This window comes from Vicia villosa, linkage group LG3, assembly GCF_029867415.1.
Source record: "Vicia villosa cultivar HV-30 ecotype Madison, WI linkage group LG3, Vvil1.0, whole genome shotgun sequence".
NCBI classification, from domain to species: domain Eukaryota; kingdom Viridiplantae; phylum Streptophyta; class Magnoliopsida; order Fabales; family Fabaceae; genus Vicia; species Vicia villosa.
In genome coordinates this window covers 76,451,378-76,595,556 of record NC_081182.1, presented here as the reverse complement: position 1 = coordinate 76,595,556, position 144,179 = coordinate 76,451,378, and the positions used below count along the sequence as shown (strand labels likewise).

Below are 144,179 nucleotides of genomic sequence, written 5' to 3'. Positions count from 1 at the left end.
ACATAACATCCAATACAATTCCGTCTACTATTAACAAGAGATTAAGGGTGATCAAGTCCTCAATTTGTCAATAGATATCCGACAATCATAATGAAGTATAACCATCATTACTAACTACAACAGTGTTCCTCTAAACTTATACTTTCTAAAAGTACCATACTTAAACAATTTCCAAAATCATCCGAACACACTAACACCAACGTCTTGCAGCTACATACTACTACACATCTTGTGATAATATCCAATCAAAATTCCTTTATGCTTTCATCAACACTTCTTATCCTTGAAATCCTATTCTTCGCATTCCCAACAACTCTTATAATTACTTACTAATAATCCAAAACGTGATCTACAACAATTCGTCACTATAATCATTCTCATTCAACATAAATTGCACCTCCATGCATTTTCCGTCACCGTCGCATTCTTACAAATACCAACGTTTCATTCCTTATCAATATTTTACATTCTTCTCCACCTTTTCAATTTTCAGCAAGAATCACCCAACTTCAAACACAATTATCTCTTCCAATATAGACCTCCCAAGCATAAAGTTATATTCCAAAATGAAGGGAATTTCGTGTATATTCCAGAACTTCAAGAATCGCCCAAATCCAAGTTTCGAGTAAAAAGTTATCATCCTTGCAATGAGACTGGTTAAGAATTTCCGTATGCAGAATTTTTCTAAAAAGTCAACATCAGACCCAAATATTAAAACACACTTTTCTCCCTCTTCACAAACTTCCTGAAGACAATTCTTATATGCAAATTGTAGGGAATTTCGTAAGCTTTCCAAAAAGTCCAGAATCGCTTGAATCAGAATCAAGAGTAAAAGATTATGCCCATTTTTCTGACAGCTGCTCCATAATTGCAAAAATCAGAATTTAAGATGATGAACATAAATTCCATCTCTCTCTCTCTCTCTCTCTCTCTCTCTCTCTCTTGCTTCCAAGATCTACCAACATCCTTTATCTTCATCCAACTACAAAAATCACCCGACTTTAATTCGACTATACTCAAGACATACCATCTACCTAATTAATCCATCAACTATCATTTCCATTGGAAATAATTCCTCATTCTCAATCAATTCACCATCCATAATCTACGCACATCTCAAACTCGACTGATACGAATTCATGAGTCCATACTCTCGCCGGTTCGCAACAACATCGCTTCAATAACGTTTGCACTCTCACAATTAACATCACCTTGAACCGACTTCTACATACTAACAATACGTCCGGGAGGCAAGCCTCTCCCCCACTTATTTCAAAATAAAACCTGCAACAAACAACTAGAAAGCAACAAGTGCCGACAGTGTTTCACACACTTGTCGCGTACTGAGGAATAAACAACATTAGATAACACTGGCCGGATAGACCGACCTGCTCTGATACCATTTAATGTAACACCCAAATTCAACCCGAAAAATATAACGAAAAATCAGAGTAATTTAAAATTTCATACTGCACATGGGATGTCACATTTCAACAATTACAACACAACCAGATCAGATACATAACACGTTTAATTTCGTCGGATCACAAAATAACTTTCATCAGCTTTTTAGAACAAACCAACTTTTATTTAATACGCAGCGGAAATCATAATTATTCAACTTAAACAACATGTCACTTTTTATTCAACTAAAGTGCAACAACTATAATAACAACAAATAGAAACAACAAAGACAATCATTCATCCCTCCCCGAGTGCTACGTATCAGAGCGACACACCAACTTGGACTCGATGAAGCAACTAAATCTCCATCACTGCGAATCACCTGCACGTTACCAATATAAAGGTAATGGCGAAACAAAAGAAAGGGTGAAATATCGAATCAATATAAACATACGTATGATAAACAGTATATTAGATCAGAATCATACAAATTTCACCACTTCATAACAGCAACTATACAACAACCAACAACCCACTTAGTAACATCAACAAGCCACTTATTAAATTATCGTAACCACTTAATCAACACAACTTAATAACAACAACAAATTATAACAACAACAACGCAACGAAAATCAATAAACAACGAAGAATAACAACAACTTTAACACGCGACTCAATATGCGACTCAACTATGCAAATGCATGTGGTACCATTTGGAGCAGAACTCCCAACTTAAACATATGTTAGGTTATCGAGGCATGTCAACAAGGCATAAGCCTTCAACGTGGTGCCATTAAGGCCAAGGCATAAGCCTTCAACTTTTCAACATGGTGCCATCAAGGCCAACTTAATCATGCAGTGTATGCCATGCGATTTCAACTTCAACAACATTTACACAACAATGCAATAACAGCACCAACATACAACAACAACAACAACTTAAACATGCATCAACTGCATAAACTTTAAATCAACATTGGTCATCAGACCTACAACTCAAACATGTCCATAAATCGGGACAATTCAACCGCACCTGCAAATCAACTTATTCGACATAATTATAACAAAACAAATCAACCAAAAATACATATTAGTATACACGACTTACTCCGACAATTTTCAACTAAATCTGGACAAATAATTATACCGCTTAATTAGGCTAATTCGATTAATCGGTACTGTCATTGCCTAATTCTGCTACTATTAAATAACTCTACTACTATGAACTTTTGAGGAATTTCTTCTTCTGTCGATCCAACGAAATTAACACCACAATATTTACCACAACAACATAGATTACAGTTTCAATTAACCAGCACAACGACTAAATACCAGCAACAATTCAACACAGTTATAGAACCACCAAAAATCACAGAATCAACAAATCTTGGAATTAATATCACTGAAATAACAAACAATTCCATGGCACAAAATTATACAACCTAACCCCACATACGGTCTATCATAAACCCGGTTATAGAGATTGAACCCCACCCCTTACCTTGGTAAATATGGACTCTTTCACCATAGCTCTAAATTTTTCTCCATAAGAAATCCTTTCTAACACCATTTGAAGACACACCTAAAAACCAGTTCGAGAATCAGCTTATCAGACGAACTTAAAACCCTCAAAATCAAAATCGCTCCAGTCAGAACTTACCTCTATGGGTCAGAAACGTTGTATCCAAGTAACACAATGATCCAACGGTTGGATTGAGAGATACGCCCATTTTGCCAAGGTGACTCTATGCTGAAACTTGCTGCGAAAATTGAGGCATCCTCCATAATTTTTCTTCTTCTCTAGAGTGCTCCTCCCTTCTTTCTCTTCTCTCTTCTTTCTCCCCAAAATGAGTTATGAGACTCCAACTCTAAAATCGTAACTTTCTTTTATTCTCTTAATTTCATTTAATCCAATAATAATAATAATAATAATAATAATATAGTTACTATTATTTCTTAAGGGGTCTGCTAATCGTACACCTCCACACTGGTATATACCACACCACAACTAAACCAAATTAAATAATATTATTACTAATATTATTTCCTCCAACATAATCAATTTTATTAATTCTCCGATTAACCGACAAACTAATTCAAATTTTAACTTAATAAATCCGATCGACATATCAATCCAATTAGCCTCTTAAAATAAAAACCGACGAATCTCATTACTCCGATACATTCTCAAAATTCTTCTAAATCCAATAATTAAATCCTTCAATAATTTAACTGACTAATTAATTAAATTTGGGGCGTTACAGCATCCTAATTGTTGTATTTTATTTCGAAACAAATTACTCTGATTTTTATATGAATTACCGTTGGGGAATAAGGGTGTTACCACTACTAGAAAATTCGCTTATAGTGACCGAATTAGAGACCGAAAAAGCTTAAAAATCGGTCACTAAAACGTTTAGAGCCTGATTTAGCGACCATTACTTTTCGGTTGAAAAAGTGCTAGTCGCTAAGCTTTTGCGACGAATTTAGTGACCGGAATTTAGAGACCGAATTTGTAACCGAATTTAGTGACAGATTTTAGAGACCGATTTTAGTGTTCTTTTTCATAAAATAAAATTAAAAATTGTGATACCTAGGAATCGAAATTGTGTTAACTACTAGAAAATTTGCTTTTAGTGACCGAATTAGAGACCGAAAAAGCTTAAAAATCGGTCACTAAAACGTTTAGAGCCTGATTTAGCGACCATTACTTTTCGGTTGAAAAAGTGCTAGTCGCTAAGCTTTTGCGACGAATTTAGTGACCAGAATTTAGAGACCGAATTCAGTGACAGATTTTAGAGACCGATTTTAGTGTTCTTTTTCGTAAAATAAAATTAAAAATTGTGATACCTAGGAATCGAACTTGTGACCTCCGTGTATTTTAATAACAACTTGCCACTACACCACTTAACAACTATTGTTATATTTAATATTTAAACATATATACATATAGTTTATTATAAATATATCATATGTTAAAACAATAAAAATATGAAAATTTTAGTAAAAATTTAAAATTTGAAAGAGAATTAAAAACTTTTAAAAAATGGAAAGGAAATAGTAAATTAATAAACAGGATTAAAAATAGAAAAAGAAAACAAAAAATATTAGTGACCAAAATTTCGGTCTCTAATTTATATATAAAAATTAAATTGTATATAAAAATATTTTTGGTGACCGATTTAGTGACCACTTAAAATTGGCTCATGAATATTAAATTTTGGTGGCTAATTCGGTCACTATAGTGACCATTTCAGTCACAAAATATTGGTCTCTAAATCGGTGGCTGATTTATTTTAGTGACTGATTTAGTGACCTCTTAAAATTTGCTCATGAATATAAAATTTTGGTGGCTAATTCGGTCACTACAGTGACCAAAATTTTTCGGTCACTAAATCGGTCACTAAAAATGAATTTTTTAGTAGTACATTCATATCTTCCGTAGATGCATCTACGGAAGGTTCTAAAACTCAGAAACTCAACAATCGTCCGTTTTACACATCAAACAACACCTACATTGTCTCTAAACTATATTTCTATAACTATCCAATCATTTCTACACTTAAATATTGAATTCTAACTCGATTTTACAAATACTCTAAAATAATTCGAAAAGTCGAAAACTTACCGATTAACTAGAGTTTTGAACTTGATGGAATGTGTTGATAGTTGATGTTGACAATGTCGGCCGAACTCGGGAGAAAGAAATGCACTATTGGGAAAGTTTGATTTTTGGGGTTGAGAGAGTAGTTGAGAGAGTGTGAGTTGAAAAAGAGAAAAGTGAAGAATGAGGGAGGGGAGGAGTCTCACGCGAGTTTAACGTCAAATGCTTTCGTAGATGCATCTACGAATTTGCTGTATGTGCGTCTACAGAACAAAACAACATTAAAAAAAGGTATTTCCAAAGATGCATTTATAAAAATTGGAGGATATTTTTACCAATTCGCTAGTGGATAATAGATCCATGAAGTGTAGTGGAAAATTCTCTAAACATGATATGAAGAGGCAAAGTGGGCCATGTCACGCTATTTTATATGTATTTGCCAGAAAATTAAGAATAAAACCCCCAAAAAATTTTTTTTTCAAATTTCAAATGGATTACAATTTCCAAACCATACATTTATTAATGTTATCGGGACAAGTCATAGACGCTATTCAGGGAATTAATTTAATGTAAGTTAGGTAACATTATTATAATATGCTTCTGTACTAATCAAGCTGCAAAAACATTAATTAATTCAAAGTATTTTTTAATTTGAAAGTTTGTATTATAGTAATGGCTAGTAACAAGCATGTAAACTTAATCATTGTCTTTCTTTTTTGTTGATGGAATAAGAAAATTAATCATTGTCATTGTCTCGTTCACAAAGATAGAATAAACAAATGTAAAATTTTAGTAGTATTTAAGATTAGACGCCAGCCTTTATATTCTGATTGGATAATTAACATTTAATTATGCAAGTTAATGGCTGGACGGCCATGTCCTAACAACCATGTTTTCTAACATGATTTGCAATAGGAACAATCAATTATTTATTCGTGGATATTAGGCATGGCAACGGGGCGGGTCGGGGACGGTTTTTACCTCCCCCAAACCCAAACCCGAATCCACAATCAATCCCCGTTACCCGCCTCAAACCCAAACGGAGATGGGGAATTAAAACTCAAACCCGTCCTTAGCGGGCTCGGGTTGGGTTCGGGTATCCCCGCCCCGCCACCATGTATTTCGTAAAATCAATTTTTTTAATAAAAATATTTACTTTTTCAAAAATCAAATTACATTATAAATAAAAAAATAAAACAATCTCAAAAAAAATTTATACATATATTTCAAATATTTAAAATAATAAATACAAATCAAATTATTAAAACATTAGCCACATATTTAATAATATAAAGGGTTAATACCTATTTTGCCCCCTGCCATATAGGGCGGATTTGAAAAACCCCCCTGCGAAAAAAAAAGTTGCAGGAATCCCCTCAACATTTAAAAATAATTCTTCTTAAAACCCTCCCCATGCCACATCACAAAAAAAGCTGATCTGTCACGTTTTTTTCATTTTTTTTTCAGAACTTAAATGCCACATGTGTATTGGACAGGGTAGAAAGACAAAAATGCCCTTCAGTGTTAACACATAAATGTCTTCTTCTTCCTTGGAAACCCTAAATCTATGTTACCTCCACCTTCTTCTCCATCGTTGTTTTTCTTTCACTGCTGCTAGTCCCGTCACCTCAAATCATCTTCATCCGCGCGGCCAATTCTTGTAATTCTTCTTCTTCATCTAATTCTTCATCCAATCCGCATCCAATCCGCATCCAATCCGCAAGAATGAGTTACCCAGTTTGTTCTTATTCGTGCAATTCTCCAAACAGCAGGGTAACTCCTAAATGCGACCATAACATGTCCATGAAGATGTTTGTTTCAAAATCTGCTGCAAATCCTGGACGAAAGTATTGGAAGTGTAAGTTTTGGGGGAGGGAAGATGATTGTAACATGTTTCATTGGGATGATGAGGTTTGTGGCGAAACTGTTGCAAATGTCATGGACAGAGAAGTTGTTTATGTGATGAGGAAAATGGAGAAAGATTTAACAAAAAAGATGGAAGATTTGAAGAAACAGCTTGATGATTTAAGGAAGAAACTGAAGTTTTTTATTGCTGTAGTTTTTGCTATGTGTTTTTTCTTCATGATTCATGTAACACACATGTTGCAAAGTTAAATGTATTTTAAGTACAATTGTAATGTAGTATGTTGAAGTAATGTACTTCTCTTGTTATTGTTTGAAAGCAAACAGAGTGTCCTATTGTAATGTATCATGTTGAATTAATGAAGTTTTTGTTTGAAGGCATACACAGTTTTGGGATAATTTGTTGAATAAAATTGTTTGTAAAACATTACTTAAATGTTGAATCAATGAAAGCAAACACATTGTACTTAAAACTCCCATCAAACATTATACTAATTAAAACTTGTTTTGGAATCACATTACAAATAAAGTTGCAAAAAGGCACATTATGTGCTTACAAAATGCTAGATAAAGTTGCATAATCAGAGGTTCTTAAAGTTACAAAATAAGAGACAAATAAACTACTGAGTCATTCTTCTTGCAATGTCCTTCCATTTTTCTGAAGATTCATCAATCACCAATGGTGCATCTGAAGTTGAGCCAGGCCCACCAATTTTCCTTGAATTTGCCAAAATCTTAATCCTTTCACTAACCCTCTTCCTCTTAGGCTTGCTAACAGGTTCCTTTTTCTTAATTTTTTTTGTAACAGATGCATTACACGACCCTGACTGATCAGCTGCTATGGTTGTTGTTTCAGTTTGAACATGTGATGCATGAACTGGATTAACTGGTGCATCTTGAACATGTGATGCATGAACTGGATTAACTGCTGCAGCTTGAACAGGTGATGCAGGGGTTGGAGTCACTGCTGCAACTTGAACAGGTGATGCAGGGGTTGGTGTCACTGCTTCAACTTGAACAGGTGATGCAGGGGTTGGATTCACAACCTGTGATTGTTGTTCTTCAAAAGCCTGCATCATGTCATCAAGCATTGTCTCTAATTCAGGGTCTAATTCAGTGTCACATTCAGGTTCAACTCCAGCCTGTGCAGCAGATGTAGAAGCTTTGCTCCTTGGTGCCTTTCTCTGCATTAGTCACAAAAATACATAACAATAGTGGAATGAAATACCAGCCATAAACATATATAAGATCAACAATTATTGTTCAATGCTGTTACCTTTCTCTTCAGGGCATTGGGATCTTGTTCAGTGCTCTTACACTTCCTTGAGTTATGTCCAAATTTGTCACACTTGGTGCATCTATAGCTCACACCAATTCTCCTCAACCTTGATCCATTTTCATCTTGTTCTCTAATCCTTAACTTCTTAGGTCTGCCAGGACCCTTCTTATACTGAGGTGGTTCCATGTTCTCAACATCCACATCCGGCCACATGTCCATACCATTAATTGGACTGACATTGTTTTCATAGCAACATTTGTAAGCATCTCTCATGTAACAAGGATCAACATATGTTTCAGGATTCAAATTCTGATATTGAATTGCAGACACTGCATGTCTGCAAGGGATGCCCACAAGTTCCCAAAATCCACATGTGCAAGTTTTTTTCCCAAGATTAACAACAAATTGTAGCCCATTATATGGATGATGCACCTGCCATAAATCACCCATGCTCCATGTTGGCAGCCATTCCCCACTCAGCAAAGTTTCCTTATCTAATCTTTTCCTAGGATTAGGCATAATATTATGTTTCCACTTGTCAAGCTTAACCAGACTATTAGCAATCCTACCCATTAAATAGTTCCTAATCCATTCTACCATTGTAAGAATTGGTTTATCCCTAGCTTGTAAAATTGTACTATTAAATGATTCACTTAAGTTATTCATCAGCACATCACACTTAGGGTAAAAGCTAAAGGAATGCTTACACCATAACTTTGTAGGTACTCCCATCAACCACTCCCATGCCTTCTTATCCAATGCCTTGAGCTCATTCATCTTTTTCTCCCATGCCTGAATGTATGTAGCTTTGGCAGCTCCCATGAGTAGGTCCCTGATAGCAGCTCCACCACCAAACTTCTTCTTGAAATTGGCATATAAATGCCTTAGACAAATTCTATGTTCAATTTGCTCAAACATCTCTTCAAAGACACTTACAAGACCCTGAAACACATTGAAATACATAATTACTTACATACAAACCACAGATATGAAAAAACAAGAAACATAAATCAAGATTACCTTTTGTTGGTCTGATATAAAGACATACTTTCTTTCAATCCCAATGTCTTCCATAAGTAGCTGCATAAACCATTTCCAACTTTCCTTTGTTTCAGTCTCTACTACACCAAATGCCAAAGGATAGTATTGGTCATTTGGATCCCTTGCCACAGCCACTAATAACTGCCCCCCATACTGTGTCTTAAGGTGACAACCATCCACTCCAATGAATGGTCTACATGCCTTTGTGAACCCTTTCTTACAACCATCAAAGCAGAAATAAAATCTACCAAATCTAGGAGGTAGGGTTGGAACTGGCCTCTCAGTGTCAATCTTTACAGTATTTCCAGCTGAATGTTTCTTCAGCTCAGCAGCATAACTCCATAACTTGTTAAATTGTTCCCTTGCATCTCCTTCAATAATCTGCTCAGCCATGGATCTAGCCCTCCAAGCCTTCCCTTTGGTTATGCCAACTGAGTATTTTTGCCTAAGCTCTGACATAATTTCTGAAACTTTAACTTTACCTTGTGATTTTCTTTTCTCAACAACTAGCTTTGAGACCCACTTGGAATTTGCAGTCTTGTTATTTAATACCCTAGCACATGTGTGTGTCCCCACCCAAGTTTTTATTTGGTAAGTGTGTCTATCCCCCACTTTGCTACATAATGCTAAAAACCCACATTTACCCTTGCACTCCACCCTAACCCTATAACTCTCGTTTTTTACAAAAGTTATCTCTCTCCCATTTAAAATTGACCAGTCTCTAATTGCATCTTTAAATTCAGAAAGAGATTTGAATTCCATACCTAATTTGAATTGAAAGTCCTTGTTGACCAACTCACTTCTGAACTTCTCATACTTTGGCTTTGGTTGTTTTTCATCCTTGTCACTATCATCGGGGTCAGAGCTATCCAGCTCTTCACTATCATATACCATCTCTCTACTTTTAAAATTGGTAGCACTCCTCTTAGAACTAGAACCCAAAACACTTTTAGGAACAAGAAGATTCACTTTGGTCCCCTTCACAGATTTCATTTTCTTGGTGTCCTTCGATGCCATAATCTTATATCTCAAAGACTTTCCATGTACCTCAACCCTGTTTCCACTCTCTGGTATTTCTACTTCCACTGCTTCAAAGTGTTCCTCTTCTCCTTCACATACCCTTTCTTCTTCACTGTCATCGAATGCTGTCCCTCCTTCATAATCTTCATCTGCACTATCATCATCATAAGAGTCACTAAAACTCTCAAATTCCGGAGTCAACACTTTGGACATCATGTCTTCAACCCCATGTTCTACCCATATGTGTCCATCAACATTAAAGGACAAACTATGATTAGCAATTTCTCCAGCTTGAGCATCATCAATCAAGTGGGTAAAACTTTCGTCCACAGTTGAAATCTTCCTCCATAGCCTGAAAGAATCGTAACCCCAGTCTTTCACCAAGCTAACAGCTTCAAAAAAACTCCATTTGTCCGAGTCTTGTCCTTCTACAATGGTTTCGCTCCCTCCCCTGTAAAACACGTGATTGTCTTGCACAAAGTTTCCTCCATGGTGAAAGATAACCGAAAAAAACCCCATTTCTGCAAACACCCAGGTACCTAAACATTACTAATCGTGAAAAGTCATTAAAATCGGTTCGATGGAGAAGAAGATTTAACTTACCTTTTGACAATGTGGATGAATGCAACCCTAGCAGCAACAACAACTTCCCAGGATGATGAACGAGAGAGCATAGAATGTGAAGATGAAGAATCAATTTTAGTTAGGGTTCAAAATGGGCAAAATAATGTGTTAACACTGAAGGGCATTTTTGTCTTTCTACCCTGTCCAATACACATGTGGCATTTAAGTTCTGAAAAAAAATGAAAAAAACGTGACAGATCAGCTTTTTTTGTGATGTGGCATGGGGAGGGTTTTAAGAAGAATTATTTTTAAATGTTGAGGGGATTCCTGCAACTTTTTTTTTCGCAGGGGGGTTTTTCAAATCCGCCCTATATGGCAGGGGGCAAAATAGGTATTAACCCTAATATAAATTATGAAATATAAATTGCTTCTGGCAAAACTAAGTTTTTGAAATGTTTTTTATGTAGGTTTTTTTTTTCGCATGTTTTTTATACTTTACTTGTATAGTTGTCCTTTCAAAAACGCTTTGATAAAAATAGGTCATGTGGCCGTTAAAACCCATTACATTTTTTATAATCATCTTATTCCTTCTCTTATATTTTAAAGAGTGAAGATCCATTTTGGTCCCTTACAAAAACTACAGAATCCAAATTAGTCCTCCACAAAAAATAGGACCCGATTTAATCCCTTACAAAATATAACGGGGTCATATTAGTCTTTATGTAAATATTTTTTTCAAACCGGTTTTTTTTCCTACTTTTAAACCGTGACTGGACCGCCAAGTCGTATTTTATTTTTCATTTTTCATTTTTTAAATACTATATTGATTTTTATTTTTAATTTCGATTTTGTTTTTAAACAATTCAGATTTTAAAATATAAAAAAAGATAAGATTTGTTCTGAGAAGGAATCGAACTCAAGATATTTAGGTCACATCCTATGCCTTTACCACTATGTCAACATACATTGATGACAAATAATTGACATGATTTATAGTAATATTAAACAATTCTGAATTTAAAACAAAAAATATAAATTTTGATACCTACGGGGTCTCAAATCCAAGTCCCTTCAAATTAAATGGTAATCACTTTATTGTAAATATGAAAAGTAATCTAAGAGGGGTTGCATGAATTAGATTAATTGATATTAGTGAATTTTTCTCGATAATGAATGTTAAAATGTTTTGATTTTTTTGAAACTATTATAACAATTTCGAAAAAATTAGAAAAATATTGCTAACATTCATAATCGAGAAAAATTCACTAATACCGATTAATCTAACTGATTCACCCGCTCTTAAATCACTTTTCATATTTACAGTGAAGTGACTATCATTAAATTTGAAGGAACTTGAGTTTGAGACCTCATGGGTACAAATTTTATATTTTATATTTTAAATTTAGAATTTTTTAATATTACTATAAATCATGCGAATTATTTGTCAGAAGTGTACGTTGGCATAGTGGTAAAGGCATAGGATGTGACTTAAATGTCTTAAGTTCGATTCCTTTTCAGAACAAATCTTATCTTTTTTTGTATTTTAAAATCTGAATTGTTTAAAAATAAAATCGAAATTAAAAATAAAAATTAATTTAGTATTTAAAAAATGAAAAATGAAAAATAAAATACGACTTGGCGGTCCAGTCACATTTTTAAAAGTAGAAGAAAAAACCGGTTTGAAAAAAATATCCCCATAAGGACTAATATGACCCGGTTATATTTTGTAAGGGATTAAATCGGGTCCTATTTTTTGTGGAGGACTAATTTGGGTTATGTAGTTTTTGTGAGGGACCAAAATGGGTCTTCACTCTATTTTAAATTGAAATCAGTAGAAATACTAGTTCAGATTGTGTTGAGCCCACATGATCATGTTAGTATCGGTATAGATAAAAGTGTTTAAAATTGAATCGATTTAATAAAAATTTAAATCTAGTAATTGAAAACAAAATTAATGTTGAAAGTAATTCCTTATGTCGAAGTAGGTTGTTCGACAGAGACAAGGGAGTATCAAAAAGATTTGATTTTGTTTAGAAGTGTAGAAACAGTTTGTTACACACAAATTTGTTTTAGATCTAGATAGATTTAATTTAGATTTAAAATAGATTAGATTTGATTTAGTTCTAAAATAGATATTTTAGGCTATTATAGTTTTGGGTTTTGGCTTAGAGAGAAAGCTAACATAAATCTATAAATAGAGAGTAACCCTCCTTATTTTTAATCAAGTCAATTGAATTGTATTCACGGAATTTGCAGTTGCAAGTGAATAACAAAGTTTTCTACAGTTTGTGGGCAGAGAGTTACTCTGCAGAAACCCTAATCTCTTGTCTTCTTTAAATTTCCTTTCTTATTTTCATCGTTGTTGTGTGAGTGATAACAATCTTGTACATCAAGATTGATAGAAATTCATGATAGATATTGGTGGATTTCCAACATCTAGTATCACAACTCCGGTTTATCGATTAAGGGAAGAAGAAGAAAATCACGATGACGGTGAATTATGAAAATGGAAATTATCCAGTCAGTCTACCAATTCTGAAAGTAGATAACTATGAGAATTGGTGCAAACAGATAAAAGATTTATTTAGGTGTCAAGGCCTTTGGGATCTTGTAAAGGATGGAGTAGAAGAGCTTGAAGAAGACGCTTCAGAAGAAGAAAAGAAAGAACACGAAGAATTGAAGAAGAAGAAGAATTATAAAGCACTCTTTATAACTAATCAATGTCTGAGTCCAGACAACTTCGAAAAGGTTAGTGATTCAGAATTTGCAAAAGAAGCTTGGGAGATTCTGGATAAATCTTTTGGAGGCGCTGGGAAGGTGAAAGAGGTGAGGTTACAAACTCACAAAAGAACGTATGAACTGCTTTAGATGGAAGATAGTGAAAGTATAACTGATTTCTTCAATAGGGTTACAAAACTAGTGAATCAAATCAAGATATGTGGAGAAACGTTAACAACAAGAGCTGTTGTTTCAATGATCTTGAGGTCTTTGGCCCCTAAATTCGACCACGTGGTGGTAGTCATAGAAGAGTCGGAGTATTTGCCGAAATTGACAAAGGAAGAGCTTCAAAGGACGCTTGAATCTCATAAACAACAAATGGTTGAAAGAGCAGCAAGCAAGTCGAAGAGTGATGTGGCTTTACATGCTCAGTCGGCAAATAAAGGCAAAAGGAGTTGGAATGGAAATAAAGGTAGAGGTGGCTACAACAATTCGGCTGGTCGAAGTCAGCAAGAAGGAAACTAGTCGAATCAGAAAAAATCCTCATACCAAAGCAGCCAAAGAGATGGTGATGCAGGTAGAGGAAGAGGTGGTGGTCGAAAGCCTGACAATAGTCACATTCAGTGTTTCAATTATCAGAAGTATGGTCATTATTCTACAAAGTGTCTAGAAAAGAATAAGGATCAAGAAAGTGATGCAAAGCTTGCAAAACAAGAAGAAGAAGAAGAAGAAGAAGAGATGATGATGATGGTCACAACAAAATATGAAGATAAATTTAGGGACCAATGGTACTTGGATTCAGGATGCTCATCACACATGTCTGGAATGAAAGATTGGTTTGTCAACATAAATCTCTCGATGAAGAACATGGTGAAATTCGCAAATGACAATACTCTAGCAGTTGAAGGTATTGGAGACGTTCTAATTATGAGGAAAGATGGCAAAAGGTCAGTAATTTCCAATGTGTTGTACATACCAGGCATGAAGAGCAACTTGCTCAACATTGGGCAGTTGGTCGAACAAAACTACAAAGTGTCGATCGAAGACAAGATGATGAAAGTCGTCGACGCAAGTGGAAGGTTAATCTTGAAGGCTCCTATGTCTCAAAATAGAACCTTCAAGATCGAACTCGATGTATTGGAGCACAATTACCTTTCGACTGCAGCCATCAAAGATGAATGGATGTGGCACTATCGACTAGGTCATCTCAACTTCAAAGACACCAGAGACTTGAAAAGAAAGAATATGGTTTCACGACTGCCAGAAATCGACATTCCAAACGAGGTATGTGAGGAATGTGTGCAGGCGAAGCAACACAAGAATAGCTTCAGCAAGGATGCAGGAAGTAAGTCGAAGGCTATTCTCGAAATCATATACTCTGATGTATGTGGTCCTATCCAGGTGGATTCGAATGGAAGTAACAAATACTTTGTTACATTCATAGATGATTTTAGTTGAAAACTATGGACTTATCTGATCAAGAAGAAAAGTGAAGTGATCGAGGTATTTGTCAAGTTTGAATCGATGGTCGAAAGACAAAGTGGTCGAAAGCTCAAAGTTTTGAGAACTGATGGTGGTGGAGAATATGTGTCGAAAGACTTCGACATGTTATGTGAGAAAGAAGGAATTATGCATGATGTGGTGCCGCCCTACACTCCACAGCAGAATGAAAGAATCGAACGATCATGAATATGGTGAGAAGTATGTTGAAAGGCAAGAATTTACCTAAAGAGTTTTGGAGTGAAGCTGTGTCGACTGCAACATATATTCTGAACAGATGTCCGACGAAGAGGCTAGAAGGAATTACTCTAGAAGAATGTTGGTCTGGTTTGAAGCCTAGCTTGAGTCATCTGAAGGTATTTAGATCTATAGCACATAGACACGTGCCAGATCAGTTGAGAAGAAAATTTGATGACAAGTCGAGTCAAATGATCCTAATAGGATATCATTCGACTGGAGGTTACAAGTTGTTCGACCCAGTGAATAAGAAAGTTGTGATCAGCAGAGACGTGATCATAGATGAACTTAAAGAATGGGATTGGACTGAAAATACCAAGAAAAATTCAGTGGGAATCTTACTCGAAGAACCAGAAACTCAAGTCGAAAGAGAAGTTCGACAAGAGGAGGTTAGAGATCAACCTAATACAAGTAGACCTTAGAGAACTAGACACATGCCTGCAAGGTTGCAAGAATGTGTTATTACATCAGATGATGTAGTCAATGATAAAGGTGATCTAATACATTACGCTTTTTACGCAGATGTCGAACTCGTTAATGCAACTGAGACATTGAAGGATTTGAAGTGGGTGAAAGCTATAAATGAGGAATTGAAGTCCATCGAAGACTATAGCTCTTGGTCACTTGTCGAATTGCCTTAAGGCAAGAGGGCAACGGATGTGAAATGGGTATACAAAGTGAAGTGTAATCCCAAAGGAGAAGTGACTCGACACAAGGCAAGGCTTATGGCGAAAGGATTTCTCCAGAAAGAAGGAATTGACTTCGATGAAGTTTTTACACCTGTAGCCAGGATCGAAACAATCAGGTTAGTTGTTGGTCTAGCAGAAATAAACAGTTGGCACATATGTCAGATGGACGTGAAGTGTGCATTCCTAAATGGACCCTTAGATGAAGAAGTCTATGCTGCACAACCAGTTGATTTTGTGAAACATGGCAAAGAGAGAAAGGTGTACATGCTGCATAAAGCCCTGTATGAACTGAAGCAAGCTCCAAGAGCTTGGAATAAGAAGATCGACGGTTTCCTAAGGAATAAGGAATTTGTGAAGTGCACAACTGTTATATTTAATCAGGTCAAAATTTCACTACTAAATTGAAATTTTTTTATCAAAGAAAAGATTTAGTTAAATATTTTTTATTTATTTTTTAAACAAAATATATTTTTTTTGAAAAAAATAATGTTTTTAAAAATATTTAAACAAAAATAATTATAGAATTGATTATAAATATAATCGGTTAATAACTGATTTATAACCGTTTTAAGAAAATAGAATATGATTATAATAATTAATTTTAATAACATATAAATTATGAGTTAAAAAGTAGTGTATTGACAGTGTAAAATAATTTTACACTATCATCCAATAGAAAGCTATCAATTAACCATGTCATTAAATTATTTTTTAAATAAAATATAGTTTAATTAAATACATGGTAGTGATTGGTTCACAGTGTAGAAATATACGGTCGGCGGATCATCCTTTTCTCATAAATTATATATAATTAAAGGCTTAGTTATAAGAAATTGATCGTCCACGCGAACATTCCTAACTAAAATGATCAAATGGTAATGTAAATTTGAAAATGAAGGAAGGCACTTTAGAAATATTAGAGACGTTAACTATTCTTAGTCTTAGATAATTTAGTTGGTGTTTGAAATTTGAATGATGCATTAATACTTTCCTAAATTTGAAGTGACATTGGCACAGCATTGATGGCAAAGTAGTCGTTGCGGCTTGGTTCTACCTGTACAGAACACGTACTACTCTCAACTAATAAAACGTGATACTTTCGGTACATTGTATTATTCTGACGACAATCACCACCGCCCAGAGGGTAATAGAGTTTCCCACTCCTCAGTCTCACTGCTCAAATGGGACCATGTCATCATGTCCATATGTCGACAGAACTCACTCGATGATTTTGAATTTTTACTCCTCTTTCACCACTTCACCCCGTATCTTCAACTTTCAATTATTTTGATTTTTCTCGTGCTACCTAGAACATGGTGGGTCCATATATTGCATGGTTAGAAACCACTCCAGCTTGGATATATCACTCTATGTTGCTGTCATGAATATGATTGGACGGCCAGAAAGATAAGAAACCAAATTCTATAATATTCAATTTTTTTACACAAAATGGACCCACCACCCACCACCCATGACCCACTTTTCTTTGTCCTTCATTATAATTCACTCCGTTTATAAATCTCATCTTAATAACCCTATCACCACCACAACCTCAACTACTACCACTTCCCTTTTTTCATAGCATTCATTCATCAACAACAAGAGAGTGAGAAAAATGGAAGCAAAGGAACAAGATGTTTCTCTAGGAGCCAACAAATTCCCAGAGAGACAACCCATCGGTATTGCAGCCCAGAGCCATGACGACGGCAAGGACTACAAAGAACCACCTCCAGCACCGTTGTTTGAGCCTTCTGAACTCACTTCATGGTCTTTCTACAGAGCTGGGATAGCTGAGTTTGTTGCAACTTTCCTGTTTCTCTACATCACCATCTTGACTGTCATGGGTGTCAACAAATCTGACTCCAAGTGTAAAACTGTTGGTATTCAAGGAATTGCTTGGTCTTTTGGTGGCATGATCTTTGCCCTCGTTTACTGCACCGCCGGAATCTCTGGTACACACTCTCTTCAGTTTGTTTTTCCTAATTTTGTCCTATATAGTTAGATCTGACATAGTTGTTATTTTTTTATGACATTAATTTGTGATGTTGTGGATGCAGGGGGTCACATAAACCCAGCAGTGACATTCGGTTTGTTCTTGGCGAGGAAACTGTCTCTAACAAGAGCAGTGTTCTACATCGTGATGCAGGTTCTTGGTGCTATCTGCGGTGCTGGTGTGGTTAAGGGTTTTGAGGGGAAAAAATTCTTCGGAGACAAAAACGGTGGTGCTAACTTTGTTGCTCCTGGGTACACAAAAGGAGATGGACTTGGTGCTGAGATTATTGGTACCTTTGTTCTTGTTTACACCGTTTTCTCAGCCACTGATGCCAAACGTAGTGCCAGAGACTCTCATGTTCCTGTATGTGCCTGTTGCTGTGCCTTGTGCCTTGACCTCGTTTAATTAATTACTAATTTTAGCTTAATGTTTCCTAATGGTGTGTTAATGACAGATTTTGGCACCTTTACCAATTGGGTTTGCTGTGTTTTTGGTTCATTTGGCCACTATTCCAATTACTGGAACTGGTATCAACCCTGCAAGGAGTCTTGGTGCTGCAATTATCTTCAACAAAGATCTTGGCTGGGATGATCAAGTATGTGTTAATTTAATTTCAATAATTAATTAAGTTAATTAATTAGTTAATTAATCTTGAAATTTATGTTTAACCTTGTTAATTTTTTTTTCTGTGCAGTGGATTTTCTGGGTTGGACCATTCATTGGTGCAGCACTAGCAGCAGTTTACCACACAGTTGTGATCAGAGCCATTCCTTTCAAGTCAAGTTGATTTGGTTCAACGGGTTTGTGGTAGTTGATTTGATGCCAAAACCATTAAACCAAGCCAACTTTGTGGGTTTTGTTTTTAATTTGAAATTTGATCTTATCTTATCTGGTTTTAATTATTTTCCCTTTTTGTATGTAAAGGATGTTGTTGCAAGTGTAATGTGTTGTTGTAATGATTATTATTATTAGGTGGTGAGTGCGTTGGGTGATGGGCCTTTTTTCATTACTTTTAAGTTGGAATGTGGCCCAACCCATGTGTGATGTATGGTTGTAATTGTGAACTTTAAATTATAAAAATAATGATATTCTCTTTTGGCATTTTTCGTTGCTGGTCCCTTTTTTTCAAACCTGTGATGGATGTACTCTAGTAGTTGTTGGTATTATTGTTATTTACTGTTAACTATTGTCTATTATTGGTTTGGCGTCTTCTACATATTTATGTGCCTAGTATATTGCTTTATAGCTGGCGCAATTGCACATTTGTGTATCGTTTTTTTTCTTTCTTTGAATAGTAGTTAAATGACGTTGGAGTTGGGGTGATTTTGTCTAACTTGTCTTGGCCATGCTTATCGGATAAGAGTTCTTTTTTCCTCGGCTTTAAGTTATACTTTATAGCCTTAAGTTATACTACTTTATAAAAGAGAACGGAAGAATAATGTGATGTAATATATACATGTCTAGAAGAGTGGAGTAAAAGTTAATGAATGGAAATGGTTGCCCCTTCCCTTTCATCTATGATATAAATATGTATATATAGTGATATAAATTTATAACGTATTTTCTACGTAAAAATGTATTAAGTATAAAAGATACAAACAGATATTAAGATAATTTAACATATTTTTGTTAGTCATTTTGAGGTGAACTAATTTGAAACTATCTCAAAAATCATCCAAGAGTTGAAGAGAAAAAACCCTTAATTAAACTAGAGGTGGATTAAGACTATCCTAAAAATCATCAAAGAGTTGCATAGGTTTTTTTTTGAAAATGTCAGCTATTTGCTAACGCGGAAAAAACTTGTAAAACTGGTATCTAACCAAATACAACCTTTTTGCACTAGAAAATAAATAAGGAGACTTGGATCTTTCATAGCAAACTCGGAGTTCAGTTTAGGCAAGAAGGATTCACGAAGAGTGTCTAAAGATGCAGTAAGGTGATATCATCCACATAGAGAAGAAATAAAATCATGTCATTTTCACAATAAAATATAAACAAGGAATGATCAGAGACTCTACGAAAAGTCCAATGTTAGAACAACATCAATAAAATGATGGTACCAAAGATGAAGTGCTTGTTCGAGACCATACAAAGACTTATATAACAAGCATACATAATTAAGTTGTTTAGGATCACGAAAGTTGGGAGATTGGTGCATGTACACAGTTTCATCAAGATTTTTCTGCAAGAAGACATTTTTGACATTTAGTTGGTGAAAGCACCATGATTTTGAAAGAAGAGTGTTTAGTATTGTTCATATAGTAGTTGATTTGACTACCAGACTAAAAGTTTTACCATATTGTACACTAATTTTTTTATCATAAACATCCCCTAATAGCCGACTTTTGTATTTATCAATACAACCATCACATTTTTTCTTATGTCTAAAAATCCACAGACATCAAATAATGTTAGAATTAGGGGCATGTGGCGCACTAAATCTAACGTATAAGAGCATCATATTCGTCTTTCATGACTATTTTTTAATTATGATATGCATAAATGAGAATTGTAGGCAAATAAGAAATGATAGTTGAAGAAGAAATGTGTAGATTAAATAGTTTTTAAGGTTTAATTATGTCATATTGTGCTTGGATAGTTAATTTAGGAAAAAAGTGGTGGTTTGGGAAGAGACTTAGATTAAGAAGAGTGGTTGAATATAAACATGTGGGGAGAAATGCATTGAGAAGAGGGTCAACGGGAAGAGTCCTAGAAAATCTCCCTAATTTAGAGTAAGTGGGTCGAACCACCGATGGACCAGATGGAAGTAAGTGAGCCATCGAGCGCAAAAGTTATCTGGGAAAGTACGCATCAGATGGAAAAGATCGAAAAATAAATTAAGAGAGGGCTTCCAAGACTTGTGCTCAAAATACAATTGGAAGACCCTTATATATACCCATTACCCCGAATAAAGGTGGGAAGGGGCAACTTTTAAATGTTTAAGGATGACTAGTTCAAATTCAAAAAGGGCATTAGAAATCCTATTCTCGTAAACAAACACTCATAGAACATGACCGTATTGTTGTTAAAAGAGATGCATGTCCTCTTCTCCTCTAGCACTAGGAGGATCAACCACTCTAAAGGATCGTTGACCACAATGTCAGCATCACGCAAGGAGGCCTCAATGCTCGAAGACGAATCAGTGTTTTCCACTATTGCATCTAACCAGTCGTACATCGACATAATCGGTCGACAACGAGGATTTAAATGTTTTAGCACCTCAACATCACTATGCTTACAACCTACATTCTGCAGATGAATTTATCACGCCTATTCCTTTTCAAAATGGCTTGTATGTCCTCTTCAAATAAGACGGGAGGGGGCACTGGAATTTCAATGTGACTCGTTCCCTCGCGAGCAATTGATAGAAAGGCATCTAACGATCAAGTAGAAAAAGTATCTTCTTCCATGGACTCCCCAAACATCCTTTCTGGTGATTTTCGACCCTACGTAATCGCTACTAATAGAGGGATTATGGGAACCAGGGGAAGACCCAAATGAAGTTTCCACTTCAGAATCACTCATCCTAACAAAAAACTTAGACTAGAAGGATACCTGGTAAGAGGAGATTGATGAAGCAATATGATTGAAAAGGGCGAAAGCTTTAGGCGAAGCTTTTGAACCACTTCTAGCATTGTTCTCATAAAAAGGAACGAAAAGGGTGCGAAAAAAATTCCAATTTTGTATCTCGCTCTATTTATAAGAATGAAAATTGAGGAATCAAGACGGACGGTGGACTGAGATCACAAGATCGACAGCTACAGTCCCACTCAGATAAATACGCCAAACTAAAATGAACTTAAGCACTTTATGAACTGTGCCATACCATCACACATGTCAGGAATGGGTGATGAACCGTCTCAAAGATGGAACCGCATTAAATGTGTATGCTCTCCATTACTTTTTTAAAATTGATCCCAAGTAATTCAGTTCTATCTCACAACGGACTACGACATGGAGGTCGGTTAATGATATTTTAAGGCTTTTCCTCAGCTCCTTCAATGTCGGCAAAGCCTTGGAGGTAACTGTTCAAGTTCGGCCAAAAGGGTGAATCGACCAAGACCTAATTCATCAAAAGCCCACTTACTCGACCCAACATATAAAAGTAGTTCACGCACTATGAGTAGGTACACAATATTTGATCTCCAATTTCACTATACACATCTTAAATCTTAAACAAACTTGAGTGTTGGAGTGTTAATCATGCAAATCCACTCCACGCCACCGTAAAGAAGATCAGAGCCACCGTTCAAGATCATGTTTATCAGTTTCTCTTCATTTCTAGTTCCTTTGTGGAACTTGAACATCCATTCTTAATTCTCGAACGGAATAAATCCATTTATACAAATAGATTATATATATATATATATATATATATATATATATATATATATATATATATATATATATATATATATATATATATATATATATATATATATATATATATATATATATATATATATAAGTTTAAAAACTACAAATCTTAATTTCAAATAGCATTTTAATTTTATAAAAATTATAATTAATTATATTTGATAACAACTAAATATGTCAAAATTAATTCTGCAAAACTAATTCTGAATGATATAAAAGTAAAACCAGATATACATAATTGATTTGTATGTAGTTGAAATTGAAATGCACTTTGAATTTTAAAATGAAAGGAGCATAGACACGAGTAATCAACCAACAATTGACACATGTCCTGACTGTATTGCAATATATATACGAATAATCAACAGCTTGCATGACCTTTTTGTTCGGAGAATATTGATCTGTTTTTTATTTGGACAAAAGGAATATCGAATGATTCATTGCAAAGATATATACAAAATCACGTAAATTATATGCTCTCTGGACAACTTTTTAATTCATAGAATTATATATATATATATATATATATATATATATATATATATATATATATATATATATATATATATATATATATATATATATATATATATATATATATATATATATATATATATATTCGTGAATAACAATGTGATTATTTACTTGAAGTTGGACGGGAGAACTCGCAATATATTTAAGTGTTATGTATATTTGGATTGCTTGCCTTTTAATGTTTTTAGGCTATTCTTCTTATAGTCCTTACATAATAATGGTTTTATCTCATATTCATGGCTCTTAATTGTCATTGTCTAGAACTCCACTTGTTTAGAGTCCACAATTTGCATACTTAGAGTTCATAATCTATGAATAAAATATGCACACTTTAAACAAACCGTTAAAGTATAAAAATTTTCTACATACAAATATACTTGTTTTCATCAAAATTTCAATGATTAGTTGACGAACCAAACTTGTTCCAACAATCTCTCCTTTTTGGTGATGACAATACCATGTATTTTGATGATAAAATTCCCTTAGATAACCGCGCTATGGTTTAAAACATCAGAGTTAGGTTTGTAAGTCCTCCTAGGGTTTAAAACTTATTAAACTTCTACAAAGTGAGGTTTGCAAGCCCCCACTGAGAATAATATCGAAAATTTTCATGACTACTTCAGAGTTGGGTTTGCAAGCTCCCCTGAGAGTAAGACTTAGAAAATTTTGATAGTCGAAAAAATTGTAATCAATAATAATGTGCATGGTTTAATCAATCTGAAATATGCACAACAATTTAAAACATCAGAGTTAGGTTTGCTAGCCCCCTCTGAGTTTAAACATATTAAAATTTTAAATTTCATTAGAGTGAGGTTTGCAAGCTCGCTCGGAGAACAAGAAAATCTTAACCAGAGTTAAACGTGCCAACAATCAGAGTCTATGCCAAATTAAGATTATACCATAGTGTCATGCACACAGAATTTCTTCAAAGCAAATAAGGATATAGCAATCAAATTAGCTCAAATATCAAAGTTTCCATAAAATATTTCAAATGTTTGGGTTCTATTAGGGAAACAGATATATCAAAATCATTATTCTTTGTCATCAATAAAAAAGAATGTAGAATATGCACAATGATTGAATGAAAATGATAGAAACAATGAACTTGAAAGATAAAGATTTTTCATTGATCATTTGAAAGAGTACAACACAACGACATATACAAAACATGAAGAACTAAGATGACAACACCAACAATCAATCAACAGACAACTTATCCAAGGTAATCAAACATTTCACATTCTTCCTCTGTTGAGGCATCAGCATGCCTATCCCTTATAACTTGATCAACTATCCAATATGGAATGGGAAAGGAAACTTCCCTTCTTGAGGTAGAAATTGTCCCCTTGAGATAATTAAAAATGGTTAAGGGGAGATGAATGGGAATATTGTATAGCAAGAAGTACATAAAATGTTTGTCCTCATAGGTTAGGAAATCCACTCCTTGCTCTCTAGGATGCAGGTTGGCCATTAGAAGTTGATGCCACACCTTAGCCACTGGACACAGAGTAGATGGACAGTTGGTCATATTAAGATTGTCATAGATGTTGAAGATCGAATATTTAGAGAAAAGGTCGTTGAACCGATAAAGTTCCACAGTTGACCCTTTCTCTTCACAACCAATTACAACAACAATGGAGTGATTATTATTACTCCCTCCGTCTCATAATAAGTGTCCTATTTGAATTTTGCGCGGTTCTTAAGAAAATGATTGGATGTGTTGGTTTTAATGATAAAGTTAATAACATTTACTAAAGTACCCTTATTTCTTATAGGTAGTAGAATAGTTGAAAAACGTGAAAGTTAATAAATAGGGGTATAGTAGTGGAAAAAATTAATAAATGTTGCATTGGTTTTCTAAAGAGACATTTATTTTGAGACATGAAAAAAGTGCAAATGAGACACTTATTATGAGACGGAGGGAGTATTTGATAGCCACAAACAAAAGAGCATATTTCTATTTCATTATGCTCAATAGTAGGACCATTCAGCATATAAAAATAGTTCACCCATTTTTTATTGAGGACTTCCTTCAACATATTAAATCCCTGAAGTTTCAGATTAGAGAAGTTGACTTTGTTTTCGTTAATCACGAAAAGAAGTTCTTCATATCCAAGAAAAGATTTTAAAAGCATTTTGAAAAGATAGTGAAGAAGGGAATAGTTTGAAAAGAAAGTGTGAGAAACGAAGGAACAATAGAGGATTTTAAATAAGGAAGGAAAGAAGAGTAAAAGACATTCAAAAAGATTTGGTTCATATAACCAAAGAATAGAATAACGATTGTCTTTTGAAAAACTCAATAATTAAAAATAGTAACTTGCTATCAATTAATGATTTAAGAGAGATAAATGATCATGATTTTCTCCTGTTCCCAAGACATAGAGCAACCCAAAATTCTTATTAACATTTTTGATGTATGCATGTGTGACAACTGTCATACATCAGAGTCTTAATCAATTTATGCGTGACTTTTGCTTTTCCTCATATTCTAGCCATCCGACTTTATCAGATTAGAATTTGACTAAGATCACTTCTGGGTATAAAAACTTCTGTCTCCAGAAGGATACCACTTTAATTTTTATTTCCTAGAGTCTTATGTTACATCCTTAGAGACTAAAAAATTCTCATTCTAGACACAATTCCATGTTAAGATATTTCAAGATAAAAACAAATTTGTCCTCAACAAGGGGTTTTGTAAAAGCATATGCCCATTGATGGTCTGTGTCAATAAATTTTAGAGTTAAAATATCCTTCTGAATATAATCTCTTATGAAATGATGTTTGATTTTAATACGCTTTTCCCTTGAGTGTAATATAGGATTTTTGGATAAACAAATAGTTGAAGTGTTATCACACACAGAATATGAATGTTACCTTCTTTAATCTGATAGTCTTCTAGCTGACTTTTCATCTAGTGTACTTGTGTGTTACATCCAGAGGATGCAATATATTCAGCTTCTGTCGTTGAAAGAGCTATTGTTGATTTCCTCTTACTGAACCATGATTAAATTTTCACCCAAAAACCGATAACTTCCACCGGAGCTTTTCCTTTCAAGCCGATCTCCGGCATAGACAACATCACAATAACCTACTAACTTGCATTTTTTTAACTTTCTATATACCAAACTAAGATTAGTAGTACCTTTAATATATCTAAAAATTCTTTTAACAATTGTTAAATGAGGCTCTTTAGGATCTAATAGGAATCTAACACATAATAAAACATTGTCTAGAATTTCAGGTCTAGAAGCAGTCAGATACGAAAGAGAACCAATCATGCCTCTGTATAACTGATGTTCGACCTTCTTACATGTTTCATCCTTCTGAAGAATACTCGTCGGATGCATAGGAGTATTAGCAATCTTATATTATGATAGATCAACTTCTTCTAAAGCTCATTCGTGTACTTGGTTTAATGAATGTAGGTTTCTTCTGGACTTTGGTTGATTTAAATTCCAAAAAAAAAAAAACTTAAGTTCACCCATCAAACCCATTTCAACTCTTCCTGCATAGACTTAGAAAGTTCCTTAAAAGGAAGGCATTAGAAGAACAAAAAATAATATCACCCACATAGATTTGAACAATAAGGATATCATTTTTGAATGTTTTGCAAAATAGATTTGTGTCAACCATCCATTTTGTAAAATTATTTTTCAAAATAAAATTGATCAGTCTTTCATACCATGCTCTGGGAGATTATTTCAGACCGTACAATGATTTCTTTAGTTTGTAAGCATAATCAAGATTTTTGTTATTTTCAAAATTGGGAGGTTGATGAACATACATTTCTTCTGTGATATAGCCATTCAAAAATGCATTATTGACATCCATTTGATATAAAATGATATTGTGATTAACAACAAATGAAATAAGAAGACATATAGATTCTAACCTGGCCACTTATGCAAAGGTTTCAATATAGTTAATTCCTTCTTGTTGACTATAGCCTTGTGCAACCAATTTGGCTTTGTTTCTTACCACATCTCCTTGCTCATTTGACTTGTTTTTAAATACCCATTTAATTCCAATATTGTATTTTTTTGGTCTTGGTACAATATCCCGTACATCATTTTAGGAGAATTGATTAAATTTTTCTTGCATGGCCAGAAGAATCCACTTAGAGTTGAGAAGAGCTTCATTGATAAATGTTGGTTGTAACGCCCCAGACTGCTTTCGAGATGATCGACTGACCCCACAAACCAACACGGGTCTTTTCAGCATGCTTTGACCTCACTCGCACGCTTTCCAGGAAGCTTCCCAGAAGGTCACCCATCCCAATACTACTCCAAGTCAAGCACGCTTAACTGTGAAGTTCTTATGGAACAGGCTCCCGAAAAGAAGATGCATCTTGTTGGTATAGGTAATACCTATCAATCCTTATAAGCTTTCCTTCAACCATGCAGTCCCATACCTGCACGGCTTTAGGATCCCTCTCATTCCGATGTGGCGACCACCCTAGCCCCAATTGGCCCTAGGTGTTCCATGCGGTGTAACCACCCCTCGCCTTCTTCGGCCTAGGGTGTTACATGCCCACCAGCTTCCGCATGGTTCGTCCTCGAACCACATCGTACTGGGAGAGGTCTGGCTCTGATACCATTTGTAACGCCCCAGACTGCTTTCGGGATGATCGACTGACCCCACAAACTAACACGGGTCTTTTCAACATGCTTTGACCTCACTCGCACGCTTTCCGAGAAACTTCTGCTTTTTAATGTAACACCCTGGATTTCCGCTTACCCCGCAGGGCTTCCGGCCTACCAAGCATGTCACCAGCTTAATCAATAATCCCCCTAGGTCCGCTTACCGGCTGCCCAGGAAATATTGTTTTTGCCTCCCGCAGGAATCGAACCATGTACCTAGGGGTCAAGATCTAGTTCTTACAAGTTTAGTTTTATCCCCCAAAATCAATTCCTTAAGATGTGGGATTTGTTGCTTCTGGTTGAGCGCATCCAGAGTTCTTGACCTCAAAGTCTCTATCTTCAGAAACTTTATCTTCAGAGTCTAAACATGTGATTTCAAGATCTGCATATTTTTCATCTAGCTTTGACTTTTAAGGGTCAAGCTTATCATCAAACTTAACATGAATTGACTCTTCAAAAATTTGTGTTCCAGTGTTGTACACTATGTATTCTTTAGAGCGTTTAGAGTATCCTAACTTGATATACTTTTGTGCCTTAGAATCAAACTTATTAAGAGATTTTTTGTGTTGAGCATAAAACATATGCACCCAAAAGGATGAAAATAAGAAATATTTGGCTTTCTATTCTTCCACAGTTCATAAAGAGTCTTATTAAAATTGGTGTTATCGAGACTATGTTATGAATATAACAGGTTGTGTTAACTGCTTCTGTCTAGAATTTCTTTGCCACATTAGTCTCTTGATCATGGTTATGGCTATTTCTTCTAGAGTACGGTTTTTCCTTTCTACGACTCCATTTTGTTGAGGAGTTCTAGGCAAGAGAAATCATGAGAAATGTCGTTTTCATCAACAAGTTTTTCAAAATCCTTATTTTCAAATTCTCCACCATGATCACTTTTGACTTTGTTAACTTTAAATTCTTATTCATTTTTGACTAGGGAGCAGAAGGTAGAAAATATAGAATGTGACTCATCCTTATGTCTAAAGAATTTTACCCATGTTCTTCTGTTGTAGTCATCAACAATGGCTAATCCATACTTCTTACCACTGACAGAGGCTGTTTTCACAGGCCCAAAAAGATCAATGTGTAAGAGCTCTAGAGGCCTAGAGGTAGAAACAATATTTTTTTATTTGAAGAGGTTTTTTAAAACTTACCTTTCTGACATGCTTCACAAAGAGCAATTGAAGCAAACTTCAGATTTGGAAGACCTCTGATAAGATTCAACTTGTTTAGCTTTGAGATTCTTCTCATGCTAACATGGCCTAACCTCATGTGCTAGGTCCATTGCTATTCATTTATATACATAATACATTTAACATTTTGACTTTTTAAATCAATAAGATTGATTTCATAAATGTTGTTTTTCCTTTTGCCTCTTTATAGTACAAAGTCATCCTTCTGATTGGAAACTTTACATTACTCTGGATTAAAGATAATATCATAACCATTGTCACTTAATTGACTTATGGGCAGGAGGTTATACATTAATCCTTCAAATAACAAAATATTAGAAATATAAGGTAGAGAAGCATTAACAGTAGTTCCGGAGCCGATGTTTTTCCTTTCGGATATCCTGCAAAACCTACACAACCTCCAAGCTTAAGTTCCAAGTCTTGGAGCATATGCCTTCTTCCCATCATATGTCGATAGAATCCAGAGTCCAGGTACCATGACTGGTGTGAGGAATTTGTTGCTAAGGAAATCTGCAACAAATATTATCTTATCTATAGGTACCCATATCTTTTTGGGTCCTTTAAGGTTAGTTTTCCCAAAGGTTTTATCAACCGAGAGTCTTTGTGCATAATCTATGTCACGTGTGTGACCATGGATGAAGTGAGAGTATATGGATGTAGGAATAATCACCATATCATTTACATCTTTAGGGTAATACATTTCACCTCTTGGTTTAGTATACCCGATGCCTTTTCTTCCATTCCCACTTACACCATATATCATGGAAGCCATCTGGCTTCTGCCTATATGTTTCGTCAAATTTTTTTAAAAAGAAGTTTCATACTTCTTTGAAGCATATTCTGAATTCATATGACCATTAAAAAGGGCTTTACATCTTTAGGGTAATACATTTCACCTCTTGGTTTAGTATACCTGATGCCTTTTCTTCCATTCCCACTAATACCATATATCATGGAAGCCATCTGGCTTCTGCCTATATGTTTCGCCAATTTTTTTTGAAAAGAAGTTTCATACTTATTTGAAGCATATTCTGAATTCTTATGACCATTAATAAGGGTTTCTTTTTATAAAACGTCATTTTTTACTTTTAAGATCAAAGTTTTCTTTTTCAAAACAATTTATTTTTTCTTTTCAAACAATATGTTCTTTCATTACCTCACTATGTGCTTCTAAATGAGTTACACGAATATTTTTTAGAGACATGCATATTCTTTGAAGATTTTGATTCTTTTCAAGAATTTCAGCTAGGGAAGTTTCAATTTCAGAGCGAGATAAAAAATAAAATACCTCGTTTGAGTCTAATTATGGTTCTGACCCATAGTTGCTTGCTTCTTCCTTTGCCATCAACTCCATGTTCTCTTGCTCTTCTTTAGATTCATCTTTTGAGAGGTCAGAGTCATCCCATGTTTCCATGAGACCTTTTTTCTTATCTTTGAAGTACTTATTCTTTGGTCTTTCGTTATTGAGTCTGGGACACTCGCTCTTGAAATGGACAAGTTTTTTGCTTTCGAAGCAAGTAACCTCCTCTCTCTCTCTCTCTCTCTCTCTCTCTCTCTCTCTCTCTCTCTCAGATTAATACTTTTTTTACCTAGATGCTGACTGAGAACGAGCATTATATCTTCTATAGCCTCTTAACCTTTTCTGTCTTTGCTTATAGAGTTGATTAATTCTTTTGGATAAAAGATACACTTATTCATCATCATCAGAATCTTCTTCTGAATTTTCTTCTTCTGTTGGAGCACTTTAGTCTTTTCAAACTCGCTTTTGGATTTCAGAGCAACCGATTTTCCTTTCTTTAGAGGCTCATCTTCCTTAAGCTCTATTTCATGACTCCTTAAATAACTTATAAGTTCTTCCAAAGTTTTACTGTTGATATTCTTTGACACCTTTAATGTAGTCACCATAGGCCTCAATTTATTTGGAAGACTTCTAATGATTTTCTTTACATGATATGCAGTATTGTAGCCATTGTCTAGGACTTCCAGTCCTGCTACCAAAGTTTGAAACCTTGAGAACTTGCTATCAATAGTTTCATCATCTTTTATCTTGAAGGATTCATACTTATAAATCAAGGCTAAGGCCTTGGTTTCTTTGACTTGCTCATTTCCTTCATGAGTTATCCTTAGAGATTCAAATATAGACTTCACAGAGTCTTTATTTATTATCTTTTTGTACTTTGTGTATGAGATGACGTTCGATAGAATAGTTCCAGATATGTGATGATTTTTGTTATCCTTTTTCTATTGATCATTCATAGCATTTCTATAGAGTTTGACACCATTGGAATTTATAGGATGTGTGTAACCATCTGTTAACGTATCCCATATATCAGCATCAAATCCAAGGAAAAAAATTTGATTCTATCCTTCCAATAGTCAAACTTTTCACCATCAAAGACTGGTGGTTAGCAACAAAATGATTTTTGTCATTGTTGTTATTTGCTGGTGGAACTTACGCCATTGTGTTTCAAGTATTGGATATTTATCTGACACAGTTAAGTGTTTTGATAATAGTTAATACCAGAACCAGAGCTTTGAGGTCAATTGAAGGTTCAATTAAGCACAAGAGATGGGGGGGGGGGGGTGAATTGGATTTCAAGATTAAAAGTTTTTTCAAACAGCCAAACACAAACTGTAAAATGGAAGAAGGATAAATAACACAAGATTTTATCCTGGTTCACCATTAACTATGCTACTTCCAATCCACCCTACCCAGGTGATGTTGCCTTTTCAATAAAGACTTAATCCATTAATCAAATACCCTTTGATTACAACCACAATGACTACCTGTCAAAGACTCCTTCAGGATCTTTACTAAACCTTTAGTCCCCCAGGGAATATTAACCAACCTAGTTAAGTTACAAAGTGTTGTGTTTACAAAATGCTTTTTGAAAAACTGATACACACAGTTACAATACAATGAGGTATACAAAGAATGAAAGTTATGAAGCTTTCAATGAAATAACATCTTTCTTCTTTATGTTGATGCTCGACTTATTCTAAGTGTTTCTCTTAACCTCTTTGAATATGATTTCCGCGTTTCACATTCGTGTTCTATTTCAAATTAATTCTTCATTTTTCCATGACTTCAAACACTCCCTTAAATGAAATTAGAATTTTAAAAACCACATATTGCATGGAGACGTTGAGTAGTGCGGTAGTAGATTAATGGTACAACATAGTGGAAGATGAGGATGAGACGTTTTGCAAAAGATAGTGGATTTATTCCGCTAAGAATTTTCAAACTATTACATTTCAATAAATTTACGTTTCTCTGAATTTGTTTCAATTATCTTAATAACTATTCCATTTTATAGATATAATAAAAAAAATACTCGCAATTTTTTTAATAACTAAATTTTAAATAATATCTTGGAAAAATCTGGGATGTTACACATGACACCGACAAACTTAAAGAGCTAGATGGAAGATTCATCACAAGAATCATGGAACTTAGTTAACCAGAGATATTACTATAGTTACTTATTTACTATTTCTTGCTCAATAAGCTGAGAGGCTTTTGGCCAGACAATAATTGAACTCTCTAAACAGTTTTCTTTTAATATAAAAAATAGGGTAGATCTCTTTTCCCATAAGGTCGGTGTTTTTTTTAATAGGGCACACTGTCTTGAGAACTATCTAAATGGTGAGTTTGAATGTATTAAAAATGCTAGAACTTTAATGAAGTATACTTGCTACACATAAGTCTATAAAATGTTGGATCTTAAATGAAGTATCCTTGTCACCCATGAGACTATTGAATGTTGGAACTTCAATGAAGTAACCTTGTCGCCTACAGGGCTATAAAATGATGGAATTTCAATGAAGTATCATTGCCGCCTACGAAGCTATTGAATGTTGATACTTTAATGAAGTATTCTTTCCGCCCACGAGGCTATTGATGTTGGAACTTCAATGAAGTATCCTTGCCGCCCACGAGATTATAAAATTATTGAATTTTAATGAAGTGTTCTTTTCACTCACGAGGCTGTTAAAAGATGGAACTACAATGAAGTATCCTTGACGTCCACGTGGCTATAAAATGATGAAACTTCAATGAAGTATCGTTGTCGCCCACGAGACTATACAATATTAGATCCTCAATGAATTATCTTTGTCATCCTATGAGGAAAATATATGTTAGACCTTCATAGAAGAGTTCACAAATGACCCAAGGAAAATATAAGAGAAATTCTAGCAGCGCTTGAGGGACTTGACCCAATGAAATATTTATGTAGTCAAGGTGACATGAAAAGAAAACACCACAAAAGTAATTGCACGAAAACTCCAAAAAAAATAAGAAACTCGCCCCTAGTCTCTAGGATGTGTTTCTCTAGGAAGAAATCACGTCTCAAGGATCTAAAATCACTTTCCCTTCATAAGCCTCTTTTCTTGATGAGAGATTGAGGGTGCCTTAAAGGGCCATCTCATTCAATTCATAAACTGTGATTATAATTGTGTATCAGGGCTAAGCATCATATGGTGTCTTCGCTAACTCATAGAAAAATGATAAGAAATAAATGACCATAGTACATAAGGATGGAGTATTATCGTTAAAAAGATCCTGGAGGGTGGTGCTACAAAGCCCTTATAATAGGGAAATGAAACAAAAGCAGGAACAATTTTTCCCTTACGAAGTCTCTCATAAGAGACTCGATTATCCAAGTCTTTCCTATTTATAAATTAACTTTGTTTGGATTAAATCATTTCGTCCTTTTGAATATCCTTATCGAGGGACTGTTAATTGAGATAATTTGCATGGACCGTAGATGGGTATTCAATGAAAAAGCAACAAAGAACCATGCATACATTTATCGAGCGAGTTCACGCACGTGGGGAATAGTCATATGTAATAGATTCAGAGGTCGCCCGGTTGAGTTGGCCCGCTCGAGGTGAACTGTCGAATTAGGCCTAAATCGAAATCCACAATTCACATTATCTAGCACATGTGGCTATGTGATGGATGAGGGATAACGGTTCGGTGAAGAAGTCGAAGGAAAATAAACGCTCCCTCTACAATAGAAAGGGGATGCATCCCCTCTGTTCCATACTTTGGGACTAAGAAAACTTCTCACGTTGGGCTCTGATTCCCAAGGGATCACAGAATTCTTTCAAAAACATATACAAGAGCTCTCCATCACCCTCAAGTGGACGAACTCTTACACATGATAAATCCTAAAATTTCAAACATAGATGATAAAAAGTTGTCTCTCACTATTTTTTTAACAAATGCAATAATATTTTTTTGGAATTAATGGATTAAAAAAATTATGATTACTTAAGTATTATAATTGAATAATATATACATGCGTGACTCATTCAAATATCCAAAATGAAATTTATTTATTGAGAATGATCTAAGTCTCGTTAGTTTCTAAAATTTATGAATAGTTAATTTTTTTTAATAGAATGACTTATTTTAGATTTGATTAGAATGAATGAAGCGACATGTTAAGGGCCCGTTTGTTTTGGTTTTTTTTAAAAATAATTTTTATAGTGTTACCAAATTTTGTGAAAAAACTTTTTACAAACAAATTTTTTATAAAAGCTTTAAATAAAAATTTTGTTTGAATAGTTATTCTTAAAATGTGATTTTAGGTATTTCATCTATTTATGGGGAAAAAATTTGGATATCAAAATTTCAAAAAATCACTTAATTTTGAAGCTATTTCAAATGGATTTTCATAAAAATCATTTTTGAAATACAACTTTTTGAAAAAATTATGATTTTGACTAAGTTTTGGTCTTCAATTATGTATGTTTATGTTATAAGATGTCAAAACTAATGTTTCATTTTAAAAAAAACGAATATAAAAAAAACTTGTAATATTTCGAAAAACAGTATTACAAAATCTATTTTCAAAAATACAAAGAAAAAATCTATTTTTTTAAAGCTGAAACAAACTGGCCCTAAATATGTTTATGATACGTATTATGGATGGCACTTCATTAACACATCTCGGGGGATATATTTTTTTTGGAAAGAATTTCGGAGGATATTTTAAATAAAAATTGGTCTATAAAAATAAATAAAAAATAAAATAAAAAACGTTGAAAGTAAAAGTTTGATAGTAAGTGAAAGAAAAAATATTTATAAAAAATTAAAAAATTAAAAAAATTATTTTTTAATTTTTCTTTTATAAATTATTAATCGTTAAATAAAAAAGAAAATGGAAGGTAAAAAGATAAATGCCTCTTCTCATATATCTCACAAAATCATTTTTTTATTTTTAAAATAATAATATAACTCAATGAGAAAACTATTTTTTCTTATGTGAAAAAGAAAACTAGTTTTATAATATGTGAGAGAGTAAATATATATAGATAGATTATAATTATATAGACATTTCAATTTCAATTATTTTCTACTTATGAAATCAGTTAGAAGAATGTACGGAGTCAAAGGTAGTAAGTTAGAAAAGTAAGCGAGTAAAGCTGCGAATATTTCTCACCTATTACTATATATTTATCGCCTCACTCAACTTTCTTCTAAATATCTTAAGTCCAAATTTCACTGTTTTCTTCTTCTTGGTCAGTTTTGCATTTTCTTGGATTCCACCATGACCATGGTGACGGCGGTCCTTCCGTTAAAGAAAAGAAAGCCAATCATTCAAACCGTCAAATGCAGCGCCACACGACAGGGAGTTGCACCATTTTCAAAACCTTTAACCAATGCAAACCTGAAGAACAAAACCACAGTCACCGAAGAATTCAAAACTGCTTTGCACATAGTAATTTACAGAGCGGAAGGCATTGACAAATGCGAAGAGATTCATACGAATGCTGCTGAAGGTGTCAAGAACAGAGGTTACAATGTGGTGCATTGGATAAAACCCGGTGAAGAAATTCAGACAAAGGTTGTTGAAGGTGTTACCCCTGTATGGAATCAAGGTGATGTTATCATGTTAGAGAGTCTTGATGACCAAGTTTTTCTGAATGTTGAGGTGCAGAGGTTTAACTCTTTGGCTGATCCTGGTTCGTCCAGTGGTAAAGTTGTGGTGGGGAGGGTGAAGATTCCGATTCCGGTGGCGTATAATCGAAGAAAAGTGGGTTCGTTTCCTCTGCTTAGGAGGGATGGAAATTGCCATAGGCTTGAAGGGCGTGTTCTACTTGCTATGAGACTTCAAAGAATCAAGCCTGAGGCACCTTCTCAATTTTGTCCCGATGATGTGTTTTTTGATGATGATATTGTAGTTTGAAAGATCATTCTTTTTAGTTTTCTGTTATTACTCTTCTATGATAATGATAATTGTTGGTTGAATCAAATCCATTTTTGATGAGTTGTGGAGTGATTGATGTGTTTGTCTATGTTGTTTTTATCAAGGTGAAATTTTGAGGTTAGGAAAAATATAATGATGATCATGAATTTTTTTGAGTAATATGTTAACTGATACATACTTTTTTTTTAAAAACAAGTTGTATGGACTAACTAGGGAATTTGGTTGCTGATTAAATGTGAATTGAGATAGGAAATTCTTGGTCAACAATGGATGGATTATGATGGTTTATACCCTTTAAGTTTAACAGATATGTGAAAACATAGGAATTCCTATTCAAACATGATTCAAAATAAATATATGAATACTAACCAGTATGGTCAATCTTAATGTTGCAAAATATCCTTTTCAATCTGAACCTAACTATATCCACTCACTCACTCACTCACTCTCACGTATAGTGATATACATTTTGGGATGATAACGAGGATTTTTATGCATGTATTTGTACCTTATCGGTACCTAAATCAAAATCTACAATAGTTTAATAGTGATATATATATATATATATATATATATATATATATATATATATATATATATATATATATATATATATATATATATATATATATATATATGAGAAATGCTAGCAACACTCTCTTTTCAACATTCTCTCCAACACTCACCTTTTTATTGGTTCAAAAATGTGTGGGTCTTACCACTTTATGTGGGATCCATTTTCAAAGTGAGAGACCCACACATGTTCTAACCAATAAGAAAGTGAGTGTTGGAGAGAGTGTTGTTAGCAATCCTTATATATATATATATATATATATATATATATATATATATATATATATATATATATATATATATAAAATTAAATAATAATATAAATGAAAATATATAAAGATAAATTGTGCAGGTATATGGAGGGGTACTAAAATGTCCGTAACCGCACCCATACTCCTAAAGTGTCAGTAACCGCATTCATACTTGCTTATTTTAGTGAGTACTTACTCGTCCCGTGTCTGTATTCATTTTACAGGTTTTTATCCTGTCAATTTTTAGTTTTTTTTTTTTTTAAGAATACCCATTATATGAACACGATTGTCATCCCAAAAAATGAAAAATATAGAGGAGAGTCAAGGCGATAACCAAATCGCTATTAATTTACTTTCACTTCATTATTAATTATATATTATTTATTTAGGCCAAATAAATACATTATGATTATATAAATTAAATGTTTTTAATAAATTAGTTATTTAAGCTTTTTTTTTTATATATATTAAGTAAGATTTTTTTGAATTATAAAGTATATGTTATTATCTTTTTTAAGGAAATTAAGTTTAAAAAATTGACATGTATTAATTATATTATACGGCTAAAATAATTTTGAATTGATAATTATAAAAATTAAGTAAAATATGTAGGTATTTATTAGCTTATTTTACAAGTAATCGATAGAAAAAATTTTGATTTATCAATCAAAAGTGACAAAACACCTATTCACATAAACAAGAATAAAAAATGACTAAAAAACGACCAAGTAAAACAGAAAAATCTTGCCAAAGATATTTTCCTACAAGGTTCACACTAAGGCAAAATCATGGGTGTGCTTAACGAGCACATGCGCTAGAAAGCTTCAAGACTAAGTTACTTCATGGTGAAGGAAGAATATGTGTGAAGATGGGCGGTGTCATAGCGAAATAAGTCGGCTCGGGCAAGTTGCAGGGTGAACTGACATTTCTTAAAAAGGAAGAAAGTATAGGCGAAGATAGACGGTACACCTAATGAGCCTACCTTTTCCAAGCCTATAAATAGGGGTGTAATTTTCATTTTAAAGAGAGTTTTCAGTGGTTTTAAGGTAGTATAGAAAGAAAGTATGTTCACCTTAAATCTCAACAGGAGATAATAAGGAGATGAGGACTGAAGGTGGAAACGCTACTCGAGGAATCACTTCAGATGTTGTTCACACTCTATTTCTTCTACGGTTTAATTGTAAAGCTAAAATGAGCAAGCATATGTAATTATCTTTTGTTGGGGTTAGGTGTAGTTATCATTATACTCATGTATTAATTACGATCATGGTATTTTATGTAATTCTACTTAAGCTTTAATATTGATTATTCTTCATTCTTTATACTTGCTTTGGATTAACTGCCTAAAACATGTTCTCATGATATGACTTGACATTCGAGACGTGTTGGACATTACTAGATCCAAATCTCCATTGATTGGATGTTAATGCCTAGATATAAGATTGTGTTTAATATTCGTACAAATAACGATATTGGTGAAAAGGCACATTGATATATGCATTCATTGTTGAAACTTAAAGTTGTTGTATTGGTTGATAGAGAGATAAATCGTCTACTAGGTAATACAATTGATCTTAGGTTATTGACTCAGAGATGATATGTGATGAGAGCAACAAATGTGAGTATTAATAGCTTAGTAGAATAACATATTACTAACCAATAGTTATACATGAGCATAAGGATAATGAAATCTAACCTCGATAAGTTTTCTCACTATTAACATCGAAATCTCAATTTATTTTATGTCATTTCATTTTTACAAATAAACAACTCCAAACAAACATTTGCTTAGAATCATAAGAACTGTTGAACAGTCTTTAAAACACAACCAATCTCTGTGGATATGATAGTTTACGTACTTGCTTCGCACATAAGATTAGAAAGGAAAATTGCAAGACAAGTTGCAAGATCCATAAGAGCCTTATGCTTCAAAACAAGAAATCATGGCTCAGATAGCACCAACAATTAGAAAAACAACAATAATAACAATGGAAATAATGCTAGTAGCATTCCATGCCACAACAATCCAAGACATGTGGTGCACAAAGCTAGACCATAAAGAATTGTCTTCCAAATGAAAAACAATTTTTGACAAATTATTTATGTTAACATTTTTGCACGTTTAGATCATGAGGATATGTACACACCCGTGAAGTTTTATGAGATTTCTAGGATGCTAGGAACTTCGGAATCAGAGTCAGATGCAATATTCTTGAGATTGTTTCCATATTTATTTATTGGCAAAGAAAATGAGTGGCATCTAGTCCAATCAACATTGACAATGACAAATTTGGATGCGTTAGAGGAAAAGTTCTTAAATATATTCTTCCCTCACAACAAATTGATGGAACCAAAGACAACCATTATGGTGTTCTCCAAAGGCGCAACTAAAACTCTTTGTGAATTGTGGGAGATATACAAGTCCATTTTAAGAAGATGCCCAAACCACGATTTTGATGAGCTTACACAAATTCACGTCTTTAGAATTGGATAACAACAAAAAGTTGTTAATAAATGTTACTATTAAGGGTTCTCTCATATCAAAAAGTGAAGAAGATGCAATTGCAATCATTGAGTGAATGGAGCTCAATGATCCTCAGGGAAAATAGAATAGAAACCTCTCTCAAAGACATAATGGTATCATGGAATTGAATACCAATGTTGTTATTTTGGAACAAAACAAGTTGTTGACACATATACCAATGATGCATAAGGGATTCTAGATGACATCATCTATAGTCAACGCATCAAGCCTTTTCCTATACTCCATAACACCTTCCGGATGTGCATGCTTGCTCTTCCATCTCTTGGTCCGTGGGGACCCGATAGTGGTAGCAATAACTGTGTGTTACAAATGGACGGGAAATGCTCATATATCAAACACTGCACACAACACCAAAGACTCATATAACCAAAATTAATATCATCAATAGAGCTAACACAATAAGAAATAATAATTTATTTATACCTGAAATAGACTTATATAACCGACAAGCTATCTGGTCTAAAAGACAATCGCCTCCCCGAATGCAGCATATATAACCGTCAATGCAACACACCCTCATGCTCAACTGCAATGCTCAAGCTTGTTTAACAGCCACGTGTACTTCTCATCAATGTATATATGACACGTATCTGCCAAGATAGTACATCCTACAAGATGTAGCATGTATACCGTAACAGCTACCTCAAACATACCTCGACGTACTAGCTCGCCATACCTATCCCACAACCAAGATAGGCGAAAATGAGCACCCCTCATAAACCTAAACTCCTCTCTCACCTACTTTTCCATAACCCTCAAGTACTCTATAGCAACTAATTATGTGGTTTACTGAGAAACAATAGGAGAGGTGAAGTCAACTGACAAACGATAGGAGAGGCGAAGAAACTAGCTACCTGCCAGTGGAATATGGAAAAGCGACGAGACATCATCCAATGTAATCGTTATCTCACCAAATGGAAGGTGGAATGAAGGTGTCTCCTTGTGTCACCGCTTAACAAAGGCTGTCAATAACTGACCATTGATCATGGTAAACAAATAATCTACTAATGATAGCAGACTTCACCTATTACTATATAGATATTCCTAAAAATCTATGCATTTTTACCGGTACAATATATAGATATTTCAATTTTTTTCCACTTATCAAGTCAGTTAGAAAAGTAAGCGAGTAAAGCTGCGAATATTTCTCACCTATTACTATATATTTATCGCCTCACTCAACTTTCTTCCAAATATCTTCGATCCACATTTCACTGTTTTCTTCTTCTTGGTCAGTTTTGCATTTTCTTGGATTCCACCATGACCATGGTGACGGCGGTCCTTCCGTTAAAGAAAAGAAAGCCAATCATTCAAACCGTCAAATGCAGCGCCACACGATGGGGAGTTGCACCATTTTCAAAATCTTTAACCAATGCAAACCTGAAGAACAAAACCACAGTCACCGAAGAATTCAAAACTGCTTTGCACATAGTTATTTACAGAGCCGAAGGCATTGACAAATGTGAAGAGATTCATACGAATGCTGCTGAAGGTGTCAGGAACAGAGGTTACAATGTGGTGCATTGGATAAAACCCGGTGAAGAAATTCAGACAAAGGTTGTTGAAGGAGTTACCCCTGTATGGAATCAAGGTGATGTTATCATGTTAGAGAGTCTTGATGACCAAGTTTTTCTGAATGTTGAGGTGCAGAGGTTTAATTCTTTGGCTGATCCTGGTTCGTCCAGTGGCAAAGTTGTGGTGGGGAGGGTGAAGATTCCGATTCCGATGGCGTATAATCGAAGAAAAGTGGGTTCGTTTCCTCTGCTTAGGACTGATGGAATCAAGCCTGAGGCACCTTCTCAATTTTGTCCCGATGATGTGTTTTTTGATGATGATATTATAGTTTGAAAAATCGTTCTTTTTAGTTTTCTGTTATTACTCTTCTATGATAATGATAATTGTTGGTTGAATCAAATCCATTTTTGATGAGTCGTGGAGTGATTGATGTGTTTGTCTATGTTGTTTTTGTCAAGGTGAAACTTTGAGGTTAAGAAAAATATAATTACGATCATGAAATTTTATGAGTAATATGTTAACTGATAAATACATTTTTTTTTTTAAAACAAGTTGTATGGACTAACTATGGAATTTGGTTGCTGATTAAGGGTCTGTTTGGTAAAAATAGTGGTTGATTGATAAGCTAGCTGATAGCTTATAGCTTATGACTGATGGCTGATGACTGATGACTTATAGCTTATAGCGGATGGTTGAGACTGATAGCTTATAAGCTAATTGAAGTGTTTGGTAAAATTAGCGGTTCAATTAACTTATAAATGTAAAATGACATAAAAGATATTTAATATATATTTATTTTATTTTAAATTAAAATAAACTATAAAGGTTAAAAATGGATTTTAATTAAAATAATAAGGATAAAAAAGGAAGAAAAAATGATAAGCTATAAGACATAAGCTAAAACGCTATTTGAAATAGCGTCTGGAAAATAAGCTATAAGCTAGTAAAATAAGCTATAAGCTCGTGATGAAAAGACCGTTACCAAACAGGTCTAAATTATCATATGAGCTTATAAGACATAAGACATAAGCTATAAGCTCGAAAACATAGTTTACCATACAAATGTGAATTGAGATAGGAAATTCTTGGTCAACAATGGATGGGTTATGTGAAAACATAGGAATTCCTATTCAAAACATGATTCAAAATAAATATGTGAATAATAACCGGTATGTTCAATCTTAATGTTGCCAAAATATCATTCACTCTCATATAGGGAGATGATGGATATTGGATAGGGTTGGGTAGAATTGTATAGTACCCATACTCATATACTATGTGATTTGAAATTACTCATATACCATGTGATTTGAAATTACTTGTTCAGTATACATACTCATTTTGCACATTTTTACTCTTGAGTATTTTTTAAGGGTACACATATATGAATGCATTGTCTTAGATAGAGAGAAATAAAAAATACAAGGAGACTCGAGGCAAGAACCAAATCACTACTAATTTACTTTCACTTCATTATTAATTATATATTATTTATTTAGGCCAAATAAATACACTATGTGATTATATAAATTAAACGTTTTTAATAAATCAGTTATTTTAGGTTTTTTTTTATATATTAAATTTTTTTAGATTGTAAAGTACTCCATATGTTAACTTTTTAAGCAAATTAAGTTTAAAAAGTTGATGTGGATTAATTATATTATACAGCTAAAATAATGTTGAATTGATAAATACAAAAATTAAGTGAAACCTATAGGTATTTATTAGCTTATTTTAGAAGTAATCGATAGAAGAAACTCTGGTTTATCAATCAAAAGTGACAAAACACTTTTTTTTGGACCTTTTACTTGCACTTTAACCAAAATTAAAAAATAATGACTATAAAACCACCAAGCAAGTAATTTTGCTAAAAGTAAGGTTCACTAAGGCAAGATCATGGGTGTGTTTAGAGAATACAGACGCTAGAAAGTTTCAATACTAAGTTACTTTACCGTGAAGGAAGAATTTGTGTGAAGATGGACGAATAACTTATTACTAACCAATAGTTATATATGAGGATAAGTGTGAGATATTGGATCGAACTCTAGTATGGTCGAAGGGTAGCTTCTTGGTTCGACATGATTAAGCATGAAGTCGAAGGTTGTTCACATGCTGGTGTTGAAGATGCTAGGGTTGTTAGCATGTTAAATTAGGTTTAGTGTTTAAACCCTAATTTGTTAAGTTAGCTTGTTTATTAAGTTGGCTTGTGTAATGGGCCTTGTGGAAAAAGCCCATTAGTTAGTATGTTAGGTTTTATTATAAATAACATACTAGTCTCTCATCATTGCTAAGCTGCAAATCCTAATTTAGGGTGAGAGAGATTATTTGTTATTCTTGTAAACTTGTAATCTTGTTTTAAGAGAAAGTAAAAGAATAGCAGTTATAACCAATTCTTATGTTCTCCTTATCTCTCCTAATTCCCTTTTATATATTGTTCTTGACATCGTTTTTCACAACAAATTGGTGCGGTGAGCGTGGAGAAGATGCCTTCAACAAAGTATGAGATTGAAAAGTACACCGGAGTGAATGATTTCGGTCTGTGGCGCTTGAAGATGAAAGCCTTACTGGTTCAGCAGGGTTGTTTGGAAGCGTTGAAGGGAGAGGCAGCCATGAATGCTGCATTAACGGCAGCGGAGAAGACGACTATGATCGATAAGGCACACAGCGCAATTTTGTTGAGCCTTGGTGATAAGGTTCTCAGACAGGTATCAAAGGAGACGGCGGCATCAGGGTTATGGGCGAAACTTGAAAGTTTGTATATGACCAAATCGCTGGTAAATAGAATCTACCTGAAGCAGGCTTTGTATTCATTCAAGATGGTTGAAGACAAAGTGTTGGCTGAGCAGTTGGATATGTTCAACAAGCTGATTGTTGATCTTGAAAATATTGATGTAAAGATCGATGATAGCGCTGTTACTATTGTGCGCTTTGCCTCGATCACATGCTCACTTCAAAGAAACTCTCCTGTATGGAAGGGAGTCCCTGACCTTTGAAGAAGTTCAATCAGCCCTATATTCAAAGGTCCTGAACGAACGAAAGGAGCATAAACCTTCGACTGTTGGCGAAGGTTTGACCGTTAAAGGAAAACTCTTACGAAAGGATGGTAAGTTTGACAAGAAGAAAGGCAAAAGCCTATCGAAGTCTTACAATGGCGAAGCATCTGGCATTCGATGCTATCATTGTAAGAAGGAGGGTCACACAAGAAAGGTGTGCCCTGAACGCCTGAAATATCATGGAGGTAAGGATAATGGCAATGCAACCATTGTTCAAGATGATTTCGAATCATCTGATGTTCTTGTGGTTTCAAGCAGTGACTCGAGAAGAGATTGGATTATGGATTCAGGTTGCACTCGGCACATGACTCCAAACAAAGACTTGTTCAAGGAATTATGTGATCAAGATGGTGGATCAGTATTGCTGGGAAACAACAAGGCTTGCAAGATTGCAGGTGTTGGATCTGTGAGGTTCAAACTCCATGATGAGTCAATAAGGTTGTTGACTGAAGTCAGGTATGTTCCTAATTTGAAGAGAAATCTACTTTCTCTTAGTGAATTCGACAAGAAAGGATATGTTTTTTCAAGGAGAGAAAAGTATCCTAAGAGTCATGAAGGGGTCGAAGGAAGTCTTGAGAGGCGTGAAGTAACAAGGCTTGTATACCCTTGAGGCTGAAGTTGTAAGTGGTTCGACAAATGTTGCATCCACGAAACTATTGTCGAAGATAGAAATCTTGCACATGAGATTGGGCCATGTCAATGAAAGGGGTCTGGTCGAATTAGGGAAACAAAATCTGCTTGGTGGAGACAAAATCGAAAAGCTAAAGTTTTGTGAACCCTGTGTACTTGGAAAATCTTGCAGAGTGAAGTTCAACAAAGGCAAACAAAGAACACATGGATCCCTTGATTACATCCATGTGGATCTTTGGGGGCCGGCAAGGTGTGCATCACATTCTGGAGCGAGGTATTTCCTATCCATAGTAGATGATTATTCCAGGAAGTTATGGGTATTCATCCAGAAGACTAAGGATGAAACTTTTGAGAATTTCAAAAGTTGGAAGACTCTGGTCGAAAACCAGACTGACAGGAAGGTCAAGAGGTTAAGAACTGATAATGGCCTTGAATTTTGCAATGAGGCGTTCACCATTTTTTGTGATACCTCTGGTATTGCAAGACATAGAACTACTGCAGGTACTCCACAACAAAATGGTTTGGCTGAAAGGTTTAATCGAACTATTTTGGAGAGAGTCAGATGCACATTGACTAGTGCAGGGTTAAAGAAGGTGTTCTGGGCTGAGGTTGTTTCGACAGCAACATATCTGATAAACAGATGTCCTTCGACAGTGTTAGATATGAAGACACCTGAAGAAGTTTGGTCGGGACATCCACCAGATCTCGACAAACTGAGAGTATTTGGCTGCGTAGCCTATGCTCACATTAGGCAAGACAGGGTCAAACCTAGAGCTCTGAAATGCATGTTCATGGGATACCCTAAAGGAGTCAAAGCTTATAGGCTATGGTGCCTAGAGCCAGGTCACAAGAGGTGTATCACCAATCGAGATGTAGTTTTCAATGAAGCTTAAATGGCTTTTAAGAAAACTGATGATGTTGGTCGAAGTACAGAAACATCTGACGAAGAGCTGGAACAGGTAGAGATTCCTGTTGAGGTGGAGCATGTTGATGCTGAATTGCATATCCCAGATGAAGTCGAAGAAGAAGCAGAAGATGCTGAGGATGAGGAAACTATCGATGATTACCTATTGTCGAGAGATAGGTCGAGAAGAGTCATCAAGGCACCTCAGAGACTTGGGTATGCAGATCTTATAGCTTATGCCTTAATCTCTGCAAGTGAGGTTTTAGACGAAGAACCTAGAGAATACAAGGAAGTTATGAGGAGTCGAAATAAGACTGAATGGCTGAAGGCCATGGATGATGAGATGAAATCTCTTCATGATAATCACACTTGGGAACTGATCAAGAAACCTGCTGGGTCAAGGTTAGTCAGCTGTAAATGGATTTTCAAAGTTAAGGAAGGAAACGAAGGAGTGACGTCGAAAAGATACAAGGCAAGGTTAGTTGCAAGGGGTTTCACTCAGAAAGAAGGTGTCGACTTCAATGATGTGTTTTCTCCTGTTGTGAAGCATATTTCATTCGAATGTTGCTTTCCATGGTGGCACAGTTCAACCTTGAACTGAAACAGATGGATGTGAAGACTGTGTTCTTGTATGGTGATTTAGATGAAACGATCCTGATGAGGCAACCTGAAGGGTATGTCGAAAAGGGAAGGGAAGATTATGTGTGCAAGCTAAAGAGATATTTATATGGGATGAAACAATCTCCTCGACAGTGGAATAGGAGATTCGACAAGTTCATGGCACGCATAAGTTTCATTAGAAGTCAGTTCGACCACTGTGTTTACTTCAGATTTCGAGCTGGTAATTCATTTGTTATTTTGTTGCTTTATGTGGATGATATTCTCATAGCAAGCAACAGTGTCGAAGATGTGATGAGGGTGAAGGCTGGACTCAATAAGGAGTTCGATATGAAGGATCTGGGAGCTGCTTCCAGGATTCTTGGAATTGACATTCGAAGAGATAGAAAGAAGTCGAAATTATGCTTATCTCAAGATGCATATCTACGAAAGATTCTTGAAAAGTTTGGTATGTCGAATTCGAAGCCAGTTGTAACTCCAACAAACCCTCAATTCAAGCCGAGTATTGATCAGTGTCCCAGTACTGATGTCGAAAGAGCTTATATGAATAGCATCCCATATTCTAATATAGTTGGTTCTTTGATGTATGCTATGGTCTGTACTAGACCCGATATAGCATATGCAGTAAGTCTTGTAAGCAGGTACATGGCGAATTCTGGAAAGGCTCACTAGCAAGCATTGAAGTGGATTTTAAGGTACATAAATGGGCCTCTGAACAGGGTCCTAATTTATGGTGGAGCCTTGGGTGAAGATAGTAAAGCAGCAATCGAAGGATATGTCGAATCTGATTATGCAGGTTGTATGGATTTTAGAAAATCTATTTCTGGATATGTTTTCACTATGTTTGGCACAACAATTAGTTGGAAAGAAACACTTCAGAAGGTTGTTGCTCTATCAACCACTGAAGCAGAATATATTGCTCTCACTGAAGCTGTGAAAGAAGCATTGTGGATTGAAGGTTTTGCGAAGGAGCCGAAACTTCAAAGTCGAGGTATCACTGTTAAATGTGATAGTCAAAGTGCAATACACCTGTCGAAGAATTTAGCCTATCATGAGCGAACTAAGCACATTGATGTGAGACTGCATTTTGTCAGAGAAGTAATCGAGCGTGGAGTAGTCCAAGTGCTGAAGGTTTCGACTGAAGACAATGTTGCTGATATGATCACCAAGACATTGCCGAGTTGCAAGTTTTTCCACTGTATGCAGTTGATAAAGCTGCATGAAGAAAGCTAGTTTGTTCCCTTGATGTTGTAGAGTTAGGTCCAAGGTGGAGATTTGTGAGATATTGGATCGAACTCTAGTATGGTCGAAGGGTAGCTTCTTGGTTCGACATGTTTAAGCATGAAGTCGAAGGTTGTTCACATGCTGGTGTCGAAGATGCTAGGGTTGTTAGCGTGTTAAATTATGTTTAGTGTTTAAACCCTAATTTGTTAAGTTAGCTTGTTTATTAAGTTGGCTTGTGTAATGGGCCTTGTGGAAAAAGCCCATTAGTTAGTATGTTAGGTTTTATTATAAATAGCATACTGGTCTCTTATCATTGCTAAGCTGCAAATCCTAATTTAGGGTGAGAGAGGTTATTTGTTATTCTTGTAAACTTGTAATCTTGTTTTAAGAGAAAGTAAAAGAATAACAGTTATAACCAATTCTTATGTTCTCCTTATCTCTCCTAATTCCCTTTTATATTTTGTTCTTGACATCGTTTTTCACAACAATAAGGATGATGAAATCTACCCCCGACAAGTTTTTTCACTGTTAACACTGAAATCTCGATTTATTTAATGTCATTTCATTTTCACAAATAAACAACTCCAAACAAACATTTTCTTAGAATCATAAGAATTGTTTAACGGTCTTTAAAACACATCTTCGTGATTATGATAGTTTACGCACTTGCTTGGAGCATAAGAATAGAAAGAAAAATTGCAACACAAGTTGCACAAGAAATCATGGCTCGAATAGCAACAAAAATTAGAATAATAATAATAATAATAATAATAATAATAATAATAATAATAATAATAATAATAATAATAATAATAATAATAATAATAATAATAACAATGAAAATAATGCTAAGAGCATTCCATGCCATAACAATCCAAGACTTGTGGTGGACAAAGCTAGACCATAAAGAATTGTCCGCAAAATGAAAAACAAAAAACAATATTTTTTACAAATTCTACATGTTAACATTTTTGCAGGTTTAAATCATGAGGACATGTACATACACCCGTGAAGTTTTATGAGATTTTTAGGATGCTAGGAGCTTCGGAATCGGAGTCGGATGCAATATTTTAGAGATTGTTTCCACATTCATTAATTGAAAAAGAAAATGAGTGGTATCTAGTCCAATCTACACTGACAATGACAAATTTGGATGCTTAGAGGAAAATTTCTTAAACATATTCTTCCCTCAGAACAAATTGATGGAACCAAAGACAACTATTATGGTGTTCTCCAAAGGCGCAACTAAAATTCTTTGTGAATTGTGGGAGAGATACAAGTCCATTTTAAGAAGATGTCAAACCAAGATTTTGATGAGCTACACAAATTCACGTCTTTAGAATTGGATTACAACAACAACCAAAGTTATTGCTAGATGTTACTGTTAAGGTTTCTCTCATGTCAAAAAGTGAAGAAGATGCAATTGCAATCATTTAGTGAATGGAGCTCAATGATCCTCAAGGAAAACATAATAGAAACCTCTCTCAAAGAAATAATGGTATCATGGAATTGAATATCAATGATGTTATCCTGGAACAAAAGAAGTTGTTGACACAAATACCACTGATGCATGAGGGATTCTAGATGACATAATCTATAATCAGTGCATCAAACCTCTTCCTATATTCCATAACACCTCCCAAATGTGCATGCTTGCTCTTCCATCTCTTGACCCGTGGGGACCGAACAGTGGTAGCAACAACCGTCTGTCACAAATGGACGTAAATTGCTTATATATGGAGCACTACACACAATACCAAAGACTCATAGAACCAAAATTAATATCATAAATAGAGCTAACACAATAAGAAATAATAATTGAGTTATACCTGAAATAGACTCATATAATCGACAAGCTATCTGGTATAAAAAAACAGTCGCCTCCCCAAATGCAGCTTATATAACCATCAATGCAGCACACCGTCATGCCCAACTGTAATGCTCAAGGTTGTTTAACAGCCACATGTACTTCACATCAGTGTATACATAAGATGTATCCGCCAAGATAATGGATTCTACAAAATGCAGCATGTATACCTTTACGACTGCCTAAAACATACCTCGACGTACTAGCTCGCCATACCTATGTCAGAATCAAGATAGGCAAAAGTGATCACCCCTCCTAAGTCTAAACTCCTCTCTCACCTACTCCTTTGTAACCCCTAAGTACTCTATATCAGTTGATTATGCAATCTAAAAAACGATAAGAGTTATGAAGAAACTACCTGCCAGTGGAATATGGAAAAGCGACGAGACATCATCCAATATAATCGTCATCTCATCAAATGGAATATGGAATGAAGAAATCTCCTTATGTCACTACTTAACAAAGGTTGGCAATAGCTGACCTTCGAGCATGGTAAACAAACAATCTTCTAATGAAAAGCAGACTACACTCCTCAACTATAGTCTTCATAAAAAATAAAATAAAAATTTTCATTACTACTGGACTTTTCAAAATATTCGAAAATTATGGACCTTTCGGATAATTCAAAATATACAGTAACTAGTAAAATGAAATAACTGGAAATTTCTAAATATTCGGCTTAACATCTAATTTTTTTAGAATATTCGTAAAAATCTATGCATTTTTACTGATACAATACACCCATTTTTTTTCACTTTTCCTAAATATTCGAAAATATTCATACATTTTTATCGAATCTTTTGAAAAATACAATCGGTCGTATGAATTTTTACCGGACATTTTCAGAATATTAAAAAAATATACATTTTTACCGGATCTTTTAGGATATGCGGTAATTCATAAGATATCCAAAAAAAACACTAAAAATGCGGTAAAAACCATACTTGGTACAAAACGAAAAATATCCGATAAAAATTTACAATGTTGAGAGGATTTCAAAATATCCAAAAATCTCCCCACTATTTTACTAGGGATGGCAACGGGTCGAGTGCGGGTTTCACACTACCCAAACCCGCACTCGAAATTATCACCCAAACCCGAACCCAAATCCAAATGCTGTTCGGGTGGCAAAATAACACCCACCCCACATTCGTTGGTTTCGGGTTTTTTCACCAAAACCCGAACCCGCACCTGAAATATCGGGTGACACCCGAACTCAAACCCAAATTCAATCAACTCGAATTTTCACCAGTTGACTCGAGTTTAGGTGCGAGTGAACCCTGCGGATTTGGGTATCCTTGCCATCCCTATATTTTACAAATGAAAATATAAAATTATTCAAAGCTATCTTAATAAAAGCACCATTTTATGGGGTGCAAGTACAATTTAGGGGGTCGTAGAAAGAATTCTCAAGAAAACATAAAAGCAAAAAAGTGACAATGGATCAGCCCACACGTGAAAAAACCCTAGCTAACAATCAGATTCCGTGCGTTCTCTCCGCACGTTTGTTTGGTTTCGCGACTTGTAAGCACTAAGCAGTGAAGTGTTGTTGAATCCAAGCTCCAACCATGGCGGCAAGCAATCGCACAGTGTTGCAGTTCTCCTCCTCATCTTCGTCTTCTCAGAGCTTGTCCGCAAAGGTTCATCCTCTTGTCATCTTCAACATCTGCGACTGCTACGTTCGTCGCCCCGATCAAGCCGAACGCGTCATTGGAACGCTTCTAGGATCCGTTCTCCCCGATGGAACCGTCGATATCCGTAATTCGTATGCCGTTCCTCACAACGAGTCCGTAGATCAGGTCTTCACTCTACTCCATCTACATTATTATTGTGACAAGCGTTTTCTCATTCCAATTTATTTGAATTTAGTCTTATGATTTGTTTTGTTCATTTCAATTTATTTAAATCTCTCTATCTTATGATGAGAAGAGATGAATCCCTAAACCCTAAATACATATATTATGTTCAGTTCAGATAACCTATAAGCTAATCCAAAATTTAATGAGTTTTGAAATAAATACCTATGTCAGTCTTATTAATCCTTGAGTTTCCTATATGTAGCGACATCCACTTCCTGGCTTGACCAATGAGTTATTTTCAAAATTCCTCAAATTTTTGTTCAACTTAGTTAAGTATTTGTTTGAACAAGGACGGGGATGAAGAGTGCTCCTTATATTCTGACACCTCTTGTATGAGATGAATCAGATGATTCATCTATAAGCAAATAAAGCAACTCTCTGAGTCCTATGCTATAAAATATGATATCGAATAACTACTTTTCCGGTCCTATTTAGGTCTATATGTAGTCCAGATACATTAATTATTGAATGTATCTAAAAATTGAATTGTCTCTTATAAATAGGACCAGAGGGAGTATCTAATTAGAGCTTTTCTCGTCGGCTTCTTGTTGAAGCAATTATAAAATTGACAATATGTTCAAAATTAGTTTTTAATAATAGGTGGAGAATACATATATTGGTTTCATGTGTAATCTACACTTTAAGGTGAATAATTGAATTTTATGTTTGACCCTGTTGTTGAACTTTCATTTTATTGTCTTTTCAATGGTTTCTCCTGTGGTTGTGTCTATTTCTTCTCATCGTAAGCTAAATGGTATTATTATAAGTTTTAACTCAAAAACAGTTGTTCTAATTTTCAACCTTTTTCCAGGTTGCTTTGGACATAGAGTACCACCACAATATGTTACTGTCCCACCAAAAAGTGAACCAAAAGGAAGTCATTGTTGGATGGTAAGTCCAGTTCTCTTAAAATTCCTCATCTGTCAATGTTACTCAAGTGGTACATAACAGAATTATAAGTGGTGTGTATTAAAAATAATAAAACTTTGAATATATATATGGAGTATGGCATAGGTTAAAAATGTTCACTTTGGAATCTGAAAGTGTTTTTGTTAAACACTGCGTTTGTGTGAAATGGGATGCACGCAATGTTCTCCAAATCTCTGTTTTAACTAAAATATTTTGGTGCATCTTAGTATATTAAAATAAATGGTCTCTTTAAGGATCGTCAGTGGTTAATATCAGAGTAGTCCATTGTTACCTATAGCGGCGCTATCCCGCTATAGCGGAGCAGAGGCCTTCTGCTATGGAAGAGCCTTAGCAGTGCAGAACACTTTAGCGGCCACTATAGGGTAAATAGTGGGTAGCGGTGGTGGAGAGGTTCTCGGTCTGGATCGGTTTTTGTCCTACTATCCTTTTCCCCCTTTTTAAGAACGAAATTACCCCTTAAATTTATAACATTTTAAGGGTAATTTTGAGTTTTTCAATCAAATTTGAGTTGAGACTTAACCCTAACCTTCCTTCACCGATCTTCCCCGACGTTTGTGCACTTCAACCACTCCAAAGAAAAATCACAAGTTCCTCCCTCACCTCTTTTTGTACTTCAAATGTTTATAATTATTATTCATGTAATTTGTCCAAAAATGATCAAATAGCGGCCATCCGGCTATACTCTATTTCTGCTATCCCATTTTTGTGGTTGGCCGCTCCGCGCCGCTATCCCGAATCCACTACTCTATGGTTAATATTAATATGCAAAATGGACTGTATAACTGTGCTCTGTGCTAAGTTGCTTCTTCTTTAGTCATTTATTTGGCTCATCCCTTGTATACATCTCCATTTCTGAGTGAGAAACTGGTGTTAACTTTGGTTATTTATGCAGGTATTCAACCGGACTTGGAGTAACTGGTGGAAGTGCATTGATCCATGAATTTTACTCTCGAGAAGTACCCAATCCCATACATTTGACTGTTGATACAGGATTCACAACTGGAGGGAGTATCATAAAAGCTTATGTGTCAAACAATTTATCTCTTGGAGACAGGCAAATTGCTGCACAGTTTCAAGAAATTCCATTGGATCTTCGAATGGTTGAAGCTGAGCGAGTTGGATGTAAGTATTGATTGAACTCTCTCTTTGATCATCCTCTTTTTAATATCTTTTTCTCCTTATCTCCCTCTATAGAGCTTTATTTATCATTGTAGCTTGAAGTATTTGCTGAAGCTTCTCTATGTTGTATATTTTAAAGATAATCTTATGTGATATGAAGCACTTCGAAATTTCTGCATCCTTTGATTATGTAATGGAATTAACCTTTATACAACAAGTGAACATTTATTTTTAAGGGAGTTAAGCTGTTAACTTTGAGAGAATGGATCCATAGGTTGGTAGTTTGTATGAACCTGAATTAATTCTGATCTCTTTACAATGTAACAAATCTGTGACACTGTTTTCTCTTCCAAATTACAAAGCCTCTAATTGAACCAAGTTTCACCAAAGTGTATATAGGCTTGTTTATCTTAGACTGAAGTATATTCAGTATCAGTTTATTGTTTCTGTTGGTAATGTCTGTGCTAATCATTAAACATCATTCTCATTTCTCAGCCATGCAATGACAATGTCTTGTTGATATATATTTTCATTTATTGTTTCAATTCTATTACAAAATGAAGCTAATTTCTTGTAATGGCAGATGATACCCTAAAGGCAACCACTGTTGACAAAATTCCCTCTGATTTAGAAGGCATGGAAGCATCAATGGAACATCTGCTAGCTTTGATTGATGACATCTACAAATATGTTGATGATGTTGTGGTATGATGCTTTGTGTTGTCTTCTTTTATTACTAACTTTAATGCCCGGGATTATTTTAATTAGTTTTGATCTCAGGAAGGGAGAGTTGCACCAGACAACAAAATAGGAAAATTCATATCAGATGCAGTGGGTTCCCTCCCCAAATTGCCCCCATCAGATTTTGATAAGCTTGTGAATGACAGCTTGCAGGTAAGATGTTGCACTGTTTTAAACCAGAAGGAAAATATGATGAAACAAATTATTGTTTATTTTATTATTTGATTATGATCACTTATTTTGACACATGTTTCACATTTTTCAGGATCACTTGCTCATGCTATATTTATCTAGCATCACAAGAACTCAACTTAGCTTGGCTGAAAAATTGAACACGGCTGCTCAGATTTTGTAATTTTGACTGGCTTTGAGCGAAGGCAATTTTTTTCCTGATAAAGGTTTCCTTTTTCATAAAGGTTTCCTTGTCATATTTTCAGAAATTGTAAAATCAGCATTTTATACTTAACATTTGCTTTATTTTATTGTATTGTATTTTGTGCATGATAATGCATATGTGGTTTTCTTTTATATCTCGTACAAGGTTGCAGTGGAGTAGCATTCACTTGTGTAACTTACTATATTTGAAAGAGAATTTATTCTATTTTGTATTATACTTGTGTTTAATAGAAACGGGACTGCAATTAACAGTTCAACGGGACCTAGCACAGGTCCGAATCAGCCATATAACCACTCTGTTTAATAATTTGATTCACGACTGGTTTAACCGCCACAAAACTGGCTGAAATGGTAAAATCAGGGAGGTTCGCTGGTCTCAACAGCTAGTAACATCTCCTTGTTAGATGTATTGTGACGGTAAAGAAGCATTGAAAAAAACTTATGTAATTCAAGCAAAGTAGAATTAAATAGGAGGGGTGGGAGTTGACCGACAGGATCAAATTAGACTCACTTTTAAATATAAAAAGTTTAGGGGTGTGTTTGGATTGACGGTGGACAGAATTGATTCTAGCAAAATTGAGTTTGATGGAATTGATTTTATCATAATCGAGAGTTTAGCAGAATTGGTTTATGTTTGGATACATTTACGCAAAAGTGGGTTCAGAATCAATTCTATTTTTGTCTAACCAAATATATTAAAATCACTCAGAATCAATTCTACATTTTTAAAATTGTTTTTGGTCTTTCCAAAAGCCAAACTAAAGATGCACTTAGTCTTTTAGAGGTCTACTTAATCTAAAAAAAACATTTCATTAAGAAGTTCTAACAATTTACTTAAATAAATATCAATGATAATTTTATTATATTTAAATTTGTATTTTGAATAAAAAAAATTATTTTATATTTAATATATTAAAATTGAAATATGAAATGTACTAAATATCAATGATAATTTTTATTATATTTAAATTTGTATTTTGAATAAAAAATTTTATTTTATATTTAATATATTAAAATTGAAATATGATATGTACTAGTTAAAAAGTATCGATGTGCATGTTCTCTCTGAAATATTTAGAGACTTTAGCAGGTTTATAATACATTTTGGTAGTGAAAGCTTATCCATGGCGGTTATTGAGACCTGCTTATGAGAAGTGGGAGATCCTATTGACGGCTGGTAATGTTTGGTAACAAGTGTACACTCACCGGTGATAATGTGTTAAGATAGTAATGAATGTTGTGCTCTTTAGAGTGTAGAGAGTGTATTACTTAGGGTCTCCAAGAATTAAGATTTTTTTAGAAGGGGTCACCGTCCACTTAGTTAAATAGTGGATGGTTGAATCTCTATTTTTAAGGGAGTCGTGAGTCAGTTAATGACATTTACTTCTCTTTGTCCTAGAAATATCTTCTTCCATGTTTTACCAAGTAGGGGCGAGAGAAGACTACATGGCGAGGCGATACCTCCCTTTGAGGGAACTTTGATTTAATTCAGTTTTAAAATCGAACTAAAAATAATCGAACTTTTTTAGGTCTGGTTTAATTTGTTAGTTTAATTGATTTTTTTATCCGTTTACACCCTTATAATTGTACTTGTCGATGATTATGAACTATCCATCTTCAGTCATTACGACCAAACAACAACACGCAAAATTAGTAATATAAGAGACACGTCATTACGCCAATCATACAAATTGACGCACACGTGTCACGAGTATCTTTGGCATAAGAGTATCTTTATAAGTTCACCATACCTCATTTAGAGAAGGGACATATGAAAAACATGAGAAAAACATGAGAGAGGATTGAATCACTCCACTAGCAAATCACAATCAATGCCATGAATGTTATCTGCATAGGTGATTCATCCCGTAAATTCAAACAAAATGAAATAAATAAATGGTAGATACTACTTGGTTTTTATTTTCATTTTATTAAAAATTTAATTTAGAGAAGCCAAATCCTAAAACAATAATACAGTTTTAAGTAAATGTAATCTTTATACCTGAACTAGTTTAGGTTCAACTAATTAATCACTCTGCCATCAAAACAATGAATTTGAATAAATACTGGTCAATGTCTCACATCTTTTATTCTTTTTCAAACAAAACGAGTAAAATCTCAATGTATCTAATTTAAAAAGAAAAAAAGGTTAACAAATTACTTGGTGTCATTTTCATCAACAATTACACTGATCAAAGAATCCATGGTTAACATTTTTAAACTTAAATTCATGCCTATTTCACAATTATATGGTCGGTTATATGAAAACATGGGACTATGGTTTATATGAGTGAGGACATGTTGTTTCCCTTTCGGGATTTGTAGGAATATACATACTTAGCACTCACTTGGATTTGTCCACATCTTTTAAAGGTGTTTATACTATTCACATGCATAATTCCAACTTTTTGTTTTTTCAACTGTTCATATTGTTTCATGAGAGGTACTTATGAGTATATGTTACAGAGACAGTGGTTTAATAAAAGCAAAAATATGGGTGGTGGGGACAAGAAGTATAAAAGACCCGGCTGATATGGAGGCACAGCGTACTACACAGTGTTTATAGGCCTCAACTCTTTTTCTAAGTTATAGGCCTCGGCCAATATTGTTTTGGTTTTGGTACATGTACATGTAATGCTTATATCAACTTCTATATGTCTGGTTTTCTTATGAGATAAAATATTTTGTCCCTTTACATCTCATGTTTAGAGGACTGAATATCGGTATGCTGATATTGACCTCTATGTTCATATTTCATGTTGGCCAAGCTCCGTCCGCACTGCAAACATATTTGAGAAGACTCGTAGAGAAAAGGTCGAGATAACCGCTAGAAATGTAGATGGTGAACTCGCCCGATTTCTTGATCGATTTAGGTTAAAGGTGAGATGTGAACCCGACATGGATAACCCATTCGCAACCATAACTAGTGGTTATGAGAAGTTTAGAATTCAAAGAGTTAGTCAGCTTAATAACCTTTATAAGCATTAAATATGGGCAAGAGAAGATCAGATAATAGCCATCGAGGACATATATCATATCAAAATGCTTGAAAATTTTGGTAATCTCCTGAACTTTTAGTAAATATCTTATCCAGTATGATTAATTGGTTTGATACTCACATATTATGTGGTTTGTGACTAACTAAGAATCATTATGTGCACGAAGATTCATGGCTCTCATCTCTTTTACTAAATGTATCCCAACGATTAAAGTCTCATGATTTTCTTGGATGTTGGCTTTGAATTCAAAATGTAAGGACTGTGCGATCAAGATGCTACATGGCCCTTCCAATATTATCTTGCTTCAGTCCCCTTCAAATTGGAAGATCCATCCACAAACAAGATATAGGTGAGATGATTCTCTTCTTTCAAATGTGAGCTAAATTCTACCAAAAATTAACTAGAGCTTGGGATTTGATGTTACTTCTAGCCACAAAAGTGATATTATGCTCAAATAATTAAATCTCCCGTGAGACCATTCTTCCAGCCAAGTCCGGTTTTTGCAGCATGTGGCGAATATGATAGTTTGTATTTATTAAGACTTGATGCCCCTGGATATAAGGTCTAAACTTTTTTGTCGTGACGATGACTTCCAATGCTAACCTCTCAATCTTTTGATATCTTAGCTCAGCCCATTTAAATACTCGACTTGCAAAGTAAATTTGCCACTAGAATATGATAGTTTGTATTTATTAAGACTTGATGCCCCTAGAAATTTTTCCTACTGAACCCCTAAAGAGCATTTGGTTAGATTCATCAGCATTTTATACCTCATTTTAATATTATTGTTGTTTAAACAGATTTATATTATAGGCTTACTGATGTTTTTGAGACCCTAAACCATAGAGGTTTAATTTGGTTGTAGGTGTTGTTTAAATAAATTTATGTTATGGGTTTATTGATGACGTTATTGTAGTTTCGTTGAGAGATTGTTTGTTTGAGTTGTTGTTTAATGTAAGTTGTTGTTTTTGAGTTGTTGATGTTATTGTTGTTGTTGTTGTTGTTGTTGTTTAGTTGTTCGACCAACCAAAGTTACGAAAATCTATATGTTGTAGTTTAGTTTTTGTTATTGCATTTGATTTTGAGATTGATATTGATATTTAGATTATGTTTTTTGTGATTTTTGTGCAACTCTCATCTTGTTCCGTCGAGTTGACTTTATTATATCTAGTGTCAATTGTTTGTTTCATTAACCTGTCTTTGAACATATAACCTATTAAGTTGATTTTGGAAATAATCATATGAAAAACTATGTTGTATTTGGAACTTATATTACACTGATTAATAATTTTATAGCATTCTGCAACTCATTATTCATTTCATGCTCTTTTATTGTTAAAATCTCTTCAATACTTCTAGTTTTCGTTCAACTTTCTTCCACATTTGTTCATTTTTCAAAGCTTCAAATTTTATGATTTCAAGAATGAATTAGTAGAAAAGGAAGTGTTGACTAAAAAACTTGAAACATTGAAAAGATTTTAACCATTAAAGAGCGTGGGATGAATGATGAGTTACAAGATGCTTGAAAATAATTGAATAGTGTAAGTTGTTCTTCAAATAATAATTTTCCTAACCAATTTTGAGAAGTTATATGTTCAGTTAGGGTATAGTGAAATAAACAATCCACATTAGATTAAATAAATTCATTTGGGTTTAACCCGTCTGTTTAATGTCTAAACTGAGGAGAAAGGTGTTATACCCGCCGGTGGAATGTCAAAATCGCGGGGAACAATATTTTCACCATTTAAAAATTCTAAAAAGGATATCCCCGAGGATCGGACCCATGACCTTTACACATTACTTGTCGATTGAGTTAAAATCGAGAGATAAAGTGACACACTTTTCATGACACCCTTCATTACCTCGCCTGTGAAACGGATGTAAAAGACATTTTTCGTTGTAGTGCACTAGACTTCATATGGATCAATTGGTGGGTATCCTCTAAAAGCACGAGAAGTTATAGATGTAGGAATTTAAACATTGGTGGAAGATTGTTAATTCTATGTGGGCTTGACTCTTGGATGTTGAAGGTGATGGTTGATCCATACTAATGAGATTTTTTCCTCAATTGAAGTACATACACCAAACATAGTTAAGATCTAGCGAGTTAAAATTTTCAACTGTTCTAGTCATAGTGTATGAACATATGTGTCAATTTTATTATGGAACTTGAAAGTTATTTATGGATAAGGTAAAATTTCTCGACTGTAATTCAATTTTTTCAAATGATTATCTGAGGAAAGAACTATGTCCATATCCGTCAACTATGAGGTCTTTAACTTCTTTAAAATAGTTAAGTTGTTCATATTATTTAGATGTTTGACTTGTTAAATTAGGTACAAAGTTTATTTGATTGATTGTGTGTGTTAATTTCCTTTACAAGTGAAATATTTATAGGAAAACATTACTCCTACTGATCAAAATGTGTCATATAAAACTTAGTCTTGATTGATTAATGGCAAAATACCTTTTTTGGTCCCTTAATTATACCCCTAAGTTCAGTTTGATCCCTTAACCTTTTTTTAGCCAAATTGGTCCTTTAACTTTTTAATAGATGCATATGAGTCCTTTCCGTCTACTCTATTAGTCAAAGTCTGTTAAATATCTATGTGACAGTAACGGTTGGATTTGACCAACTCTTATGACGGAGTTAGCGTTGGAAAAACTGATGTTAAAAATTATTTCTGAATTTTAATTACTATTGTTCATTTTCTTCCCCAAATTTTTAAATTCATATCCATTGAATAAAACTTAGAATTAAACATGATAAAAAAAATGATTCAAAACAAAATAAAACTGGCCACTGAAGAGAAAAAGCACCTGTACTCATTAACCCATAATATAATAATAATAATAATAATAATAATAATAATAATAATAATAATAATAATAATAATAATAATAATAATCAAAACCCGAAAAGAAAGCAGAATCAAAACAAGAAAAGGAAAGTGAAGAAGAACTGAAAACAAAACAAAATCAGCAAGACCTGAGTGAATCCGATCAGAACTATTGTCGTCGATAACAAAACCAACGCTTGCGCGAATCCATCCAATCACGCAGCGTGCGCCACAGTTGTATCATTGTCCTGTCTCCACTCACGACCTGACTGCCGCTTGAACTATTATTTCAACATGAAACAAAACATTGTTTCTAGGTACGATGATGATGTTGGAAATTTGTTTCTGGGTACGATGATGTTGTGTTATTATGTTGATATTTAAATTAAATTAGTGAAAAATTAAAAGAAAAGGAAATAAAAGGTTTTTTTTTTTTGAATTAAGTTGGGAAGATAGAAAGGTGAAAATAGGTCCGAAGGAAACGGGAGAAGATGTTGTTACAATTACCATCCATTCATATTTTCTTCACCTTTTCATTCTTTTCCTAACGTAATATAAAATCATTAAACGGGGAAATTTATGTTATTGATTATAACTTTTTTTTTCTCAAGATTGGAAAGATACAATTATTTTATATTTGAAATATTTTTTATCACGTTTAATTCTAAGTTTTGTTTAATGGGTATGTATTTAAAAATTTGGGGAAGAAGATGAACAATATAGTAATTAAAATTCAGAAATAATTGTTATCAATTATTAGTTGGTTCAGTGGTGATTGACACTGAACTATAAGAAGGATTACGATTTAATCCCCCACAACTCCTATACGGAGAGGTCGGAATGCATATTTTTTCAGCTACTAGCAATACATGGCTCCCAACGTTCAACTTGTTCTTCCTTCTTCCATGCTATTTTCTTTTTCTTTTTATAATTCTACATGCACACTATTTTTCCATAACTTAGTAATTTGTATGAATAGCAATTCACACAGTTGTTCTACAAGGAACACAAATAAAATGTCATTATTTAATTTTATTGAAATTTGATTGAGTCTAATATCATGTCTTCTTGACTCTTGTGTATTCCATTAGACTTGAGAAAGATTCGATTCACTTGTATTCGAATGTCTTCATTATTGTTTAACCTTAATTCCTTTGATTGAGAACATACTCGTCAATTATAAATTCGATTGTTTGCCGATCTCGATTAACAAATTGTTTATAGAATTTAATAAGTTGTTTTCTATTAGTGTTAGGCTTTTCTTGTGATCATACAATAATCCATCAAATCTCTCCATTTCCATTGCTGCTAGCTACCAGCCTACCATTTGCCTATATCTAAATCTAATCAAATAAAAGTGCTTTGCATTCTTCTCCCCAATACACCTTTTGCTTTTATTTTGTACGAGTGAGATGAAAATTACATGCGCATTCTGAAATCCAGCCCGAATCTCCTCCATCAATGTTTGCTTAGTGGTTGGAATTTATATTCTCACCATAACATATGCATGCAATGCAACCATCATTATAATTCAAATCTTGCTCTCCAGAATATTTTATTCATTGTATAGATGAATCTTTGAGTTTAATTATTTACCAAATGCTACCTTCTTAATTACTGTGTTCAATGTAAAGTTAGGTTAACAACTCGAGTCCAAAATAACTAGAAGTTAGAGCTGTTAAGTCTCAATTGCCAAATATAAAGAGACAAAATGACACTCGTGAATTGTATAACATCCTCGGGAATTGTAGTAAGTGCACACAACAAAGTGGTCTCTGTCTTTTCTTAACCAGCAGCATACTAGTACATATTCTTTATTATATTAGTACATTTGAATCTTATGCTTAAAATTTATTTATTTAGTTTCATTTCTTTACATTAATTTCTTAACAATGTTTGCTATTTACATTCTATAAAACACGGACTCGGACACGGATACGAGCTATAATTCAGTTATTTGACGAGTGTTCAATATGGGTATTAATTCAAACACCTATGAGAAATTTGTCTGTTTGATACGCGTCTAAAACGTGTACTAAAGCGTGTGAGATATCATAAAAACTCGACTACTTAATAACATATCATAGCTATTTAAACTAAACTAAATAGAAAAAATGACAAGAGAGGATGTGTTAGTTCCTATTTTGGAAAGACAATTACCAAAGAGAAGCCAATTTTCCTCCCCTTTTGTTGGTCATAACTTGTCTTTCCAAACCTCTCAAACTAGTGATTTTGTTGTCTTTTAGTTTATGTTTTCATATCTTAAAAAGAAGATTTTCTAGAAACCTAGTCCACCTAACTAAGTATCTATGTCAGTCTCTATTCTGATCACAACCGTCCAACACTATTCAAACAATGTGTAACTTTGACTTTCACTTCCTCTCCCACTATTCTCCCTCGTTTATTTAATCAAATATTTAACCACTTTAAACCATTCTTTTTAACTTTACCAGACAACCACTTCTTTTAAAACTAAAATTTGGCACAACTCACATGTCTTCATGGAACTCAATTTATCTGTTAAGCGTGTTCAATTGTTGATGCACCATAAAGTTTAAGACATTAAAAGTTGGTAACTACACATAGAAACATCAAAAAAATTATGCTTATATAATACTAAAAAATAGTGCTGTAACTATATTAATATAGTATAATCAATTTCACCATCTATTTACGATGATTCATTTGAAGTCGAGTAAACCTCTACATTAATTCATAATTTTAAATTGCAGTTCACAATTATAATTGCAGCTGCCATGTTGCGGATACGATATTTGCAATAGCATCCGACCGTAATTACCCTGTAATTTTAGAATTACACGTCCAGCCGTAATAGAAACTCCATTAGACAATTTCACTCACGTTTTTTTTGAAGAGTTTGTATCAAAATTCATAATTTCATAACTCCAAAACTTAATTAAAACTAAGTGATTAACAATGGTGTATTTAAAATGCATCTCAATCAAAATTCACACCACAGCGTCTGTAATGCACATTGTAACAAACGTAACGACTGCTATCGCAATATCCACAACCGCATCCGTGACCGCTTATTTAAAACACCTCCTAATCAAAATTCACGCCTCAACGATAGCAATGCACATCACATCAAATGTAAGAACCGCAAGCGCATCTGTGACCACATACTTAAAACACCTCCCAATCAAATTTTATGTCTCAACGGCAGTAATGCACATCATAGCTAGCGTAAGGACCGCAATCACATCACACGCAACTGCAACCGCATCCAAGACCATAACCGCAACCACAATTTAAAATTATAAACCGACTAAAGATTGTTAAGACCTAACGGAACTCAAACCTAAAATTTTAAAAATAACATAGGTCTCGAGCCTTCGCCAACATACCAACTTGAGATTAAACTATATACATATTTAACAATCGTTAAAGACACGTATGCATTGTCTGGTCCAAGACCAAAACGTTGAATAGTGAATGCTTTCACGCATGTCTTTGTCTTTATATTTCTTTATTATTAACAAGCACAAAAAACCAGGCTAAATCAAAACCCACATATATAGTTAAATCTCAGTCACATTCTAATAAAATTCAAAGAAAACATAAAAGTTGAATTATAATATTAACAAAAGCAATACCAAAAAAAGTGGTAAAAGACAAAGATACAGTCACTAGATTATTCATTATGGTATTATAAATGCACACGGACTCAGATCTTTCTGGTTCAGACTTCAGAAACTCTGAGGTAAAGTCTTTACATTCAGACACAGGCACAGAAAGAATCATTGAAAGAGTGTGTGAAAACATGGATGAGAGCATCATGTCAGGCTTTTGTATTAGAAGTGGAAGCTGTGTTCGTAGTGGCAGTACTACTACTACTGGCACAAAATGTGGGCGTTGGAATCCAACTAACGAACAAGTTAAGATTCTGACTGAACTTTTCAGTTCAGGACTTCGTACTCCAAGCACTGATCAGATTCAGAAAATCTCTACTCAGCTTAGTTTTTATGGCAAGATTGAGAGCAAAAATGTTTTCTATTGGTTTCAAAATCATAAGGCTAGGGAAAGACAGAAGCGCCGTCGGAAGGTTTCGTCCTCGGATGATGATGATCGTCGAGAAAATACTACGTCTAGAAATTCTTCTTCACAAAGTAAGTAATTATCTCTATAAACGCTCTTTAGTTTTGAGATTTTCGCTCACTCAACTCGCTTAAATTTTATGGTTAAATTTTTTTCTAACTATATTTTTTTTTTTGTTGTACTAGATTTTGCTCAGCTATATCAGGTTTCCGAGCCTAAGAGGGTGATTGAGACACTTGAGCTTTTTCCATTGAACTCATTTGGTGAATCAGGATCAAAGAATTTGAGGAACTATACAAATGAATGCAGGGATAATAATCATAATAATAATATGTGTTCATACACAATGAGGGAACAAATGGATCATCCACCATTAGATCTTTGTTTAAGTTTTATGTAATCTTGGAATTAATTTTTTTTTGTGGTGGTGGTGGTAATGGTGGTTGGAACTTGGAATTAAATAAAATACATTATTGAGAAAAGAAAATTAAGGTTGTGTATGTGTTCAAATTAATTTAATCTTAGTATTACCTAGTGATTATTACCTTGATTAGTTTAGTTTCAGTAATAAATATTAGACATTCTTCTCTGCATGTGGGTATACTCTGTTGGATTATCTATATTAATTTTGAATACTTGGGATTCTGACTCACACGAGAGATGTTCCCTTGAAATTAATGCATAAAGGATATATGCCATTCATTGTGAATGAGTCATGTCTTGGGTCTGCTCCACTCTTTGAATATCATGAACCATTTACACACACATAGGAATATACTAGTGTAAAATATGTACCAAAAACCATGTTGGAAGTTTTATAAATGGTTGTCATCTAGAACTAATCCAAATTATAGTTTTAATACTCTTATTCAAAACTAGTGTTGTCATCTAAACTAATACAAATTATAGCCGCTCTGATTAGCATGAGATGCGAGAGAGCTGGTCTCGTGCAAGTGCAGACTAAATATAAGATATTATACAATCGAAAAATTTCTCCTATACAATCATGATTTTAATGGTTAGCAGTTAGAACATTGTATTTCTACAATTAAAGTAAAGGACTAAATACCTTGCCATAATAAATATTAGATCTCATACTTGCACTAATCACTCTTTCAATGTTTTTTTTTTTAGTAAGCAAGTTGTATTAAAAAGAGAACTAAGGGTTCTCAACACCTGTTTACATCAAAAGAGCGGAAGAAATCCCTCACAAAAAAATCAACAAGAGATTACAAACCGATTTGACACTACGAAATAAAGAACAAAGAGATCACTCTTTCAATGTAAATTGTCTTTTTATCTAAATAATTTCTCTAAGATAATGTGTTTCATTGTATTGTTATTCTTTTTGGCTTTGTTTGAATGCACAGAATAAATTGAAATAATCTACGATGTTAAAAAAAAAATAACAATAATACTAATCTACGATGTTAAAAAAAAAAATAATAATACGACTGAGTTTACAATAATAATAATAATATTATTTTTATGAAGATGTCATGCACAATGATCACATTCCTCTAATTGAGGAGGCTAGCCTCTTATTTAACACTGAGAAACAAATAACAAGTTAAAACAATGCTTGAATTTATCATTAATGATTGGTTTGATCAACATAGTTGTTGCATTTTCTGAAGTGTGAACATTTTTAAGTAATGTTTGTCTAGATGCAAGTAGCTATCTGATCTTGTGAAACTTCATATCAATATGCTTGGTCCTGGCATGATACACCTGATTGTTTATCAATAAATGACACTCTGACTACTGAAATACAATCGAACTCCACCTTGCTCAACACTAAATTCTCTCAGCAATCATGTAAACCATAAGACTTATTTGAAAGCTTTAGTTGACGTCATGTACTCTGCTTCAGTTGTCGACATAACCACTATCGATTAAACCAATGATTTCTAACAAATAGGACTTCTACTAAAGTAAAGACATATCATGTTGCAGACCTTATATCATCCATATTACTAGCATATTATAAATTAGCATATCCTACCACTAAAGGATAACTCGTTCAATGCTAAACATGATATCATGACTCATTGTACCCTTCAAATACTTAAAAATCCACTTTAATGCTTACCAAGGACATTTGCCCGATTTGGACATAAACTTATAATTTGTGCCAAATCTAGTCAAGTGAAGATCATATCTTACATAAAAAAAATCAATAGCATTAACATAAGGAACATTTGACATAAACTCAACTTCAACATTTGTCTTTGGAAACCGATCCAATGAGAGCTTAAAAGGATTATTCAATGGAGTATTCACAACCTTCGACTTATTCATGTCAAACTTGTCTAGTACCTTTTCAACACATCTTTCTTAGAGAGCCATAATTTGCTAGCACTGTGTTATCCCTGTAAAATTCTATGCAATAATTTTCTTATCAACACCTAAGTCTTTCATGTCAATCTCCTTTTCCAACATGATTTTTTAGTTCATTTACACTGTATAAATGATCATCAACAATCAAGGTATCATCAACATACAATAATAAGAAAATAAAATAATTATCATCAAGACCCCTAACATAAACACAACATACATACTCACACCTTCTCTAGTCAATCTAAAGCACATATCAATCAAAGCGCTTGTACCATTGCTATGAAGAATTTTTTAAACCATACAAAGACCTCTCTAACTTACAAACTAGTCTTCCATGTCCAGTGTCACTGAACCTCTCTGCATATTCCATGTAAATTTGCTCATTTAGATTACCAAGAAGAAAGGTTGTCTTCACATGCATCTTCTCTAAATGCATGTCTCAGATGGCTGCCTAGGCTAACACGACCCTGATAGATGTATGACGATCAGAGATAAAATCTCATCATATTCAATCTCATTCTATTATGAGTACCCCTTTAGTATAAGACGAACCTTAAATTTTCACATTCTTTTTCGGTTACTGTTGGTTTTCTCTTGAGCACCCACTTACAACCAATGATTATTTTCCCTTTAGGAAGCTGAATAAGTTCTTGTTAAGAGTCCCATATCGGACAATATATAGCCTTAACATGTGCTTATAAATGGGGGCAATCCTCGCCCTACTAGTCGGTTTTGTAAGGTTGAGTTAGACCCAACCACATTTCTTAACAAGGTATCAGAGCCTCGTTTAAGATTCGGTGGGCCACATACTATCAGGTTTCCTCTATCGGGCACCCATCATTTATTTCCATGCTCTAGTTTTCTAGTCCTGGGCGTGAGAGGGTGTGTTAAGAGTCCCAGATCAGACAATATATAGCCTGAACATATGCTTATAAGTGGGGAAAATCCTCACTCCACTAGTCGGTTTTGTAGGGTTAAGTTAGATCAACCATATTTCAGTTCTTATGCCTAATTTTTCTTCAAGGACTCCATATCCTCCATTATTGCACTCATCCACTTATCTTTTTCTTAGCTAGATATAGCCTTTCAAAATGTGAAAGGGTCTTCAGAACTAGTAAGAAGTGCATAGGCTACAAAGTATTAATACGCATATACTTCTAGTGGCTTGGTTGAACGACATTCTCTATCATATACAAGAATATAATCATGTACTCCGCCTAAAACTCCAGGTCTATGGTCAATTTCAGTATCACATCTTGGTTCCCCTTGTAGTTAAGGAATTACATGCATATGATTCATTGGTGGAAAATCAACACCCACCATAATCACCTCTTTGCTGGAAAGTTTTCCTTCCTATGCTGACGCATCTGTTGCAACTGACTAACTCAACATTAATTACTTATAAAAAACAATATATTGGTTGATTAATATCATCTCGGTTTTAATCAGATCCCATAAATTTAATCCATTCATACCTTTTGTGTAACGATATAGACACTTTTATTCTACTTAGGATCGAGTTTGGATCGATCCTCGTTGGATATATGCACATAAGTTGGACACTCTCAAGATTAATTCTTGGGGAGGGGAGTAGGTCCTCTTGATTTAATCGAACCTCTATAATTCTCTGTATTTTCTTTTTCCCTTAAACTCTTTAATTACGCATTTTATTTCAATATTTATTTTCCCCTTCTTAAATATAGAAAAATGTTTTTCAAACTTTGATTTTTAAATCCCGAAAATTTTCAAAGTTTTCCAAACCATGTTTTTCCAAACCCCACAATTCACCCTCTCTTATGTGTGAAGTCTCAAGTCCAACATTAAGCCCCCTTCTAAAACTGAAAACTGAATTCTTGGACCATAGGATAAGGCAATCAAAGTTGAATTTAGGATGGCTATCTTGACTGAAAAGTACTGGTATGACTAGTAGCATTAGTGATACATAGAGCATACACACACATACACTTATGATTAAGCTTCAAGGTCGAGTTGTGCTAATTTTTGAAACTAGTCCTTAGAGATGATTCCTGGGATGAATGTGAGGTTGTGCTGTTAGAAAAAAGGTGATCACTTGGAAATAAGTTTCTCTATCGTTACCTGTCGCATCACTTGAGGACAGGTAATCATTCAAGTTTGGGGGTGTGATAACCCACATTTTGTGAGTTATTACATACCTTAATATGTCTTTATTAATTAGTTAATTTTCTTTTTAGTTGTTGCTTTAGTTCAGTTTAGCTATTTTTATATTAATTTTCTTGGAGCACAATAAGTGCTCCCATTTCTTGTTTTGATGTGTTTTGTGTTTGATTAAGGTTAACTATGTCGAGCTGAGGCAAGACTGCAATGGACAATATTTGGGAGCGCAAACTAAACTCATATAAAGAAGAAAAATGGAGAAGCCACCTAGGATCCTAGGACAAACATGGAAGGGTTGATGCATTTGAAGGAATCTTTGTTTTGCATTAATGGAAATTCCTTTGAATCAAGTGCATAAGACCAAATGGCGCTAGAAAACAAAAGAAGGTTCCATAGTACATCCACCACTCTGCATGTTTTGCATGGATAGTACAACGCCTCCTGCACCCTACTATGGCATCCTGTCACAAGACACCTTACCTCCCACAAATGTTTCCTTTTACTCTGTCCTGACACCTTACCCTGTAGTGTAATGTGAAGTTAATATTAAGTTGTTTTTAAGTTAAGTGATGTGTTGTTTAGTGTCTTATTTTATTATGTGACAACTTGTTTACAAATTTGCTCATTTGAATGATCAACTTAGGAAAAGATAATAGCTTGTTGTTGTGAGAAATCCAACAACAAGTGGATTCCATACTAAAAGTAGTTGAAAAGAGTATGATAGAGATATTCACTTGATTAGTTCACTTAGAGATAAGGAGCTACAACTATAAAGGATTTCAGAATACAAATAGACGTATTTTACGGTTATAAGTTTGACTTATAGATTTCTTCCCATGCCTTTTGCTACATGTTTTAATGGATGGTAAGTATGAGCGTGTAGGTGCATCTGCATCTGCTCCACAACCATTAGGGTTTTCAAGAGAGTCGTACGATAGGTATCTTATAGTAAAGTTCAAGCATCAAGTTGCTCGCCATTTATGGTTCGGTGAGGTAAGTATATGGAAATCACTTTATTTTAATATATAATTTAAATTATTTGTAGGAGAGAGGTCCGAAGAAATAACTCAAGGTTACTTTACATGGAAGTAAGCTTATAGGACGAATTCCACATTGTCTCCCACCTGCGATCGCGAAGTTGTTGAGTGGCTATGATCTATCTTCACTCCAGAGAACCAGTTTGTTGAGGATAGACCTAAAATTGGTATCAACATTTGTAGAGAGATGACACCCAAAAACATCGTCATTTCACATGCCATTTGGTAAGATGACCATTACATTGGACGAAGTTATGTTTGTTTCGCCTTTCGATCAGGGGTGAGTTCTAGGCCCCTCCACCAAGTGTCACTGAAGAAAATGTTGTTGGTCTTGCTCTAGATTTCTTATGAGTGCCATTTAAGGAGGCAGTAGTAAATGTTTGTGCTAGAAAGAGTTCTTATTATAAGTTAGAATGGATGTATGAGTTATTTACACGTCATCAACCGCTTCTAGATGAGACTATGTCGCTAGAGTCTATATGATGATGCTGGTAGATTGTACCATTTTTGTTGACAAGACTTTTACTTTTGTTGAGACACAATATCTACTACTATTAGAGAAATGGTTGGATGTAGGAGATATAGTTGGGGAAAATCTACGTTAGTCACACTCTATAGATATCTAGGAGGCGCTTCCATGTTTACATGCAAGTAGCTCGGTGGATATGCTACTCCATTACATATATTTATTTTTATTTATTATTTGTTAGTGATAATATTAATTTTGTTATAGTGCTGGATTCATGAGTATTTTCTAACTGTTGGAAAAATAGGAGAGAATTAGAATGCAACTAATGCTTGTGGACTTGCCTGGGCTAAGAGATGGGCGTATATACAAGGAGCACTAAAGGTGGATGAGTTAAGACTTGTATTGGACGAGCTGACACCAAATGATGTCATATGGGGCCCATTCAAGAATCATATAATGGAGCATCTGTTTGATGATATATGTATGTACAAGGGGTGTCTTAAGTTGTATAACATCGTTGTTCCATACCTGCCTGATAGATGTATACGCGAGTTTGGATACATGCATTATATTCCACCCCCTTTCGAATTATACAAGGCATGATGTTGACATTAAATGGATTGGTTATCATTCCGACATTGAATGAATTGTATATCTATTAGTAAATATCACTTGTGGATACAACTCTTCCACCAAACAAAAGTTCGTTATCTGCTCAGATTCCATATAAGAACATGAAAGTGAAAATGTCAACTTGGTTGACGTCATGCCAACTATTTTCAAACAGAGGTTGTCTATATTTATTTGTATTGTACATGTTGTCCATAACCAACACAATAGAAAAATGTTTAACAAGTTGGTTGAATTAGGGTAAGCCTGAAAATTTCTCTCATAATATCCGAGTCACTTCTTCTTCTACTCCAGTAAACATAACCTTCATCCTCTATCAGCTTAAACAAATATTGTATATCTATTCTAGGAACTCTTATCTCTTTTTGTAACTTGCTCTTATATTTATATATTTGTGTGATCCGAGTGACATTCTTCGAATCTCACTCCTGAAAGGACAACAATATGTGTATGGGTGGAAGATGACACTTTGTCAAATGAACAACATGTTGTTGGTCATCTGCGTTTATCCGGCCAACAAACAAATGACCTTTTAATCTATCTGGTAAACCATGGCTATTAAGTCCACATTTTACATTAATCTTTCATTCAGAACCATCTTTCGACGATGTTGACGTTATTATGAATGGACATCTGTATTTTTTAGTGGCACTTTGTGTTCCACTATCTTGTTCCTTTTATTTTCCACCTTTATCACAACCAATTTTTTTTGCTTCTTCATCTCTTACTTGTTTTGGTATCTGAACAAGTGATGATAACAATTACTTTATTCCTAATTACAGTCTCTTTAATCTACAGTATCATATATTCTTGTGTATCAAATCTTTGTGTAGTTAATAATGTATCAAAGGTATCTACACACATTTGATTTTTATCGCATATTTGCAAAGGAATTTCCATATCTACATCCTAAAAAAAAGTTAAAGAGGTTAAAAAAACTATCAGATTATTAAGTTATTCGGTCCACAAAATAGAATTCCCTATATAAAATCATACCGAGTTATCTCGTACACAAGAAAAATAAAAATATAAACTGGAGAACACACTAACAAATTCTTCGAGAAAACAAAAGCCAACCAAAAAACATTACTTCAAATTATTCGGTAAAGAAAAAAATGTACCAGATGACATATCTAAGAGTTTCTCATAAACAAATGTGGGGGGTGCAAAATCCACAAAATTTCAAAAAACTTGAATGAATAATAAAAATTAAAATAGTAAATTACAAGACAAAATATGAATATTTTCAAAATGTAGGGGTTGGGGATAAAAGTAGAGGGTGTGGGGTAAAATTTTATCTTTAAAGAATTTGATTTGAATAATTGGCCACTGGCCCAATTCAATTTGAAGACTAATTGGGCCATTAGATAAAAGAAAAAGTCCAGTACAGATCTGGTATTCGTGTCCAACACGAAAAGAATTGAAAAGAAAAATAGAAGTAAAAAGAGGGTATAGTGACCGGTGAAGCAGAGGGAAAATTGAAGAGAAAGAAAACAGTTGATTCCGAGAACCAAGAGTGAAATCCAAGCTTCAAATTTACCATGGATGTGATCAAAACGCAGCAAATCTCATCTCGATCGATCGAGAAGGTGGTGGTTCATCCATTGGTTTTGCTCAGCATCGTCGACAACTACAACAGAGTCGCCAAGGACACACGCAAGCGCGTCGTCGGCGTCTTGCTAGGTTCCACTTTTAAAGGCACCGTCGACGTTTCCAACAGCTACGCTGGTTCGGATCTTTTCTCTTTTCCAACTCCACTTTACCTTTATTTTTTTTATTAGTTACTGATTTCACTCAATGTCAATACTTTGTTGTGACAATTGGTGCCCTAATTTTAGCAAGATGAAGTATAGTTTATGTTCATTTGAATTCAACTGATCTATTCGAAGAGTTCTTGTAACTTTCTTAAGATTTGCTATATTTGAATCCAGACCTGATTTGTGGCTTAGGAGTAGTGTATGTGTAAGACTAACCTTCTGTTTTGGTTCACCTGTTACCTATTCTATGTAATGCACATAGTTATTTACAATTCTATGAGGCGTGATTTAGCAATGAGATGACTCAAAGCATTAGATGACTTGTTCTTGAAAATTTGAACCTTAATTTTCTTTATAGTATAGGCCATGTAGTTCTATGTGATGAGTGAATGGTTGTGTTATGCCATGGACGGCCAACATAAAAATTAGTAGAGTCTTTGGCTGTTTGGTGTGATAGTTGAAGGAATGTGTTTGGTAGGCTACGTAGTAAACAACCAACTTAAAACTTAATCAAATTTGTATGGCATTTCTGTGTGATAGTTGAATCTCTATCACAGTTCTTCTGATGGTAGAAGATTTTTGTAGCTTTTTCATTGTCTTATTTATAATTTCAAAGAATTCTTGATGACTTCTGACCGACCGCACTCGTGAGCAGTGTAGTCAAGATCGAGTGCTTGATTGTATGGTCTTACATGCTAAGGACGCCTGAGAGTGCTACAATTAGAGAAAGATCGTTTTCAACATCGGCATTTTCAAGATCGAGCTTTTTGAAGCAAGATCGTGAAAAAATGCGTTGGGTCTTTTTTTCGGGCTTGTTTTAAGACTTTCATGTTTTCCCTTTCGGTAGGATCTTATGTACCGTGCTAATGATCCGAGTCTTATGATCTTTTACAAGTTGACTGATCCTACTTAAGATCTCGTGCTTGACTACATTGCTCGTGAAAGTCGTGACTTATTAAATTGCCATGTATGTTATAGAGTATGTATAAAGGGATAATGAAGTTTTTCGTGACACTAGTTGCTCTGTTGGTCTGTTTATTGAGTTGGATACCCAATTGAAGGTGTACGATAAGTATTTGTTATTATAACTTTAGTTTAGATGATTCTATCCTCTATGTATGGTTTAGAAATATAATCAGCTAACTGAGTATGTTAATTGTACATCTCTTGCTAATTGGTTATCTAATCAACAGTGCCCTTTGAAGAAGATGACAAGGATCCTAGCATTTGGTTTCTCGACCACAATTACCACGAAGCAATGTTTTCCATGTTTAAGAGAATAAATGGTATGTGTCGTTATATTTTTCAATTGCTAGTATCATTCTCTCCACTGAACATCTGATCTAAACAAACTCTGTTTACAGCAAAGGAGCACGTCGTGGGGTGGTATAGCACCGGTCCAAAATTGCGTGAAAATGACCTCGACATTCATGGGTTATTTAATGAGTATGTCTAATGAACTGAAATCCCATTTATAGTGATGTTTCAATACTGTGCTTTTACTGTGTTTGCTGTTATCTTATTTTCCTCTTTATTGGCATTATTGTCTTCATCATCTGTGCTCTGTATCCCATATCAATGTTTATCCAAATTGATCATGCTTAAAACTGTTGCAGCTATGTTCCAAATCCAGTGTTGGTTATAATTGATGTTGAACCTAAGGAGTTAGGAATTCCTACAAAAGCATACTATGCTGTTGAGGAAGTTAAAGAGGTAGAGTTTAAGTCCTTTGTATCTATGATAAAAATATCAAACTTCAATTTTCATCGATATTATTGCAAACATGGTTTATCTGTATATAAGATGGTGGGGAGAAGAACTAATATTTGTTTGAAGCTTAATCGCTAGACACGGGAACTGATAGATGATTTATTCTGAATGCAGAATGCTACCCAGAAAAGCCAAAAGGTCTTTGTGCATGTGCAATCAGAGATAGCTGCTCACGAGGTTGAGGAAATAGGTATAGCATTTAATGTAAAACTGATATGGTTCAGTTTTGTTTTTCTTTTTCTTTAGGCTTTTGAATTTATCCATTTAGATACTGAATATTTTCTTTTATGAATTCTTCTTATCCTTGTGCAGGAGTGGAACACTTGCTTAGGGATGTAAAAGATACAACCATCAGCACTCTTGCAACCGAGGTTTTTTTTCCTTAAACAAATTGTTGTATTTTAATTTCTTTTTCTTTCTTTCCTTTTTCACGATGCTATCTATTTTTATAAGGTTTTTCCCTGTAATGTTTGTGGTTCATTTTAGTGGGAAAAAAATGAATGCATAGTGCTTATACCGTAGTTTTTTTTTTTACATAGGTGAGTGGGAAACTCACAGCCTTGAAAGGTTTGGATGCAAGGCTTAAAGAGATAAGGAGTTACCTTGATCTTGTTATTGATGAAAAGCTTCCCTTAAACCATGAGATCCTATACCATCTACAGGTTTGTTTCTTGCATATTGAATACTGATCCCTTGGCTTTGTTATCAAATTGTTTGTGAATGCGGAGAAATGTTCATTGTTGCTTTGGCTCCAGTATTGCTGTTTCACCATCTAATTTCTTGTTGCAATTTGTTAGGACGTGTTCAACCTGCTACCAAATCTGAACGTATCCGATCTTATCAAGGCTTTTGCAGGTTAAGATTTATGATTTATTTGTATGAATATGCTATTTTTTCTGAATATCTCTTCTAAATTGTTGTTCCTTCTCCTACATGTGTAGTGAAAACCAATGATATGATGCTGGTAATATACCTATCATCTCTCATTAGAAGTGTAATTGCACTCCACAACTTGATTAACAACAAGGTGAAATTCACTATCCTGAATTTTGGGCGAAGTATTATTCATCTTTTCTTATTTTGGCTCTGTATGTAGGATTCATTAATACTATGTTTTATGACTTAATATTTGAAATATAATTTCAGATGCTCAACAAAGAACATGAAAGAGCAGAAGACTCAAAATCTGTACCGGTTCCAAGTGCAGCTGCATAAGGTTTGAGGGTTGTAATGGTTTGAGCTCTAAAAGCACCATGATTGATTCCATGGACCGAGATTCTTACAACTTAATTGCTTTTGTCGGTCTTAAGCATTTCTGATAGGGTAGAGAAATACATGTAACATGCTGGCATAACGATCCTTTTGCATTATTTATCTATTTCACTCTCCTATCCTATGATCATATCCTTAGTTTAGTATCTTTGTTAACATCTATTGAATAACTTTGTTGAAAATTGATCATGATATCAGGAATCAAATGTATCCTTAATTTTTTATTATTATTTATCACCTGCCCATCAAGTAACAGATTTAGATTAGTTAAAGCACGTGCAGTGTTGTGAGTTGCAGCTCGAGAAAGACACATCCTTGCAATGTAAATTACCAATGAGGCCATCGGTTGAACAACCACTACTGTTTTTTTTTTACTGAAACGTTTACTGAATTTTAAGTATATTTTTCTGATGAGAAAACAAAAGGAGAACATTTTAATTAGTACTCCACTCTCAAAGCTCTATTTTTGACAACATTACAACAAAATAAGAATTTGACTAATGTTATTCACACCACGGAGGATTGCAATTCACTGCCGTCATGAGATGATGCAGTCATACTGTCATGGCTTTACGATCGTTAGATTAAAATTAGACAGTGTATATTTTAAATTCAAAAGTTTATATTAGTTGCAAAATTACGTCTTAATTAAATTTGGATTGCTTGATTGAAATCCAATGGTCATCATTGTTGTGACTGCGCGACAGCGGCATATTGTTGTTGACGGTAGGCAATCCGATTTTCCCTATTTTCGTGTTCTTTTTTTAAAAAGAAAAATTTACCCTTCACATTGACTTCCTCTCCCTTTTTTCCGATAACAAGAGAAAAAAGGGTGGGACACAACCCCCCAACCTCCAACCAAAACTAATCAACAAAAAAACTAGCCTAGGATTAATACACCAATTCTCCCACAAACCACTAAAAGCCCTTTGACAAAACAAGACTGTTAAAAATAACATCATTCCTACACTTCCACACCACCCAACAAAAGATCAAACCAAAAAACCACCCCACATCCAAAAGGAAAAGCCACTTTGAAAGAAACATCCAACCAAAGAAGGTGAGATCCAAAAGAGAAACACTCGGTAAAACATTAACTATCCGAAGCCAAGCAAACAATTGGATCCACCACGATTTAGTAACCCCACAAGCAAGAAAGATATGATCTAAATCCTCATCAACTTCTAAACAAAAAGGACCAAGCACCATGTTGGAATTGCTTAAAATGCCATGCTTTGATAATTCCAACTTCGTGAGAAGCCTATTACAAATCAACCTCCACCCGAAAAGATGAATCCTACTAGGAACTTTTGCCTTCCATAAGCGGGAGAAGGCCAAAGCTCTAATGGGATTCACAACGGGCACCGAAGGCAAGCTCAAAATTAAAGAATCATAAGCATTACTTACCGAAAAACCGGAAGCATTCCTCCACCAAATAAACCGATCAATATCCTCTCTCCAAGGACACACCAAATGAAGAAGCAACAATAAATAGGAGAGTTGAGACGCGGCTGCCCGAGAGAGAGTAATACCTACGAAAAAAGGATTCCACGACCACAAATCGCCAATCCAAACACTTAGCTCCGCCACTTTGCAATGAGGATTATCAACAAAAAGAAACAAATCCGAAAAGAGATTGCAAAACGAAATGTTTCCCAACCAACAATCATGCCAAAACTAAAAAAAAAGACATGTCCCAAGCTTGCAAGAAATTGATGACTTGAACCAATTTAATGAGTTACTCGCAGAATCCACACCAAAGACACAAAGATCCCTCCACCAAAGAGAAACCTTACTCCTCGAAGAAAAGGAAGGCTCTCTAACCATCGCTCTTTTAATATCTTCGTACCTACAAGAAAGAAATTTAGTCCATAAAGAATTTTCACCATTCAAGATCCGCCACTTCCACTTGCTCAAAAGAGCCAAATTAAACCTCCCACAATATTTTACCCCAAGACCCCTTTCATCCTTTAAGTGACACACCTTGTCCCAACCAATCCTATTAATCTTTTTCTTCTCCTCAATACTACCCCATAGAAACACACGTTGAATAGAGATAATGTCCTTAATAATTGAAACCGGAGCCTTATAAAAAGAAAACATGAAAATCGAGATACTTGACAAAATAGAATTCAAAAGCACCACTCTCCCTCCAATTGAAAGATGTTTGTGATGTCACCCTCCAAGTCTTCTTTTTAATTTAGAAATAATCGATCTCTAAGCCGCACACCTCCTCGGATTGATCCCCACCAGAATACCAAGAAAAACAAACGACGGGGAACCAATATCACAACAAAGAAAGGAAGATGCCATTTGGATAAAAGCCGGATCAAGATTAACCCCAAAAAGCCTACTCTTAGATAAGTTAACTTTTAAACCGGAAGCAAGTTCAAACCCTCCCAAAGATTATCCCACAAATCCTCTCCAATAAGGACGGTGTCATCCGCAAATTGGAGAATCTCTAACTTAGAATGAGAATCCAACGGAAAACCCCTAAACTCCCCCAAACAAGTTGCAGTATTCACCATCCCCGTAAGCCCTTCCACCACTAATAAAAAAAAGGAAAGGAGAAAGTGGATCCCCTAACCTTACCCCCCTCAACACCATAAAATCCCTCGTAGGACTACCATTCACAAGAATAGACATAGAGCTATTAAACACAAGAGCTTCAATCCATCTCCTCCACCGATCGCCAAACCCCATTCTCCGAAGCAAGAACCTAAGAAATCCCAAGATACACAATCATAAGCTTTTTCAAAGTCCACCTTGACCATCATGCAACTCTTCTTAAATCTCTTCGAATAGTACAACAACTCATTCAAAACGAGAACCCCATCCAACATATTTCTATTTGGAATGAAAGCGAATTGACTTTTAGAAACAATTTTATTAACCACCAACTTCAATCTCGAACCCAACAACTTCGCCAAAATCCTATACATAAAACAAGGCATATCGGCCTATAATCATCCAACGAGGTAGGATTATCAATCTTAGGGATCAACGACAAGAAAGAAGCTGTTACCGCTTTGGGAAGAACGATAAAAGTGTGAAACTCGTTAATAAACTCCATGACCTCATTCTTCAAAAAAGGCCAACAAACCTTGTAAAAACCCATAGTGAACCCATCCGGACCCGGACTTTTGTCCCCATCACAATTCCAAATGACCTCTCTAACCTCCTCCTCCTCCTCCGAAAAAGGAAGCTCTAAAGATAACAATTCCTCCTCTGATAAAGAACCGAAATCTATACCATTCAACCGCGACCTCTTGTGCATAGATTCCGAAAACCTCTTCTCAAAATAAACCTTAACCTCCTTTTTAATTTCACCCACTTTATCAATCCAAACCCTAGAAGTCTTCACACCCAAAATAGAATTCCTCTTATTCCGAATTTTGATCATTTTGTGGAAAAATTTTGAATTTGAATCCCCCTCCTCAAGCCACAATGTTCTTGCTTTTTGACGAATAACACCGTCCTTCAACCGCACCGTTTCCCACACCTTAGAGGAGGCCACGAACCGCTTCCTAGCTAAATCCACCATACTCAAAGCATTATCCTCTGTCGCTAACATATCAAGAGCATTCAAAGTATTGATCGCACTATCCACCTCCAAATTGAGAAAACCAAACACCTCAATATTCCACTTCCTTAAAACACTTCTAAACAACTTCAATTTTTCCTTAAAAGAAAAAAACGCTTTCCCTTGAACCGTGATCTCTTTCCATTTAGATTCCGCAAAAGAAAAGAATTCCTCATGTTTAGTCCAAAAAGAAAAGAATTTAAAGGGTTTTGGCCCCTAATCCATCCCATCCACTTTAAGCCAAATGGGACAATGATCCGATAGATCTCTAGAACCCACCACTTGACCCCTCCACTTTCCAAGCCTCATTAAACCATTCGAAAGCAAGAATCAATCCAACGGGCTCATCGAACTACCATCCGCACTAAACCAAGTAAATTTCTTCCCTATAATCGAAGGATCCACCAACTTCATCCCCTCAATAAACATGTTAAAACCTTCCACCTCCTGCTTGTTAACCACCCCCTACAACTCTTAGGCTTAGAATCAGAACGAATAGCATTAAAGTCACCACCCAACAACCACTCCCCAACCGACAATCTCGATTTACACCCCTCTAAAGCATTCCACAGAGCCCTCTTCTTCACGAGTAAACACGAAGAATAAATATTGACAACATACACTAATCTATTTTTCCATAACACGCCCACTCCAATAAAACCCTCCCCCTAAAAACTATAGAAAAGAGAGAAAGAACCTTTTTTCCACATAGTAATGAGACCTCCCGAATTGCCAGCTGAAGCTTTGAATGACCATTCAACATCTGTTCCTCCCCATAATTCAAAAATCGATCTGTCTGTAACCTGCTGAAGTTTAGATTCCTGCAACAAACAAAATTAAAAACCTTCCTTACGAATCAAAGAACTAAGCAACTTTCTTTTTAAAGAGCTTCCCACCCCATGAATATTATAGGAAACAATATTCCATGAACACCATATGATCCAATGCAACTCTGTCACGTACCTCCATTGAAAGAATAGCCTCTACCATAAGCTTTTTCGACCCACCAAAATCTGCCCCAAAAGACACAGCTTTCTCCCAAAGCTTAAATGCCACACCCTCCCTTTCCTTATCACGGAAACGAATATTGCCCCTAGCCACATTCACATCTGGAATATCACCACAAACGGATTCAGAGGAATTTACCGAACCACCATCATCCTTCCTCAAAACCGCAACCCCTAGGTCCGATTCAGCCACCCAATCCTTATTCAACAAACCAGCGTCCCCACTCCTTACTCCATCCAAAGCAGTCCTTTTCCCACGCCCAACAGGTTTTCTCGGAGGAAGAAAAGAATTACGTGTAACAGTAGGAAATGGAGAAAAACCCCTACCAGAAAGAGAATCTGAATCGGCTAAAGAATCATCACAGAAAGACGAAAAAGAAACATTCTTAGTCCCCACCTGATGTCGTTCATTAGAAGAGCGAGAGAAATTTGAAGAAAAACCATCTTTAGGTACCGTCACAGTATCACCTATGGAAGGAGAAAGACCTGAAATATTGTTGGATCTTTGACACGCGTCCTGAACTAAACCTTCCACCTGGGCTTTAGAAACTGCCTTAGAACCAACTTGTCCTAGGCCCAATAACGCATTGTCAAACCACCCCGATTATGAAGAAGAAATTAACCTAGTGGGCCCCAGTTCCAAAACATCCTCGGGTAACAAAGGCTAAGAAACATTAAGAGCCAGCAAAGCATGGGGCCCCACCACCTGGGAATTCCCACAACCTAGGACCTCTGAACACAGCTTCCCATGATAAATCGTCCCTTCCTCTCCCTTGACACCTATTCCTTACCGCCTTCATCACAACTTTCTCCTTCTCCCCCACTTCTATTGCTTGGATCTAATAGGTTATAGATAAGGAAATTTCTTTTTCCATCTTTATGGTATGACACACACCTTTAAAAACTCAAAATTGTCCTCTGGAATTTTGGGAAATGTATATTTGAACGCACTATGAATCGTTTTTGCCAAAATTTTGTTTGGAGATGCATCTGTGAACATTTATGGGGTGTATTTGGAGATGCATCTCCAAAAACACCCATGAACCCATTTTCCAAGCGTTTTTTTATTGGGACTTAGCATTTAATCATTTATTAAACTTTTCGAAGATGCATCTACGAAAATGTCAAGCGGAAAATTAAATATATCACCACCTTGCATGATCAACTCTCACATACTTCTAATTTCCTCCATAACCCAAAATCCTTTAAAAAAAATTCATTCTAAATCAACTTTAAGACTCCAAATCATGATTCTTGTGTTTTATCACATCAGAGGGAGCAAAAGAAGTTGCAATTTAAAGTAAAGTTCATTCATTGCATACGTCATTGGTTGCATTAATCTCATTCTTAGTTGAAAAAATAAATGTTGAGTTACAGAGATGCATGTCCAAATTTACATGTTATATGTTTCAGAGATGCATATCTGACTTTGCCTATTACTGTAACTTTTTTAACCGTTTTTTGTTTTGGTTTGAATTAGATATGGTGCACTCGGATATGTTTCTCAATGTTGTTGTAAGTACTGATGTAAAACCTAATGAAGTGAAGGATGATATTAAATCAGTTAAAGTGAACAATGATGTTGGACCGGTTGATGTCGAGATAGATGTTGGTCAACAGTTTACAAATGAAAAACTATTTATTGCTCGATAACATATGCTTGAATGGGTCCGCATAGTGGTAGGCAAATTGGGGTTGACATTGTAATCAAAAGATCTGATAATGGTTCTAACCAAAGGCAAGTGTTTGTAACCATGAGATGCGAGATAAGTGGCACGTACGTTCCACCGATTCAGAAGTTAAAACGTGATGACACCAGATCAAGAAAATGTGAGTGTTTATCTTCTTCTGAATCTTCTTCAGACTCTTCGTCTTCTTCATCTTGAAAGGCTTTTTTCTTTTCAGAATTTCCCATAGACTTCAGAATTCAAGCTCTATCTTATGACTTCTCAAATAACTAACAAGTTCTTCAAGAGTGGTGTTGTTCAGATCCTTTGAGAGTTTTAGCGCAGTTAGCATAGGTCTTCATATCTTATGTAGACTTATGATAATCTTCTTAACATGATCTACAGTGGGGTATCCTTTGCTCAGACCCTCTAGTCCTGCAACAAGAGCTTGAAACCTTGAGAACATGTTCTCAAAAGTTTCATCATCCTCCAATTTGAAGGCTTCATACTTTTGTATCAAGGCAATCACCTTCGTTTCTTTCACTTGAGTGTTACATTCCTGAGTCATTCTAAATGAGTCACATATCGTCTTGGTTGTATCTCTGTTAGTAATCTTTTCATACTCACTGTATTAAATAGCATTCAACATAATGGTTCTATCCTTGTGATGATTTTTATAATCTTTCTTTTGTTGATCAATCATAATTCTTATTTCTATGTTGTTACCACTAGCATCAACAAGATGTTTTTAGCCATTAGCTACCATATCCCATATATCTACTTCATGACCAAGAAAGAAACTTTCTATTATATATTTCCAATAGTCAAACTTTTCTCCATCAAAAGCTGGAGATTTAGCACTATAATGATCTCTTTCATTAACAGCAGGTAGTGGAGGAACATTTGCTGGCATTGTGTTTCAAAAAAATGTATGGATCTTTATCTGACACGGTGAAGTGTTTGATAACAATCAATACCATAACCGGAGCTTTGATTCCAATTGAAGGTAAAAGAAACACAAGAAAGGAGGGGTTTGAATTAGGTTTCAAGATTTAAAAACTATTTCTCAACCAATACAAAAAGAAGAAGAACAAGGAATTAGAATGATGAACACAATATTTTTATCCTAGTTCACTGTTAACAAAGCTACTTATGTTCACCCGCCAAGGTGATTTTGCCTTCTCAACAGGGACTTAATCCACTATAATCAAACTCATTACAAACCACAAAGACTACCCGTCAATGTCTTCTTGAGAAATTCTGACTATACCCTATTCTCCGAAGGAACAAGATCAACTTTTAAGTTGAAATACAAAGATAGCACAACAGTGTTTGAGTAAGTTTATGAATGATAACACTGAAACGCATTGCATATTTGACTCGATTTGCACATGTTTTATCGTTGTTTTGTCTTTATTTCTATTGTTGTGCCAGTGGTTTGTACGCTTTTTCAGGTATTTGACCATATGAGAGGCTTGCGTGAAGAAATGAAGCAAAATGGATGGAAAACAGAGAAAATAGAGGAATTTGCACTCAAGGCATTGAGCATGGCGTTCTCTATGGAGAAAGCCAAAAGGAGAACGACGTGTCTCACTCACTAAAAGTCAAAAGACCAAGCCACCCCCATTTTAAGAAGGTTGTGTTTGCCACAAGGGGATGGTGTTCGCCACCCTTTATATTTTTCAGGCAGTTGGAAAAATGGGCTTGGCTTAGTCTCCCACCTCCTCCACTCTTCCCTACCTTCTCTCACACGAAGTCAGCAACCCCCATTTGACATTTTAGAGTTTATAAGCATTATAAATAGAATAAATATTTCACTTTTCAATTCATCCAATCTTAGTACAACTTAGGCATAAATTTATATTCTAAAAGCTTTAGTTCTTCACATCAGAGAGTTATTGTGTTGTTGTTGTCGTCGGGTTTGGAACACCTTTACTTTAAAGTTATTTATCTTCATGCATTTACATTCCTTCGAAGTTTATTTCCGACATTTACTTTCCGTCGAAGTTTATTTCCATTGCACCTTTATTCTACATTATTTGCATTTACTTGCTTTGTCTATTTTACTTTGCACATTTATTTTCTTGCTTTAATTTCCAACACTTAATTTACTTTCATTGCACGTTCATTATTTTGAATCGCTTAATATGCCTATTTCTGTATTTCAATCAAAAGCTTTAATTTTATCGTAAGCATGTTCAGCTAATTTTTTAGTGTTGGAATGTGAGGACCATCGATTTGACGGTACTCTTTATGTTATTTCTTTAGGATTACAATTGAGGATTGTTTTGCTTTTAACATAATTTTTCTGAACTTAATTTGATCGGTTATTACTAAAGTAGAATCGCGAACATGTCGAGTAAGATCGAAAGTCGTCTGATGCTAAAGACTAAAATTGGTTTGTTTTTGGTTAATAAATACCAAGGAAGCACTTTGTTAATTAATTAGGAGAGTTTAATATTTCTATAAAAGTGATTTTAAAACTATTAGCGGACGCGTTCATAGGTTTAAGATCTGATTATCCGAGCGAAAGCCGGAAACCCTTTTAAGTTAAACTTTAAAACAAAACTATTGTTCAACTAAGTACAAGATCTAATTTCTTAAAAAAGGACTTACTACTTTAATGCAATACACAACCGGGAATGTGACAGCTCCGATAAAGATTAGAGAGTAAACTCCAATTCCGAATATGAGAGAGCAGCGGTTCTTGTTCAATTAAGTTTTTTTATGGGTAGAAAATAGTACCCCGCAAGTAATCCTAACTATAACTAATAGGAGTATTTTTGTTCGATGAAATCCACATTTTATTATTATTTCTCTAAATCTATTTCAAAGTTTATTATTTTATTTTGTTCTGTTTATTCCAAACCATCTAACGATCTCCTTAGATAAACATTGTAGCAATAGAAAATGATAGATTGACTATTAGGGCTCTATGGATTTGACAACCTTTTATATTACTCTGATACACTCTGTATACTTTCGGATGCATGCGATCAGTGAACAAAAGCTCCTTTCTATTATAGCTTTATAAAAGAACAAAGTTTCAGCGTGTTATAAAGTTTTTCATTGATTCGTTTTTCATTAGTTATTTTTGTAATCTTCCAAGTCTTAATTTCATAGTTGTATTATTCATGACAGTTAGGAGAGAGTGGTAGACAACATTGTACCATAGTACAATCCTTGAACCTCAAAACATGCATAGTGGAAGGAATATCTGATTTGTACCATGTACTATTTGTCTCACGTAAAACCTTTGATCTTGTCTTCTAATCTTCATAGGCTTCAGAATGTAAGTTGGTGAAGCATGTTTAGAAGGATCTAATGTTGAATTAAAGTCTTCGGAACCTTGTCTTCAGAATCTTCAAAACTTGTACTCCAGAACCTTGTCTTCAGAGCATTCAGAACTTGTGCCAAAATGTAAGAGATTGAGATTCTCTAGAAGCTCTCTTATCATAATCACAGTCAGAAGCTATTTGATGAGCATTCTATTAGAAGCATAGTTAAAAAGCTTTCAAGAACTTGACTTGTCTTGTAAAGCACACTTGGCAATACTTCATGGTCAGAGTATGTTAATTCTAGAAACTGATGACGTCACACGCCATACTATCAGAGTCACAACCTGTAAGAAAAAGCTACACACTACACATAAACCATAAGGGTAAAAAATTATTCTCTAAGATACCAGGTATTGTTATCATCAAAACTAAAAGCAAGATGCATAACCAATTTTTGTTATTACACCTGTAAAAGCTTAAAGTTGATTTTAGTGGAAATTTCAAGGATAAACTCTTGAGGACTTGAGTAGGTCAAGTGGTTTACACTGAACCAAGATTAACCGCTGGTTAAATCTGACTATCTCATATTCTTTACCTGTAGTCTTTTATCTTCTTTTTGCAGCATTTATCTCTTCTTTCCATTTTCTGTTGCTACTCCTTTGTTTGTTTGTTTATAATAACATAACATTTTCAAAATCAAATATTTTAAAAATCATTTTTGAAATCCAGATATCTCAATTCACCCCCACGTGTTTGGAATTACTTGGTCAATAAATGACTCCTTTAAATATAAAATAGTATTCTTACAAATATACCTTTAAAACTCTTGCATATGGATCTTTTTGCCTCATCCAGAACCACGACGTTTGGTAGGAATTATTATTCCCTTGTAATAGTGAGTGACTATTATTGCTATACTTGAAAAACTTTTCTTATCTCATAAAGAACATGTTTGTTTCCTTTCAGACGTTATCCAAAACAAAAGAGGCTTAAGCCTTGCATCTATGCAAAGTGACCATGGAGGTGAATTTCAAAATGTGGAATTCGAGAATTTTTTTAACGAAAATGGCATAGTTTCTCTACATCATAAGATCCCCAACAAAACTTGTAGTGAAACATAAAAAATATCTCTCGAAGAGCTAGCGAGGATGATGCTAAATGAAATCAACCTTCCTAAGTATTTTTGGGCTGATGATGTAAGCATTGATTTCTATGTGATGAATCGTGTCTAAATAAGACTAATTCTAAAGCTCACTCCCTAAAAATTATAAAAAGGAAATATGCATAATATTTTTCACCTCCATGTTTTTGGATGCAAGTGTTTTGTCCTTAATAAAAGGAAGGATAACCATGGAAAATTTGAAGCTAAAGCTGATGAAGGTCTATTCTTAGAATATTCTACTTATAGTAAAGCATTTAGAATCTTTGATGAAATAACTCTGACTATATAACAATTAGTCCTTGTTACCTATAATGAAACTAACCCTAAGTCGGTAGAGGTATAAGTGTTTGACTATGCAAGTGTTTTTGAAATAACTCTCTTAGAAGACCAAATGGGTCTTTTCATAATAAACTTGATGAAAATGAATCTATTTTAAGAAATAAAGAAAGGTTTGTAGTGAAATGGTACAATCAATAGGAAGACATGAATTTCTATGAAACCTATGCTATTGTAGCTAAGATTAGAAGCCACAAGAATACTTTTAGATTTTTCATGCAAATGAATGTAAATAGTGCATTCTTGAACATTTTTATCAAAAAGAAAGCGTATGTTGATTAACCTCAGGGATTTCAAAATTTCTCTTATCATAATAGTATATTCAAGTTGAAAAAGAATTTCTATGGTTCGAAACAAGCCTCTCGAGCTTGGTACAGCCGTTTGAGCAAGTTTCATATTGAAAATAATTTTCAATAAGGAAAGGTTGAAAAAACACTTTCATTACGATATATGTGCATGGTTTTTTCTTGTGCAAATAAATGTTGATGTTATATTCAGTGTTACTAACAATTCTTTTGCAAAGATTTTTCCGATATAATGCAAAACAAATTTGAAATGTCTATGATAGAGGAGCTTCGGTACTTTCTCAAATTTCAAATATATCATTCTATGAAAGGAACCTTAATCAATCAAGCTAAGTATTGTAAATATCTATTAAACAGATTCAAAAGGGAAAAAACAAAACCTATCTCAACTCTCATAAGCACCTCGTGTTGTCTAGATAAAGATGAGGGAGGAAAAAATGTTGAAGAAAGAAAATATCGAGGTATGATCAATTCCATTCTTTATTTTACTGCATCACGTCCTAATATTATTCTTTCAGTCTGTATGCATACATGCTTTCAAGAGAAAACCAAAGAATCACACTTCGCCACAATTAAATATATTATGAGATATCTCATTGGTTATAAATTTGATTATGATTTAGTTGGGTAATCTAATTTTGATTTCTCTAGTTGTAAATGGAGCGAAAAAGTATGTGTGGTACATGTCATTTCATGGGAACTTTTTTGTCTCTTGGCATATCAAGAAACAAGCAAGGGTCATGTTATCCACACCTAAAGCAGAATACATTTTTGTGGGTAGTTGTTGTGCACAAGTAATCTAGATGTAACAGTAGTTAAGTGATTATATAAAGTCTCTTAATCTTCTTACTAAATTGATTTTCAATTTTATTCACATAAATCATAAACATGTTAAGCACTTCGCTTTTATTCTTCATTAGGTATACATAAGTATAATCAGAGCAATGTTCAATCTAGTCCACATATGTCAGAGTGTATAAGATCTTTAGGAACTGAATCTCTAATTACTTATATATGTGAAGTCTTGGTTATTTTATCTTGACTGCAGTATCCAAAATTTTCTAAGTAATTGACATTTAATTTTGGAATTAGGCCTAAATTACTTAAATTAGAAATAATACACTTATTGACATGACAAAGTCTAGCATGCCAAATAGTAAAATCACACAAGGAGTAAGCAGAAGGAGAAATTTTATTCAATTCAACATTCAATTTAAACATACCATTATTGGCGCATCGTGTCCCAACAAAAATACCTTTGTTAATGATGGTGTACAAATCTTCCCTTATAGATTGCTAAATCCTGCCTTATTTAGAAGAAACCCATAAACAAGATTTTTCTAATCTCAGGAACATGCTTGACATCCTTTAAGATTAAAGTCTTTCCTAAGGTGAAATTCAGCCCCACTCTCCAATTACAACAACATTAGTGATGTGAGCATCTCCTAACACCACTTTCTTATCATCAACTTATGTGTATATTTTGAACATAATACAATCATAACAGATATGACGACAGACGCGGGTGTCTATCCACCAACCATCAAATCCATCAACCATGTTAGTTTTAGTAATCATAGCAATAAATTTATCATTCATCAAGTTAGCTTATGCACTAGAGTCAATAACATGTTTAAGCTCTTACATCTCTTAGACATATAACTCGGTTTTCATAGTTAAAGCGGGTGAAAACATGAGCGTAATTTTTTGAGGTGGTGGATTTTGCCTAGAAATTAGAGTAATTAGGGCCCTAGAAGGTTTCTAATTCTTAATTCGTATCACAACATTGTAGTTCTGATTCTTTAATGGTTTTTCCATATGACTTGTAAACCACACTGAATTTTTTTTGTTATTTGAAACAATCAACACTTCATCTTTCAGATCTTGTCTCCGAGATTCTGCTTTAATTTGGAGGCGAGTAATCAGACATTTAGTTGAAAATTCTTTTGATTTGTGGCAAAACAAGTATTTAAAATCTTTTCAGCTTGGGGGAAGTTCGTCAATTATAACATCAATTTGAAATTATTCATTTAAGAACATACCTTCAATGATGATCTCGTGAGCCATCTTTTAAAGTTCGTGACGTTGAGGTTCCTTATACCTTTCTTTTACCATCAGTTACCTCGGGTAGCAACTAACCTTATAAGTTTTTGCTCCAACTTCTTAAGTATTATACTTCTTTATCAAAGCTTCTCATACCGATTCAGGGGTCAGTTCTGTCTTAAGTGGTTTCAACCTCCTCCCAATCGCAGTTGCAGGGGATGGAACTGTAGTTCTCCCTATCAAGACTAGCGTCAGTCACCACTAGACCAACTAACAATTGGTCAATTCTATATTATTTTAACACATTTATTTTTTAATCATTAAAATTTAATTAAAATAAAACTTAAAAATATTCCTAAAAATTTGATTTGTTTTTCAATCATATTGATATGAATAAAAATCCTGAAAATGGTATTACTAGGAATGATATTTTCAAGATTACAATTTTAATTCATCAAATAAACACACCTCTACTTGACATGGGAATTTGCTATGATTTTCCCCTAAGCATGGAAACACACCTCCCAATGAGTAATCAATTGCAATGGCTTGAACAATAAATTTACAATTAAAAACTTATCGGAAAAACACTTATCACGCATTGAATATCGGTCTCCATTTTCAAGGAACCCGTGAAAAATATGCTACAAACCTAAATACTACGTGATAGGTCACAATGGTTCGCAAAGAGCCGTTACAGTGTTTCAGTTTTACTCCTTATTCTGCAAACACACCTTATTTAAAATTTAAAAAACAGCAACAGACCAATGACAGAGCAAGTAACAACTACCCGTTTTAAAATTATGACACGTGTCATTGCTCAAGAAGCGTAAAGCAAGAACTCAGGATCATTCTCAAGAATCCCCATCGTTTCCGTCGCCAAAACCACCTCCATGTCGACAGAATTACCGCCTTCCCTCCCCGGAAACGCCGACATCTTGCCATCAAACTTATTCCCTCCGCCGCTCCTCACTGCCACCGGCCTCCCCCATCCAAAATCATTATCATACATAGGAAACCTAGGCGAACTACCAATCTGCACTATCCCACCATCGTGATTCCCCAACTTAACAGCTTTCGGCTCGCGCTCCCAATCCTCTACGACGCGCCTCACCACATCACTATTGTACTCCCTAATATTCTTATTCAACTGCTCCGCGCACCATGTAAGATCGTTATCAACCACGTCACCGGCGGATGCATACGTGGCAATGCTCTGAATCGCGTTCCCGAAATAATACTCCGATAACTTCGGCTCCAGACGGTTACGAATATTAACGGCCATTCTAACCGTCGTTGTTTTAGTTCCCTCAAGCTTCCTAGCGCGTGTAACACATTGCCACATTAGAGCGGAGAGCGACTGAAACGATGAAATCTCCGCCGGGGATGTACGGTTGCGATTCACTCTTGTTTTTAGCTTCTGAATTGCTTCTCGAGTGAAACTGAAGATTCTCTCACGCACAGGCTCGTCAGATTTGGACGTCACGTTGATTTCGTCCTCCGACAAACGGAGGACGGCTTTTGAATTCAGAATGGAATCCCGGCGGAAGTCTGGGATTCTGGTAGGTTGCGTGACTCCCCTGGAAATCTCGGCGAACGTGTTGAAGAAGTTCCAGATGGTAGTACCGTCTGTGACAGCATGAGATACGGCGAAACCGATGAAGATTCCGTCTGCGAGGTAGGTGACCTGAATGGCCAAGATTGGTGAGAAATGAGCGGAGTAGTTGATTTTACAGTGAAAAGGGATGAATTGCTTGAATGCAGCATGGACATCGGATGGTGACAAAAGGTCGGTGATAGTGAGATGAGTGGCGGTTGCATGGATGAAATCAACGCCAGCGTCGTTGCATGAGATGTAGATGTAACCATCGGGGTCGGTTAAGAAACGGCCAGCGAGTGGAGGGAAGAGAGAGAGGGTTTTAGAGAGAGAAGTTATAAGGTGAGGAATGAGGGTTTGAGAGGGAAGAGATGGAGTTGTGAAGAGGCAGCCTTTTTGGATGTATTGAGCACATATCATGGTGAGGTCTGAGACAGAGAGTTTCAAGTCTCCAAGAGTTGATTTCTTGTCTGGGTAAACAGTGCATTTTGAGAGGATGGTGACTGCACTAGAATCTTTAGAAAGAGGCTTTGCCATTTTACAAGCTCTTTTTCTGTGTTTTTTTTGTAAGATGTTGTTGAGTATGTTGGATTGGGTGTGTTGTGTTTTTATAGACAACCTTAACTGCTGGTTCATGCATCCCAAAGTTATAGAAAATTGATATATTTGACCTCCATAAATATAGTTGTACTAATTTTAATAAGTTATAGAAAATTGCTTAGAACATCCAATGTAAATATGGGATTCATCATTTACATATCTACATAATATGGCTGATAACGCTGGAATGGACTTATTAAGAGAATGAGTTATTGTTAAGAGAATAAATAATTTTGCTAGTTGGATCGTGTGTACCGGGAATAGTTTGTATAACTTTTGTACTGTTATGTTAAATTTTTATTCATTAGCAATTATGTAGATTTTATACGGATTCTTCTTATTTTTTTGTTTCTATTGTACAATGTATATACATTTGTTTAATTCATGAATCAGATATGTGTAAGGAATTGTTGAAATAAGGACTTGGTACACTGGAGCAAAGTTTCTAGTACGAGGATAATGAACTGAATAATTTAAATGATCTAATTTGGTCTTTATATAATGGGTCATGCTAACGAGTGCCCCAGGGGCACTCTTTAAGCATTCTAAATAAAGAAAATATTCTTTCAAAAGTTCACCATTTCAATTTTCGATGCATTAATTACGCATATTTCCAAGAAAAACTTACTTTTTAAAGCTATTAAAGAGTGCCCCTGGGGCACTTGTTAGCATTTCCCTTATATAATATAGGAGATTAAAAATATTTGTGTATTGGGTGGATGGTCGTTCGATTTGGTATCAACGGCAAGAGTTGTGACGAAGGACGTGATCGTGCCCTCAAACCCTTTTTCTTAAGTTGTAGAGTGAATGTTTTATCGGGCCTGGCTTCGGCTTGAGCTATAGTGGAAGGGAGCATAAGGGTCTTGATGGGACGTAGACATTTTTGGAAAATGATGCATTAAATTTCTTCCTCGTTATTGACGATGTTTCGCAGGTGTGTCTCAACATGTGTCCTACGTCTAGCGGTAATGTTTCTTTCAAGTACTAGGCCTTTTGAGTGCTCTTGAATAATATGCGTTGAAATCTTGATCGTTGGTGACGCCGTTCGCACTTCCCAATGCTCAGGATCGCACTGTTCACCTTTCCTGGGGAATATATAAGGAGTTATTGTACTTTTCTTTTTGCCATTTGTTACTCTTTGAAAGCTCCCTTCTCATTTATGCAATTTTCCTCAATCTCCTCCCATTATCCACTAATTTGTGTTTGGATAAGTTCTAGAGTCAATTCCATTTCTTGACTGATGTTGGGTGTTACGTCTATATGCTAAATGGCTTGTCCCAAGAAGAATTTTGTATGGAGAGGAAATTGGTAGCCTTCTTTGAAGATTTTGGTTATGTAGACAGTGTTATTCCTTCGGGAGCGGCACCAAGGAAACAAAAGAAGCGGCTCATTGAGACGCACTTGATAGTGGAAGACGCTTCGGAGGAGAACATGAAAGTCATTTTTTATGAGTAATGCGAAAGACTTCCTCTTTTCTCGAGTGTATTTTAGATGACTATTGTTGCTTTGTCTTTAATTTGCAGAGAAGATGAAGCGTTATAACACAATGATTCAGATGAAGAGGATGCTCAATGTTACTCCCTTGTCTATGGTTGCTAATGTTACGAAGGCTTTTGGGAGAATCATGCTTACAAGGTCCCTTTCCAATCCAATTGTAGTTACCATTTTCGTTCTGGTTCAAGTGGAAGTTCTAAATTTTCTTAATCAAATTGTTTTTCGCCAGTCATAACTAGAGGAACCCTTTTGTTATGACCGTTTTCGAGGTGACTCATGAAAAAGGGTCATCTGCTCGACATCAAATGTTCGATTAAGATTTAGGAAGACCTGGTCATGTTGTTTGTATAACATCGAAAACGGTTGCACTGTCCTCATACGGCTAGGGAGTTTTGATCCTCTATTTTCGAGGAGGATGGTATGTATTTTTAAAGCAACGATGAGGTCATTTTTCAAGAGGATCTGGCTCAACTAGCATACCAAACTTGTCGGGATCGCTTGTCTTGGCCTTTGGTGCTGCGGGAAAGGGGTATATCTTCTTGCCCAACCGTCTTTGAAAGGAGAAAGAAACGCTTCAAGAACATGCCAACACTCTTACTATCAAGCAATATTGGTACTTGGAGGAGCTTACCAGGACGACCGTCTTGTAGAGAGAATAGGGACCAAAGTGCAGAATTTTGGATGCCCTCACTTGTTGGTTGAGAGGGTGTAATCTCTTGTGCAAGAAATGAAGGGGAAATATGTGTTGGACAAGTAACTTCAAACATAAGAGGAAGGTGAATTGTGTGTCTTCGAAAAATGATGTCAAATTAAAAAAACCTTTGATAAAAGCAATTGCTTCGAACAATTTTGTCACTTAATTAAAGAGTAAGCAGCAGAATGAATAAATAAAGATGAATGCTCACCAGAAATAAAGAAATAGCAAAAGTAAAAAGATAGAAGGGATAAGAAAAATGCATCATAGATTTATAGAGCTTCAGCCTAACCACTTGACCTACTCATTTTCCCCAAAAAAATTCTTGAGAGTTTTTATTATAGACGTGACCTTTTCACAGGTTATGTCCACGAAGCTTCTTACAAACAACCTTGGATTTTTACATTGGCTATCCTCCAAACCAAACACGAGATTTTATACCAGGCTAATCCCATAACCAAATGAAAGTTTTTACTCCGTTGCAGCTTAAGAACAAACAAAGATTTTAAGAACAATATCATAAACCAAATTAGAGCTTTTATACTAGGTGAAACTCACGAACCAAATGAAGATTTTCACAAACAATCTCACGAAGCAAATAGAAACTTCTCACAAAGAGATTTTCCACAAGAAATAAAATTCTCTTGTATAAATTACAATATTACACAAGAAAATTCTCATTGATATTTTTCACTATTAAAGCACTAAGTAATTTTTTTAAAATGAATGAAATGAGAAGAAAAGGAGTAAAAAGTGAGAAAGTAAGTCAAAACACATTTTCTAGTGTGGTTTGAAAATGAGGAGAACCCTTTATTTATAGGAAAGAAATCGAGCTAAAATAGGAAAATTATGGGCTTTTAATGCTCATAATCGATTATGCCTTAGATTTAATCGATTATGTGCTTCATAAAAATGAATACTCTAATTCTCAAAAAAGAAACCTTACAACTGCTAGTGTCATAATCGATTAGGAAGCTTTAAACCTTGATTTAATTGGATGGCTAATGGCTTTAATCAATTAGGAAATTTATATAAGCCTCTTAAATGTTTAGGAATATCCTTTATCAATCTTACAATCACCTTGATGGTTCCTCTAAGGGTTCAAGGAATTTTATCAAAAAGAGAAGTTAAAAACATTTTTAGGTGAGTGTGTGCATTGCCTTAGTAATTTAAGAACTACTCTGATATCATTTACAAGACTCTGACCGCTCATACACGGACCAAATGATCTTTCACATTTCCTCTTTTTCACAAACTCTTAAGCTTCAAGATCCCTTGCTTGATTCATCAATAAGTTAATACTTCATCCGGAATGTGACTTCTTTTATTTGATGAGGCTTCATAATACTTCTTGATAGGCAGCATCATCAGAGAGATTTGCTTTATTGAAGATCATTAGGGATTCCATCAAATTCCATATGACATCAGGTGTTATCCTTAAGGGATTATCTTTGGAATCGTGATCTCATAAGCATAAAAAATAATATCATCAGTTCAAATTAAGACTTCACCTCATAGTGTTTTCATCAACAAAAATATATAATTCACTTGATTGGTTCATACATTATACCTACAAGCTTATAGATTCACATCCCCCTTTTTTTATGATGACAACTTATCTCTTAGAGGGGTGGACAAAAAAGTGATAATGATAAAGGATTGTAGGGGTTCAACTCCCCTGACAGATATAGAGAGTATATCTTTCTCCCCCTGAGAGTATACTTCTCTCATTTTGGCATGATAAAAAAGGCAGGGAAAGTATAAATAGATATAAAATACATATAAGCACATAAATCAAGAGATAAGAAGGGAAATAACATTCTTATTATTGATTAAAAAGAAATCAAAGTACAATAAACCAAGAAAGGGTTGAAGGTACACTGAAAAAGTATAAAAGACATGACGCAAGACTGCTAATTGTTATTATCATCATTTGATATTTCCTTCCCTGACACGTGCTTCTAGATGAGTGCAGCTTCTTTGGTCAAATTGTGAATGTCTTAAACGGTGTCCTAGGAGATTGCTAGCAGTGTTGTAAACTTTTCTTCCAACGAAAGATGTGCATTGTCTTTGACATCTGCTTCCATTGAAACAATCTCTAGATTTTTATCATCAATGCAGACTTTCATTGTAATTGGTGTTTTATCACAAATATGTCTAAGATCTACACGTGATATTTCATGACCCAAGGAGATTCCAGCTTTGACCAAATATTTAGTGGTTAGACTTTCATATGGCAATCCTACTGAATTGATCCTTTTACATTTGAACATATAGAAAACCATTGCTTCAATCCAATTGACTTGAAAGTTATGAGAGAACAACCACACGGGTATTACATTTTCCTTTAGAAATACATCACATTTATCTTTTCTTGGAAGCAACACATGGGTCATTCAATGCAAAATAGGTATTTTCATTAGGAGAAAAGTCTTTAACAAAATTCTCTTTTAGGGTAGAAGGCCCTGAGTTCCTTATGCTTGGAAAAATATTTCTCTTATGTGACCTTTAATGAGGAAGCCTTTGATGGAGAGCTTTTTGAAAATGGATTAAGACTCTTTATGAGAGTCATAACGATAATGATAATAACAATAGACACTTTCATAAAAACAAGAGAAAAGAATATAAAATTGGATGAAAGAAGGGTTAGGATTGTGTTCCTTTAAATAACAATTTCCTTAGCTATTTATGTTATGGAAAATCATCTAAAATCAAGTTATTTCGGCCAAGAAAAGGTTGATTTGCAAACCTATCCAAAATGAGCTCACTAATCGATTATCCAATTACATAATCGATTCTGTCTTAATGAAAATATGATTCTTCAGCACTTGTATACTTGAGATTTGATTTAATTCGGATTTGGAGGGAAAATAAAGTTTGCCTTGATTTATTCCCTTAGGATTTATTAAATTAGAAGGCATGTAACCTTAATTTTAGTTGCACCTAATCGATTAGATTTTTAGGGTTAATTGATTAACCCCCCCCCCTTTTCTGCATCCTTGCTCTTTTAGGGCTTTGTCTTTTGCCCTTGTCACTACTTTTCTTTCAACACCACACCCCTTGGCAGAATATTTCATTTTTTGCATGGCAATCTTGTTAAAATAAATTTTAACTCAATCCAAAAAAATATGTTACTGATAAAATAATATTCACTGAGTATAAATATGATCATTTGCTAGAGAATTTCATCATATTTTTACGAATCAATTTATACCAAGTGTTTAACCTCTAAAATCTTAATATATCTTGAGAAAACCCCCCCTCGGGAGGGGACGGTAAACCATTGTTGATTTTCCATCTCTACAAATTGCTTAATACGAGAGTTTTGAATAATCTTCAAGAGTGATATGATCACCAAGGATCCTCGAACTTTATAACCATCATAAGCATTACGGCTGTTGAACAAAACCATCAACACCAACAAGTAACAACTTGATCCAACTTTATTAGGATCATTAAACAACACCACACATCATCTTTCTCTTGTATACTTAGAGTATACACACGATTTATACAACTTAATTATATTTTCATTTAGCTCCTTCAAGGATGCAATGCAATCTTACACAACAGATTAATTTTTAACCTTTAATACACAAGTTTTTTTGGATCCTGGTGCATTAATGGCTTTAAGAGATCTAGAGTTATTTCCTTTAAACCATCTTAAATCATTTAAATTTACATAGTAATATGGCTCCAAATGATCAGGCTTATTACAAAAATTATACGTAAAATTAGGTCGGTTGGATTTCTTAGCATGTTATATATTTCGAAATGATTGATTAGATTTATAACCTAAACCATTTTAGTATACAAATATCTTTGATTAGACATAATTAAATCTAGCTCATACAAACTTTCTAAGAGTTTGTGCAAGCTGGTTACTTCAATTTTCAAAGATTCACATGTTTAACATTTTTTTTCAATTTTAAAAATTCATTTATAATACTAGTGATTTGTCTTCACTCAAAATTTTATTACTATTTTCTAAAAATTGAATATACTCTTTAAAATTTTATTGTTATTTTCTAGGGTGTTCCATTAATAGTAGGGTGTATACAGTGTTTTATAAGCACGCAAAATCTATGATGGGATTCATAAAATACTTTGTTAATGATTTTAAACTGAAGTGACTCCCTATAAAGATGAAGATTATGATCTCACTGGTCATAATATTGAAAAGTTTATGGTTAAAAGAAAATCTCACTACTACAAAGACCATCTTCTACAACCATTTCTTACCACAACCACATAACCAACCGAGGTACTATATATTCATTAGGCGCCTTTTATTTTTTATTTTTAAATTACATATAACCACAATCACAATTAACAACCGTTGTGATATGTTAAGAATGACGCACTTCGAAATCCAACACCTGCGATTTTTATATTTTTTGTTAATAAAGGGGTGGGTTCCCTTAATTTCAAATTTTAAATAAAAATTAAAAACTTGTCTCTGGGGTCCAAATTACTAGGGATATACAAATATCTTCATTTGTCCTTGTATTTTTATGACAAGATCTGGAAAAGAATTTACTATAATAGTTGTCTATGTGAATGACATAAATATTAATGAAACTCCTGAAAAATTTCTAAAAACTATAAATGGCTTGAAGAAAGAGTTTGAGATAAAGGATCTAGGAAAGACAAAGTAATATTTAGGTTTGCAAATTGAACATTTGGACAATGGAATATTTGTATATCACGAAGCTTATATAGCAAGAATATTAAAATATTTTTATATGGACAAATCTCATGTTTTCTACTCCAATGCTTGTTAGATCATTGAATATGAAGAAAGATTTTGTCAAACCTCGAGAAAATGATGAAGAATTACCTAATTCTGATATCTTTGTGTGATCGAAGTACTAATATATCTTGTTAATTATACACGTCTTGATATATCATTTATTGTCAATCTCTTAGTAAGATGTGATTTTTTCACCTATACAAAGTCATTGAAATGGAGTCGAACATGTACTTCATTATTTTAGGGATACAATAGACATAATTTTGTATTATTATAAAATATTTAAATTAGAATTAACAGATTATACAAGTGTGTTTCTTAAAGGACCGGCCCTGGACCCGGGCAAGTAGGCCCACAGCCCAGGGCCTCAAAAAATTGGGGGCCTCAATTTTAGGAGGTGTAGTAAAAAAATTATAATACTAAAATAATAAAATATATGACTGTTAGCGAAAAGGTAAATCCTTGTTTTTTATTGCCCTGCGGCCACGCCAATTCTTTTGAATCATAGTGTTTTCGTTTCGAGACTTAGAGGAGCTTCTATATTTTCAATTATGAAATTTTCTCGGTTTGAGACTTAGAGGAGCTTCTATATTTTCAATTATTAAATTTTTAGAGAAACACTCTCTTTCATAACTTGTATTGTATGTGGCTCTTTTCACAAATTAGAGAAACACTCTCTTTCATGACTTGTATTGTATGTGGCTCTTTTCACAAATTAGATAGAGTTAAAAGGTAGTGCTCTGACAGTGTAAAATAATTTTACACTGTCATTCAATAGAAAATGATAAATATGCTATGTCATTAAATTTATTTTAAATAAAAAAGTGATTTAATTAGATACATGAGTGGTAATTGATTGACAGTGTAAAAATATTTTACACTATCAGGGCATGATTCCTTTTCTCAACTAGATAAGGCAATGCCAATTCTCATTTCAATGCATTTATATATTTTAAAATAATATAATACATTGTTAATTCATTCATGTATTTATCTTTTAATATAATATAATACATTGCTAATTCATTCATGTATTTGTTTATGGCACGCTTTTGGATATATGGAAGAAAGGATTGATAAATTTATTTGGAAATAAATTATTCTGCTCTCTCTATCTATGCCAATAATTATGGTTCATTTAGAAAATAATAGAGAGGTAAAGTATTATTTTAAAATTGTATAAAAAAAAATCATTTTAAAAAGATATAATTTTTGTGGCAATTAGTATTTTTCAAATTTTAATTATAAAATAATTTGTATATAATCAATTAAAATTTATAATTAAACTTTAAATTAAATTTTATTTTGATGGTTATTTGTTGTGACCTTTATAATTTTATTTTAATTTATTTTAGTGTAAATTTTAAAAATTATTTAAATGTTAAAAGTAAATATTAAAAAATTTACCATCAATTAACTCATTAATTATTACTTGTGCTTTGATTTATTATTTTTTTTCATCATAGAAATAAATTTTTTACCAATTCGATAAACCTGCATATTAAAGTCAGAATATGATTTACGCCTACTCCTACATTTTCTAGCCATATGATTTGGTTTTCTGCAATTAAAGCAAAAGAAAATGTCACTTTTATTTCCTTGAGATGGTGGATGTTGCTTAGAAATTAGAGCAATTCAGACACTTAAAAAGTTCTCATTCTTAATTTAGTTAATCATATTTTGATTCAGAATTTTTTTAATGATTTGCATATGACTACTTATCTGCATTGAAATTCTTCTTATGGTTATAAACAACCAAAACTTCGTATTTTTTATTTTGTCTTCAAGAGTTTTCTTTATTTTAGAGGCGAGTAAAACGTCAATATTTTTGTTAGGGGTCCATTTATTTGTTTGTCCTTGGCCTCTAAAAAGTCGGGACTAGCCTTATTTCTTACTCTCGTAATGATAATTTTCAAACATATTATTTGTTTCTTGGTGGTATAAATATTTCATAGAAATCTATAAAACATTCCATAGAACTTAAACTAAATGCATGAAAATCTATATTTAATGGGATTTAAGATTTCAAAACTTCGTGTAAAACCTTTTAAAAATACTAGATAAAAAGATATTACTGAGCGATTCAGATTATTCTACATTTTAACACTACACTTTATAATTAAAGTTAAACAAAATGCTTAAATTCAAATGAAGGAAAATCTAAACCTATACATGCATCCACTACTCCTCATTTTTAATAATGGTAAATGAAATAAAGACAAAATGTGAAAATGGACTAGTTTAGAAAAAGCTTCTTATAGAAGTTTGGGCAAATGGGAGTTTCTTCTCTTAAGCCATACCAGATAACCTACAACTTTGATTTAACAACGTACAAGCAAAGCAAAGACTAGAGAGGAACCCAATTGAAGTTTTCTAATTAAGATTATGCGTGGTTAAACAACAAAAATGTAAACCAATCCACTTCATGGTTTTGGTTTAATAAATCAAACCATTTTTTTTTTGAAAACAAATTGTCTAACTTTCACCCAAAAAAAGTTAAATCGACTTTCTGAATTTTTATCAATTAAATCAGTTAAAAGGTGCTTAATTTGTCACTCTCCCCTTTCATTTTTTCTTTTTAAAAAAGAAAATATAAGCAACGTACATGAAGACTTGCAGTCGCTGATGTGCCTCCTTTCACCGTCATTTCTTTACTCCCTCTGAGCACTACTTCAATCTTTAAAATTGTTCATTACCAAAAAGACCTCTCTAATTTCCTAAGTTTTATTTTCTTATGCTCTTAATCCAAATCATACTCTAATTCAAAAGTATGGATTTTGCAATTCCCTTTTATTCTTGATTGAATAGGTGAATAGATTTTGCAATTTACTAAGAGTTACATATTTTTCCCTTTGATTCATGCTCAACATAGTTTCAGAAGAAACAAACCTAATCATTTGCCCATATGTCACTATGTACAATCATTTGCCCATATGTCACGTTCATAACAATCACACGTTTATAACAATCACACTAACTTTTCATAGTTTATGTTAAGTTGTACAACTTTAGGCTAAAAGTAAGATTATTTACCGTGGAATTATAAGTTTGGCAAAGTTGGGAGCCATGCATTTCGAGGATGATAGAGGGGGTAAGATTATTGAGTGGAATTATAAGTTTGGCAAAGTTGAGAGAGTTCATGCCCTAATCAAACCGAGATTTGTTCCTAGATTTTGATTTAATCTTACTTGACAGTCATTGCCAAGGAATGTGTCCTTGACATCCCTTCAAGGAGCTAACCACAAGAATAATTTATTTATTTTACAATAAGTATTAACAGACATATAATAGTGATTCCAAGGCACGTTTGGGAACAATGTGTAGAACAGATGAGAGAAATTCTCTCCTTTTGATTTTTTGTATACTAGAGTCTACGTTTTCAAGGTTTCGATGGAAAAAATCTCAAACAATCGAAATATATGTCCCTGCGGAGTTCAATGGAAAGTGGTTTTACCTGGAGAGGGCCCAGCAAAGAACAATAGAATACCACCTTTGAACATATATATGCAAGAAAAGATTGTTTTCAACTTCAGATAGACTGGAAAAAACGTAAATGAACAACTGACATAGAACATTCTGTGCTAAATTGTGCTTCAGCATGCACCAGGCCAGTGAAGTAATTTAGCAATAACTTCCGCTAAAAAACATAGATATGGTATGGTATATAAGAGTTAGTTTTCAGTAAAAACAAATGCATCATCACCACGGTATGCGTTAACAAAATATACTGCAACAGACAAGAGCGTCCTGATTTTCACTGTGTAAGAATATTGGGATGCATGAAAATGTATGCCAATGTATGTCACAATCAGTCTAAACAAAGGCTAAATCATTCTAATGATAGATCAAATGATACAAGTATTCTCCCTGGACAAATTGCTTATCAAATTAGACAATTTGCTTATCAACTTACCTGTCTCAGCCATCATGTTTAACACCTGATGTAAAAGAGCTCAAGTTCAACTATGTTGCTTTAGTTGAGGGTGGTTGGACATGTGGACTAAAAGTGACAATGTCATTGTTTACTATGAGTAGAGAACTGGGTGAAAAAAATTATGGATTGAAGAAACGTCAAAAATAGCGATAAATGTTTCGAAACAACAGAAAATTATGATTTTTGCAATAAGAACTACATTATTAAAAACATAACAAAGTGAGAATCTAATCAACCTTAGATATAACATCACACATAACACTTCAATTTATACTATTTTACTCAATATTTCCATAAGCTCATTCAAAAAATTAGCACTCAAATTATCAGTGTTAAAAATGTCAAATATTTGTAAAATAGAGTGATATTATAAGACGCACCGCACCTCAGTTCCCAATAACTTATTGAGTCAAAATGCTTATCAAGTAATCATCTAAAGAACCTCAAATTCTTCAATTTGCCACTAATTTGAAAGGAAAACAAAGCCATATGGCTTCATTTTCGTTTGGATAATTGTTGAAAAAAGACTACATAACCTGATGACTATCAATAAAGAGAAGCCATGAACAAAACCACATAGAAAACAATATACTAACCACACTCAAAGCAAAACCAATTTATTTAATTTTCATAACAATAAAAACCCGGATGAACAATTCCAAATCATCACATCACGTGATAAACATTTGCTTACTTACTTCATAATCATCTTGCATCAAATAAAGCAAAACATAAGCATTCAATCCAACACTGATTGAAATATATACATCATATATAATTTCAGCATACTCCAAACATTAGCAAACACCAGCACAGCTAAGAACTTAATAATCTCGGTAATGAGCATCACCATAATCATCTCTAGCAGAAGCAACATCACTTTCAACCATTTCCGCAAGCCTGCGCTCTTCATACTTCATCCCCTCTTCTAGGGCAATCCCGCTCATCGCCCCTGCAACAGCACCAACAGCCAGCCCAGCACCTAGACCCATCTTACCGCCTTTGGGCCTCGGATCAAACGAGGAGGAAAATTCAAGCGGGGCAGATGGTCCACTGGGCCCAGCTGCATAACTTCCGGTACGATCAAAGAAAGGCCTCGGTGGTGGAGGAGGGTAAGATGCACCGGAATAATAGCCGGTGGGAGCAGGATAGTAACCGCCAGGGAGGGTATCAGGGTAAGAGTAGGGTATAGGGTATGGAGAAGGTGAAGAGGAGTATCCTCTGTAATAGACTAAGGATGGATTGGAATTAGGGTTAGGGTTGGGATTAGGGTTAGGATTGGGATTATAATTAGGGTTGGTGTAATCGTAGGTTTGTTGCTGCGGTGGAGGAGGAGGAGAGCGGCCGAGGAGAGCGAGCTTGAGGTGAACCTTGCCGTGAGGGCGGCCGGAGGGTCGTACAACAGGAAACTTGCGGTTGATGGTGGAGTGGTTGAGTTCGTGGAGGTCTTTAAGGGGGAGGCGGAGGGTGGCGACGAGGGGTTTGGGGGTATCGGAGGGTTTGGAATGGAAGATCTCGAGGGTGAGGTAGGAGTCAGGGAGAGGAAGTGAGAGAGGGAGGGTGAATCGTTCGTTCCAGACGGGGGAAGTGTTGCCGGAGTCGTCGGATTTGGTGGCGAGACGACGGTCGGGATCGACCCAGAAGACGACGTAGGGTTTGAGATCGCCGTTTTTCCAGTTGACGTTTTTGAGATGTTTGGCGGAGACGATGGTGAGGTCGAGATCTACGGACTTCGACGGTGGGGGACGTGAAGACGCCATTCTTTTTTCTTTTTTTTGGCTTTCTGTTCTGTGATGTTCGAAACTAACACTGGTACAGAAACAAATCGGACGCGTATTGGGAAACTTTACAACTTGTTCTGTCTTAAATAGTAATTTTAAATATAATTAAAAGGCATTTTAGTAATTACACGTTTAAAAGTGATTTTGACTATCCATACAACATAAAAACAACATAAATTGATGAGAATCACTTTTATCTAGGGGTGGCAAACGGGCACGGGCATGCCCGCCCCGTTTAGCCTCGCCCTGCAAAAGCCCGTGAAAAAATGGGACGGGGCTGGGCGGGCATATTAGAGAGTGCGGGTCTAAAGCCTTGCTCCGCCCCGCAAAAAGTGAGGACGGGGCGGAAAAAGCCTGCGGACATTGAACCTTTTAGGCCTAAAAATAGTAAAATTGAATGAAAAAGCTCATGCCCGCAAAAAAATGGGGCGGGGCGGGCATACTAAAGAGAGCGGGCCTAAAACCTCCCCCCGTCCCGCGAAAAAGTGCGTGTAAAACGGGCTTTCCCCGCGGGCCGGGCCCGTTTTGCCACCCCTATTTTTATCTAAAGTTTCCAAACACAAATCTTTAAATTGTTTGCATCACCTAATTTTACTCAAACAAAAAAATCTCTAAACATGCTCGACCATGAAAATAAAAGAGAATTTTTTTATTCATCCCTTTTTTTCTTGGTCACTCTTAGTTAAAAGCCATAAATGCCTCTATAATTTGGAATTGTATTTTTGAAGTTGGAAAAAAGACTGATTTCGGAGATGCATCTCCGAAATCACTCTTTTTTAAATAAAAAAAATAATATTTCGGAAATACATTTCCAAAAACAACATTTCGGATATGCATTTCCGAAAAAATGTGTGTTTTGCTGTTTAAACAAAACAGTCTCTCCCATTTTCATTTTATCTTAAGGGTGTGTTTGGTAGAGGAGAAAAAGAAGAGAGAGAGAAGTTGAAGAGAGAGAGAGGTTGAAGAGAAGAGTAGAACTTCTCTGGTTGAGGTGAGAAAGAGAAGAGAGAGCTATAATTAATGGGTCCCACTACTTTTTCAATCTTCTCATAATTAGAGAGAAATGAGAAAGAGTATTAATAGTCCAATTTTATCCAATTATTAAAATATTAATTTTTATCTATTTTTTAAATTCATTATGTAATAACTTTGTTTAGTAAAGGATATTTTTATCTTTTAAAAAATGATTACATTTCTTTCTCTTCTATTTCTCTAATACTTCTCTTATAACAAACAATACATAAAACTCAAAAACTTTACAAAATTCTTCCATTTCTCCATCCTACTACACGAATTTGCTCTCCAAAATTGCTCTACAACCTTCAAAGACCACTCAAACTTCAAGTTTCAAAGCTTCCAATTTGTAAGTTTTACATCCTTCAACTATAGGATTGAAATGCATAGTAGAGTTGTTAGAAATTAGTAAAATGTTAGAAATTAGTAAAAATAAGGGTTATTAGTTATTTATAAGAAAATATTAGGTTAAAAGGAAAATGGGCTTGGACCTCACTAGGAGCTTAATTTATTTTATTTTCCTTATTTTGAATTATTTAAATGAATAAATTAAAACAATTGAAATAAAACAATTTAAGGGGTGATTGGATTAAAACTGTGGCACAATAATAAATTTGCTCAATTTGGACTTTATGCACTGACTCAAAATTTCCCAACTTTCACCCGCCATAATTTTCTCAATTTTCATTATTTGGGAATAATTTTGAATTTGTTGGGAAGTTTAGGGTGTCCTCTTCAATTATTTTCGCATTTGAAGATTTTTGATTTTAAAAATGAGAGGGCAAATTGTAAGTGCAAGCATATACTCAACAATAGTTTTTGATTCATGGCAAATATCTTCATTGAACAAATATCAAGCACCAAGTGAATGATTTAAGGAAAAAGGAAGATTTTGGCACTTTTGGACATCTTAGGTCGACTCAACACAAGTCTAGGTCGAACTAGAACACTACATTCACCTTGTAGAAGAAATTGGTCCAGTTAGGTCGACCCATTCTGTCTCTAGGTCGACTCAAACTGAAGGAAGCAAAAAGATTTCACTTCTGCTTCATTTAGGTCGACTCAACCAACTGCCTAGGTCGACCTAAAACTGATGAAAATCAAAAGAACCAAAGTCAGCTGATTTTAGGTCGACCCAGAGTCCCATCAGGTCGACTCAACTGAAGACAATTAGCAAACTGCTGAATCTGTTCCATTTAGGTCGACCTAAGCAATGGAGTAGGTCGACCTATCTCTCCAAAATTTACCAAATTATGTGTCTTCCTTCAGTCAACTCTACTAGCACCTATATATATCATTTTCAGCTAATTATTAAAGTTAACACCAACAACTGAAAGATACACAAAGTCTTCTCATCTTCTATCTTCTTCTCAACTCCAACACAACTACACATAACAATTCTTGTGGTGAGGGTTTGTGATCAAGATTGATAACGTCCATGGAAAGGAATTGAAGGTTCCTAGTGGGTGAAGATATGTGGGGTTATTGGTGAATAAAATCTGCGGATTTTATCCTCCAAGATTGGTGAATTTTGGGGGTTTTTGTCAAGAGGCTTAATCAATGATTCAGCTGAGTGTAGAAGTTGAAGAACAAGGATTCAATTAATTCACAACACTGCAGAAAGGGATCAACGACAAGCTCTTGGAATATACTTGATCTGGCTCAAGATCAAGGGGAGAAGATACAAAGAATCAACACATTCGTTTTACCGTTATTGCTTTGTTATCTTCTTGTATAAACTCTTTTCAATCATAATAAAAGACATCCCAATACCCGTTTGGAATTGGGGGCAGATGTAGTCGTAGCGAGGACGGTCGATGAACTGTCTGAATAAATATCGTGTTCGTTATCGCTTTTATCTTTTCGATTACGTTGTGCTTATTTCTGGTTATAATCGCAAATTGATTAACGAATCAACGTGTTAAACTTGTGTGATAAAATCCTGCAAACACATCCCAAGTCATCACACATTGATTCACAATTCAATTTGATTATTATACACCACGTGTTTGATATATTGTTTCTTTCATTAATCAAAGTCATTGGAAACAAGCTTATCCAAGTTAAACACTTAAACGATTTATCGTAGCATAACTAGTTGATTCTCTGATAGTGTTTTCATCTTCACATCATAATCAGTTTGTGGTTTAAAAACATATCTGATCCTTCCCGTAGAGGTTCGGAGTAGACACAAGTTGATTCCTAAACGCTTTTGTCAGTTTTTTTTAAGAAAACCGAAATAAATTCTGAAGTATCTATTCACCCTCCCTCTATATACGTAAGCCAAGCGTCTAACACAAATTTTGGGGTATGACAGAGAGGATCAACATCGAACTTCATGTTTCCTTTCCCCTTATCAGTAAACTTCAAACGACCATCCTTTATAACATTTTGTATCAAATCCCTAAAAAGAAAACATTGTGAGGTCATATGGCCAAGAAAACCATGATATTTGCAAAAACTCTTTTCTCCCGTTGTTCTAACGGAGGAATTTTGGAATTAGAAGGCACTATCATTTGGTCATCTTTTACTAATAAATCGAAAATTTCATCGCACTTAGTAACATCAAATGTGTATGTTTTCTTAGGAAATTTGTCATTCTTCTCTACTTCGACAGGGTTTCTACCATTCGAAGGAGTGAGCATTTTACAAGCATATGGAGGTGCCTCTTTTAATTCAGTCAAATCTACTTCGACTTCCTCGTAGTTACAAGAATTATCAAATGTTTCGAATTCCTCATCTTCGGCTTCGACATAGGCCACTCTCTCCTTTTTATAACTGTTATTCGCTCTGGCCTTTTTAGCCTTCAAACGTTCGACTTGTCGAACTCTATCTGCCAATTGGGCCATGTCCCTCATATATTGGGTGTCTAATTTCTTTCAAATTGAGTAATCTAACCCACTTGCGGCCATTTCGACTAACTCATGTTCAGGCACGACTGTAAAACATCTAGATTTCAATAAACGGAACCTATTCATATAATCATCTATAAGTTCAGTAAACTTTCTCTTAATGCTAGACAATTCTTTAAGACTTATCTTAGTTTGCCCCATCTAAAATTGCTCATGGAACATTCTTTCGATATGAGGTCATGCATCTATAGAGTTTGGTGGCAAAGTAGTAAACCATGTGAATGCATTTTTTGTTAACGAACTAGGAAAATACTTTAATATTAGGTTTTCACTATTTTCCAGATCCCCTGCTTCGGTCAAGTATCTGGCTATGTGTTTTACAGTTGATTCACTAGTATCCCTTGAGAATTTTGTGAACTTGGGGACTTTGGAACCTCTTGGCAATTCTGTTTGTAGGATAAAATCCATTATAGGGGATGTATAATTTGGGCGTCGAAGCCTTGTGTTCAGGCCATTATTGGCCATGATTCTTTCGATTATGGTAGTTAAATTATTCTCCGCCACCATGTTATCTTGTCTAATCCTATGGATTATTTCGTCTGCATTTTGATCTCTATTAACCATAACTACCCTTCTGGGTTATTCTTCAGGGGCTTGTTGTCGAAATTCTTGTCGTTCTACCCCTTCCCCCATGTCTCTTTCGATGGCATTATGTCTGGGTGGTTGCACCTGGTTAATAGTTGGTTCCTCCCGGGTCTCCACATAGTTTCGCCTACGCTGTCCTATCGGTTAGGGAGGCCCGAAGAAATCTGCTATACGCGCCATTTGCGCTGATAGTTGTTGATAAGATTGGGTATTTTCCTGATTAGTCATATTAATATATTGGATTAAAGGAGATAATATGGTGTTCATACAACACCTTGGTATACCCTTAACTTAAAAGGACAATAAATATACACGAAACGTATTGATTTTTTAAACTTTTGACACTATCCGCCGGGCGTGCCAATTTGTTTACTATTGATTTCTGACAAACAACCGCTAGTCTTCCAAACTTGATAATTTGGTAACTTACAAGATAGACTAGAATGATCTTAGGACATGTGTCTAAAGTTTTTCATATCAATAGTTGAATCCATAGCTTTGTTTGGTAATTGTCTTGGGTGTCTTTATAAAGGCTTGTGACTATATGTAATAATGACTTCAAATGCAGATTGTAAAGTAAAAAGACTTGAATGTAAAATCTTAGAAGAAATAAAGATACATGACAAGAAAATGAATCTAAGTACTTCTACTAAAATGTAAATGAATTCGAAAAGGAGTGCTTTAAAGGAACTTTATTGGTACATGAAACAAAATTAAAGATAATGTTGGTGTCATACGTACATTCTCAATGAAAACTCCTTCTCTTTCGCTTGGTACTTGAGTATTTTTTGAGTAACTTTATACAAATTGAACACCCCTGTATCCTACCACTAAGATTCCTATTTATACTTATTTGACCCTAACGATCTTACTCTAACGAGATGCCACGTTGTGTGTTTGCATGCGCTTCGAATCCCTGGAGTTTCCACGCGTCCTTCTGACTCAAAAGGATCACTTTGAAATTCAAATAATCCTGCTCGAGACTCTTCAACGCGAAACAACGTGCTTTTACAATCCATGCCTTATCTCAACTTAAGAAATAATTTTGACATACATGACCTTTAAAAATAGCTCTTTAAAGTCATTCTTTCTTCGAGACATATGTCTTCGAAGAACATAACCATCTTGTCGAAATCTCCAGCTAACAGTCACATTATAAAAGCAAAACATTTCTAAGTTACAACAATAAAACAAGAACAACAACATATAACATTCAATTTCAATATAAACAACAATAATATCAATAAAACAAGAACATTGAAAACTTCAATCTCAATAACAACAACAACATCTACAGTAAACCGATTAATTATTTAAAGCAACAACAACAACTTAACCTATAGGTTTAAGAGTCTCAACAACAACAACATTATTATACCATGAATAGTGGAAATGTTTCATGTACTGACAATATGAAGAATAAGTCAAAGAAATAAGCTTCATGTACCATTATTGGGAGTTTCACGTTTCCTTACTTGCTTCGTACAAGTTGGAAAAGATATGATGGAGGTTAATGGAAAAATGGTGCTTCGTACATTTATGAGTTTTCGCTAGGCTCTATTCTTTTATGAAGGAAAATAAGTTACTATATTTTAATTTAAAATGAGTATCTTTTCACCATAATTTCTTTTACTAACCAAAAGGAAATATTATATCTTTTAATTTAAAATAAAAAGGGATCCACATTTATTCCCATAAGAGTGCTCTTACTTAAAAAACTTGTAATTGTTGTGGTTGAGATTGAAAAATAATTTATTTTGTGCGGATTGTTGGCTACAATTTGGCTCATTAAGCTAAATAGAAAATAAAGTGTTTTGTAAAAATGAATAAAAAAAGTGAATAAGAAAAAGAATATGAATGAAGAAATCAGAAGAAGAAGGAAGAATAGATATATATATATATATATATATATATATATATATATATATATATATATATATATATATATATATATATATATATATATATATATATATATATATATATATATATATATATATATATATATATATATATATATATATATATATATTTGAAAAGACAAAGTATAATTAATTCAACCGATCAATTGTCCTCCTATAGTTGGTTGACTCAATTGTATAGAGTAACTTACTGATTTTTTGTTAAGATAATGGAAAAAACTTTTCTTTGATCATCTTTGTCGAACAACAATGCAATGCTTATCGATTTTTCTCTATTTGAGAATATTCAAGCATTTGTTTTTATTCTTTATTCAAATGGTGCTCTTAAACAAGATAATTTTGGAGATTCTTTGTTCAACATTATTGTCAGTGGTATTGTAAAAGTAGTGTTGCAGTATTTTAATGTTGGTTATTTTTAACTATAACTTTAATATTATCACACTTATTCTAGAATATGAGAAATTTGTCAAGATTTTTTTTTTTAATTTTAATATAATTCAATGTTTTAAATGGAGATTTATTTGAGCTCATTCAATAAAATCATAAATGATGAGTGCTTTAGAAATGCATTGCTATATTTTACAAAGGAGTTAAATACGAAAGAAGAAAGAAAAAATGTATCATGTGAATAACTTTTTGAAAGAATTAAAGTTATCGCTACATTTTTAGTTGTTTTAGAAATTTGTAAATGAATCTGTGAATTATGAATTTGTAAATTTATCTACTTGTGTTTGAGCCTTTATTGCTTGTATTCTTTCCACTATAATATGATAAGTATTTTTTTTAGAAGAACACGACTATATTTTACAAAAAATTTAAATACGAAAGGCAAAAATATATCATATAAATTATTTTTAAAAGAATTGAAGTTATCATTCAGTATATTTGTAGGAAACATCATGCATTCCCCTTTTTAGAAATATGTAAATGAATTCATTGTCTATGCAGAAGATACAATGATGTTACATATTTTTGTCTATGTCCTTAAGTTGAACTTACATAATCTAAAGTACAATGGGTAGATAGATATGATGATATTTTGCCAGAAAAACAAACAATTATAAATCTAACCACAGTTTTAAACATATTTGGTGTTTTCGGCCCAACCCGTTTGAAGTTTGAACCCAGCGACTATTCCAATTTCGAATCGTTCTAAATTCCGAGGTAAATATATAATTGCTGACACTCCTTCACGTTCAGTTACCTCTTGACCTTTTACTCGAAACCCTAATTTCAATTTTTCGCCATGGGAAAGAAACGGAGCTCTTCTCAAATCGAGAAGCTTCCCACCACCGCCCCTAAAGACGACCAGCCACCCACCCTGGCACCCACCCTGGCCCTGACCCTGTCCCTGAAAGACGAAAAACCGTTGTCTCAACATCCTGAAGAAGACAAGGATGAAGAAGATTCAGCTTCTTCATCTGAAGCAGAAGAGGAAGCAGAAGAGGAAGCAGAAGAGGAGGCAGAAGAGGAGGAGGATGACGAAGAAGATGATTCACCTTCCAAAATCACTACTCCATCTGCCAATCCCAAAACCGAAGACGATTCTGACTCCGGAGATGAAGAAACTGATTCAGACTCTGAAGAAGATCCAGCGCCCAAACTGAAATCCCTCAACTCCTCAAAGCCTCTCCTTCCGATCAAATCGAAGGTCGAAGCAAAACCCTCTTCAGCACCGACCAGATCTGGAACCAAACGTCCCGTCGACAACGATCCCAAACAACCAAAGAAGAGGAAAATTACCGTTCTTGCTGCTGCTGCTGAGAAAGCCCCTGAAGAGGATAACAAAAAGTCAAAGTCCGGCGATGATTCTAAAAAGCTGTTTCAGAGAGTCTTCACCGAGGATGATGAAATAGCTATTATGAAAGGTCTGTATGATTACATTACAACAACAAGGAACGATCCTTTCAAGTGGGTCTCGGCTTTTTACGAGTTTGTGAAAAAGTCGATTCACTTTAAAGTTACACTGGAGCAGCTCAAAGACAAGATGCGGAGGTTAAAGCTGAAATACGAGACTAAAGTCAAGAGTGGAAAGACATCTAATTTCCCTAAAGAGAGCGACCGGGTAATATTTGAATTCGGCCAAAAGATTTGGGGTGGTAAACTCAATTTGAATGAAGCTGAAGAAAAGGGAAAACCTAATGGGAAACTTTCCAAGAAAGAGCCTGCTGCTAAGAAACCAAGAACAACTACTAAGAAATTGGTTTTGGAACCTGATTCCCCGCTGGTTGTGAAGGAAACCAGGATGGTGGAAAGAACTGATAGGGAGAATCCCGGTCCGAGTTTGGCTTTGAATGAACTGTTTCGTTTTGACGAGAGCATAAGTGCCTCGAGGAACCCCGTGGCTGCGATGGAGAGAGGAATGGAGTTCGCGGAGGAATCAGAGAAGGAAGAGTTAAAGAGAAGGTGGGACAAGGTGCAAATTGCTGAACTGGAGGTGTTTAAGATGAAAGCTGATTTGGCTGTGGATCAGGCTATATCGATACTGGAAGCATTGAAGTCGTCTTCAAGTGATTAGGTTTGTTGTTATAGGCAGTGTTGGTTTTCTGGTCATAAGTCATAACTTTTGTCTCTGATATGTGTTCAGGTTTTTTTGCTATGGTGCAGTGATTTTTTAGTTTACAATTATGCTGTTTTAACTTATTTACTTTTTGAAATTAGTACTGTGGATTTAGATTTCGATGGTTTATCTAATGAACACAACATGCAAATGCAATGCACATATTGTGTTGTTGTGAAGTTTGTATAATCGGTATAGTATTATGGAAATCTTGTTGGAGACATGAAATCTTTGTTTGAATATTTGTTGCTTGTGTTATTTCAACTACTATATGTTTTTGAACCTGGGATGGGGTGGATACTGTCCGCCGTGTTCAGGCTTGTGGCTCTGGCCACACTTGGTCCTTTGGTTTTCGCGGGCATATGTTATCCCGTGGTCGGGGGCGCCCTTTGCTGTCATCCAGGATTGAATTCTCTGATTATTAAATAGCGGCTATCTGCCATATAACTGCAGTCTATCTGCCATATATGTTAACTCGTTTTCCTGTGGTCTATCTGGCTTATTCCCGCGGTCTATCTGCCATTTATGTGCTTTCCTGCGCTGTCTTCTATGTTGACTCATTTTCCCGCGGTCTATCTGCCATTTATGTGCTTTCCCGCGGTCTATATGCCATATATGTTAAATCATTTTCCTGCGATCTATCTGCCATATATGTTAACTCGTTTTCCCGCGGTCTACCTTCCTTATTCCCGCGGTCTATCTGCCATATATGTTAACTCATTTTCCCGCGATCTATCTGCCATATATGTTAACTCGTTTTCCCGCGGTCTACCTGCCATATATGTTAACTCGTTTTCCTGCGGTCTACCTGCCTTATTCCCGCTGTCTATCTGCCATTTGTGTGCTTTCCTGCAGTCTATCTGTCCTATATGTTAACTCTTTTTCCCGCGGTCTATTTGCCATTTATGTGCGTTCCCGCGGTCTATCTGCCATTTATGTGCTTTCCCGCGGTCTATCTGCCATATATATTAACTCATTTTCCCGCCGTCTATCTGCCGTATATGTTAACTCATTTTCCCGCGATCTATCTGCCATATATGTTAACCCGTTTTCCGCGGTCTATCTGCCATATATGTTAATTTGCTTTCCCGCGGTCAGGCGCCCTGCGCCGCCATATATGACTACTCTGGTTTGAATGCCATATATAACTACTGTATATGTTTGAACCATTGATGGGGTTGAGGCTGTCTGCTGTGTTCAGGCTTGTGGCTCAGCCGCACTTTGTCCATGGGTTTTCGCTGGCGCGGGAGCTTGGCATGGATCATTGTTTTTCACCTGAAAAGTCAAAATTACCCCTAAGAATGTTCTAATTTCTGGTGGTAAAATGTTTTAACCCACTGTCCATCCTCTCTTCCATATGATGAACTGTTTTATTCAAGGTTTCAAGCATATTTCTATCATCTTTTTTTTTCTTCTTTCTTCAACATATTTCTTTTTCCCTTCAGTTTCTTTTTTCATTTCCTTCATTCTTATTTTTTATTCTGTTTTAAGTCTATTTTTTTTTTTAATCTAATGGCATCATCTATAATTTTTTGCATGTTGATTGAGTGTCTTGATTTAGACTTGTAGATTTTTTAGTGTTTTTAAAGGTTTGTGTTTTGATATATGAATGTTGTACGGATGAGTTATTTGTTTAATTTTACACTAAATGTTCATTTAGTATGTAAATTTACCAAAAAATTATTAATGCGATTTCGGCCATATGTTATCCTGCGGTTGGTGTCCTATGCTGTTGTCTCTGATTGATTACTCTGATTATTAAAAATGCGGCTATCTTCAATGTATGTTAACTAGCTTCCCGCCGTATATCGGCCATATATGTTAACTCACTTTCCCACTTTTCCCCGCGGTATATCTGCCGTATATGTTAACTTGCTTTCATGTGCTATATCTGCCGTATATGTTAACTCGCTTTCCTGCGATATTTCTGCTGTATATGTTAACTCGCTTTCCCGCGGTATATCTGCCATATATCTTAACTCACTTTTCTGCGGTATATCTGCCTTATATGTTAATAACTCGATTTCTCGCAGTATATTTGCCATATATGTTAACTTGCTTTCCCGCAGCCTTATATCTTAATAATCCGCTTTTTGCATTTATTTAATAACTCTTTCATGCGGTCTATCTGCCATATATTTAATAACTTGCTCTTGTGGGATCTATCTGCCATATATGTTAACTCAAGTTCCTGTGGTCTATCTGCCATATATGTTAACTCGCATTCCCGCGGTCTATCTGCCATATATGTTAACTCGCATTCCCGCGGTCTATCTGCTATATATGTTATAACTCGTCTTCCCGCGGTCAGGCCCCTTGCACCACTATGACTATCTAGGATGCCACCTTGGTTTGGATATTTATTGCCTGTGTTCTTTCAACTACGATGATTATTATGTATCAAGGGATCTATATGTGTTAGAACCTTAGTAGCTTGTGTTCTTTCAACTTTTATACAAGGATTTTTATTTATCTATCTATGGATCTATCAGTGTTTGAACTTTTGTTGCATTTTGGTATTCTTGTTGTGTAATTACAACATACAATTAAGCAAAGGAAATTTGATATGTTGTAGGGATTGAGAACCAGCAGGGTATTAGATATGTTTGTATGTGGCAGATCCTTTGATTCCCAATCCTGATTTCTCTTTATCTCCTCATGGAGGGAATGCATTGATCAACTATTGAACTTTGATATGACTGAAAGTGTGAACCCCTACTATCAACTCTCTCCTCGCCTGTATTTGCCTCGTACACTTTTTTGATGTCTTTAGTGCCTTATTCTATCTATCAAAGTCCTTTGTCAATAGCTCGGGTCAGTCCCCCTTGTTTGCTTTTGATTTTCTTGAAACCATTACAATCATTCATACCACCCATTTTATCACTTTATTATGCATTTCTGAAACCACCAAGCTCTCTTCATCTGTGTGCCTTGAATCTGTTACAGCACCGATGACTTGTCACATGTGCTTTGAATCTATTACAGCACCGGTGACATGTACTTTGAGTCTATTACAGTATCTGGGACATGCCTCGCTAACAAGCTGGGCAGCATTATCATAAAAAACATGGTTCTTACATGATATATCTCTTCCCATAATTGAAGACTCACTACACCGGAAAGTGCTGCACGCCCCTAACACTATGGGATCCTAACACAATAAAATTGTTAATGGGTTTTAAAATCCAACTAGCCATTTTTCCTCCCGATTAAATCAAATAAATGTTTTTTTACTTTATTTTTTAAAATTCCTTTGTTGTTAGTAGAGCGTAACTTTTAAAGCCCTAAATTTGAGGGGTCTAAAATTTATTTTTAAAATTAGTTCCAAAATAATTAAATCTCCTAACACGAAATCCTTCAAAATTAATTTTGATTTTTTTAAAAAAAAATTGATTTTCAAAAATATTTGTTTTTTTTGTCATTGAAAAATAGTTTTTTTTTTTCGAAAAAAGGGATTTATCTTTTGAGTTTTTTCTTAAAAAAATAACTTTTCTTGTTTTTGAAAAATAAACAAGTTTTCATATTTTTGATAAGAGTTTTTTTTCTGATTTTTTTTAAATTGCGAAAAAAATGCTTTTTATTTTCAGTTTTAGGTTTTTTTTTTTCTTGAAAAAATTAATTTTTTATTTTAGAAATAAATTGATTATATTTTTTTAAAAAAAAGCTTCGTTAATTTTCGAAAAAACATTATTTTTAATTTTTGGAAGAAATCAATGTTTTTTGAATTTTTTTTGTTTTAGGAAAAATTGGTTCTTTTTATTATTTGAAAAAAAATTAAAATAGTTCCAAACAAATTAGATTTGAAGTCTTTACTTAGGTCTTTAAATAATAAAAATATAAAACAACTTAAAAATAAGAGTGTAGGAGGCCTAATTTTTAAAGGGGTCTATAGGACTTTTTTGGTGTCTTTAATTAGGACTTTTTAAAGGATCATGTAGGAGGCCTAATTTTTTTGTTTTTCATATAGGACTTTTTGCCATCTCAAGTGTCAAGAGTGTTCATGTAAATACCGAGTGTTAATTAATGAAAAGAAATTAATATTAATTTTAATTTTGGGTTAAATATATTTTTAGTTCTTATAAATAAGTCAACATTTAATTATAGATCTTTTAAATTTTTTTATAAAATAATAATTATTTTAAAGTTTTATATCTATAATTTTAGTGATGGATTTTGAGTTTTTGACATGAATCTTCAATTTTGAATGTCTTGGAGAGTGCCTTTTTTAATAAAAGTGTCCGGGACTTGGATGTAAAGTTTGACATATGACCATATAATAAAAAGTAGTTTTTGATTGTTTGCAAGCATCACATGCTCATGATCCCTATTGATGGTCTAAGCCAACATATATCCTCAGTAGAGTATCGTACCATCCTTAGACATTGACTTATGATTCCCTTATGATGAGGATTGTCATGTTTGGTGCAAGGCGTGCTTGGATACATTTGAGAGACACACTATTTATTTTAAGGAGCCTCCAGAATTCAAATACCGACATGACTTTGTTAGGGATGTTCTATTTGTCAAGGGTATCTGTGAAGAAATAGACACTTATGAATTTATTGACTGGTCCACAGGAAGGGAGATCGACTCTTAGGTCAATAGATGTTCTGGTGTGTGAGTGAGTAGGAAGAAAACATGTATGTGTACACTTGACTGAGGTTTCTCCATTGGTGGGACTAAGGACTGAAGCTTTTATTGTGGGACAGACAACTCTCAAAACCGCTTCAAATAAAGTGGCCAAGTATGAAAAAGCGTTTTCCGACAATAAACATGTTTTTATATTATTTACCTTTGACACTATTAATTTTTTAGCCCCAGAAACAATGAATGAATTGATTTTGTCATTTAAAAAAGATAGCGGCGCAACTTAATGTTCTTTTATCCGCTCTTTATGTATAATCTTGATTATATAAATATTATTTGAATTATATATTTAAAATCATTAGTTAAGGTGTCGATTGCATGCTTTTTGACGCCAAAATAATAAGCCATCAGCTATAGCTGTTAATGAACAAGTGTAAGTTCTTGAACTATGATAGAGAATGAGAGAAATAATAAAGAAAATAGTATGCTCATTGGCTCAATGACTTTGTCATTATTTAAAAACATCTTTATATAGAAGCATGTCACATATTGACCAAAAAAATTCATGCTGCATCAAATATGAGATTTTGTATAGGCCACAAGCAAATGACAAGGTCTAGAAGAGGCTACTTTATCAAAAATTAATTTTAATTTTTTATTCATATTATTTATAATTAATTAATTATTTAGTTATAATAATAATAATAATTTATTTATAATTTTATATAAATTACTACTCATGGGCCATGATACCCAAAAGTTAAGATATTGAGGGAAAGAAAATCGGATTTTGAAAGGTCATTTAACTTCAACGTAAAAAGATAAGTGCTTTTATCCTGAACTTTATTAGTAAAACTATTAGGTATACGAAAACTAACAAGAAGCGCCTGTAGCTCAGTGGATAGAGCGTCTGTTTCCTAAGCAGAAGGTCGTAGGTTTGACCCCTACCTGGCGCGTTATTTTTATTCAAATTTTCTTATCCAGACTCTACTAGGCATTCCAGGTTTTTGCGATTTACGAGGCACAAAGTCAGGTTTCCTCAGGTTTAAACTTAAAACAAGGAAGAAAAAAACTGATAAATTAAAGGCTTAATAGCAACTTTGGTCCCCCTATTTTACCTTTTTTTGAATTTTGATCCTCCCATTTTAAAAACCTGGATTTTGGTCCCTTTTACATGTTTTGTTTTGAATTTAGTCCTCCATCAAATTTGGAACAATTTTTTAATGAGGTGGCGTTGCCTTTGATGACGTGTCAGTTTGAAGTCATATGTAAATTTTACCATGTCATTATTCTTGTTATATTTTTAACTTTAATTTAGGCTTAAATACACTTTTCGTCCCTGTAAGTTAGCGTGTTTTTGATTTTTGTCCCTGTAAGTTATTTTTTTGGGTTTTAGTCCTTATATTTCAGTTTCGCGTTCGTTTTAGTCCCTAAAATCAAAATCCGCAGGAAATTTCACAAGAAAATTCGTAGGTAACCTGCAGATTTTCCTACGGATTTTGGCTTTAGGGACTAAACCTCAAGCAAAAAGTAAGATATAGGGACTAAAACCCAAAAAAATAACTTACAGGGACGAAAATCAAAAACACGCTAACTTACAGGGACGAAAAGTGTATTTAAGCCTTTAATTTATATTAAATGTTTTTTATTATATATAATAAAAAGAATAAGTTAAAAATAAGGGTTAAATAAGTTTTTGGTCCCTATAAAATTACCAAATTTCGTTTTAAGTCCCTCTAAAATTTTCCTTCAAATTTCAGTCCCTACAAAATATTCCGTCTAAAGAAATGGTCCCTGACGTTAAAAGCCACTAACGGCTGCTGATGTGTCAAGACAGGTGGAATTTTTTTAAACCATTTTTTAATTGTTTTAATCCAGCCTTATCTTTAAGATGATCTTCTTCTTCTGGTCCCTCCTCTTTCTCTAATCTTCATCGTGGTCCCTCTTCTCTCATCCATTCTTGTCCCTTTCATTCAAGTGGTCCCAACAACGACAACTCCTGCTCTTGCTCCGGTCCCAAAAAACGACAAGGTAAGTCCCACTTTCTGATTCTATTGTTTAATAATTGCGACATTTCTGTCTTGAAACTTGTTTAGGGTTGTGCGTTCCTTGCATGCAGTATTTAGGGTTCTATTTTTGTCTGATATACCATTGAAATGTGTAGGGAATGGGGTTATTTAAGGTTGTCTTTTTTACCAATGGCAAATTTGTAAGAGATGAAGGGGTATCATATGAAGGGGGCGATGTTTTTGCTATAGCTGGTCAGGACCCAGATTTCTGGTCATATTTTGAAGCATGTGATTTACTTAAGTCTTTGGATGCTTCATTTATAAAGGAAGATGTGAAAATGTGGTGGAAGTCCGAACATGGCTCACTTGAAAATGATCTAAAACCACTTGTTAATGATGAGGATGCAACATTGTTAGCTATGTGTGCTGAGGAAACAAAGTCTGATATTGAGATATATACTGAGCCAAAAGACAATGTTAATTCAGAAGATAGTGAAGATAGTGAATCAAGTGAAGACTCTTTGGATGGAATACATTTTGAAGATAGTGAAGAGGAGAGGATGAATGATAATGATGAAGATGTAGGTGAAGAGATCAACAATTCTGGTGCAGGTGGAGTGGAAAATGGTGCAGGTGGAGTAGAAGATGGTGCAGGTGGAATAGAAAATGGTGCAGGTGGAGCAGAAAGTGGTGCAGGTGGTATACATACAGGAATGATGACAGCAGAGATGGAAAGGGAACACATAATTGATGATGACTACTTAACAGATGAGCTTGATAGTGGGGCAGATGATGATAGTGATGGTGGTAGGCCTTCAATGGTAAAGTTTAGGGATGATGAAAAACTTAGAAAGGAATTTAAGTTCAAGGTTGGAATGGAATTTTCATCTCTGAAGCAATTTAAAAAGGCTGTACTGGAACACAATGTGTTGAATGGGAGGGAAGTTAAGTTTGCCAAGAATGATGGGGAAAGGTGCAGGGTTATTTGTAAGGATAAACAACAATGTGGTTACACTGTTTTATGCAGTAGAGTGTTGAGAACTGAATCATTCAGGATTAAGACTTTAATTCAGAAGCACAAATGTGGAAGGAAGTTCTTCAACAAGAATGCTAATGCTGATTGGGTGTCTAGAATAATTGTGGACAAGTTGAAGAACAATTCAGGTATGAAATTGAATGAGATTGTTTCTGATGTTAGATTGAGGTTTGCCACAGAAATTACTGGATGTAGGGCTTTCAAAGCAAGGCAAATAGCTAGAAGGGTTGTTGAAGGTGACTCAGCCAAGCAGTACACTATGTTATGGTCATATGGAGCTGAATTGAGAAGAGCATGTATAGGTAATACATTTAAGTTGAACATTTCTGGTTTGCCACCTAAGTTTGAAAGGTGCTACATGTGCTTTGATGGTACAAAGAGAGCATTCAAGAATGGTTGTAGACCTTTCATAGGATTGGATGGTTGTCACTTAAAGAACAAATATGGTGGAATATTGTTGATAGCTGTCAGTAGGGATGCTAATGATCAGTATCTTCCACTTGCCTTTGGTGTTGTGGAGACTGAGTGTAGAGACTCTTGGAGCTGGTTTATGAGGTTGCTTCTTGAAGACATAGGTTCTGATAATAGGTGTTGCTTCATTTCTGATCAGCAAAAGGTGTTATTTGTTAATCTTTATTTCCTTATATGTGATTATATGTGATTTTAAGTATTAACTTAGGTCTTTATATGCAGGGATTGGTGAATGTATTTGAGGAAGACTATCCTGAATTTGAGCACAGGTTTTGCTTAAGACATTTGTATGCTAACTTCAAGAAGAAGTTTGGGGGTGGTACACTCTATAGAGATCTAATAATGGCTGCAGCAAAGGCAACCTATTTTGAAGACCATGAGGCTAAGATGAATCAAATTAAAGAGGCAAATCCAGATGCCTATGAATGGATGAATGCTATTCCCAAGAATAAGTGGTGTAAGCATGCCTTTCCCTTCTACTCTAAGTGTGATGTTCTTATGAACAACCTAAGTGAATCTTTTAATGCTACTATTTTGATGCAAAGGGATAAACCTATACTAACCATGTTTGAATGGATTAGGAACTATCTAATGGGTAGGTTTGCCACTCTTAGGGAGAAGGTAGAGAATTACAAAGGAGTGATTATGTCTAAGCCACTTAGAAGGTTAGATAGGGAGATAGAAAAAAGTGCTAGTTGGCTGCCCACTTATGCAGGTAGATTAACATTTCAGGTTACTCATGTAATGTTCACAGATAGTTTTGTTGTGGACTTGGCAAAACATACATGTTCTTGTAATTTTTGGGACTTGGTAGGGATCCCATGTAGACATGCTGTTGCAGCCATTCATAGGAAGGTAGATAACCCCATTAACTATGTACACAAGTGTTATCATAAGTCTACCTATGTAACATGTTACAATGAAGTTATCAGTCCTATTAATGGCCAAAACAAATGGCCAAAGACCACTGACCCTGAAATCTTGCCACCTAGTTATAAGAGAGGCCCTGGCAGACCAAAGAAATTGAGAAGAAGAGAGGCTGATGAAGAAAGTCAAACAAGGTGGCAAAGGACTAACACAAGTCATAGGTGCAAGATTTGCTTTGAATATGGACATAACAAAAGGACTTGTAAGAAAAACAAACAGCTAGCAGTTATTGTTGGTGAAGTACCAAGAGATGTACCAAGAGATGTATCAAGAGATGTACCAACAGATGTACCAACAGGTGTTGCACCCACCCAAGGAAGCCAAACACCTAATGTGGGAACTTCTGGAGTCAAAAAAAGGGTAAGTAATTGAACTAAATTGGTTACAGTTATTTTGGTTGATTTTCTTACAATTACATTGGTTGCAGGCTTCTGTGCAAATAGGAGGGAAATCAAAGAAGTCAAAGTCTACTGCAAATGTAGGAGGGAATACTTGACATTGCACCATTGAGAATTGATACTAGTCCTGTCAAGAGTAAAAGACCTGGTCCCAAGACCTTTATTGGGAAATGCCCCAAGGTTCCAAAAACTGTCAAACCATCCATTGCTCCAAAGGTGTCCAAAGCTGCCAACAAGCCAACTATGTCAACTATGTGTGACCCTGTAAGTTTGTAACAAACATTGATGTACCTTGGCATGCTGTGTTTATAAACCATTGTTAACTGTTTTTTGTCTTAACAGGTAAAGGTAATGATATCACCAAGGAAAAAGTCCAATCTTGCTGCATCTCCAATTAGAAAGAGTGATAGGCTAAGGACTTTGAAGGCAAAAAATATACCGGGGCCTGGAAGGGATCAAAATGATCCACTTGAAATTCCTGATGAAGACACTACTGTGAGCAGTGCTAGTGGGAGCAAGCCATGGGCTGACATCCAAAAGAGCATGACTCAGTGATCCATAATTGTCCTACTGTTTTGTTATTTACTTTGAAACATTTGTGTGATGTATGATGAACCACTTTTGGAAGTATCTCTTTTGTGTTGAACTGAATCTAAGCTGTATTATGAAGATGTATTATGAACCACTTTTGGATGTATCTCTTTTGTTTTGTACTGAATCTAAGAGCTTTGGTTTTATCAGTTGCTTTGGTTTTTATTAGTTGCTTTGGTTTTTATCAGTTGCTTTGGTTTTGTATCAGTTGCTTTGGTATTATGAACCATTTTTCAGTTGCTTTGGTTTTTCATTTATGTGTATCATAACAAACAAAATTGAAACAAGAACTACATTGTATTTCATTAAACCAGAACATCAAACAAGAACATCAAACAAATACATCAAACAATGAACATAACCAAACTACAATATTTTTCCAAACATAAAATCCAAACATAACCAAACATAACCAGACTACATTATTTCACAAGCCTAAACAACTCAGTAATTATAGTTGAACACAAAATACAAATTAATCATACAGGACACAACAAGAACCAACATCTTTATTTTTCCATGATATTCCAATATTTTCAACTTGGCCTTTAAGTTCTTGTTCTTCTTCCTTGCATCCTCATACAATGACTTCATATATCCCACAGATTCCATGACATCAAACTCTGAATTCCTAATGGTAAGATCTTCATTTCCAGATTTTTCACCAACATCTTCAGCCCATATGAATAGATTACAAGTATCAGCATTCTTCCAGTAAGGACATCTCCAAAACAACCTCCCCTTATTTTCTCCATTGTTACATTGATACATCACCATCCGAGCTTGACACCCACAAAACCTACCACCAAATCGCGATTTCACTGAAACAGACGACATAGGTCACGATGGACGAAGAATAACTTGAAGGAATGAACGAAGAAGAAGCACAAAGTGACACTGATATAGGAAGTAGGGCAAAAGAAGAAGAGGAACAATGGAGGCAGAAGATGAAGAAGAGGAATTAGGGCAAAGGATTTGCAAAGGAATGACACTGTGTTGTCCCTTTAATAACACGCTGGATTAAAACAATTAAAAAATGGTTTAAAAAAATTCCACCTGTCTTGACACATCAGCAGCCGTTAGTGGCTTTTAACGTCAGGGACCATTTCTTTAGACGGAATATTTTGTAGGGACTGAAATTTGAAGGAAAATTTTAGAGGGACTTAAAACGAAATTTGGAAATTTTATAGGGACCAAAAACTTATTTAACCCTAAAAATAATAACATATTAGAAGTATTATATAGGCACGTTCATCTCCAAATATAACCTAAAAGCTGCAGAGAAGTGTTCTTCCCCAATTATAACCTAGAGAAGTGTTCTTCCCCAAATGTTCCTCCTCTTCTTCTAATTCCGATACAAAGTTTCAATCCGATTCCATTCTTCTACTCATATTCATCTCGTTTCTCCAATTATGTCAGAATCAAGGTTCTCTTATGCTTCAACAAATTCGTCCAGTTCAAGAAGAAAAGTGAATAGGTGTTGGTGTGACCTTGAGTCACCATTGATGACTTCTTTGAGTTATGCGAATCCAGGAAGGAGGTTTTATGGATGTGGTAATTTTAGAGTGATGAGGAAAAAAGGATGTAATCATTTTAAATGGTTTGATGAAGAAATGAGCAATCGTGCTAAGGATGCGATTAGATCTTTAAAAGATAAGAATGATGAACTTGTGAATTTAATGAGTGACACAAGGAAAAATGAAGAGCTTTTGAAGATGAAGACAAGAGATGAAGAGCTGTTGAAGAAGAAGATAAAAGTCATGGGCTATTTTGTGGGTTTGGTTCTTGTGTTTGTATTGTTAGTTGTGTTTGCACTAGTTGTATTAAAGTGATGAGTGTAATTGTGTTTGTATTGTTAGTTATGTTAGTGAGAAGTGTAGTTGTGTAATTGTGTTTGTATTGTTAGCTTTGCTAGTTAGAAGTGTAGTTGTGTTCTGTAAAAAATTTCCAGATTAATGAAATTTAACCAAGTTATTCTGACCTTTAGTTTGGAACATCTTAAATTGGCATTATTTTGTTTAGTTTGGAACATTTGAACTTGGCATTGTTGTTGAATTGCCATGGTTATTGCTATTGGAATATGAATGCTATTGAGACACAAACAAAAGAGCAGCCACTGTGTTGCAATTCTGTGGCTGCGGAGTGTTATTAAACAACACATAAGCCTGGAATTTGCATGCTGCACAAGCCTGTATTGTCCCACCCTTAAGGAGCAGCCATTGTATTATTATTTGAAAACATTAAATTAATTGTATAAATTCAAAGTGTAAAGTAATAATGAATTAGATTATGTAATAATGAAAAACAAATCACTCATATTTAAATATTGGTGAAGATAATGCAGTGTCAAAGTTAAAATATTGCAGTGTCATAAAATAAGATAATGCAGTGTCATAAAACAAGATAATGCAGTGTCAAAGTTAAAATATTGCAGTGTCAAAGTTAAAATATTGTTGTTCACATAATTTTGGCAGATAAGATTCATGGGCTTGCAGATCAAATTTGCTGCTATTACAAGCGAAACACAAAATATATCAGTGTCATAAATTTGGCACATAAGTTACTAGATAATGCAGACCAAAGTTGCTGCTATTACAAACGAAACACAAGATATAGCAATGTCACAAAACAAGACCTAAACTAAATGTCATAACTTAAATTCTATTCTTGGGTTGGCTTTGGCGCTTGCGATCCTCCGTCTATAACTGTTTGTTCAGCCCCGTTGTTTCCGGTTTTTTTTGCCTTTTTGTTTCCACCCTTAGGAATTGCTCTCTCTGCAGCTCTCTTGCCTTTACATGTTCGCTTGTTATGCCCAAAACTCCCACATTTCTTGCACTTCACAGTTTGAAGACTTCTAGGCAATGTTTTTCTATTCCTCGGCTCATCATTTACCTTGTTACGATTCTTCTTTGGGCGACCAATAGATCTTCTCATGACTGGAGGGTTGATTGGTTGAGTAACATTTGTCGGCCATAGCTCATCTGAATCACAACATTCATTATCAGAATTAACAACCAATCTTGAGGGTTGCTCGGTTGAAGTGTTAGGGAGAACCGTGGTCCAATTAACACCGAAATCATGACCTAAGTTCAACTCTTCATCCTCACTTTCCTCACTTTCCTCACCATCCTCATCATCCTCACACTCCTCATAATCAGGATCTGTTTCACTGTCTTCACTATTGACACCTTCAACATTGACATCCTCGACATTTTCATCTTCGCCATTTGCTTCTTCAACATTTTCATCTTCAACAATTGTTTCTTCAACATTTACTTCTTCAAACCTAACATCCTCAATATTAACTTCTTTGACTTTGTGTTCAACATAAACGTCGATCAATTTATATCCTCTAATATCTTCCATGAATTTTAACACATCTTTGTCATCATTCAAAGGCCGAAGTCCACGAGAAAAGGCATACTTAGGATTCCAATACCATAAACACCGAATATTACAATAGGACATTAAGTCCACATCCCAGTCCCAATTCATTTCACTTGCAATCCCTCCAACATACAACTTCACTGGATGTTGCACCAAATGTCCCCTATGATGTATTCTAAGTCTTACAGTTTGTGTTTCACTTGGCCTACACAAAATAAAAACACACCTCTGTAAACAACAAGAACTGAATATGCAAACCACAATGTCACCAAGAAATGAATACGCAAACCACAAAATAAATCCCAACCACAATGTAACCATAAAGAAACCACAGACAAACTAGGACCCAAACGTAAAGCTAAACATAAATCCCAAATGTAAACCTAAACGTAAATCCCAAACGTATTCCTAAACGTATACGCAATATCAGTACAAGAAGTTTGCATACCTCAAAACAAAAGTTGGATTTGCCATGGCGATGACGATGAACAAAGATTACGATGGGGACGGTGATGACGACGATGAACTTACGGTTCGTATTCCTCAGTTTGCATCTTCATGGGTCTCAATCAAAAGGGTTAAAGCGTGTCTCTTTAGGTTTTGTTAATTGTTATAAGATTTTGATAATGAAAATGAATTAATAATAAATATAATGAAATAATAATAATAATTTTAATGACACATCTAAATTTTAATTAATTTAAAAATGAATTTTCTGAGGTGGAAATAAATATTTATGACTTCAAATTGACACGTCATCAAAGGCAGCGCCACCTCATTTAAAAATTGTTCCAAATTTGATGGAGGACTAAAATTCAAAACAAAACATGAAAAAGGGACCAAAATCCAGGTTTTTAAAATGGGAGGATCAAAATTCAAAAAAAGGTAAAATAGGGGGACCAAAGTTGCTATTAAGCCTAAATTAAATTGGACTCACTATGACACAAAAAAAATTTACAATTTAGAGATGAAAATTAATTTTAAAATTTTAAACAGAATTTTGTTACATGCTATTGTTATTTTTATTATTATACTTTTAAAATAAATTTGAATAAGAAACAAAAAAAATTTAATTTTTTAGGATTGATTTATAATGCCACATGCTTACAATAGGATCACTATTTTGTCGAGTAGTTTAATAATTAAAATTTCACTCTTAAAAATAATAAGTGAAATATCGCAACTTCAAACTTATGTTCTTGCAATCGAATATTCTTACACAACTATTAATTGAGATATTTAACAAGATATGAGAATCACAACTTTAATCTAACATAATATATTTTCTTATAAAAACTAAAGTACTGCCTATGATACACCCAACAAATTTGGTAATGCCATTGTATTATATATTTTTGAGTGGGTAATTGAAGTGACAACAACTACTAAAAACTCACAAAAATAGTTATGAGGTCTCGAACTCGAACTCAAGTGATGGTGTCATATATAAAAATATTAATTTTTTCTAGTTGAACTACCCTCACTTAAAAATGTGAATAACATGTCCACTATTTCGGGTGAACATATTTTGTAGTATGATGAAGCACATATTTTTATGGGCATCCCTACTAACGAGTTTGAAACAAATTAGGAATCATTTGAGAAAAAAAAACAAATGAAATCAAAAGAACTCAAGATGTAGGGTTGATTAAGGTGGGAATGTGTAAACATACCAATTATCTTTTCAATGATTTTGCAATGCAACTCAAGATGCGATAATGATTAGTTTTTCTTCTGAAGGATATCCCTTAAAATGGAATCTTGCAAGTACGAATCCCACTATTTCTAAGATTTTGATCAAACTTTAGTATCTCAACATGGATAGCTTTTTGGTTCAACAAAGTTTAAGCATATTGTCGAAGTATGTTCATATCCGAAATATAATATTATGGATTATCAACTAAGACACTAAATACCTTAAGCGCTTCGACCTTTTAGGCCTCACGCTTGAGAGGCTATGTATATTTGGAAAATAATATTTTGGATTATTAGAGTTTGACCGAACTCATCCTTACAAAACCGGTTGGTAAGATGAGGTGTGTCCCTCTTTATATACTCTTTCAATGCTCTATCTCCAACTAATGTGGGACTTTAGGATCTTCCTAATACACCCCTCATGCCTAACACTCTTTTTGGGCTTGGTGCATTGATATCAACGGTGGGCGGGCCCATAGTCTGATCGGTAGATTATGATACCATATTGGAGTTTGACCTAACTCATTCTTACAAAACCGGTTGGTAAGGTGAGGAGTGTCCCTATATATATATATATATATATATATATATATATATATATATATATATATATATATATATTGCTCTATCTCCAACAAATGTGGGACTTTAGGATCTTTCTAATATGGATTATCAACTAAGACACCAATACCTTAAGCGCTTCGACCCTTCAGGCCTCGCGCTTGTGGGACTATGTACTTCGAGAAAATAAAAAGCAATCTTGTCTAACTAAACCTCGAAGGCATAGCCAAGTTGCCCAACAGAGCTAGCTCACAAAGGGACAACCAAGTCGTTCAGTAGAGCTAGCCCACAAAGCCAGCCCACAAAGGTACCAAGTCGGCCAATACAGATAGCCCACGAAAGTACCAAATCATCCAATAAAGCTAACCCATAGGAAAGTCGGGCAACACAGCTTATTCCTAATTAATTTTTCTTTTTAATTATATATATATATATATATATATATATATATATATATATATAAAATATTTTGTCACGTCAACATCCTTGTTTAGTTATCTTTTTATCAAAACATATACACTAATGAAATTCTATAGTCTTAATACAACAACACAAAATTTCATACTTATTCTTAATTAATTTTTTTTTTTAATTCTACCTTTTTTTTAGCATAATCCAACTTAATGTTTTTGTTCTGGCATTAAAAAGTTATAACTCCTTTATTAAAATGAATATAGGTGAATTCTTATCTATCCAACACAAAAAGTTGGGTAGAACTACCTTTAATGTAAAATACTTTGAAAGCAATAAAAAAAATACTATTTAATAATTAATTAAATAAAACAAAATTAAATAATGTTATGTGATTGGTGTAATGTACACTACCCAATTTTTTGTGATAGATAGAGAAGTTGTTCCCATAATGATTGCAGTCTCATTTATTTATAAAAAAATATGGTCATGCAATGCTATCAATTTTTTCCAAAGAATTTTCTCTCTGGCTATGATAAGAACCATTTAGGAAAAACAATCATTTCAATTGGCTAAGAAAGTAAACTAATCAATGTAAGAATTCTCTTATATATTTTGGCTAAGAAAGTAAACTAATGGAATGAACACTTAAACCTTGACCATTTCCTAGAAAAGACGTTTTGTAGGTGAGGATGAGGAGGCACTCTAATATTGTTAAGTGCTGGTTGAGAACTCACATTGTTTATGGCACCTGTATCAAAGAAAGGAATGGATGCAGTAGGATTAGTAGCATTGGTAAACATAGCTTGGGGAACTAAATTAGGAGGACCTAAAGGCACATGCATGGTCCAGGCAGCTACTTGTTGTAGTTGAGATGTAGCATTAGCAGTGTAATTCCAGCAGTAGCAGGGTCTCACATACGAATAAGAATTGCCATATGAATTACCATAGTTACCATAAGCAGGTGAGATACTGACCTTGTGGAGTGTATTATGTATTACTAAGCGTAACTAGAGATTCATATTCTGAAGGTAATCCTTCGAGAATAACATCCAATTGCTCAGTAATAAAAATTGTTTCAGCGATTGACATTAGAGAATCTAAGATTGCCTTGATTTTTTCGAGAAATTCAGTAACAGTGTGTGTACCTTTCTTGAGTGTTCGCAACTCAATTCTTAGTTGTCTTACTTATTTTGATAAAACTGAGGGTATTTCAAAGGTCAACCTCCACCAGTGAAACTTTAGTGCAAAACAGACTCAGAGCATTTCAAAGGCCAACTTCCATCATTGGAAGTTTAGTGCAAAACAGTGATGATCTTTTTTTTTGGAGGGACTAAGACCAAAATCAAAGGTATGCAACTTTTTCTAGAGTGTTCGAGGTGCGGTTTAGATGCTAAAAATCACCCAAACTACAAAAGAAAAAAATGCGCGCTTCAGTTTGGTTCGGTTGACTTCTAAAAATAAAATCGAACTAAATCAGACCAAACTAATGCGGTTTCAATTGGTTCGGTTCTTTAAAAAAATTATTGAACCATATATATATATATATATATATATATATATATATATATATATATATATATATATATATATATATATATATATATATATATATAGGATTAAATGACACCAAAGAGTCCAAGTTTAATTTGACACCAAATTTCAACTGTTGATAGTACTAGATCAAGTAGACATATAAATAGCTTATTTTTTAGGAAAAATAATAGGCTGTATATATATGTTTTATTATTTTATTATATTTAGTACGATCGTTTGATCAATTCTTTTAAGGATTGAGATTTGGTATCAAATTAAACTTTGACACCTTGGTGTCATTTGTTCCTTATTCATATATATAAGAAAAATATAATTTTGTGTTTTACCATTAATCAATTAACATAAAAAAATTTATAATTGTCAAAATAAATTTGAAATTTGATACATAAAATTGCGTCTTACTAGTTTATCTTAAGTCTAAAGAATGATATATATACATAAAATTGTATTTTTAAATAAATATTATATAAAAAATACAATAAAATTTATTTTATCAAAATAATATTTATAAATAAATAATATTTTATTTTTTTGTTAATAAGTAAATTAAAATAAATATCTGTCATACTCCAAAATTTGCACATCTCATTTCACCTTTCTCAAAGATACATTCTCCTAAACAATGGCTCAATGAACTAGGGTTTTGAATTCCCTAAAGAAAATCAATGAATCAAAGTCTCCAATGGATTTCATATGGCCTATGATGCTTCAAACTATCTCTATGGCAAAGTACAAGCTTCAATTCCAAGGATTGCCCAGCCAATTGCTCAGAAAGTCAACAATCGACTAGTTTGACCTAAAAGTCAACTGTGGTCAAAGTACAGTAAAAACTCTTGATTTTTTGTCAACATCCTTATTTTGAAGTATCATTCATCATTTGATCAAGGATTGATCATGATTCATCAAGGAAAGTTCAGAAATCAACAAAACCTAAAGTTTCTAAATTAGGATTTTTTGACCTAAAGTCAACTGAACTTTGACCAGCCATAACTTTCACATGGAACATCAGAAATTTCCCATCCAAAGCTCATTTTGAAGGAAATTGAATTCTATACAACTTTGTCTCTCACACGCCAAGTCTAAAAATGCTTCATTTGAGAGATATGGATCAAAAGATTATAGGTCCTTTTGAAAGTCAACCAAAAGCAGTTTTTTTTCAAAGCCCATATCATCAAGATAAAATCCTCAAATGGAAAAAAGCTTCCAAAGTGGCTTATATAGGACATCCTGAGGTTTCCAAAAAGTCCTATAACTCTTCCATATCTTTAAAATTGAGGGAGATATGCCTTGTCAAAGTTGGCTAATTTTGAAGAAAAAATGTGAAATAAAAGGCTTCAAAATGGATTTCTTTGTAAAGAGGCCCAATTTTTTAAGATCCAATCTTGCTACTTAAGTTATCTAGAAGATCCAATCTGAATGCCACGAATTTTTGATTATTATTTGATTTTTTAGTGAATTTTATTCATTAAAAAAATTGATGAAAATCAAAGATTTAAAAAAAATTGGGAAAAGATTTGATTTAATGTTGATTACCAATCATTCCAATCATCAAATCACACCTTATATGATACAAATTTTGTGCACAAGGAGATTGGTGAAAAAAGATTGAAAATTGGCCACAATTAGAAAGATTGAAACCCATATTGAAAATCATATTTTCTCAAATGACAATCAAAGATTTAAAGAGATTCCATCCAAGTTTGTTGACCTAATTCACTCTATTATATAAACACAACATTCCCAGACCCCTAACACGAATTTTTCTCTGCAAAAAGAACTACCTTCAAGCTCTCAAAATCCAAGAAATACTCAAACTCGGTTTCGGAGATTGGAGACGTTTCAAAGGGTTTCAGGCATTGCTACACGTTCCTGGGAGTAAAGTGAAGCTGTTTGGATCATCACACGCAATCAACACCCCCAGAATTACCTCCACTTAGCCACGATTTGTATGAATTTAATTTCTTTCGATTGCTTGAATTCATGATACATATACATATTTTGATTGCATAATTATGTTTGTTATGGTGTGTGGAGTGTTTTTGGTTGGATAATTACTTGATTGCGTGCACATATTCTAAAACACCATTGTTGGACATTAGGGTTTTCTTTTAGGGCTTTTTGTTACAAGTACTTTTAGGCCAAATTAAGGCCATGATTGAATTCACGAGGCCTAGACGAACTTATTCATGGCCTCACGAAGAATTTATATGTTGTTTTAGGTGTATTCGTAAGAACAGGGCTATGACAATGGTTCAGAACCGTCACTAAAGGTCGTTGCAGACTTTAGACGACGGTGGAGGGAAGAAGACGATGATGCGTCAATCCCTTATTGGCCAGAAGACGAGCGCGCTGGTTTTCAAATTCAGATGGATCCAGCGCTTCAAGACGCATGCGCGTATGGTGCACTCTCGTTTTAGCAACCATCAGATCATCCCAACTCCTGATCCAACGTATCCAGGCAGGCAGACGTACCATACACCTTCATAAACGCGTCACACAGGATCGAAGCTAAGTTTTTTTCAACTTTTTTTAATTTTAATTACATAAACACTTTTATTTTATTATTTTCTCTTTATATTATTATTATTTTTTTATTTATCTTAATAAATTAGTTTATATAATAAAATTATAATTATTTATTTTTGTCGAAAGTTCAATTTTTTACAATTCTATTGATAATTGTTTTTTATTTTAAATTCAATTTTATTTTCATAAATACTTTTAATCAATTAAATAATTAGGATTTAATCCAATAATTATTTAATTGATATATTAAATCGAACTCTTGACTTTTCTTTAACCTTTGGTGTTATTTAAATTATTGATTTTTAAATGATTTAATCTTATGGTTTCTAACCCTGATTTATCCCGGTAAATCAGGGTTGTCGATCTTTAATGCACTAACCATTTCTCTTCTTCCTTTTTGATTTTTCAGGGATAACCGCGAATTTGACAAGGCTCGAGGCCTTGGCATTAATTTGCCTCCCATGTTTTTGCCCTTATTTTTCTATTTTTATTTTCCCTTCCCCGCAGGTGTTTATTGTAATAGCGTATGACCTTATTCTTTCTGCCTTTTATTTTGTCTTGATATTATTTGATGTGGTTAGTAATTCTAGGGAGTGTAACCCTGAATTGAACTTAGAATCACTAAACCTTATAAGATAAAATATCTGAACTGAATCACATGATTGTGCCACACACACACACACTTTTGGGTAACCCCTCTTGTTTCCTGTTGCCTTATAATTTGCTGCCCTGCTGCCTTATTTTGTTGTTTATCGCAGAATAGTCAAAGTCCATCGATTCCGAGGATACCTAAAGCAAATGTTGCCCTCAGTTCATTCATCATCAATTTTGTCCCTCGATGTTGCCTCGGTAAATGATGATTTATCCTGTTGCTAAGGTTTCCTCGCCTGTTGCCTAAGAATGACTATTATATCCTTCCCTTAGACTACCTGCCCTCTTTATGGCAGGGTCAGTCTTATTTTCGTTGGAGAAGATGGAGTGAGAGAGAGTGCTGCCGTGTCTGAGTTTGAAAGGGGAAAGGGATTGCGATAGTCACAATAACGTAGCCCTAAGCCCTTTTCTTCCTTTTTTAATTTTTTTTCTTTTTAATTTATTTAATTAAATTTGTTAATTGAAACATAAAAATCTGAATTGATAGAGAAATGGATCAATCCAATCTCCTTGGACTCACAAAATTCTTATTGAAATCCCACTAGGCCCATCACACCATCCTCATTTTGGCTGAACAAAAATCTGTACAAAAAAACATTCCATTGGGCTTGAACAAAATTGCTGTTCACACCTCCTCCATAGGCCCGATCCCATCACCATTTCCTTTTTTGATTCAAGAATCTATAACAAAAACAACCTCTTGGCCAACACCATGGGCCTGCGCCCAACTTACTATTCACACCCCAATATTGACTTCATCCCCCTGATTCACATAATTTGCAAATTAGAATTAGGACTTTTTCTATAATTTTTCCTATATTTTCTAGGTTCTAAAGACGATAAAAAATCATAATTTTGCTAGATGTTTAGGCAATTTTGGCATAAAACTCATAAAAAATAGTAGTTTTTTTAGGTTAATTTTGCACTAATGCTTGAATCGTTTCCTTTATGTTTTTGTACCATTTCCATGTTATTTTTTGGTATGATTTTTGTATCATTCTATTGCTCGACTTTTGCTTATAATTTTGAATTTAGGCTAGTCATTTCCCTTAAAATCCTAACTTTAGGTAGACTCATAAACAATAACTATTAGGTTAGAACTCTTAGGCTAGTTCCCCTATCATTTCTTTTTCTTTTTACAACATTAAAACATCTAACAAATATTCAAACTAATTCCCTCTAAACAATACAAAGAAAACATCTAAAACATTAATAAAGGATAAAAACAATAAAATGGGAATGGAAGCCCTTGTCTCCCTTGCTTAAGGGAATCACTTGAGCAGAAATTCTCAATCATAAAAAACACCAACCAAAGAGTAACTCAAGTATCCCTTGCTTAAGGGTCCCACTTGAAACACTCAAACTCTCTCTCTTCTCTCTTTCTTAAGGGCAATATTATTTCCGCTCGAACGCATCGTAGACCATCCCCTTATGCAGGAGCGCGAACGTTAACTCTGCCCAACTAAAAAACACAAAAACAAACATAAACATGTGAGCCAAACTACGGCGCTTTGATTCCTAAAAGGGATACGTAGGCATTGGGTCGCGGGGCCTAAGCGAGCACAATTGTAAATAACCTTGCTTTTCCCCATATTTCTTTTGCATGCATTCGCATTAGGCTTAGACATAGATTGCACCTTTTAGATAGAAACAAACATAGGTGGATACCATCGAGTACGATGGGCGTGAGGGGTTCTAGTACCTTCCCCTTGCGTAACCGACTCACGTACCTAGTTCTCTGGTCGAAAGACCTTGTTCTTATTCGTTTTAGGTTTGCTGGCGTTCCTTTCCTTATAAGATAGATATGTGGTCCATTCTTAGCGAGTCGATCCTAGTCTTTGTTTGTTTGTTTATTGGGTGTGCTTATCTAATGCATATGTCCTACATTCATTTATTTTATGCTTGCATATCATGTCTATTTTCCTGCTTGCATATCATGTTTAATTTCCGCATGCATCCGGACTATACTTCTGGGCCCCCGTGGGGGTCACATATTTTTTTCTGTTTGTTTTGCAGTTGGGGGGTTTTGTGAAGTAAAAGGCTCACTACCCAGGTCAGTGACAGATATGATTAGTGTGGATGCTCATGTTGACTCCCGTAGCGCTTGCTATGATCGAGCTTGACATGGGGTACCACAACTGGGCGAGGTTCTTTCATGGAACACTGTGTCTGACACGCTTGTTGCCTCAAACACTTTGTACCCCATGGGAACTGTAGACCCTAGTGACCATTAGGAACCACTTGTCCGTGTCTAGACTACATACCCGTGAGATTGGGGTGGGACAAGAAACCTTGGCTCCTACATACCATTGCTTCTTCATATTGGAGGTCGGACCTTTATTTGGTCCGTTCTCATGGTGCTTGATATTCTGGTATTCAAAAAAGGCGTCGAACCTTTGATCCTGTGACATTTCACCTGTACAGAGGTGTTACATCAGTTATCTAGAGATTGCACAGTGGTTACTCAGATTATATGGACCTTGATCCCATGCTCTTGCGTTGCATAACATCATTGCTTTTTCCACTTCATTTGTGGGGGATTCTAAAGTCTATTTCCAAAAAAGGGGAAACGAAAAAAAATAAATAAAAGATATTCTATACAAAGCCTTGATTTCAAAAAAAAAAGGGAGAAAAGGAAAAGAAGAAATAAAAATGTGCGAAAAGACTTTAGGATTCTCCATAAACGAAACACTGCATTCATATCATATTGCATTTCATGGTTCCGTATCAGAAGCTTATTGGGGTCCCTTTCAATCTCGATTTCTGCTTCATCAACGAAACTGATTTCCCTACGTATGTATCATACAAGGATTAATCAGAGGAGAATCATGGACCATCTTGAACAAAATCAGGTTGAACTTCGCAAGGACATGGATGTTATAGGGGAGAGGATGAATCAACTCTTGGAGACTCTCCACGTTGTTATTAAGGGGCAAGAGGAGCTCAGAAAAAGTGTTATTAAGTTGACTAATGATACTCCCACCACTGTTGCTAATGGGGGATCAAAACATGTGCATGTGGAAATTCCTAACAATGAGGCTTCACACCATGAGAACGATTCTGAATTGGAAGCTTTCAAGTTCCCGATCGAAGAAAATGAGAGAAAATTCCACCTCCTAGTAGAAAGGTTGAATGTTTTAGAAATTCGTAGCTCATCCGGTTTAAATGCCATTGATTTATGCCAAGTGCTTGACATCAAGATTCCTGCTAAATTCTAAGCCCCAAGCTTTGAGAAATACAAGAGTACCACTTGTCCGATGAGTCACATCAAGGCATTTTGAAACAAAATGGCTCCATATGCAGAAAATGATAAGCTTCTAATGCACTTCTTTCAAGGTAGCCTCAGTGGGGCATCCCTTGAATGGTATACGCGTCTCGAACGAACCCATGTCCGCACATGGGATGAACTAGCAGAGGATTTTCTCAAGCATTACAAGTGCAACAGTGACATAGCTCCTACTAGACTACAACTCGAAATTTTAACTCAGAAGGTTGATGAGTCTTTTAATGAGTATGCACGAAGATGGAGAGAATTAGCTGCCAGGGTCCAACCTCCCCTTTTGGAACGAGAGCTTGTAGACATGTTCATGAATACTCTGAAAGATCCCTATCTGAATATGATGGTTGGATGTGCTTCCTCTGAATTTTCAAATTTGGTTGTCATAGGAGAACGAATTGAAAACACCCTAAAGATTGGTAAGATCCAAGATATTGCTAATGTTTCCGAAGTCACAAAAGAAAAGAAAAGTGAGACAAATGCAGTTTTTGAGAATGAAGAAGAAGAAGCCCCTGTTTATCCTCAGGTTCATGTTCCTAACTATTAGACGGTCCTAATTGCTCCTAGCCAGTATATTCCACAAGCCTTGGCCACCACTATCAATCAACAACCCCAGATGGTCCAACAACAACCGATTCAGTATTTGCCACAAAAGCAATGTGCCCCACATCAACAAGGTCATCCGAATCAGTGTCAACCTAGAAATAATTTGGGACTAAGAAATGCTCCTTTGGACCAGATCCCTATGACATACAACAAACTTCTTCCATATCTAGTTCAAAGCTCATTGGTGATTCCCAAATATCTGAAGCCTCCGCCAAAGTCGTTTCCACTTGGGTATGACCACAATGTGTAATGTGGGTATCATGCTGGATCATCAGGGCACTCAACTGAGGACTACAACGCTTTCAAAGCCAAAGTATAACACTTGATTGACGAGAGGTTCATAACCCTTCAAGGAGGAAACATGTGTGTGAATTGAATTCCTTTGCCAGAATGAGAGCCCAGATTTCAGGAAGCATCTCCAAGATCAATAAGTCCAGACGGAGTCAAGCCTCCTCAACTATGGAAATCATCAAATCATTTCTGCATTTTCATTTGTAAATTTCCCTGTTTTGTTAAATGTTACTTCCATGTAAAACTCATTTGTTTTTAATGAAAATAACAATGCACTGCATATGCTAGTTTCAAATCAATCCATTCGTGTTCACCCATATCTTTCTGTCTATCGATATCAAACTCTTGTTTTGGCAAAAATATCAAAAGGAGAATGATAAAAATAACAATGCAAAATCTCTAATTGTGTGCTTTTGAATAAAATCCTGCTGATGATGTACATGCATTATTTCAAATCCCCAAACACTAGAGATATAGGGGAGTGCAACCCTCGATAACCCCTTTGAGCCTTGAAGTAGGAGTTTCTTTTCTATTCAGAAAAACCCTCACATTTAACCCAGGGGCAGGGTAGTGTTCAATTAACCCGATCAAGCATTCAGAATTCATCAGGAGTGCGCATCTAAGGATACAACAATTGTTATCCTTCAAAAGGTTGAGGAATGTCAAAAATACAATGGTTATCCTTCATCCACTGAAAGGTCAAAAGATGACGATGCCACAATGGTTATCCCTCATCAAATAAAGAATGAGGCAGTCATAACACTTCCAAAAAATCAAAGATTCAAGATCATACGACTTGTTTAAAAAAAGAAAAAGAAGAGCCTGCTAAGTCAACAACTTAATAACAAGTGACTTAGGCAAAAGTTAGGGCATCCTGCTGGACCCCAAAACAAAATTCAAAAGAATTTGTCCAGGCAAAAGTTAGGGAACAAAAAAGAAAAGCAAAGTAGAAGCGAACAACAAGGATTGTAAAATAAATATCCTCATCAAAAGAGCATGGTCGTGTGATCAGACACCAAAAATGTAAGGTAAAGTGACTCCCATGTCCATAAGACCTCATCGATTCATCAATCATCTCAAACTCCTCTTGAAGGATGGATGCTCGTATCAGGTTAAGTTGAACTTAGAACTGGAGAACATCATGAAGAATGGGTGGGCTAGGTTAGACTTTGAGCCTTAAATCCTTTCTTTCTAAAACAGCTAACCAGGCCATGTTACAACCCTTAAAAGACCTGATTGAAGCAAGGTTTATTTCAAAAGCATACTACACCAAGTTGCGTAAAACTGACTTCTAGATGTCTGCTTACCATTTGTGTCGATATCGATATGACAAATAATTCAAACACTGAACGTCACAACTTTGTTTCAATAACTTTGATCTCGAAGCTAGCATAAGCATTGCATTAGGATTATCATCCTCAAAACAAATATCTTTTACTTGTGAATAAACACTTGACATCAAGGAAGATCAAACAATGAACAACTGCAGAAAAAGTTGATAGATTCCATGAGCCATTCAATTCAAAGGCTGATCACTCTAAGGGGAAAGTTATGTGAAGACTCTATCAACTGAGGCATCCATTCACAATTGACCAATCTGGGGAAATCACTTTGATAAATCTATTCAAGCTTTGATCAATCTGGGACAATCAAGTCTAGGAATCTCTCTTGAGCTTAATCGATCTGGGGCAGTTACGTCGAGATTCGACAAATCTCTCCAAGGATCCTCTGGGGCAAATTCCTTCGTAGGTCATGAAGCTTGGGGCACAATATTTTGTGTTGTATTTCCTCTCCCCAATCATAGGAGTTTATTTCTCCTAGGAACTTGTTCTCTCCCCAAGCACATGAGTTTATTTCTCCTAAGAGTTTGTTCCATTCCTCGAGCACCGGATTTTATTTCTCCTGGGAGTTGTTCTACTTCCTCAACCTGGTTCTTTACCTGGATTTCTCATCCCAACATGGTGAATCGAGGGAATCTCCTCAAGCTCACAATCCCCAAGCAGTTCAAGATGTAGAAAAAGTCAGACCAAGTCACTTCCTCCCCAACAAAGCTACATTTCGACCCTCAGCGCAGTTACCAATAATCTTTGGTACTGCAGGGTTTCCAACACCGATTCGTATTGGTAGCTCAAGAGTTCAAGCAACAAACCCCAACGATCCTGCTTCTCTACCACACCAAGGCCTTTATTTGGCTCCTTGCATATAGTATTCATTTCATATGATATTGCATCCTCAAAAGCGTAGCATATCCATCAAAGTGGATCATTACGCCATAGAAAAATTCAAACATGCATACGAAGCATAAGCCAGATAACCCAAACCAAGGCTCAATCAAGACAACGATACATCCCCACAAAAAATGTCATCCTTACAAACCCCGACTAATATCTATTATCACATTACAAACCTTCTCAAGCCACGGTGAAAATACCTGGTATTCTCAATCCCCAGTGATGTTTGTCTTTCTACTATTCTCCAACCTCAGTGTTGATGCCTATCATTTTTCTCCAACCTCAGTGTTGATGTCTATCGTCCCTTTACCGACCTCAGTGTCAATGCCAATCGTCATTTCCAACCTCAGTGTTGATGTCTATCGTTTCTCGCTTCAACCTCAGTGTTGATGTTTATTATTTTTTCTCCAACCTCAGTGTTGACGTCCTCCAACTTCAGTATTGATGTCGATTATTTCTTTCTCCAACCTCGGTGTTGATGTCTGTTATTTATTTCCCAACCTCAGTGTTGATGTCGGTTATTCGTTTCTCCAACCTCAGTGTTGATGTCGACTGTTATTTCTCCAACCTCAGTGTTGATGGCAATCATTTCTCTCTCCAACCTCAGTGTTGATGTCTACCGTTCCTTCACCGACCTTAGTGTCGATGCCAATCGTCATTTCCAACCTCAGTGTTGATGTTTATCATTTCTCTCTCCAACCTTAGTGTTGACGTTAATCCCATCTTTCTCCAACCTCAGTGTTGATGTTATCCTTTCTTTCTCCAACCTCAGTGTTGATGTTAATCCCTTATTTTCTCCAACCTCAGTGTTGATGTTCTCCAACCTCAATGTTGATGTCGATTATTTGTTTCTCCAACCTCAGTGTTGATGACAATCGTTAGTTCCAACCTCAGTGTTGATGTCTAACATTCCTTCAATCTCAGTGTTGATGTCGATCGTTATTTCTCCAACCTCAGTGTTGATGACAATCGTTATTTCTCCAACCTCAGTGTTGATGTCTATCGTTATTTCTCCAACCTCAATGTTGTTGACAATCGTTCTTTCTCCAACATCAGTGTTGATGTTAATCCTTTCTTTCTCCAGCCTCAGTGTTGATGTTAATCCTCTGCTTCTCCAACCTCAGTGTTGATGTTTATCCTTTCTTTTGGGATCGTAGATCGCCCGTAGATCTTATCTTTTCTTTCTTCTGGGATCGTAGATCGCCCGTAGATCTTATCCCTTTTCAACCTCGTGGGTCATAGGTCAGTTGACCTTACCCTTATTTCTTTCAACCTTGTGGGTCGTAGGTCCGTTGATCTTATCCTTGTTTCTTTTCAACTGTAAATCTTACCTTTCCGTTAGACATACTTTCAATCACTGTTTCATGTAACAATCACTCTCTTTGAGAACCTTGTATTGGCACCGTTACCATGTTACAAGCTATCACCATTCAACCATTACTCACCATAAACTCGCTCCACCAAAAAAATTTCTTTTCCCCAGCAGATATAAAAAAAAAACAAGGATAACATTCACACCATCTTCTCTTTAGGACAAATTGCTGGCCTTGGTATTTAATCTTCTTTTACCTTGAATGTTCGAAAGGCTAACGCCAATATCACTTTCAGGTTTAAGACGATTAAATAGAGGCAGTTGTCATACCCCAAATTTGTCCTACCCTTTTAATTAATTGGCTTAAGCTTCACATTCATGCACATACCTTCCACTAGGTCATCTAATACTTCATGCATCATTAACCAATAATTTGGTATGGTATCAAGGATCTAGAAGAGTTAGGGTTTCTTATTCATTGTGTTTAAGATTCACAAGATTCTTCAAGCTGAAGATCGTATGAATTAAGGTTAATTCCATGGATATCTTGAATCTCTTTTTCTTTAACAGTTCAAGTTTCAAGACATTCACCTTCATGTCATGACTATTATTGGAGTAAAGGGGTTCTGATCTTGCATGGTGTATTGTCCAGTTAAGGTCATTGTGGATATGGAATTCGAGCATTGAATTAAGGAATAAAGAGTTAAATAGGGAAAGCAAGTAGAGTTGGATTCTATCTCTTGTAGAATCACAAAAGCACGTCACAACTTGGGTGCAAGAGTATTGATCAAGTTTCTTTTACATTAATCAAAGTCAACTTGAAAAGTTGACTTTTTGAGCAAAGTCATACCTGATATTCATGTCCAGGTCTTTGAGCCCAATATTTCAAAAGATTAATCGGAATGGAGTAAAGACAACAAGTCAGAACCTAATCCAAGGATATTCATTGGTTTTGTCCATCAAAGTTCATCAAAATCCATGATTTCAATGTTCATTCAAAAATCATTTATCAAACTTCCATCAGGAAACATATCCTTTACATCGTACAAAAATACATGAAGATCAAATTCTAAAATTCCTAAACCTATGGTGACTTGCTCCTAATCTTCAAGCTTTATCCTTAGGCTTGAGCCAAATTTCCTCTTCTGACTATGCCAAACATGTCTGCTACTTCCAGATCCAAACCATGTGCTTCATGCTGCCAAAGCCCTGTTCACAATTAGAACAACAATTAAAACAAGTTCCAACTCACATTCAAAACATACACTGTCCAAAACCAAATAAACAAGCAGCCCTGTACATATACTAACAAGTTAAAAGCATTTCACATGGTCCATTAAACCAACAGAAAAAAAAGTCTTGAACCTCATTTCACAGCAAACTGACAACAAACAAAACTAGCAGCATAACCTGATTTCTCGCATTAACTAATTCCTAACCTTTTCCGCCAAACCGACTCACATAAATGACAGTAGCATTCCAATTCCAAGCGACTCCTAACTGCCAGCATTCGTAACATTTCAACCATATTCCAAAACTAACAGTTTCAAGCATACACAAGCATAATTCAGATCCATTCAGTCATGGTTACATAAACGGTCCGACGTAAACATAGTCCATACATAATCTAAGTCAGAATTCATTCATTTTTTGACCGTCCAATGGCAAATTTATTCAATACCAGTGGTCGAACAGCTCTACATTAAACATACACAATGCGTCGTGATTCTCAAACGAGTCCAAGCATTAAGCCCAACAGCGTCGGCCTTGCACAATAAAGAGCATACCAGTTTAGAATTCAAGCAATAACCAATCCTACATGTTATCAATCCAGCCCTCACTCTCAACTAACCTACTGCTAATAACTGTTTTTTCCTCCATTTTAGAAAAAAAGAAGCAAATCTTATTTTCTATCTGAACCTGGGATTTAATTGTTCTTACTGCTACTAATCATAACCTAAACTTCAAACCGGTTTTGATTCCTAACGAGTTCAGCCTTTATTAACTTGTTTCCAACCACTCAGGCCAATCATAAGGTGCATAATCTACCGGTAGCAGAATTCAAGTGAGTTAACGTACCAGTTCGGATGCAAAACCTTCATACCATAGCCGCTTTCATAGAAGCCCATCAACCCTCCTCGAAATATCAACACCATGACCCTGCAGCCATATCCGAACCATTACCAAATATCACATCAAAACAAAATCCTGCACAAAAGTAAACCATCCATCAATTTCAACCAACTGTCAAATAATTTCCAATCAACCTTTCTCTGCTAACTCCAAGCTTTTGTTACCAAGCATCCATGCTCCATTAAGTCGTGGCACTGTAAAACCTGCGTGAGTCAGAAACTGTTCAATTATGGATCAGATTCATTCAGTACATAAAATCAGTCATAGCCTCATATCAATCCATACAGCAATACATACATATAGAACAGATTCATCATGCCAAGTCATAAATTGCAACTAACTTCCTAATTACAAAAAAAAAATGTCCTAACAGAACTAGCTAACAACCTCTAACCAAATTTCAAACCAACATAATTAAATGAGTCAGCACTCTAACCAAATAACTCAGTGAGTGAACTAACTGATTCATTCTTAACTACTTCATAACGGATTCCTAACTTACTCTCAAATCTCCACCCTTCAACTTCATAACTAACTCAGCAAATCTAACTGCTCTCAATTCTCAATCTCTAACTGAATCCTCACTTTCCCTCCTCTATATATTCAAACCTCACTCTCCAATTCTCTACACCCGCCATTCTTCTTTCAATCTCCAATTTCACACTTCACTCATCAATCATCAATCTCTCTCCATTTTCTCAAAATCTTCATCTCCCTCACATTCACCATAGGCTCACTTCCATTGTTGAGCAAAGCTTCAACCTCTGAAGCTTTGCTACAACAGAGCTTAGCCTTCATCCTCCATCACTCAATATCAATCCTCTCAACACACAGCAACAACAACGCTCTCAGTGATGCCACTCTCGTGTTCTCGTTCTC

The 144,179-nt window shown here is 34.8% G+C and overlaps 8 protein-coding genes, 1 long non-coding RNA gene and 2 other non-coding genes across 13 annotated transcripts in view; 8 read left to right on the top strand and 3 right to left on the bottom strand.

Moving 5' to 3' along the window:
• Positions 1–17,448: 17,448 nt before the first annotated feature.
• LOC131661937 (probable aquaporin PIP-type 7a) lies at positions 17,449–19,016 on the top strand. The gene is made up of 4 exons (XM_058931599.1): positions 17,449–17,874; positions 17,980–18,278; positions 18,370–18,510; positions 18,610–19,016. Exons 1-4 carry the CDS (start codon positions 17,538–17,540, stop codon positions 18,700–18,702), a joined length of 870 nt encoding a protein of 289 aa, XP_058787582.1. The 5' UTR covers positions 17,449–17,537; the 3' UTR covers positions 18,703–19,016.
• Positions 19,017–50,517: 31,501 nt separating this feature from the next.
• Positions 50,518–54,319, top strand: LOC131661936 (eukaryotic translation initiation factor 3 subunit F-like). The gene is made up of 6 exons (XM_058931598.1): positions 50,518–50,858; positions 51,730–51,809; positions 52,741–52,970; positions 53,551–53,672; positions 53,748–53,861; positions 53,974–54,319. The coding sequence occupies exons 1-6, from the start codon at positions 50,628–50,630 to the stop codon at positions 54,061–54,063; spliced, it is 867 nt and encodes a 288-aa protein (XP_058787581.1). The 5' UTR covers positions 50,518–50,627; the 3' UTR covers positions 54,064–54,319.
• Positions 51,209–51,303, top strand: LOC131593843 (small nucleolar RNA snoR1). The gene has a single exon (XR_009281220.1). It is a non-coding gene; the product is annotated as a small nucleolar RNA snoR1 (small nucleolar RNA).
• A 9,338-nt stretch (positions 54,320–63,657) lies between the features above and the next one.
• LOC131656123 (WUSCHEL-related homeobox 7-like) lies at positions 63,658–64,499 on the top strand. The gene is made up of 2 exons (XM_058925887.1): positions 63,658–64,073; positions 64,188–64,499. The coding sequence occupies exons 1-2, from the start codon at positions 63,728–63,730 to the stop codon at positions 64,400–64,402; spliced, it is 561 nt and encodes a 186-aa protein (XP_058781870.1). The 5' UTR covers positions 63,658–63,727; the 3' UTR covers positions 64,403–64,499.
• Positions 64,500–72,047: 7,548 nt separating this feature from the next.
• LOC131661935 (26S proteasome non-ATPase regulatory subunit 7 homolog A-like) lies at positions 72,048–75,646 on the top strand. Its single transcript, XM_058931596.1, has 10 exons — positions 72,048–72,345; positions 73,568–73,660; positions 73,739–73,820; positions 73,991–74,087; positions 74,259–74,334; positions 74,457–74,515; positions 74,684–74,806; positions 74,942–74,999; positions 75,086–75,171; positions 75,291–75,646. The coding sequence occupies exons 1-10, from the start codon at positions 72,159–72,161 to the stop codon at positions 75,357–75,359; spliced, it is 930 nt and encodes a 309-aa protein (XP_058787579.1). The 5' UTR covers positions 72,048–72,158; the 3' UTR covers positions 75,360–75,646.
• Positions 75,647–89,324: 13,678 nt separating this feature from the next.
• LOC131661933 (uncharacterized acetyltransferase At3g50280-like) lies at positions 89,325–91,012 on the bottom strand. The gene has a single exon (XM_058931594.1). The coding sequence runs from the start codon at positions 90,929–90,931 to the stop codon at positions 89,618–89,620; it is 1,314 nt and encodes a 437-aa protein (XP_058787577.1). The 5' UTR covers positions 90,932–91,012; the 3' UTR covers positions 89,325–89,617.
• Positions 91,013–102,470: 11,458 nt separating this feature from the next.
• LOC131661934 (leucine-rich repeat extensin-like protein 1) lies at positions 102,471–103,716 on the bottom strand. Its single transcript, XM_058931595.1, has one exon. The coding sequence runs from the start codon at positions 103,627–103,629 to the stop codon at positions 102,694–102,696; it is 936 nt and encodes a 311-aa protein (XP_058787578.1). The 5' UTR covers positions 103,630–103,716; the 3' UTR covers positions 102,471–102,693.
• A 7,467-nt stretch (positions 103,717–111,183) lies between these two features.
• LOC131661931 (GLABROUS1 enhancer-binding protein-like) lies at positions 111,184–112,871 on the top strand. The gene has a single exon (XM_058931593.1). The coding sequence runs from the start codon at positions 111,330–111,332 to the stop codon at positions 112,599–112,601; it is 1,272 nt and encodes a 423-aa protein (XP_058787576.1). The 5' UTR covers positions 111,184–111,329; the 3' UTR covers positions 112,602–112,871.
• Positions 112,872–118,113: 5,242 nt separating this feature from the next.
• Positions 118,114–118,186, top strand: TRNAR-CCU (transfer RNA arginine (anticodon CCU)). Its single transcript has one exon. It is a non-coding gene; the product is annotated as a tRNA-Arg (tRNA).
• A 1,211-nt stretch (positions 118,187–119,397) lies between these two features.
• LOC131658363 (uncharacterized) lies at positions 119,398–122,169 on the top strand. The gene is made up of 3 exons (XM_058927668.1): positions 119,398–120,891; positions 120,969–122,033; positions 122,101–122,169. The coding sequence occupies exons 1-3, from the start codon at positions 119,398–119,400 to the stop codon at positions 122,167–122,169; spliced, it is 2,628 nt and encodes an 875-aa protein (XP_058783651.1).
• A 19,922-nt stretch (positions 122,170–142,091) lies between these two features.
• LOC131661930 (uncharacterized) overlaps positions 142,092–144,179 on the bottom strand; it is a 2,640-nt gene continuing 552 nt past the window's right edge. Inside the window, exons 2-5 of one of the 3 annotated variants that reach the window (XR_009301320.1) lie at positions 143,435–143,503; positions 143,247–143,327; positions 142,607–142,933; positions 142,092–142,376 (exon numbers count right to left, since the gene is read on the bottom strand). This is a non-coding gene — a long non-coding RNA (uncharacterized LOC131661930). Of the gene's footprint in view, positions 142,934–143,246; positions 143,328–143,434; positions 143,504–144,179 lie in introns of all 3 variants that reach the window. The other 2 variants (XR_009301319.1, XR_009301318.1) reach the window with 2 other exon arrangements.

What these genes read in the sequence shown, in the direction of transcription:
- LOC131661933 (XM_058931594.1), bottom strand. Translation starts at nt 90,931, where the DNA reads ATGGCAAAGCCTCTTTCTAAAGATTCTAGTGCAGTCACCATCCTCTCA.
- LOC131661936 (XM_058931598.1), top strand. Translation starts at nt 50,628, where the DNA reads ATGGCGGCAAGCAATCGCACAGTGTTGCAGTTCTCCTCCTCATCTTCG. An exon ending in AAGGAAGTCATTGTTGGATG is followed by an intron (nt 51,810 to 52,740) that starts GTAAGTCCAGTT and finishes TTATTTATGCAG; the next exon opens with GTATTCAACCGGACTTGGAG. An exon ending in TGAAGCTGAGCGAGTTGGAT is followed by an intron (nt 52,971 to 53,550) that starts GTAAGTATTGAT and finishes TTGTAATGGCAG; the next exon opens with ATGATACCCTAAAGGCAACC.
- LOC131661935 (XM_058931596.1), top strand. Translation starts at nt 72,159, where the DNA reads ATGGATGTGATCAAAACGCAGCAAATCTCATCTCGATCGATCGAGAAG. An exon ending in CGTTTCCAACAGCTACGCTG is followed by an intron (nt 72,346 to 73,567) that starts GTTCGGATCTTT and finishes TCTAATCAACAG; the next exon opens with TGCCCTTTGAAGAAGATGAC. An exon ending in TCTTATCAAGGCTTTTGCAG is followed by an intron (nt 75,000 to 75,085) that starts GTTAAGATTTAT and finishes CTACATGTGTAG; the next exon opens with TGAAAACCAATGATATGATG.
- LOC131661934 (XM_058931595.1), bottom strand. Translation starts at nt 103,629, where the DNA reads ATGGCGTCTTCACGTCCCCCACCGTCGAAGTCCGTAGATCTCGACCTC.
- LOC131656123 (XM_058925887.1), top strand. Translation starts at nt 63,728, where the DNA reads ATGGATGAGAGCATCATGTCAGGCTTTTGTATTAGAAGTGGAAGCTGT. An exon ending in TAGAAATTCTTCTTCACAAA is followed by an intron (nt 64,074 to 64,187) that starts GTAAGTAATTAT and finishes TTGTTGTACTAG; the next exon opens with ATTTTGCTCAGCTATATCAG.
- LOC131661937 (XM_058931599.1), top strand. Translation starts at nt 17,538, where the DNA reads ATGGAAGCAAAGGAACAAGATGTTTCTCTAGGAGCCAACAAATTCCCA. An exon ending in CCAGAGACTCTCATGTTCCT is followed by an intron (nt 18,279 to 18,369) that starts GTATGTGCCTGT and finishes TGTTAATGACAG; the next exon opens with ATTTTGGCACCTTTACCAAT. An exon ending in ATCTTGGCTGGGATGATCAA is followed by an intron (nt 18,511 to 18,609) that starts GTATGTGTTAAT and finishes TTTTCTGTGCAG; the next exon opens with TGGATTTTCTGGGTTGGACC.
- LOC131661931 (XM_058931593.1), top strand. Translation starts at nt 111,330, where the DNA reads ATGGGAAAGAAACGGAGCTCTTCTCAAATCGAGAAGCTTCCCACCACC.
- LOC131658363 (XM_058927668.1), top strand. Translation starts at nt 119,398, where the DNA reads ATGGGGTTATTTAAGGTTGTCTTTTTTACCAATGGCAAATTTGTAAGA. An exon ending in TCATTTCTGATCAGCAAAAG is followed by an intron (nt 120,892 to 120,968) that starts GTGTTATTTGTT and finishes CTTTATATGCAG; the next exon opens with GGATTGGTGAATGTATTTGA. An exon ending in CTTCTGGAGTCAAAAAAAGG is followed by an intron (nt 122,034 to 122,100) that starts GTAAGTAATTGA and finishes CATTGGTTGCAG; the next exon opens with GCTTCTGTGCAAATAGGAGG.